At 39.9% G+C, this 121,279-nt stretch overlaps 1 protein-coding gene across 2 annotated transcripts; it reads right to left on the bottom strand.

Moving 5' to 3' along the window:
* Positions 1 to 3,194: 3,194 nt before the first annotated feature.
* On the bottom strand, positions 3,195 to 69,709 carry PBK (PDZ binding kinase). Of its 2 annotated transcripts, none has more exons than XM_049865708.1 (8): positions 69,630 to 69,709; positions 32,429 to 32,506; positions 20,862 to 20,955; positions 8,990 to 9,132; positions 8,174 to 8,343; positions 6,472 to 6,601; positions 4,561 to 4,737; positions 3,195 to 4,052 (listed from the first exon to the last, which is right to left on the bottom strand). In XM_049865708.1, exons 2-8 carry the CDS (start codon positions 32,484 to 32,486, stop codon positions 3,853 to 3,855), a joined length of 972 nt encoding a protein of 323 aa, XP_049721665.1. In that variant the 5' UTR covers positions 32,487 to 32,506; positions 69,630 to 69,709; the 3' UTR covers positions 3,195 to 3,852. The 2 variants fall into 2 exon arrangements, with proteins under 2 accessions (XP_049721665.1, XP_049721664.1); XM_049865707.1 differs by having other exon boundaries at positions 69,507 to 69,688.
* Positions 69,710 to 121,279: the final 51,570 nt, after the last annotated feature.

The raw sequence follows: 121,279 nt of genomic DNA, 5'->3' as shown, positions 1-121,279 counted from the left end.
GTTTGGAAATAGGGTTTTCTTTGTTAGTCATACCCGAGTGGGGTGGAGTGGGTTCTAAATCTAATCACTTCTGAGTTATAAAAAGAGCAAATAAGACAGAGATAAGCAAACACGTGGTGGAGGGAGGAGGGATAGGGGAAAGATAACATGTGAGGATCGTCTACAAGCCAAATAACATCTGGGACTACCTACAAAGAAGAAATCCACATGACCGAGATCATGATTTGGATTTTTGGCCTCCACAACTGTGAGAAAATTAATTTCTGGCCTTTAAAGCCACCCACTTGTGGTATTTGTGTTACAAAAACAGCCCATACCTGAATAGTAACATTCCCACTTAGAACCTGGAAATTTAATAATACAACAGTGAACGCTTCCCTAAAAAACCAAACCCATTGCCATCGAGTCAACTCCAACTCATAGTACCCTATAGGACAAAGTAGAGCTACCCCATAGGGTTTCCAAGGAACAGCTGGTGGATTTGAACTGCTGACCTTTTGGTTAGCAGCTGAGCTCTTAACCACTGTACCATAAGGGCTCCGACACTTCCCTGACCCCATATAAAATCTTAAGATCCATTGAAGGTGATTTTAGAAAGAGGGAATTAATGAATTAATGGTCTGGGAAAAAAATGGTTTGTGGACTTTTCAGAGAATTATGTTGAGTGTAATACTATGCAAGGTCTTATTATCTGAAGGAGTTTATCTCCAGAAGTTATTTAACACAGAAAACTAGAATCAGAACAGTGGATTGAATTGAGAACAACTTCTGCAACTAAGTTTTTTGTTCTTTTTCTTTGCCCTAAAACTGTTAAAAAAAATAACACTGATGGCTAATGGAGTTTAAGATAAGCACAGTTAAATTTTTTTATTCCCCTATAAGCTGTCATCTTTTCTTATTTTCACAGAGTTATTCAGGCACTAGTTATTTTGTATACCTAGGATTGTAGAACCTGTTCTGAGAAGTTAGGGTTGATGTCAGGTATTTTTTGTTTTTTGTTTGTTTAAGAAAACAAACCCCAAAAAACAAAGGTCCCTGCTTCTAGGACTACTGATTCAACCTATGGCCCAGTGTTAAGATTACATTTTATTTCAATAGAACTCACTAAGATTCGTGAGAAATTTGACCGACCTTATTACATCAATCTAAACAGTAATTTTCAGTATTGCTTGAGCTTGACATTAGTGCATACTAACGAGAGATGCTAAAAAAAACTGTCCTGCTATCAGTTAAACAGGAATGGAATGATAAAATGTGGGTTTTGGAGTAAGCCCTTTGTTAAATAACCTTGGAAAATATTTGAAAAATACTTGAAGTAGGGCAGGGTGTATTTTTCACATTTGATCAACAAGTTGTAGAAGAAAGATTAAGGAAGTAGCAGGAGATATCAAAGAATAATCCTCAACATTTCTTAAGCAGCTGCTGAAGCTCTCCATTTTATAGAGATACAAACAGGCCCACAGAGGCCATACAAAAAACCAAAACCCAGTTGCTGTCAAGTTGATTCCTATCAATGACAACCTCATGTATATCAGAGTAGAACTATGCTCTATAGCGTCTTTACAATGGCTGTGACCTTTCAGAAGAGGATAATTAGGCCTTTCTTCTGAGGTGTCTTTAGGTGGATTAGAGCTGCCAACTTTTTGGTAGCAGTTGAGCGCTTAACTGATAGTAAAGAAAAAGATTTCCTAGAAGGTGAGAAAATTGTTTCAATTTACTAATTAATTCAGAATAAAAGATTAGTCCTTTTGTGTCTTCAACAAATCACGTGCTATTACTTTTTTATTCTGAGAACAAGGCAAATAGAAGGTGACATCTGAGACTTGAGGAGCAAGTTCTAGACCAAGAATAAAAAGTATTCTTATGATTTACTAAACACTAATGATTGCCTGGGGCTGTACCTTGAGGATTTCAAAGATTTATCCAGACTCAAGGGGAAAGGCATTGTAACCCTAATACCTTGCAGCATGTTTTCTCCTTTCCAAAATGGGCAATTGAGAGCTTGACATAACTAATGCCATAATGATGCTCTAAGTAACCTGTAAGTTTTTCTTGGCATTTTGTACACTCTCAATGTCCTTTTTTTATTACACCAGCTAACTGGTCTCTTTCCAAAGGGGTGTGGGGCCTTCTCAGCTCTTGTGGCCTTGGTCTCCCTCCTTTTCTTTGTTCTCTTGGGGGATGGCTTTCAGCCTGCAAGACGGCAGCCAAGAAAGCTGCCTGGCGATTTTCGTCCACGACTTTCTTTCTTGCTCCTTATCTCAGTCAGAGTAAACTTGGCAGGCCAGTTTCACTATCTAAGAGATTTTTATATATAAGTTTTTTTTGCCAGTTACAAACATAGAGATTAGAGTCCAGATGTTCGGCATGCACATCTTTAGTTTAATAAAGAGTTTCTTATAGTCGTTTAATGATGTTTTTTTCTACTCATCTGACCATCTGTGGGCTACATGCTTGAAGACACGACGTAACCCTTGCAAAAATAATATACATACTTGACTGCTCCAGGGGATGGACCCCAACAGGTGACAGCGTGCTGGGATCATTTTATAATGACTGCCATGCACAAGTGTTGTGAATTGGCTGGCCCTGTTCTAGGGGATTAGTTTGTTTTCATTTAGATATTCCAATTATAGTAAATAAAAACAAATTACTTAAGAAAAAAGTACCAGTTCGTGTATTAAAACCAAGTTCCAATTCATGCTTTGTCTGACAAACAGGACTTGCTATTTCTGCTAGGAAGAGAATGGGCTAGGCGAAACTGCTTTTAGCTTGGCAAACCTAATATGAATGATGAATATATCCTATACTAAAAGGAATCTTCCAGTGAATTCTGGAATTTTTTTTTAAAGCTAAGAGTGCAGTGGCTCCTAATCTTTCTAAGAACCCCTACATAACAATAATTTTTAAAAGTCTGTCTACAGCCAATTTTGGGCATACCACCTAGACTTACAGAACAATTTAGTAGCTTTGAAAATACCCATGAGGCTCTGGCTTGAAGAAACTATTGATCCAAATCAACTGCATCTTACAGATGAACAAAATGAGGCCAGAAAGGAAAAGAAAACTCATAGTCATGTAACTAGTTTAATGACAACACAAATCATTTAAATATAGAAAAATAAATAAATAATGCAGAAACACCTTCTGGTACTTAAAGTGTCCTTTATTCTATAATATTGTCCCATCTGGGTTTTATTATTTTCCTACTAAAAGTGTGAAATGCTTAGGGTACAAATTAGTAAGTAAAGGAATGTCAGTACAGAAAAAACATTTAATAAATTAAAGCAAAAACCAAAGATCAGGGGAGACCCAACAGTGTAGGATAAGCTATAAATAGCTCTTCCTCAAAAACAAAAGATCTAGAAATACCCAAGGGAGCTACTCTCTTGTGCCATATTCTTTCAGATTCCAAGGACCATATTTAACAAGCACACCAGCCAAGAAAGGCCAGCAAAAGGTTTAATGTTTTAAAATATACTGTATTGTATGGTGTACTAATTTCCATAGATACATTAAAATAGGCAATATTTGAGAAAGATCACTAATAAAGTGGTCATTTAATCCAAATTAATGCTAGATGCAAAAGTATTTGAGTAGCTAGTTTCTTAAACTTCATAGAAAGCCCACTATAATCTCAAATGCTTATCATCATAAGTATATAAGAAATACTGTAATACTAGAATTGGTTATTGAAATGTTAGCAAGGTGCTATGGTCCTAAAATAGGCTACTTCCAAAGTGTCTAATAATTATGGATTATCATAGTAACTACATAAATGTAATACAGTAAACAGAACAGTTATATATGTGAGCCATACTTCATGCTGAGGTGATCATGAAAATGAGGTGATCACTGTATATTCCCTTCCAAAGCTTCAACGATGTGTGCTGCAGAAGGACGATCTTTGGGATCCTCATTAGTGCATACAGAGAAAAGTTCAATTATTTTCTGGTATGATTCACCCAGCTCTTCTGTATTAACAGGGGGTCTAGTTCCCAAAGCTGCATAGTATGCTTCATCATCAAAGTCACTTTCATCAAAAGTTTTATCTGTTCATGAAGGAGTTGGAGATTGAAACAATAAACAAAATCACTTTAAGTCACGGAAAAGCTTAGTGGCTGCTAAAGAGCACACTCCTGAAACTAGAATTCATCAGCCAATATGCTTTCCGTTATATCATGAGCAGTCTCTTAAATTGTCCTGCCATCAGCGACGATCAGCTATTGTCTTTTATTTATAGGTCATCAGCCCCTACTCCTTTCCTCATAGCTTCCTAATCTTTTCCAGAGGCAAAAAGATTTTTTATAACTTTTTGCTTTAATGGATTTGCTCGCAGCTCCCTATTCTCAATCTATCCGCATCTCGTTTGTATGAGATTAAACCTAGATGGTACCTAATAGTCATCAGTATTAATATAATCTATATCTTACAATCTATGTCACTAAATTCAAACAACTTGCTCTTTACATTTTAACTTAATAGAAAAATAACATGATTTTATAAGCTAATCTTTAGTTCAAAGTAAAGACACTGGATTTTAAAAATATATATTTATACCTTCATCATCATCATCATCCGAGAGATTAACGTGTGGAATACATAAAGTCATCATTTCCCACAGAGTAAGCCCAAAGGCAAATATGTCTGCTTTGTCGGTAATAATACCATTCTCTTCCAAAGCTTCCTTGGGTTTCCACGGCTCAGTGCCAATATAACAAGCCTCAGCGTCAGTCACTGAAACAGTTAAAATAGGTAACAGTTAAAACAGTCTTAAGGGGAGGCACTATAAGGTAGAAAGTCAAACAAACTCAAAAGAAAATGGGCAGACAATTTGAACAGACTAATAAACGCAGGCAATAAACTTGAAAATGCACTCAACCTCACTGATAAAGATTACTTTCTTCCTATCTGGCTGGTAAATATACAAAAAGGTGGTTAGTTAGCAAGCATGTAGGGTAACATGATTTGAATTGCTGACCTTCTGGTTAGCAGCCATAGCACTTAACCACTATGCCACCAGGGTTTCCAGAAAAGTGATAGGAATATAAATAGAGCGTGGATGTTAAGAGTACGGACTCTGAAGCGATACTCCCTGGACTCAAAGACATTTGCAAGCTGTGTGACCTTGAAAAGAGCACTTAATTTCTGTGCCCCAGTTCCTTTTGAACTGTGTCATGTCATTAGGCTGAGAGACACCATATTTATGCTTCCATAATTTCCGAGTCAAGGAAAACGGAAAGGGTAGAATCACATATCAGTACTTAAAGCTTCAGCCCAGGAATGACAAAGGTCCACTCCCATTTCCATTTAAGTTTTAGAGTCAACTCGTCAATTTCAATGAAGGCAGCTGGAATTTTGACTGGAAATGCACTGAATCTCCAGATCAATTTGGAAAGAATTAACATCTTAACAGTACTGAGTCCTCCAATCCAGGATCATGATGTCTCTCTCCATTTACTTAGACCATATTTAATTCTCTCAGTGTTGTGTTGTATTGTTCATCGTAGAGGTCTTAGGCTTCTTTTGTTAGATTTATCCTTAAGTATTTTATGTGTTTTTGGCACTTGAAAATGGAATTTTTTTAAATGACAGTTTCCAATTATTTGCTGCTAGTATAGTATTTTTACACCAATAACGTAGACCTTCTTTATTTGTTTACTAACCACCCCCCGCCCCGTGAGGTCTTAAATGTGCTTTGCTAATTTTTTTTTTTACAACATGTAAACAACATAGCAGCACTTCTGAAAATAGCTAGGTGGAGGGGAAAAGAGCGGTTGGCAAACAAATGTAGAAGGTGTACATTATCTGCGTAAAAATACAGTCTATAGAAATAATATAGCTAATTTCACTTATTAGTCCTAATATTTGTTTCCTAGATCCCTTGGAATTTCTACCTAAACAGCCTATCAACTGCAAATAGGGACAGTTTCATTTCCTTTCCAATCTTAATGCCTTTTATTTCTTTTTCTTTCTTTATTTTAGTGGCTAGGACTATAAATAAATAAATAAGACAATGTTAAATAACAGTAGCAAGAGCAAGCATCCTTACTTTATTCCCTATGTAAGTAGGGTATTAGCTGTCAGTTTTTTGTAGATACCCTTTCTGAGGCTAAGTTCCCCTCTATTCCTAGTTAACTGAGAGTTTTCATCATGAATGGGTGTTGGATTTTGTCAAATGCTTATGACTGTGTAGTTTTCTTTTCAAATCCATTAACCTAGTTTAGAAATACTTCCCAAAGTTATCTCCAATTAAAATATGCATTAATAAGAAATCAATAATTTATACTGTGTGTTTGGTAGGGTAGGGGACTGGAGGCTGAGTGGAAGAGAGACAGGAAAGGGAGACTTCATTACACACTTTTAAAAAGTTTCTGATTTTTGAATCATGTGAATTTATTACCTACCCCCAAAAAATAAGATTTACAAATTTTATAAAAACAAAACTTTAAAAATTAGGCTACTACTCACCAGTCATATTTTCATCCAATGGTAGGGAGACACCTACATCACAGATTTTAATAGTTTCAAAATCACCTTTAATTACAACATTTGAAGACTTTATGTCCCCATGAAGCAGTTTCTTTTCTTGATGCAGATACTAAACAGTGAAAAATTTAACACAGACGAGCAGAAATACAAATTAATAAACATGATGATGTTAAAACAAAAATGACAACCTGAACTTCGTTTCTAAACTTCAGATTTTAAATATATGTCCATCATTTCGAATTGTTTGAAACCAGAGGAGGGAATGTCCCATGTTTTCTCAGTCTGCTATATTGACCAGAAATCTAAAAGATTCTCTAGAGATAGATGTCTATTTATAGATAAGTTAACTTTTATTTTCAAGCCTATTACACATATTTGTATATCAAAAGATGCTATTGCTGGTTTCAAAATATACTGCAATTTTACTTGAGACTAGTAATTTTTAGAAATAATTTTGGAATCTTCACAATAAGGCATACCTTCCTCAAATTGTTGGGATAAATTGGGACAACAGAGGAAGTGTGGCCACAGAAGTTCATAAGCAGAAGAGGAAACAGAAATGTAATCTAAGAGCCACACATTAACCCTTTCTTGGAACTGACAAATAAATACCCACCCACAATCAAAAACCAAGCTTCACTGCCATCAAGTCAATTCCAACTCATAGCAACCCTATAGGACAGAGTAGAACTGCCCCATAGAGTTTCCAGGGAGTGCCTGGTGGATTTGAGCTGTCAACCTCTTGGTTGGCAGCTGTAGCACTTAACCACTATATAACCAGCATTTCCACAATCAAAAAAGTCCTGCAAAATTGTTTATTTGTTCATCGCATTTGAGCACCTACTCTATGAGCTGAGGTTAGAAATGATGCAGAGGCAATTCTTGGTATACACCTCCTTTATATACAAGAACAATTAATGTGCTTAATTTAAATTTTGCCAAACATAAATTGAATATATTCATTAAATAATTAAAATTATTAAAGTTTAGCCATCTAAAATCATAGCTTTTCTATAAAAGTATTAAAAAATATTTAGAAATACTGCCTTTTTCCAATCTCATGTTTCATAAATTTATTTTATCTGAATTCTTGACATGCAACTTCATCATCAACACCATTATCTGACCCACTTTTGAGTTATCCAACAGCTTTATAGAGTTATCATTACTTTTGGTTAAGTTAGGATACTGAATATTTTTATTCTATACATTGTTTCATATTTTTAGGGGGGGGAATTTTTATCCAAAGGCAAAATAATTTATTTGCATAACAAAGAACATTTTTCACTTGATCTGTGGATGTATATTCATCATGGCCAAAACTTAACATTTCATAGATCTTTAAGAGACTTGTTTACATCAGCATGGGCCTAGGAGCCAGTAATAATTACTAAATTTGAGTTAAATTTATTAGCCTTTTAAATGAAATCTAACAGGCAAACTCTATAAGTGCCTGTCTGAGGTTATTTCAGGCTTATGTTAGGTCCCCAAACAATACTTGGCTGGTCAAAATAAAGAATCGTGCACCCACATTATAAGAAACTATAGACTTCAACATAAGGCAACTAACTCCCTCTTTAGGGAGAAAAAAAAAAAAAATTCCACGTTGTAATCCAGGATATAAGGTATTTTGTTTCTTCACATTCCACAAAAGTTATTTAAAATATAATGGCATAGTTACCTTTAACCCCCTTGCCATGTTCAGAGCAACTTTTAAAATTATGGCTGCTGGAAAAGGATCATTGCTGTCTTTACTTCTTTCTTCTATTAAGTCATTTAGAGACTTTTCACCACCATATTCCATAGCAAGACACAGACTACCATCACTGGCTTCAGTAAAAGCACGATAACCTTAAAGAAAATGGGACACTTTCTACGAAAATAGTGAAAACAATAGTACTTAAGGTTTTTACATTAAAGTGATTGAAGACATATATCTGAACTAACACTGACAAAGAAACAACTGTTACTTAAAAAATTAAGTTATTAGATCAAATTTAAAATGCCTTCAAAGTTTGCCAACAATACCACAAGTAAAAACATTTTTTAAAACTCTATGCTTCCCTAAATACGATATGAAAAATGCAAAATGAAAACCAGAAAATTAGCTAAATGCAGATCATTTTATATTCCTGAAGTGTCCAAAGTACCAACACCATAAAGACTATGTCTATTCCCATCAAGAGTAGAACTGCCCCATAGAGTTTCCAAGGAACAGCTAATGAATTTGAACTGCTGACCTTTTGGATAGCAGCCAAATGCTTAACCACTGCAGCACCAGGGCCCCAAATACATACTTATACACCTAAAACTACTGTATACCAATTTGAATTTTAAAATTTTCTCATTAAATTGATTCCTGCCAACTTCTATACTACCCCACCCACATCCTCTTCATTTCTATTAGTGAAAACAGTTGAGAGATAATATAAACCATTTCTTGATAAAAACAATATTATCATGCCAGATACTACTACCAAATAAAATTTAAACATACCTACAATGTTTGGATGATGAAGGTTTTTCAAAATCCTAGCTTCATCAGTTAGTCTCTTTTGATACATACTTTGGTAATGATCATTATATCTAGAATTAATCTTTTTCACGGCCCAAGGAGAACGAGACAAACCTCTTGGGGACCTTAAAAAAAAAGGTATATAGAAAACAATAAGCATAATACATTTTCAAATGATAATAAGTTTCTAAATTTTGAAAAGCACTTGATAGTAATTTGTTGTTTAAAAAACAATATTTAAAGTATTTTAGACTACCACCACCTCTTCTATGTTTCCCTTTCAAATGGAAGATATCTATCTGATATACTGGGAGAAATTTGTAAGGAGCCCCAGTGGTACAGTGGTTAAAGCAACTAGCTGCTAACCCAGAGGTCGGCGATTCGAAACCACCAGCAGCTCTGTGGGAGAAAGATGTGGCAGTCTGCTTCCCCAGAGATTTACAGCATCAGAAACCCCGTAAGATCAGAATGAGTTGGAGTCAACTTGATGGCAATGGTTAATATACTGAAAAGGATGTGATAAATAGAGAACTAAAAGGATAAGCATGGAATTTTAAACTTGAAATTTTAAATTTGAAAATTACTATGTTGTTGTAGGTGCTGTCAAGTCAGTTCCAACATATAGTGACCCCAGATACAACAGAACAAAACACTGCCCAATCCTGCGCCATCTTACAATCACTGTTACGCTTCAGCCTGTTTTTCCAGCCACGGTGTCAATCCATCTCATTGAGGGACTTCCTCTTTTTCACTGACCCTCTACTTTACCAAGCATGATGTCCTTCTCCAGGGACTGTCCAAGGTATGTGAGACGTAATCTCACCACCCTTGCTTCTAAGGAGCATTCTGGTTGTATTTCTTCCGAGAAAGATTTGTTTGTTCTTTAGAAGATACATGGTACATTACATATTTTTCGCCAATGCCACAATTCAAAGGTGTCAATTCTTCCATCTTCCTTATTCATTGTCCATTTTCACATGCATATGAGGCAATTGAAAACACCATGTCTTGGGCTAAGGACACTTTAGTCTTCAAGGTGAATTCTTTACTTTTTAACAATTTAAAGAGGTCTTTCACAGATTTGCCCAATGCAATGTGTCACTGGATTTGTTGACTGCTGCTTCCGTGGGTGTTGATTGTGGATCCAAGTAAAATGAAATCCTTGACAACTTCAACCTTTTCTCCGTTTATCATAATGTTGCTTATTGGTCCAGTTGTGAGGATTTTTGTTTTAGTTATGTGGAGGCATAATCCACACCGAAGGGCTGTGGTCTTTGAATTTCATCAGTAAGTGCTTCAAGTCCTCTTCATTTTCAGCAAGTAAAGTTGTATCATCTGCAATTAAGTTGTGAGTCTTCCTCCAATCCTAATGTCTCATTCTTCTTCATACAGGCCAGCTTCTTGGATTATTTGGTCAGCAACATATTGAATAAGTATGGTGAGAGGATACAACCCTGACACACACCTTGCCTGACTTTAAACAATGAAGTATCCCTTGTTCTGTTTGAAAAACTGCCTCTTGAACCATGAACAGGTTCCACATAAGCACATTTAAGTGTTCTTGAATTCCCATTCTTCAGAATGTTATCCATAATCTGTTATGATCCACACAATCGAGTGCCTTTCCATAGTCAATAAAACACAGGTACACAACTTGCTGATATTCTCTGCTTTCAGCTAGAATCCACCTGACATCAGCAATGATATACCTGGCTCCACAGCCTCCTCTGATTCCGGCTTGAATTACTGGCATTTTCCTATGGATGTAATGCTACAACCGCTTTTGAATGATCTTCAGCAAAATTTTACTTGCATGAGATATTAATGATAAAAAAAAATACTGTTCATAATTTCCACATTCTGTTGGATCACCTTCTTGGGAACAGGCACAAATATGAATCTCTTCCAGTCAGTTGGCCAGGTAGCTGTCTTCCATATTTCCTGGCATAGAAAAGTGAGTACTTCCAGCACTGCATTCGTTTGTTGAAACATCTCAATTAGTATTTGGTGAATTCCTGGAGCCTTGTTTTTCGCCAATGCTTTCAGTGCAGCTTGGACCTCTTCCTTCAGTACTATTGGTTCCTGATCATATGCTACCTCCTGAAATTGTTGAACATCGATCAATTCCTTTTTGTACAGTGACTCTGTGGGTTTCTTCAATCTTCTTTTGATGCTTCCTGCATCATTTAATATTTTTCTCCATAGAATCCTTCAATATTGCAACTCGAGACTTGCAATTTTTATCTTCAGTTCTTGAGAAATGCCGAGCATGTTCTTCCTTTTTGGTTTTCTATCTCCAGGTTCACATGTAATTATAATACTTTACTTCATCGTCTCGAGCCGCCCTTTGAAATATTTTGTTCAGTTCTTTTACTTCATTTCTTCCTTTCACTTTAGCTACTTACTAGATGTTCAAGAGCAAGTTTCAGAGTCTCTTCTGACATCCATGTTGTTCTCTTCTTTCTTTCCTTTTTTTATGTATGATGTCCTTGATATCATTCCACAACTCATCTGGTCTTCTGGTCATTAGTGTTCAAAACGTGTCAAATCTATTCTAGAGATGGACTCTAAATTCAGGTGGAATATACTCAAGGTTGTACTTTGGATCTGGTAGATTTGTTCTAGTTTTCTTTAATTTCAACTTGAACTTGCATATAAGCAAATGATGGTCTGTTCTCCAGTTGGCCCCTATCCTTGTTCTAACTGATAATATTGAGCTTTTCCATCGTCTCTTTTCACAGATGTAGTCAATCTGATTTCTGCATATTCCATCTGGTGAGGTCCACAAGTATAGTCATTATCTATGTTGTTGAAAAAACCTATTTGCAATGAAGAAGTTGTTGGTCTTGCAAAATTCTATCATGCCCTCTTCGGCATCGTTTCTATCACCAGGGTCATATTTTCCAACTACCAATCCTTCTTCTTTGTTTCCAACTTTTGCATTCCAATCATCAGTAATTATCAATGCATCCTGATTGCATGTTCCATCAAATTCAGACTGCAGAAGTTGATAAAAATCTTCAATTTCTGGAGTGGCAGGACCAAGGTAGCAGAGTAGTCAGATGCTGCCTATGGTCCCTTTTACAACAAAGACCCGAAAAACAAGTGAATAGATTATATATAATAATCTAGGAGCCCTAAACATCAAAGGCAAAGTTGAGGAATTGGACTGAGCAGCAGGGGGAGGGAGAGACGCTTCACAAGCAGCGAGGAGTTGCCAGACCTGACCCAGCGGAAACCAGCACCCTGCAGGTCGGGATTGGCTGGCATGCATGGTGAGGCAAGCAGTGGTGTTCAAGACTCATTTTCCACATTGGGAGAGACTGAGCGACATAGAGTCTACTTGAGCCTCTCCAGAGCCAGTGAAAAGCAGCACACAATCAGCAAAAGATAAGTACATATGTTAAACCTACCGTGAGGATCAAAAAAACAACCCTTTGGGAAAAATCTCTCTCCCATTTACCTATCCCCTCCCTGCTCTGCACCAGGTCCCAGGCCAGCTTCAGAGATTGCCATGTCCCCTGGGCTGAAAGGAGGACCTGTCAAGCACCCTGAGCCATTCTCCCGGCCTTGGAGAGGGAACACATTAACAAACAGGAAAAAATAATCTGCCAGCTCCCCTAGGCCAGCAAATCAGGGCAGGCACAACTCATTTGCCTAGGCACATGCATAAAAGGTCCACGGACTTTGAATGCCTTTCACCCCTACATAGACCCGTTTGCACCCACTTCAACAACTTAAGCCCTCATTAGCATATTACAACAGGGTATATACCTGAAGACTAACTTAAACTGTATCAGCTATATAGCAGAATGGCAGGTTTACGACATTTGACACTGCTTTGCCTGTTAAGCAGGGTCCTCAACTACCCACATCAGGGGCCTGAGGACTGCTGGCTCCACCCATGCTACCTAGCTACCCACAACAGGGATCCAAGAATAAGTGGTGTCTCCCAGTCTTTACACCCAACAGCACTGGGTGCCCATAGAACAGCTGTAAAACTCATGCACCTACATGCTCTAGGTAACAGGGACACACTTTCCTCCCAGATACTCAGGGGCAGCTGTCAGGCCCCTGCCTTGCTCAGAATGTGACCTCCTACTACAGCCAGATACCTGTGCCTACATCAATCACCCCTGCCCATCCACACACTTAGTGACCAACTACCTGGACTACTGAGCTGAATCCATAAAAGAAAAGTAAATGTAATCATGGGCTCACGTATCTAGGAATAGATCTAATCACCCAGTGATAGGACATTAGAGCCTCAAAGACAGCAATAATCAAACTAGATCACATGAACAGCCTATTTGGACCTAAGAAAACAGAACAAATTAAGAAGCTAGGATACAGTAAGAAAACATAAAATAAATAAATATAATAACTTATTGATGGCTCAGAGACAACAGTCAATAACAAATCACATAAAGAGGCAGACTATGATGGCTTCAGCAAGCTCCCAAAACAAAGATTAAGGAAATCTTCCAGAGGAAGAGAATTTCTAGGAATTACCAGAGGTAGAATACAAAAGATTAATACATAGAACACTTTAAGAGATCAGCCAAAACATAGAACAAGCCAAGGAGCACAAAGACAAAGCAACAGAGCAACTTAAAAAGATTAGAGAAGAGCATAATGACAGCCTGCAAGAATCCACAGAGAGACAACAAACAGAAATCCAGAAGATCAACAATAAAATTTCAAAATTAGACAACTCAATAGAAAGTCATAGGAGCAGAATTGAGGCAATGGAAGTCAGGATTAGTGAAATTGAAGAGAAAGCACTTGACACCAGCTTATTTGAGGAAAAATCGGATAAAAGAATTTAAAAAAATGAAGAAACACTAAAGAGGAATAATCTACGAGCGACAGGGTACCAAAATGGGAGGGATAAAAGAAAATACAGAGAGAACTCTTGAAGATTTGTTAGTAGAAAATTTTCCTGATATCATGAAAGACAAGAAAGTATCTATCCAAGGTGCTCATCTAAACCCACAAAAGGTAGATTTCAAAGAAAGTCACCATGACATATCATAATCAAACTTGCCAAAACCAAAGATGAAGAGAGAATTTTAAGAGCGGCTAGGGATAAATGAAAAGTCATCTACAAAGGAAAGTCAGTAAGACTAAGCATGGACTACTCAGCAGAAACAATGCAGGCAAGAAGGCAACAGGATGGAAAAAAACTGCCAGCCAAGAATTATATATCCAGCAAAACTGTCCCTTGAATATAATGGAGAAATTAGGACATTTCCAGATAAACAGAAGTATAGGGAATTTGCAAAAACCAAACCAAAATTACAAGAAATACTAAAGGGAGTCCTCCAGTTAAAAAATCAATAACATCAGGTAACGACCCAAGACTAGAACACAGAAGAGAGCAACCAGATATCAACCTGGATAGGGAAGTCACAAAAATAAATCAAAAATAAAACACTAAAAACAGGGAAAGAGAGATGTCATTATGTAAAAGATGACAGCATTAAGAGGTAGTCATAGATCTTTCATATGGAGATAAAGTCATGGTGATATAAAGAAATAAAAGATTGTTTAAACTTAGAAAAATAGGGATAAATATTAAGGTAACCACAAAGAAAACTAACAATCCTACACATTAAAATAAAAACGAAGAAAAACATAAAGACTTAGCAAATACAAAATCAACAGTGAAAAAGAAGAAAAGAAAATACAATAAAAAAAAGGACCCAGCACAGAAAATTAAGTGGAACAAAGGCATCAAAACAACAAAAGACATCAAAATGACAGCACTATACTCATAAAAAAAAAACCTCATACCTATCTATAATTATGCTGAATGTAAATGGACTAAATGCATCAATAAAGAAAGAGTGGTAGAATAGATAAAAAAAAAACAAACAAACAAACCCATAATCCATCTATATGCTTCCTGCAAGAGACACACCTTAAAGACACAAACTAAAACTCAAAGTATAGAAAAAATATATGTCAAGCAAACAACAATCAAAAAAGAGCAGGAGTGGCAATATTAATTTCTGACAAAATAGACTTAAAAGCAAAATTTACCACAAAGGATAAGGAAGGACACTGTGTAATGATTAAAGGATCAATACAGCAGGAGGACATAGCCATAATAAATATTTACGCATCCAATGACAGGGATCCAAAATACATAAAACAAACCCTAACAGCACTGAAAAGAGAGAGAGACAGCTTCACAATAATAGGAGACTTCAACACACCACTTTCGGTAAAGGACAGAACATCCAGAAAGAAGCTCAATAAAGACAAAAACAAGGGAGATCTAAATGCCACTATCAACAGACTTGACCTCATAGACATACAGAACACTCCACCCAACAGCAGCCAAGTATACTTTCTTTTCCAAAACACATGGAACATTCTCCAGAATAGACCACACATTAGGCCATAAAGCAAGCCTTAACAGAATCCAAAGCATCGAAATATTACAAAGCATCTTTTCTGACCATAAAGCTATAAAAGTGGAAATCAATTACAGAAAAAGGAAAAAAAATCAAGCACATGGAAACTGAACAACACCTTGCTCAAAAACTACTGAGTTAGAAAAGGTATTAAGGACAGAATAAAGAAATTCACAGAATCAAATGAGAATGAAAACACTTCCTACCAGAACCTTTGGGACACAGCAAAATCAGTGCTCAAGGTCAATTTATTGCCATAAATGCACACATCCAAAAAGAAGAAAGGGCCAAAATCAAAACATTAACCCCATAACTTAAAAAATAGACAGAGAGCAGTAAAAGAAGCCCTCAGTCACCAGAAGTAAGCAAATAATAAAAATTACAGCAGAATTAAATGAAGCAGAAAAACAATTAAAAGAGTTAGCAAGACCAAAAGCTGCTTCTCAGAAAAGATCAAAATCAATAAACCAATGGCCAAACTGACAATAGAAAAACAGGAGAGGAAGCAAATAACCAAATAACCCAAATAAGAAATGAGATGGGCGATATCACAACAACCCAAGTGAAATTAAAAGAATTATAACAGAATACTATGAAAAATTGTACTCTAACAAATTTGAAAACCTAGAGGAAATGAACAAATTTCTAGAAACACACTACCTACCTAAACTAACACGGAGGTAGACCAACTAAATAAACCTATAACAAAAGAGATTGAAAAGGTAATTAAAAAACTCCCAACGACAAAAAGCCATGACGCTGATGGCTCCGCTGGAGAATTCTACCAAACTTTCAGAAAAGACTTAACACCACTACTGTTAAAGATCTTTCAGAGCATAGAAAAGGATAGAATACTCCCAAACTCATTCTATGAAGCCAGTAATAACCCTGATACCAGAACCAAGTAAAGACACCACAAAAACAGAAAATTACAGACCAATACCCCTCATGAATATAGACGCAAAAAGCCTCAACAAAATTCTAGCCAATAGAATTCAACAACGTATCAAAAAAATAATCCACCATGACCAAACAGGATTCATACCAGGTATGCAGGGATGGGCTCAACATTAGAAAAACAATCAATGTAATCCATTGAATAAATAAAACAAAAGAACCACTGGATCTAATCAATTGATGCAGAAAAGGTATTTGACAAAGTCCAACCCCCATTCCTGATAAAAACTCTCAGCAAAATAGGAATAGAAGGGAAATTCCATCAACGACTGCCTGACAGGAACACAACAGAGAGTCCCTGACAGAGCAGGAGAAAAGTGGGGTGCAGAACTCAAAATCTAATTAAAAGACCAGACTTAATGGTCTGCCTGGGACTGGAGGGACCCCGGAAGACATGGCCCCAGACTGTTAACCCAGAACTAAAACCATACCTGAAGCCAACCCTTCAGACAAAGATTAGACTGGACTATAAGACATAAGGAAACCCAGTGGCATAGTGGTTAAGTGCTATGGCTGCTAACCAAGAGGTCGGCAGTTCGAGTCCGCCAGGCACTCCTTGGAAACTCTATGGGACAGTTCTACTCTGTCCTACAGGGTCGCTATGAGTAAGATTTGACTCGATGGCAACAGGTTTTTTTTTTTTTTTATAAGACATAAAATGATACTCGTGAAGAGAGAGCTTCTTAGCTCAAGTAGATACATGAGACTAAATGGGCAGCTCCTATGCAGAGGTGAGATGAGAAGGCAAAAAGAAACAGGAGCTGGTTAAAAGGACACAGGAAATTCAAGGTGGAAAGGAGGAGTGTGCTATCACATAATAGAGAGAGCAATTAGGGTCACATAACAATGTGTGTATAAATTTTTGTATGAGAAACTAACTTGAAGTGTAAATTTTCAGTTAAACCAATATTTTTAAAAAAGTTAGAAACGATTAAGCTTAGTGAGGAAGGCATATCGAAAGCCAAAGAATTAGCCAAGCTGTGAATGCAAAGGAAAAGTTCTTGAAGGAAATTCAAAGTGTTACTCTAGTGAAAACACAAATGCTAAGAAAGCAAAACAGCCTTATTGCTGATATGGAGAAAGTTTTTGTGGTCTGGATAGAAGATCAAACCAGCCACAAGAATCCCTTTAGCCAAAGCCTAAATCCAGAGCAAGGCGCTAACTCTCTTCAATTCTATGAAGGCTGAGAGAGGTACGGAAGCTGCAGAAGAAAAGTTTGACGTTAGCAGAGGTTGGGTCATTAGGTTTAAGGAAATAAGCTGTCTCTGAACCATGAAAGCAAAAGCTGAAACAGCAAGTGCTGATGTAGAAGCTACAGCAAGTTATCCAGAGATCTGGCTAAGATAATTAATGAAGGTGCCTACACTAAACAACAGATTTTCAATGTAGAGAAAACAACCTTATATTAGAAGATGCCATCTAGGACTTTCATGCTGTTCTTGTTAGGTGCTGTCAAGTGAGTTGCAACTCATAGCGACCCTATGTACGACAGAACAAAACACTGCCTGGTCCTGCGCCATCTCACAATCACCGTTATGCTTGAGCCCATTGTTGCAGCCACGGTGTCAATCCACCTCATCAAAGGTCTTCCTCTTTGATGTTCTTCTCCAGGGACTTATCCCTCCTGATAACATGTCCAAAGTATGTAAGACGTAATCTTGCCATCCTTGCTTCTGGTTGTACTTCTTCCAAGAAAGATTTGTTCATTCTTTAGGCAGTCCATGGTATATTCAATCTTCTTTGCCAACACCACAATTCAAAGGTGTCAATTCTTCTTCAGTCTTCCTTATTCATCGTCCAGCTTTCCCATGCATGTGAGGTGATTGAAAACACCATGACTTGGGTCAGGCGCACCTGTCTTCAAGGTGACAACTTTGCTTTTCAACACATCGAAGAGGTCTTTTGCAGCAGATTTCTCCAGTGCAATGCATCTTTTGATTTCTTGACTGCTGCTTCCATGGGTGTTGATTGTGGATTCAAGTAAAATGAAATCCTTGACAACTTCAATCTTTTCTCCATTTATCATGATGTTGCTTATTGGTGCAACTGTGAAGGTTTTTCAGGGCAACGGAAAAGTCAGTGCCGGGCTTCAAAGATTCAAAGAATAGGCTGACTCTCTTGTTAGGGGCTAATGCAGCTGTTGACTTTAAGTTGAAGCCAATGCTCATTTACCATTCCAAAAATCCTAGGGCCCTTAAGATTTATGCTATACCTACTCTGTGTTCTATAAATGGAACAATAAAGCCTGGATGACAGCGCATCTGTTTATAACATGGCTTACTGATGAGAACTACTGCTCAGAAAAACACATTGCTTTTAAAATACTACTGCTCACTGACAACGCACCTGGTTACCCAAGAGCTCTGATGAAGATGTATAAGGAGATTAATGTTGTTTTCATGCCTGCTAGTACAACATCCATTCTATACCCCATGGATCAAGGAGTAATTTCGACTCTCAAGTCTTATTATTGAAGAAATACATTTTATAAGGCTATAGCTACTATAGTGAATCCTTTGATGGAGCTGGGCAAAGTAAATTGAAAACCTGGAAAGGATTCACCATTCTGGATGCCATTAAGAACATTCATGATTCATGGGAAGACATCAAAACATCAACATTAACATGAGTTTAGAAGACATTGATTCCAGACCCCATGGATGACTTTGAAGGGTTCAAGACTTCAGTGGAGGAAATAACTGCAGATGTGGTGGAAACAGCAAGAGAACTAGAAGTGGAACCTGAAGATGTGACTGAATTGCTACAACCTTATGATAGAACTTTAATGGATGAGGAGTTGCTTTTTACGGATGAGCAAACAAAGTGGTTTCTTGAGATGGAATCTACTCCTGATGAAGATGCCGTGAACATTGTTGAAATGACAACAAAGAATTTAGAGTATTACATACACTTATTTGATAAAGCAGTAGCAGGGTTTGAGAGGATTGACTCCAATTTTTAAAGAAATTCTACTGGGTAAAATGCTATCAACCAGTATTCCATACTACAGAGAAGTCTTTCTTGAAAGGAAGACTCAGTCAATATGGCAAACTTCATTGTTGTCTTATTTTCAGAAATTGCCACAGCCACCCTAATCTTCAGCAGCCATCGACATCAAGGCAAGGCCCTCCACTAGCAAAAAGATTACAACTGGCTGAGGGCTCAGATGATGGTTAGCATTTTTAGCAATAAAGTATTTTTTAATTAAGCTATGTACATTTTTTTTTTTTTTAGACATAACGCTACTGCACACTTACTACAGTATAGTATAAGCATAACTTTTACATGCACTGGGAAATAAAAAAAATTCACATGACTCGCTTTATTGTGGTGGTCTGGAACTGAACCTGCAATATCTCCCAGGTGTGTCTGTATAGAAAAAAACATAGTACGCCCACTCCTCACTTATCCACATGGTTAGGTTCCAAAGACCAGGTTGTTATGCAAAAATCAGCATTATGCGAAAACGGAGGATTTTTTTTCCTGTTTGCTGACCACCCATTTGTCCAATTTTTTAATTTAGAAAATATGATCAAGAAATAGTAACAACTAAGATACACTGGAGGGCCCACGGCTTAACCACTTCACCTTCCTCCTGTGCTGGGTCAGAGAGCTTCCCTTGCTGAGCCACCTCCAGGGCTCCACTCCCATCCCTGCAAGCCCTGCCTTCAAGATCCCAGAGCCTGCCCTGCCCTCTGGGCCTGGAGAGTCACCAAGACTCGGGGCACCTGGTTCCACTAACACGGAGGCTTCAGGCCCAGTTTGGTCCACTTTGGGGTGTCGTTAAACTGGCATGCATTTCTTCCAAACACTCTCTCTGATGCCTCTTTCTTTCCCCCTTTCCCATCCCACAGCAAATTTGACCTACAGGGCCTCAGGCCACACAGGAGCTGGGAACCCAGAACAGGTGCCCGCTGACTCAGTGCTGCCCACATCCACCTGGAGGCCGGCCCAGCACTGCAGCTAGATGCAGCGATCCCGCCAGCAGGAGGGAGTCACAAGGCACGGGGCAGTGCAGCCTCACTTCCCAGATCCTCCTGAAGACCCTCCTCGAGGGAGAGAATGATCCACAGCCATTGCCGCCATGTCTCCTGCCTTGTTAATGTGCAAAGTAGTCATATAATAATTTTTTTACTATTGTCGTAAATGCAAAATGTCAGATAATGAGATAGTGGGTAAGTGAAGAGTAGATGTATATATAGAGTTCAGGACTACCCGCAGTTTCAGGCATCCACTGGGGGGGTCTTGGAATGTATCCCCTGCAGATAAGGGGGGACTACTGTATAAGTTAAACTATTTATTTTTAGTAATCCAGCTGGAGAAAAGTATGCCAGCTAGTGCTCAGGAAAAGGTTCTGGGATATATATAGTAGTCAGGTAGGATCAGGTAGAATGCAAATCTAAATATACGAATTTTCATATTCCTTTTTGTCTCCAAGTACAGTGGAAAAGGTTAATCTGAAATCTTATACTCACCTCTTCATAAGGTAAACATTTACCCCAGTACCAAAGCCAAGCTTCTGCATAAATGGAGAGGCAGGAATATTTATACATGGAGTTGAATATAGAACTACATGTCAGAAAGAGAAATAAAAATAAAATTAGTGTTTGAAAAGGCCTCTACAAATGCATCCTAACATCCTCAATATACGATTGTTAGGTGTATGAATAGGTATAATCTTTTTGGAGAGCAATTTGTCAGTATCTAACACTGGTGACATAGTGGCTAAGAGCTACAGCTGCTAACCAAAAAGTCAGCAGTTTGAATCCACTAGGTGCTCCTTGGAAACCCTAGGGGGCAGATCTACTCTGTTCTATAGGGTTGCTATGAGTTGGAATCAACTCTACGGCAATGGGTTTGGTTTGGTTTATCATAATTTTTAATGGATATCCTTTGATCAAATCTATTTTTGGAGCTCTATGCTAGGTAACATTGAAGCAAGACTCAACAAATGGCCTGTTTTTGTACAGCCCATGAGCTAAGAATTATTTTGACCTTTTTTAAAGGTTGCAAAAAAAGGAAAACAAAACACTAAAAAGAATACGCAACAGAGACCCTACATGACCTGCAAAACTGAAACTATTTACTGTCCCAACACTTGCACTAAAACACACACCCAAAGAGATTACACACATGCATAGGCACTTACATACTTAAGTATAGGGATTTGCTTCTGTGGCTAAAACAACAACAAAATCAAAGTGATATCATTAGAAGCATAACTAAAAATACAGTACATTTATATTACAGAACATTTTACAGCTATTAAAAAAGATGAGAGGACTCCTGCTTCTACTCGTGAAGATTTAACTGCTTCTGGAATTGCCATCCCATTGTAAACTAGAAAACTTGACAAAATATAACACCTTTCAGACAACTGACAATACAACAGGACGGCAGGCCTGTGATTCATGAGTGAAGGGAAACAAACGAAGTTAGCCCTATCATTGCCCTAACTTACTACTTGAAGGAAGTTTCCAGGTTGCCCCAGAGAGAGGAAACAGAGCCTGGTAGTCTTGTCAAACTGAGGAGATTGAGAAGAGAGAGGTGGTTAGAATTTGTGGGGCAAAAAATAAAAAGAGGAGGGAGCTGTACAGAAAGACATAGCTCCAGAGATCTGAAAAGGGTGCCCCTTTGAGTGCCTGGTTAAGTACTTATCTGTGCATACAATGGGTGGAATTCCCCAAAGCTGGGAAAGGCACCAAAACAAAAGAGTAGGTTAAACAATTACTGAAGATCACATAGGTCTAGGAATAGTTCACACTACCATTAGCCGGAGTGCTGTAACCTTTTAAGACAGAAGGTATTAGGTAAAGTCCTCTAAAGGGTCACAACTTAGTAGTACAGCTACATTTCAGCCCAAGAAAAAAGTTTATCTGAACCCACCATAGCAAAGCTTAAGGGCAAGCTTCAAAAGGATCAAGTTTGGGGCGGAGCCAAGATGGCGGACTAGGCAGACGCTACCTCGGATCCCTCTTACAACAAAGACACGGAAAAACAAGTGAATCGATCACATACATAACAATCTACGAACCCTGAACAACAAACACAGATTTAGAGACGGGGAACGAACTAATACGGGGAAGCAGCGATTGTTTCCAGAGCGTGGAGCCAGCGTACCAGTCAGGTACGGCACAAGCACAGAGACCTGCTCCACCCTCCTGAACTAACCCTGGGAGGGGGACCAGCCGGTTCCACGGGCGGCGTGCGACGCAGCCGGTAGGAGAAGTCCCCGGGAGGCAGTGTCTGGTCTTGGAGTAGAAAGAGCAGCATCCGAACCGGGGAACCATCCCGCAGGGATTTGAACTGAACGCAGCGGATTTTCTGGAAAAACTAGTTTCCCAGTGATGGCTCGGAGACAACAATCCATATCAAACCACTTAAAGAAGCAGACCATGACAGCTTCTCCAACCCCCCAAACAAAAGAATCAAAACCTTTCCCAAATGAAGATACAATCTTGGAATTATCAGATACAGAATATAAAAAACTAATTTACAGAATGCTTAATGATATCACAAATGAAATTAGGATAACTGCAGAAAAAGCCAAGGAACACACTGATAAAACTGTTGAAGAACTCAAAAAGATTATTCAAGAACACACTGGAAAAATTAATAAGTTGCAAGAATCCATAGAGAGACAACATGTAGAAATCCAAAAGATTAACAATAAAATAACAGAATTAGACAACGCACTAGGAGGTCAGAGGAGCAGACTCAAGCAATTAGAATGCAGACTGGGACATCTGGAGGACCAGGGAATCAACACCAACATAGCTGAAAAAAAATCGGATAAAAGAATTAAAAAAAATGAAGAAACCCTAAGAATTATGTGGGACTCTATCAAGAAGGATAACCTGCGGGTGATTGGAGTCCCAGAACAGGGAAGGGGGACAGAAAACACAGAGAAAATAGTTGAAGAACTCCTGACACAAAACTTCCCTGACATCATGAAAGACGAAAGGATATCTATCCAAGATGCTCATCGAACCCCATTTAAGATTGATCCAAAAAGAAAAACACCAAGACATATTATCATCAAACTCGCCAAAACCAAAGATAAACAGAAAATTTTAAAAGCAGCCAGGGAGAAAAGAAAGGTTTCCTTCAAGGGAGAATCAATAAGAATATGTTCTGACTACTCAGCGGAAACCATGCAGGCAAGAAGGGAATGGGACGACATATACAGAACACTGAAGGAGAAAAACTGCCAGCCAAGGATCATATATCCAGCAAAACTCTCTCTGAAATATGAAGGCGAAATTAAGATATTTACAGACAAACACAAGTTTAGAGAATTTGCAAAAACCAAACCAAAGCAACAAGAAATACTAAAGGATATTGTTTGGTCAGAGAACCAATAATATCAGATATCAGCACAACACAAGGTCACAAAACAGAATGTCCTGATATCAACTCAAATAGGGAAATCACAAAAACAAACAAATTAAGATTAATTAAAAAAAATAAATAAAAATACACATAACAGGGAATCATGGAAGTCAATAGGTAAAAGATCACAATAATCAAAAAGAGGGACTAAATACAGGAGACATTGAACTGCCATATGGAGAGTGATACAAGGCGATATAGAACAATACAAGTTAGGTTTTTACTTAGAAAAATAGGGGTAAATAATAAGGTAACCACAAAAAGGTATAACAACTCTATAACTCAAGATAAAAACCAAGAAAAACGTAACGACTCAACTAACATAAAGTCAAGCACTATGAAAATGAGGATCTCACAATTTACTAAGAAAAACGCCTCAGCACAAAAAAGTATGTGGAAAAATGAAATTGTCAACAACACACATAAAAAGGCATCAAAATGACAGCACTAAAAACTTATTTATCTATAATTACCCTGAATGTAAATGGACTAAATGCACCAATAAAGAGACAGAGAGTCACAGACTGGATAAAGAAACACGATCCATCTATATGCTGCCTACAAGAGACACACCTTAGACTTAGAGACACAAACAAACTAAAACTCAAAGGATGGAAAAAAGTATATCAAGCAAACAATAAGCAAAAAAGAAGAGGAGTAGCAATATTAATTTCTGACAAAATAGACTTTAGACTTAAATCCACCTCAAAGGATAAAGAAGGACACTATATAATGATAAAAGGGACAATTGATCAGGAAGACATAACCATATTAAATATTTACGCACCCAATGACAGGGCTGCAAGATACATAAATCAAATTTTAACAGAATTGAAAAGCGAGATAGATACCTCCACAATTATAGTAGGAGACTTCAACACACCACTTTCGGAGAAGGACAGGACATCCAGTAAGAAGCTCAATAGAGACACGGAAGATCTAATTACAACAATCAACCAACTTGACCTCATTGACTTATACAGAACTCTCCACCCACCTGCTGCAAAATATACTTTTTTTTCTAGCGCACATGGAACATTCTCTAGAATAGACCACGTATTAGGTCATAAAACAAACCTTTGCAAAGTCCAAAACATCGAAATATTACAAAGCATGTTCTCAGACCACAAGGCAATAAAACTAGAGATCAATAACAGAAAAACGAGGGAAAAGAAATCAAATACTTGGAAAATGAACAATACCCTCCTGAAAAAAGACTGGGTTATAGAAGACATCAAGGAGGGAATAAGGAAATTCATAGAAAGCAACGAGAATGAAAATACTTCCTATCAAAACCTCTGGGACACAGCAAAAGCAGTGCTCAGAGGCCAATTTATATCAATAAATGCACACATACAAAAAGAAGAAAGAGCCAAAATCAGAGAACTGTCCCGACAACTTGAACAAATAGAAAGTGAGCAACAAAAGAATCCATCAGGCACCAGAAGAAAACAAATAAGAAAAATTAGAGCTGAACTAAATGAATTAGAGAACAGAAAAACAATCGAAAGAATTAACAAAGCCAAAAGCTGGTTCTTTGAAAAAATTAACAAAATTGATAAACCATTGGCTAGATTGACTAAAGAAATACAGGAAAGGAAACAAATAACCCGAATAAGAAATGAGAAGGACCACATCACAACAGAACCAAATGAAATTAAAAGAATCATTTCAGATTATTATGAAAAGTTGTACTCTAACAAATTTGAAAACCTAGAAGAAATGGATGAATTCCTGGAAAAACACTACCTACCTAAACTAACACATTCAGAAGTAGAACAACTAAATAGACCCATAACAAAAAAAGAGATTGAAACGGTAATCAAAAAACTCCCAACAAAAAAAAGCCCTGGCCCGGACGGCTTCACTGCAGAGTTCTACCAAACTTTCAGAGAAGAGTTAACACCACTACTACTAAAGGTATTCCAAAGCATAGAAAATGACGGAATACTACCCAACTCATTCTATGAGGCCACCATCTCCCTGATACCAAACCCAGGTAAAGACATTACAAAAAAAGAAAATTATAGACCTATATCCCTCATGAACATTGATGCAAAAATCCTCAACAAAATTCTAGCCAATAGAATCCAACAACACATCAAAAAAATAATTCACCAGGATCAAGTGGGATTTATACCAGGTATGCAAGGCTGGTTTAATATCAGAAAAACCATTAATGTAATCCATCACATAAATAAAACAAAAGACAAAAACCACATGATCTTATCAATTGATGCAGAAAAGGCATTTGACAAAGTCCAACACCCATTTATGATAAAAACTCTTACCAAAATAGGAATTGAAGGAAAATTCCTCAACATAATAAAGGGCATCTATGCAAAGCCAACAGCCAATATCACTCTAAATGGAGAGAACCTGAAAGCATTTCCCTTGAGAACGGGAACCAGACAAGGATGCCCTTTATCACCGCTCTTATTCAACATCGTGTTGGAAGTCTTAGCCAGGGCAATTAGGCTAGACAAAGAAATAAAAGGTATCCGGATTGGCAAGGAAGAAGTAAAGTTATCACTATTTGCAGATGGCAGGATTATATACACAGAAAACCCTAAGGAATCCTCCAGAAAACTACTGAAACTAATAGAAGAGTTTGGCAGAGTCTCAGGTTATAAAATAAACATACAAAAATCACTTGGATTCCTCTACATCAACAAAAAGAACACCGAAGAGGAAATAACCAAATCAATACCATTCACAGTAGCCCCCAAGAAGATAAGATACTTAGGAATAAATCTTACCAAGGATGTAAAAGACCTATACAAAGAAAACTACAAAGCTCTACTACAAGAAATTCAAAAGGACATACTTAAGTGGAAAAACATACCTTGCTCATGGATAGGAAGACTTAACATAGTAAAAATGTCTATTCTACCAAAAGCCATCTATACATTTAATGCACTTCCGATCCAAATTCCAATGTCATATTTTAAGGTGATAGAGAAACAAATCACCAATTTCATATGGAAGGGAAAGAAGCCCCGGATAAGCAAAGCACTACTGAAAAAGAAGAAGAAAGTGGGAGGCCTCACCTTACCTGACTTCAGAACCTATTATACAGCCACAGTAGTCAAAACAGCCTGGTATTGGTACAACAACAGACACATAGACCAATGGAACAGAATTGAGAACCCAGACATAGATCCATCCACGTATGAGCAGCTGATATTTGACAAAGGACCAGTGTCAATTAACTGGGGAAAAGATAGCCTTTTTAACAAATGGTGCTGGCATAACTGGATATCCATTTGAAAAAAAATGAAACAGGACCCATACCTCACACCATGCACAAAAACTAACTCCAAGTGGATCAAAGACCTAAACATAAAGACTAAAACGATAAAGACCATGGAAGAAAAAATTGGGAGAACCCTAGGAGCCCTAATACAAGGTATAAACAGAATACAAAACATTACCAAAAATGATGAAGAGAAACCCGATAACTGGGGGCTCCTAAAAATCAAACACCTATGCTCATCTAAAGACTTCACCAAAAGAGTAAAAAGACCACCTACAGATTGGGAAAGAATTTTCAGCTATGACATCTCCGACCAGTGCCTGATCTCTAAAATCTACATGATTCTGTCAAAACCCAACCACAAAAAGACAAACAACCCAATCAAGAAGTGGGCAAAGGATATGAACACACGTTTCACTAAAGAAGATATTCAGGCAGCCAACAGATACATGAGAAAATGCTCTCGATCATTAGCCATTAGAGAAATGCAAATTAAAACTACGATGAGATTCCATCTCACACCAGCAAGGCTGGCATTAATCCAAAAAACACAAAAGAATAAATGTTGGAGAGGCTGCGGAGAGATTGGAACTCTCATACACTGCTGGTGGGAATGTAAAATGGTACAACCACTTTGGAAATCTATCTGGCGTTATCTTAAACAGTTAGAAATAGAACTACCATACAACCCAGAAATCCCACTCCTAGGAATATACCCTAGAGATACAAGAGCCTTCATACAAACAGATATATGCACACCCATGTTTATTGCAGCTCTGTTTACAATAGCAAGAAGTTGGAAGCAACCAAGGTGTCCATCAACGGATGAATGGGTAAATAAATTGTGGTATATTCACACAATGGAATACTACGCATCAATAAAGAACAGTGACGAATCTGTGAAACATTTCATAACATGGAGGAACCTGGAAGGCATTATGCTGAGCGAAATTGGTCAGAGGCAAAAGGACAAATATTGTATAAGACCACTATTATAAGATCTTGAGAAATAGTAAACCTGAGAAGAACACATACTTTTGTGGTTACGAGGGGGGGGAGGGAGGGAGGGTGGGAGAGGGTTTTTTATTGATTAATCACTAGATAAGAACTGCTTTAGGTGAAGGGAAAGACAACACTCAATACATGGAAGGTCAGCTCAATTGGACTGGACCAAAAGCAAAGAAGTTTCCGGGATAAAATGAATGCTTCAAAGGTCAGCGGAGCAGGCGCGGGGGTCTGGGGAACGTGGTTTGCGGGGACTTCTAAGTCAATTGGCAAAATAATTCTATTATGAAATCATTCTGCACCCCACTTTGAAATGTGGTGTCTGGGGTCTTAAATGCTAACAAGCGGCCATCTAAGATGCAGCAATTGGTCTCAACCCACCTGGAGCAAAGGAAAATGAAGAACACCAAGGCCACACGACAACTAAAAGCCCAAGAGACAGAAAGGGCCACATAAACCAGAGACCTACATCATCCTGAGACCAGAAGAACTAGTTGGTGCCCGGCCACAATCGATGACTGCCCTGACAGGGAGCACAACAGAGGACCCCTGAGGGAGCAGGAGATCAGTGGGATACAGACCCCAAATTCTCATAAAAAGACCAAACTTAATGGTCTGACTGAGACTGGAGGAATCCTGGCGGCCATGCTCCCCAGACCTTCTGTTGACACAGGACAGGAACCATCCCCGAAGACAACTCATCAGACATGAAAGGGACTGGTCAGCGGGTGGGAGAGAGATGCTGATGAAGAGTGAGCTAATTATATCAGGTGGACACTTGAGATTGTGTTGGCAACGCTTGTCTGGAGGGGGGATGGGAGGATAGAGAGAGAGGGAAGCAGGCAAAATTGTCAAGAAAGGAGAGACTGAAAGGGCTGACTCAAGAGAGGGAGAGTAAGTGGGAGTAGGGAGTGAGATGTATGTAAACTTATATGTGACAGACTGATTGGATTTGTAAACATTCACTTGAAGTTTAATAAAAGTTATTAAAAAAAAAAAGGATCAAGTTCATCTTCAGATAACTTAATTGCGGATAACAAAAATCCAACTCTTTAAAGTATTTAAAGTAACGAAATCCAGTACTCAACAACATAAAATGTCCAACATCCAACCAAAAATTGCCAGACATGAAAGAAGCAAGAAAATATGACTCATAACCAGGAGAAAAACAAATCAATAGAAACATAACACAAAATGATAGTGACGGTGGAATTAGCAATTAAGAACCTTTAAAAAGCTAATATAAATCTTAAAAATAAGCTCAGTGATGTAAAAGAATATATGCGTATAACAAGGAAAGAAAAAGACATTAAAAAGTTACATAATATTAAATTTCAAGGAATGAAAAATACTATGGATATGAATAAAAGCATCTTAGAGGAGAGAAGATGACTAAATTTTTAGACATAGCAATAGAAACTACCAAAAATTAAGCACAGTGAGAAAAAAACTTGAAAAAAGAAATTAAGATCAAGGGGTCTGATAGTCTAACATACCTGTAACTGGCATCCCAGAAAAGGAGAAGTAGAAAAAAATTATTTGGGAAAATAAAGGCAAAAAAATTTCCAAATCTAATGAAAATGATAAATCGGCAAATCCAAAAAGAAAAATCAAGTCCAAACAAAAGAAACATAAAGAAAATTACACTAAGGCACATCATAATCAAAATGATGAAAACCACCAACAAAGAAAATGTCAGGATCAGCCAGAAAAATAACACATTACACGTTATTAGTTAATGTTGCATGAATTTCGACTCAAGACAACACAATGTATGCAGTATAGAACTACTCCATAGGATTTTCAAGGCTGTGATTTTTCAAAAGCAGACCATCAGGCCTGTCTCCCAAGGATAGAAACAAAACAAAACAAAAACCTGCTGCCATCAAGTAGATTCTGACTCATAATGACCCTACAGGGACAAAAATAAGAAAACAGCAGACATCTTCTTAGAACTCTACAAACAAAAATCAGTAGAAAAACATCTTTAAAGTACTGGAAACAAACAAAAAATTAACAACCTAATATTCAATACCCATTAAAAATGTCCTTCAAAAGGTGCAAGAGTTCCACTTTTATTTAGGTTATAGAATGTTACAGAAGAATACAGACTGTTTCAAACAAAAGTGTGAAAAATTCATCACCAGAAGACATGAACTATAAAAAATGTTAAAGTTCTTCAGACAAAAGGCATGTGACACCAGATGTAAATGTGGACTGGCACAAAGGAATAAAGAGCACCAGAAACAGTAACTGTCACAAAATATAAGTAATTTTCTTTACTTTTTAATCTTCTTAAAAGTTAATTGACTTTTTAATAATGATAATGTATTGTGAGATTTATAACATATATGGAAGTAAAATATATGGTAACAACAGCACAAAAGACAGTAAGAGGAAAATGGAAGTAAGTCTTAATAAATCTTAAAGAAATCATACGAAGAATGTTTTCTCAGAATACAATTAAACTGGAAATCAATAGCTAAAAAAATCCGGAAATTCTTCTAAATATTTGAAAATTAAACAACATACTTTTAAATAACCCATGGGTCAAAAAATAAGTCTCAAAGAAAATTAGAAAATATTTTGAAATGATGGAAAAAGAAAACACAAAATATCAAAATTTGTGAAACTGGAGGAAAAGTAATTGCTTCAGATGCTTATATTAGAAAAGGAGGTCTAAAACAATGACTGATGCGTCATTTATTTTCTAGCAAAAGAACAAATTAAACCCAATGTAAACAGAAGAAACGATCAAGATAAAAGGAAAAATCAATGAAATAGAACATAATAAAATAATAGGAAAAAATCAAGAAAAATCTTTTAAAAAATCAACAAAACAGATAAAACCTCAAGTCACTGATCAAGGCAAAGAAAGAGAGAAAACATAAAATACCAGTTTCAGAAATAAAAGGAGACATCACCACAGATCCTACTGACATTAAAAGGGTATATAATGAATAGCTTTATGTGGACAAATTTGACAATTTAGTCAAATAAGGGACAAGTTCCTTGAAAAACACAAAGCTCAGGCAAGAAAAGCTAGATAACTTGACTAGCCCTATACCTATTTAAAAAATTGAAGCCATAGTTAAAATCTTCCCACTAAGAAAACCCCAGGCCTAGAGGGTTTACTAGTGAAATCTACCAAATGCTTAAGGAAGAAATATTACTAATTCTACACAAACTCTTTTAAGTAAAGAGAAGGAAACATTTCCAATATTACTTTATGAATAAGAATATCCTGTACCCAACTATATAGATATTCCAAAAGACAACAACAGCCCAATATCCCTGACGAACACAGAAAATATTAGTATATCAAATCAAGTAATAAAAAAGGATGATACATCATGACCAAATGGAGTTTATCTTAGTAACAGAAAGTTGGCTTAACAACTAAAAATTAATGTAATTTGCCACATTAACAGGTTAAAAAAGAAAACTATATTTCAATAGATTCAGAAAAAGCACTTGACAAAAGTCAATACCCATTCATCATAAAACCTCTCGACAAACCAGAAAGGGAAGGAAAACTCTTCAACCTAAAAACAGGCATTTGCAAAAAATGTACATCTAGCATAATACTTCATCAGGAACAAGGTAAGCATGTCCACTTAACCTCTTTTATTCAACATTATATTGCAGGTAGCCCAGTAAGGCAAGTAGAGTCATATGGCTCGGGGAAAAAGATTTATGTACAACATAACCAACTATGTAGGAAATACCTATCAATACAAAAGCTGAAAGAGCTAAAAAGTGGGTTTAACACAGTCACAGGATACAAGGGCAATATACAAAACTGTACATACTAGAAATTAACAAAGTTTTCTCCTATGTTACCTTCTAGAAATTTTATAGTTTTAGTCCTTTCATCTATGGTGTGAGCTAAGAGTCAAGGTTCACTTTTGCATAAGGATATGGTTAAGAGCTAACCAAAAAGTTGGCAATTCAAATCCACCAGCCACTCCTTGGGAACCCTGTGGGGCAGTTCTTACTCTGTCCTCAGGGTTGCTATGAGTCGGAATCTACTGGATGGCAATGGGTTATCCAATTGTTTCAGCACTATTTGTTGAAAGAATTATTTTTTCCCCATTGAATTCCCTTAGAAAAATATCTTTCCCTCAAAAGAGAAATGCATGTATGGGAGGGAAAAGGTAGAAAAGTAGTTTCTCAATAATTCAGGCTGAGTCTTCACTACAGAGAACTCCTAAATCTATTAGAATGTTAATGAAATTAGTCTGCAGATGGCCAAACCCTGGCCAATAAAACAAGGCTTATTTTCAAGACAAACATTATAAAGGAGACTTACACTGAAACTGATCGTGCATGAGAGAATTAAAGGTTCACGCAACAATAATACTAAGGTATTTCCAATAGCAATCTTACCAGATTTCTTTTTTTCACATAATTTGCTTGGCGTCTTCAAATTATTTGTTCCTTCCATTGTAATAACCACTATAAGTCCTGTGATGAAAATAAACTGAAAGTTACACTGCATTTACAAAGAACAAATTCTCATAAAATTATCACTCATCGAAGCATATATACATGTATATATATATACACACACATTTCAAAACAAAAACACCATAAAAAATATTTAGTCCAATTGTATTTACAATGAGAAAACTGAATGCTAGAGAGGTAAAATTACTGACTTACCTAAAATTACTTACTAGCAATTGGGCTTTTTTTAAATGTGTTAATTAGAAAGTAATATATTTACTTGGTTAAAAAAAAAATCACCTAGAACAAAAAGGTAAAAAATGTCTCCCTCTCACACTGCATTTCCACTCCCACTTCCCAGTAGTAGTTGCTAGCAAGTCTCTTATATCCTTTTTAAAACTGTCTATGCAAGCAGTATTATTCGTAAGAGCCAAGAACTGGAAACAATACAAATGTCTATCAACTAATGAATGATTCCCAGTATTGTGTGGTTGTCCTCCATTTTGTGATTGTAATTTTACATTAAAGAGGGTTAGAGTGAGATTGTAACACCACCCTTACCCAGGTCACATCCCTGCTCCAATGTAAAGGGAGTTTCCCTGGGATGTGGTCTGCACCACCTTTTATCTCTCAAGAGATAAAAAGGAAAGAGAAGCAAGCAGAGGGGGGGCCTTATACCACAAGAAAGCAGCACCAGGAGCAGAGTGCATCCTTTGGACACTGGGGTCCTTGACCAGGGGAAAATTGAGGACAAGGACCTTCCTCCAGAGCCGACAAGGAGAGAAAGCCTTCCCCTGGAGCTGACACCTTGAATTTAGACTTTTAGCCTACTTTACTGTGAAGAAATAAATTTTGCTTCGTTAAAGCCATCCACTTGTGGTATTTCTGTTATAGCAGCACTAGATGACTAAGGCACCCGGCCAGCATCCCCGCCAGCGCCTGTGGTAGGAGCGGAGGAGCTGCAACATGTGCTGCCCTGCACTGGAAGTGAATGGCTACACAGCTGCTGAGCAGGTGAGTGAAGCCAGGAGGAGGAAAAGGAGGCAGAGGAGGTGCTGTGGGGATTGAAATGCACCTTGGAGCCCTACTATTCATTCACTCTGGGGCTTGGGGGTGGGGGGTCTTTAAAACCATTAGAGAAAAATAATAAAAGGAGTGCTGTTTTCCCTTAAGGAAAAAAAAAAAAAACCTTATAAGACCACGAACATATATGCCGTCAGACATTGTCCAAATGGATGTTATGCAGCACATGACCATATTAAAAGTCACTGAGTTGTACATTTTCAAAGAGTGCATTTCATACGTGAGATATGTTTCAATAAAGCTGTTAAAATATTGTCTATGTAAATACTGCATATATCAAGAAATCAACTCAACCTTTTTTTCTTCTGAAAACGTTTCTTTAAAAAATCTTATTATAAAATTTTTTAAAATTACTTTAATTTCTTCTTTAAAAAAAGTTAAGTTTCACATTGGATTATTTGTTTTAAGACTGTTCCTACATGTCTAGAAGCCTGTGTCTTCTGTCAACACAAAACTGGGAGATAGAGAACACATTTGCTTAAACTTTTTTTAAAGACTCCTTAATAGCATCTTTAAAAACTGTGCACAGAGGGAGGGAAAAAAAGAAAAAACTCAAAGGTCCAGTTTGTCTATTAATGAGAAATTTGTTCATATATATTTTTATATAGTTATAATTACTATATAAATGCCCAAATGTCAGATTTGCCTGTATTTAGAATACTGACAACCCCCTTTTCATGAACCTGCCAAGAATATACTTATTTTATCAAATGACATTTAACTTAAAGGAAAGAGCCACAGTAGTATTTCTGGAACCAGTTTCAGGCCTTTAGGGAAGGACAGATTATTTAGTTGACTGGGTTGGAGGAGGCACTTCTAATTTGGAAAAAAATTTCCCCATGTGATTGATTCCCCTTCTCTCACTCTCATCCATCTTTCCCCAAAGAAAGTCGTGAAGGAACACCTCAGTGATTTTCCAAAGCTGCTATCTACCAATGTAAAGCTATTCTTCATTCATTCAGTCAACATATGTTTATTGTTCTAGGCACTGGAGACACAGTGGTGAACAAGTTCCAAACAAACACATTAGGATAAATACATAAAATGACATATAGTCAGGGAAAAAATTCCTGTACTTTTTCCTGTATTTTTCTGTGAAAATTTTCTTTTAACAGCATGCTTCTGTGAATCCTCATGAAGTCGTGCCCAATCCGGATTGCCTTACTCCTTTAATGAAACTACTTTTTAATAGAGATTCCAGTTTGCTCTTTGACATTTCTTGGTGTCAGAATTGTGGAATTCGATGGTGCACTATATTCAGCAACCCCAGGGAGTCGAGGGCCCAGAGCTTTCGGTACTACCACAGGTCCCGTGAGCCCATAAGTCTCCACAGACTCCTTGAAGTCTCCAGCAGGTAAATAACCTCTGGAATCTCAAGCTCCACCTTCTTGCATAAGAAGCTCTTTGAGACTTAGCAAAGGATTTTGTTTTGTTTTGTCTTTGTGTTGTTTTGTCCTGTTTTCATTCTGGTCTTGCAAGAATTTTTTGCCAAATTTTGCCTCCACTAGTGGCAGTAGTGTGAATTTCTGGGCAATTTACTGTCCTAAAAGTTTTTGAGTTTGTGGAATCTCAAGCTCCATAAGCAAAAGAAACCAAGGGCACCAGCTGACCAGTAAAAGCCAATATAGTGGTCACCTGCCATAGATGCGGTTGAAGTTTCACATGGCAGGATAAGCCATGATGTGAGACAGGCCATAGCATTAGGCTGCCTGTCGGTCGCAAGCAAAAACACATAATGAAAAGGAATGCACCAGTTTAAGCAATACACTGTCCAAACCCCTTGGTGCCTCCCATCAGGATATTGTTGAGTCTGAGAATCCTAAACTTTGAACAAATTCAAACCTTCTTTGAAAACGGAAAATGCCGTATCTAAGGGCAATATAGAGTTCCCTACTGGTACTCCGGAAACCCTGGTGGCATAGTGGTTAAGTGCTACAGCTGCTAACCAAAGGGTCAGCAGTTCAAATCCGCCAGGCACTCCTTGGAAACTCTATGAGGCAGTTCTACTCTGTCCTATAGGGTTGCTATGAGTCGGAATTGACTCGACGGCACTGGGTTTCTGGGTACTGGTACTCCGGCCCAATATACGAACAAGCACCATGGCACTGCTACCTGCTTGTATTTATCCATTTGGCGTAATCTCACTAAGGATAGTGTGGGAAATATGTGGTCACTTCTGGGTTCTTTTTGAATTATCTAAATTGAGTTTTCAGTGCAATAAATTATAAGAGAAAGGCTCCTGAATTAAGCAGAAACAATGGTACACCTATTTTAATTGGTATTTTGAAGCCTATAGAAAACCTGATCACAGGAAAACCACTTCCCTACAAGATTACATTCTAAATTAACTAAACAAAATGAGGAATTGCAATGTTAAATTTCTGTTCCAACTGTCCAAGTTGTACTGGGACCATCTGCCCCTTTGCCGGTTGCCTCTCCTTTGTATTCTCCCCTGTCTTCTTACTCCTCTGATTCTACCAAAGATTTCTGATAACTCTTTGAACTTCCCTTTTCCCTGAAGAACCTACAGAAAGCATAAAGCCTATTCCCGAAATGCCTTTTAAAATCCATCCCAGTGCAGATATTTAGGATCCACCTCAAATTACTTTTACTCCTCGGACATGCTCAGAATTACATAACATTGCTAAAGGTTTCCCAAAACTGCGGAAGGACCCTTACAAGTTTGCTTAGGAATTTAGAATCCTTGTTGAGGCTTACCAGCCTGCATCCCTGATTTGTATCAACTAGTCCACATGATAACTGGGCCAGGGGAGGCCCACCTGTGGTTAGAACAAGCTGAATGGAGAAATACCAAAGACAGTTTAGCTCTATAAGACAGAGGTGCCCAAGTTGCAGAAAATTCCACTGCCTCAAGCAGTTTGCTCGGCATACTCCATAGCTTTACATTAAAATCCTGGTTCCTTTGCTTGACACGCCCCATAGCTTTAAATTAAATCCTGGCTCCCCTCTCTTTAACTGCTGCCCAAAACTAGAGGAAATTGGTGAAAACCAGTTTAGGTGCCATGTTGACGTTCAGGATCGCCATTTAGACCTCATACATAGTAACTTTCCCACCTAGGGGTGGAGTTTAACTGCCATTTTCTAAACACACAACACATAAAGTTATATGTAAACCCCATTGCACCAGCGTAATATGATTAAGAATGTTAATGATGTAACTTGTATGAACTTCCTACTTGTAACTCCTTAAAAGTAACCTTCCCCATTGCCCCTGCTGAGCAGCCTTGGTGGCAGCAACCCCAACTATTTCCTTCCTTTATGCAACAAAATAAAGGTGCTTTCTACTCTCCCACCTCGGTCTCTTGTTTATCGGCTAACTTGAGTCATGCAGAGCAGAACCTGGGGTTTCCACCAGGCAACGTTTTGACTTAAATAGACCATCTGCCCAACTGTTAGAAGATTCTCGAGCTATTTGCAAAAGATTGCTTTTCCCCCAATAATAGATTGACAAAAATTCACTGTTGCATACAAAAAAATATGGGTGTATATGATTACCGGATCATATTATTTCAAAGGTTTGCTGCACAATCTGGGACTGATCCATCATCCCCTGGGGCTACAGGAGCTTTCAATGCAGTATTTATTATCTGGCCTCAAACTTGAACTTTCAGTCATAGTAAAAAGGCACTGACTAGATTGGAAAGCAGCCCCCATTGCCAAACTACCTAATTTGGCTCACAAACTCTCTGACCATGTAAATTAAGCTAACCTCCAAGGTAAATAAATTAATGATCTTACAATTACAACAACTGCAATCTCCTAACCTGCAAAATAAATCCATGCCCTATGGAGGCACTAAACCCAGTACTTGCAATTATTGCAAGAAACCTGGGCAATGGAAAAAGTACTGCTATAAGTTAAAGGACAATCAAAAGAAACAGCTTAAGCCAGAGGACCTTTCACCACATACGGAATAAAGGGGCGCCGGGGACACAACAGGGGATTCTCCTATGGTGGCATTTAACCGGAAATCCTGGTGGCGTAATGATTAAGTGCTACTGCTGCTAACCAAGAGGTCAGCAGTTCGAATCCACCAGGCGCTCCTTGGAAACTCTATGGGGCAGTTCCACTCTAACCAATAGGGTCGCTATGAGTCAGAATCGACTCGACGGCAGCAGGTTTGGTTTTGGTTTTTTGGGGGGCACTTAACCTGCAAGAAGAAACTACCATGTATGTTAACGGACAACCTTGAAAATTTTCAATCAATTATGGAGTCATCCTCTCTGTAATTAGCCCCACTTGTTTATAAAAGCCCCTGCCCCAGAGTACTAAAACCACAAAAATTGTGGGGGTTACAAATCAAGTAAAAAAAAAAAAAAAATTTTTTTTTTTTTTTGAACAGACTTTAATTCATTCAAAACCTGTTCTGATTTCCCTTGGCCCTACTGCAAATTTACACATCCCTTTCTGCTTAGCCCTGACATTTTTGTTAATTCATTGGGCTAACACCTTTTGTGTCAATTTTCAGAAAAAGGAGAAATATCATTGAGCATGGCAAACCCCCCAGCACCCTTAATGAGGAATCTGAATCAGAACTAATTCAAAATAAAGAAACTGTTTGCAAGCATCAGTCATGTACAAAGACAATTTAATCCCCTCTAACCCATTTTCCTCTGATCTTTTTTCATTAATTCCTGAAGCCTTATGAGGCACCACATCTACCAATGTGGGATGACTTTTATCAGCAGAACCCATCACATTTCAGGAAGACACCTCTAAGCCTTTACCAAGGCTCCCTCAATACCCCCTTAAATGAGAAACTAAAGAGGGATTAACACCTATTATTAAGGAATTCCTTTCTAAAGGATTAATTTTCCCTGCACCAGCCTTTCTAACACCTCTGTACTCCCTGTTAAGAAATCAAATAACAGAGGCTGGAGGTTTGTACAGGATTTAAGGGCTATTAACCTCATCATTATATCTAGATTTTCAGTAGTCCCAAATCCTCACTTATTGCTTTCTAATGTTCCTCCAGATGCTACATGTTTCACTGTAATTGATCTTTGTAGCACATTCTTTAATACTGCTATCCACCATGACAGCCAATATTTGTTTGCTTTTACTTGGGACAACCAACAATTTACCCAAACTTTATTTTTTATAATGCCTCAGGGTTTCGCTGAAACTCCCACTTACTTTTCTCAAATACTTCATGATGATTTGCAGCCTCTGCAACTTAAAAATGAATCTAAATTACTACAGTATGTTGACAATTTATTGGTATGTTCCACCTCCTACTAAATTTGCATTGAAGGTAGTATAATCTTAGCTGCTGGAGGACATAAAGTTTCTACAAAAAAACTACAATTAGTGGTAAGGCCAAGATGGCGGAATAGCCAGATGCTTCCTGTGGTCTCTCTTACAACAAAGACCCCAAAATCAAATGAATCTACTACACATGACAATCTATCAGCCCTGAACATCAAAGACAAAGTTGAGGAGTTGGGCTGAGTGGCAGGGGGAAGGAGACAGTTCAGAAGCAGTGACAAAGTGCCAGACATGAGCTAGCTGGAACCCGGCGGGCTAGATCAGCTGGCACACATGGGCTGAGGCAAGCAGTAGAGCTTGAGACGCATTTTACATCAAGGAGAGACTGAGTGGTGGACAGTCTACACAAACCACCAGAGCCAGAGGGAAGCAGCGCTGTATGTGTGAAAGTTAAGTGCAAGCATCTAACTTGCCATACGGGATCAAAACAACGCTTCCCCCTCTGAGACTTTCATAGTGGAGAAGTACCTCTTTTCCCTTCATCCCTTCCGCTTCCTGCTCTGCTCCTTGCTCCTACTCCAATACCAGTTCAGAAATATTCAATAACTGCCACACCCCCTAAGCCGGAAACAGTAACTACCACACCCAAAACAGTCTCCTGACCTTAGGGAAAAAAACAAACAAAAATGCCAACTCCCCCAAGATGGGCAGTCAGGACTAACCGCACTCAAACCAGTCTCACCACTTTAAAAAATCGCCAGGCCCCCTAAACCGTGAACTCAGGGCAGGCACTGCCCCTTAGCCTAGGCTAGGCACAGGCATAAAGGCTCCATGGACTTTAAATGCCTTTAACCTCTGCCAAGCCCTGTGTGGGCTGATTCAACAGCGTAGACCCTTATTAGCACAGAACAACAGGGTCTATACCTGAAGCCTATTTCAACTGCGGCAGCCAAGTGGAAGTGGCAGATTCACAACATTTGACACCACCCTGCCCATTAAGCGGGGTACACAGTGGTTAAGTGCTACAGCTGCTAACCAAGAGGTTGGCAGTTCAAATCCGCCAGGCCTCCTTGGAAACTCTATTGGGCAGGTCTACTCTGTCCTATAGGGTCACTATGAGTTGGAATCGACTCGACAGCAGTGGGTTTGGCTTGGTTTGGTTTCATCCACACACATCAAGGGCCTTAGCACTGGCGGCTTCACCTATTCCACCTAGCCACCCATGACAGGGGTCCGAGAATAAATGATGCCTCCCAGTCCCTACAGCCAACAGCTTTGGATGCCCATAGATCAACTACAAAACCCACCCACCTATGCATTTTAAGGGACTGGGGAATGCCTTCCACCAAGGCACTCAGGTGCAGCCATCAGTCTCCTATCGTGTTCAGAACATAGTCCCCTACTGCAGCCAGATACCTATGCATGCTGAAATCACCCCCATGGAGCCCTGCCATCTAGGTCTGTAGGTGAGAGTCTGTATAACACACTCAGTGACTGATGACCAGGACACCTAAGCTGAAACCACACAAGAAAAGTAAATGGACTTCTGGGCTCATACACCTAGTAGCAGTTCTAACCACCTAGTGACAGGACAGGAGAGCTTCAAAGACACCAATAACCAAACCACTCACACACAAAGTCTATTTGGGCATATCAAAACAAAACAAAACTAAAAGCTAGGATACAGTAAGCAAAAATACAATAAATAAATAAATATAATAACTTATTGATGGCTCAGAGATAACAGTTAATATCAAATTACATACAGAGCCAGATCAAGATGGCTCCAGCAAGCAACCAAAACGAAGAACCAGGAAACCTCCGGGAGGAAGAGAAGGTCTTGGAATGACCAGAGGTAGAATTCAAAAGATTAATATACAGAGCTCTTCAAAAGATCAGGTAAAACTCAGACCAAGTCAAGGAACATAGAGACAAAGTAACAGAGGAATTCAGGAAAGTGATACATGAGAATGACAAATTTCACAGGCTGCTAGAATCCATAGAAAGAAAACAAATAGAAATCCAAAAGGTTAACAATAAAATTTCAGAATTAGACAACTCAACAGAAGGTCACAGGAGCAGAATTGAGGCAACAGTAGTCAGAATTAGTGAGATTAAAGTCACTTGACACCATTTTATTTGAGAAAAAATCAGATGAAATAATTTAAAAAAATGAAGAAACTAAGAATTATGTCGGACTCTATCAAGAGGAATAACCTACAAGTGACCGGAGTACCGGGGTGGGGGTGGGGGGTAACAGAAAACAGAGAGAGAATTGTTGAAGATTTCTTAGTAGAAAACCTCCCTGATATCGTGAAACATGAGAAGATATCTATCCAGAAGCTTATCAAACCTCATACAGGGTAGTTCCCAAAAGAAAGTCACCAAGACATATTATAACCAAACTTGCCAAAACCAAAGATACAGGATTTTAAAAGCAGCTAGGGATAAATGAAAAGTCACCTACAAAGGAGAGTCAGTAACACTAAGTTCTGACTACACAGCAGAAACCATGCAGCTAAGAAGGCAATGGGATGAAACATACAAAGCCTTGAAGGAAAAAAATTGCCAGCGGAGAATTATAAATCCTACAAAAATGTCTCTCAAACATGATGGCAAATTTAGAGTATTTCCAGATAAACAGAAGTTAATGGAATTTGTAAAACCCAAGCCAAAATTATAAGAAATATTAAAGGGAGTCCTTCAGCTAGAGAACCAACAATATCAGATAACAACCCAAGACTAGAACACAGAACAGGACAAACAGATATCAACCCAGATGGGGAAGTCACAAAAATAAGTCAAAGTTAAAGACAGAAAATAGGGAAACAGATGTCAACATGTAAACAAGGACACCATAAAAAGGAAAAAAAAGAGGGATTAAATAGTGCAGTCGTAGAACTTTCATATAGAGAGGGAGTTAAAGTAAAATCAAGAAATAAAAGATTAATTTAAACTTAGAAAACTAGAGGTAAATTTAAAGGTAACCACAAAGGAAACTAATAAATCTTCCCATCAAAATTAAAAAAAAAAAGAAAAACAAAGACTCCACAAATACAAAATCAGCAACAATGAAAAAGATGAAAAGAAAATAAAGATGACTCAGTACAGAAAATTAAGTGGAACAAAGAAACTGTCGATAAACACACAAAAAAGACATGAAAATGACAGAACTAAACTCACACCTATCAATAATTACGGTGAATGTAAATGGACTAAATGCACCAATAAAGAGACAGAAAGTAGCAGAAGGTATAAAAAGCACAGTCCACCTATATGTTGGCCTACAACAGACACACTGTCTTAGTCATCTAGTGCTGCTATAACAGAAATGCCAAAAATCGATGGCTTTAACAGAGATTAGTTTATTCCCTCACAGTTCAGTAGGCTACAAGTCTGAATTGAGGGTCCCGGCTCCAGAGGAAGGCTTTCCCTCTCTGTTGGCTCTGGAAGAAGGTCCTTGTCATCAATCTTCCACTGGTCTGAGAGCATCTTGGTACAGGGACCTCAGGTCCAAAGGACGTGGTCTGCTCCTGATGCTGCTTTCTTAGTGGTATGAGGTCCCCACATTTCTCTGCTCACTTCTCTCTTTTATATCTCAGAAGAGATTGGCTTAAGACACTACCTAATCTTTCAGATCTCATCAATATAACTGCCTCTAATCCATCTTATTATATCATAGTGATAGGATTGACAACATACAGGAAAGTCACATGTAATGGCGGACAACCATACAAGGGAATCATGACCTAGCCAAGTTGACAGATATTTTTGGGGGACACAAATCAATCCACAATGCACACCTTAAAGACCCAAACAAAAACTCAAAGCATGGAAAAAATATATATCCAGCAAACAACAATCGAAAAAGAGCAGAAGTGGCAATATTCATCTTTGACAAAATAGATTTTTAATCCACCACAAAGGATAAGGAAAAACACCATATAATGATTAAAGAGTCAATACACCGGGAGGATATAACCATAATAAATATATATGCACAGAATAACAGGGCTCCAAAATACATAAGACAAACTCTAACAGCATTGAAAAGAGAAAAAGCAGCTCCACAATAATAGTAGGAGTCTTCACCACACCACTTCAGTGAAAAACAGAACATCTAGAAAGAAACTCAATAAAGATATGAAAGCTGTAAATGCCACAATCAACAAACTTGACCTCATTGACATATACAGCACACTGCACCCAACAACAGCCAAGTATACTTTCTTTTCCAACGCACATGGAACATTCTCCAGAATAGACCACATATTAGGCCACAAAGCAAGCCTTAACAGAATCCAAAACATCAAAATATTACAAAGCATCTTTTCAGATCATAAAGCCATAAAAGTAGAAATCAATAACAGAAATAAACCCAAAAAACCAAACCCAGTGTCGACGAGTCGATTCCAACTCATAGTGACCCTATAGGACAGAGAAGAACTGCCCCATAGAGTTTCCAAGGTGCGCCTGGCAGATTCGAACTGCCGACCCTTTGGTTGGCAGCCGCAGCACTTAGCATGTAGAAAAAAAAATCAAATACATGGAAACTGAACAACACCTTGCTCAAAAACTACTGGATTATAGAAGAAATAAAGGACAGAATAAAGAAATTCATAGAAACATATACGAATGAAAACACATCCTACCACAACTTTTGGGACTCAGCAAAAGCAGTGATCAGAGGGCAATTTATAGCAATTAATGCACACATCCAAAAAGAAGGGCCAAAATCAAAGCATTCACCATACAACTCGAAAAACAAAAAGAGAGCACCAAAAGAAGCCCTCGGGCATGAGAAGAAAGGAAATAATAAAGATTAAAGCAGAAATAAATGAAATAGAGAATAGAAAAACAATTGGAAGAGTCAACAAGACCAAAAGATGGTTCTCTGAAAAGATCAACAAAATTGATGGGCCAAATGACAAAAGAAAAACAGGAGAGAAAACAAAGAACCAGAATAAGATATGAGATGGGCGATATCACAACAGACCCAATGGAAATTAAAAGGATCATAAGAGAATATGACTAAAAATTCTACTCCCAAAAATTTGAAAACCTAGAGAAAATGGACAAATTTCAAGAAACACACTACCTAACTAATCTAACACAAATCACGGGAGAAAAGCTAAACAAACCTCTAACAAAAGAGATGGAAGAGATAATATAAAAAACTCCCAACAAAAAAAAAAAAGCCCTGACCCTGACGGCTTCACTGGAGAATTCTATCAAACTTCCAGGGAAGAGTTAACACCACTACTCCTAAAGATATTTCAGAGCATAAAAAAAGATGGAATACTCCCGAACTCATTCTATGAAGCCAGTGTAACCCTAATATCAAAGACAGGTAAAGACACCACAAAAAAAGAAAATTATAGATCAATATCCCTCATGAACACAGATGCAAAAAACCTCAACAAAATTCTAGCCAATAGAATTCAGCATATCAAAAAAATAATCCATTATGACCAAGTGGGATTCATACCAGGTATGCAGGGATGGTTCAACATTAGAAAAACAATCAATGTAATCCATCTCATAAATAAAACAAAAGATAAGAACCACATGATCTTAAAAATTTGATGAAGAAAAAGCACTTGACAAACTCCAACACTCATTCATCATAAAAAATCTCTCAGCAAAATAGAAATAGAAGGGAAATTCCTTGACATAATAAAGGGCATTTACACAAAGCCAACAGCCACCATCATCCTAAACAGACAGAGTCTGTTTGAGAACAGGAACCAGACAAGAATGCCCTTTATCACCACTCTTATTCAACATGGTGTTAGAGATCCTGGTGAGAGCAATTAGGCTAGAAAAAGAACTAAAGGGCATCCAAATTGCTAAGAAAGAAGTAAAAGTATCCCTATTCACACATGATATGATCTTATACATAGAAAACACCAAAGAATCCACAAGAAAACTACTGGAATTAACAGAGGATTTCAGCAAAGTATCAAGATACAAGATAAACATATAAAATCAGTCAAATTTCTCTACACCAACAAAGAGAACATTGAAGAGGAAATCACCAAATCAATACCATTTACAATAGCCCTCAAGAAGAATAAAATACTTAGGAATAAATCTAACCAGAGATGTAAAAGACCTAAAGAAAGAAAACTACAAGTCACTATGTGAATCAAGAGAAGCCTCTATCCTAATCCAATCCTAATCCAATCCTAATCCAATCCTAATCCAATCGTGTGAGCTGTTTCCTTGATATAAATCTCTCTCTCTACTTTGCTTTGCTTCTCTAGAGAACCCAGCCTAAGACATTTGGTACTGAGAGTGATTCTAGAGAAACAAAATTGTAAGGATGAGTTTTCTAAACTGGTTCTCAAGTATGGTTAGTCTTAAAAGATGTTGATGACTCTGCTTCCAGCAGTAAAGAGGGCACTACTAATGCATGGCATGAGAGGGCAATTCAAATCCACAAAATATCACCACCGGTAGATCAGGTATTGATGACAGGAGAGGCTCTGGGTGAACACATGTGTGATATCTTTCTACAGTTTTGTCAGAATGAGAAGTATAAGGAAGCCGCTTGGTTGGTCCTACTTTAGACAAACTCATGAAAGAAAGAGATGTGCTCTGGGCTTCAGAGTCAGAGCACAAGTGCCAGATAAACGAGGTCAAGGATTCCACTTGTGCTTTGAAAGAAAAACTTATTTCTTGTAGTAACAGAGCCGAAATTGCGGAAAACCAAACCCAGAGTCTTACTATAAAAATAAATAAATAAATAAGAGTGGCTGAATTACAGTGCCAGCTCAACTGCCAAACTCGAGAGGTGTCTGAAGTTAAAGTAAGGACATTGATGGGGAAGAAATGGGATCCTGAAAGTTAGGATGGAGACATATGGGCAGATAATAAAGAAGCTGGAGACACTGAGCCCCTAAATTCCATTGAAATACTCCTGCCAGAAGAACCACTCCCATCTGAAGAGATTACTTCATGTTTGTCTGCTAAACCACCCTGCCCAGAAAAACCATTAGCCCCTCCACTCCCTTCTAATGAGATGAGCCCTAGCCCAGCTGCCTCTAAAAAGCTCTTGCCTGAGTCATTGCCTGGGGGCATTGCCTGAGGCAGATGCATTACAAGACAATGCTGAATGTTCTCAAAACAATTCCACACTAACCATTCTGGCTTCTAGGCCTATAACTAGACTTAAGTCCCTGTGACCCCCAAAAGGTGAAGTACGAAGTGTGACCCAGGAGGAGGTATGCTATACTCCAAAAGAACTGCTTGACTTTTCTAATGTGTACAAACAGATGCATGGGGAATATGTGTGGGAATGGCTATGAAGGGTGTGGGATAATGGTGTAAGGAACATAAAGATGGATCAGTCTAATTTCATTGATATGGGTCCACTAAACACAGATTCTCCAGTGTTTGAGCTTAAGAAGTTAGGAAAGGATCTAAGACTTTATTTGATTGGGTTGCTGAGCATGGATTACAAAGTCGTCTACACTAAATCAAGTTGAAGTATCAGAGCTGCCTTGGTATACTTTAGAAGAAGGTATTCAAAGACTTAGGGAAATTGGCATGCTAGAGTGGATTTATCAGGTTAGACCCACAGACCTACACATGGAGTGCCCAGAGGACACCTTTTACCACAACTGTGAGGAATAAATTTGTGAGGGGAGCTCCAGCATCCCTGAAGACTACTGTGGTTACTATTTTATGTAAATCAAATTTGACAGTGGGAATTGCCCTAACTGAATTAAGACAACTAACTACAATGGGATTGATTGCACTCCATGGTAGTAGTGGCCAAGTGGTTGCACTCAATTGACAAAGACAAGGTGGGCGTGGTTACAGCAATGGTCAGTGGAGTCAAGGCAGTAATTAGAATAGTCTGACTCATATGGACTTATGGCATTGGCTACTTAGTCATGGTGCCCCTAAGAGTGAAATGGATAAGAAATCTACTAAATATTTACTTGATCTGCACAAACGAATGAATTCTAGGTCAAGTGAACAACAGTCTAATTCACGGTTCCTCAATCAATTCCCAGGTTTGAGCAAGTTTAAAGATTCACAACCCCATAAATGAAGGAGAGGCTGGGTACCCATGAGGAAGGACTCCAATACACTGCCAAAAATTTTTTACCGTTAATCTTTCTCCAGCCTTTCCCAAAGGGATCTACGGCCTTTTACAAAACTGACTCTTTACTGGGGAAAAGGAAATAATCAGACTTTTCAAGGATTACTGGATACTAGCTCTGAACTGACACTAATTCCAGGAGACCCAAAACATCACTGTGGCCCACCAGTCAGAGTGGAGGTCACATTATTAATGGAGTCTTGGCACATGTCCATCTCACAACAAGTCCAGTGGGTCCCCGAACCATCCTGTAGTGATTTCTCCAGTACCAGAATGCATAATTGGAACAGATACATTCAGCAACTGGCAGAATCCCCGCAATGGATCCCTGACAAATACAGTAAGGGCTATTATGGTAGGAAAATCCAAGTAGATGCCATTAGAACTGTCCCTACCTAGGAAAATAGTAAACCAAAAGCAATACCGCATTCCTGGAGGGACTGCAGAGATTACTGCCACCATCAAGTGACTTGAAGGATGCAGGAGTGGCGATTCCCACCATGTCCCCATTCAATTCACCTATTTGGCCTGTGCAAAAAACAGATGGATCTTGAAGAATGACAGTACATCATCAAAAACTTAACCAGGTGGTGACTGACTGCAGCTGCTGTTCCAGATATAGTTTCATTGCTTAAGCAAATTAATACATCTCCCACTACCTGGTACAAAGCTATTCATCTGGCTAATGGCTTTTTCTCCATACCTGTTTCAAAGGACCATCAGGAGCAGTTTGCCTTCAGCTGGCAAGGCCAGCAATACACCTTCACTTGCCTACCTCAGAGCCACATCAACTCTCCAGCCCTATGTCTTAATTTAGTGCGCAGGGACCTTGACTGCGGTTCCATTCCACAAGACATCACACTGGTCCATTACATGGATGACATTATGCTGATTGGACCTAATAAGGAAAAAGCATCAATGACTGTGGACTTATTGGTAAAAACATTTGCATGCTAGAGGGTAGGAAACTAATCCCACAAATATTCAGGCACCTTCCACCTCAGTGAAATTTCTAGCAGTCCAGTGTCATGGGGAATGTCAAGATATTCCTTCTAAAGTGAAGGATAAGTTATTGAACCTGACTACTACCACAATTAAAAAGAAGGAACGACACCCAGTGGGACCGTTTGGATTTTGGAGGCAACATATTCCTTACTTGGGTATGCTACTCCAGCCTATTTATCAAGTGTTTCAAAAAGCTGCTAGTTTTGAGTGGGGCCCAGAAAAAAAGAAAGCTCTACAACAGGTTCGGGCTGCTGTGCAAGTGGCTCTGCCACTTTGCGTATATGATCCAGCTGATCCAATGGTGTTTGAAGTGTCAGTGGCAGACAGAGATGTTGTTTGGAGTCTTCAGCAGGCCCATAATGGTAAATCACAGTGCAGACCCTTAGGATTTTGGAGCAAAGCCCTGCCATCTTCTACAGATAACTACTTTCCTTTTGAGAAACAGCTTTTGGCTTGTTATTGGGCCTTAGAAGAGACTGAACCCTTAACCATGTGGCCTGAACTGCCCATCATGAAACGATAAAGATGGACGTGCACGGCAGCATTCCATCGTTAAATGGAAGTGGTATATATGAGATCGGGCCCGAGGAGGACCTGAAGGCTCAAGTAAGTTGCATGAGGAAGTAGCCCAAATGCCCATGGTCTCCACACCTGTCACATTACCTTCCATCTCCTCGTCTGCACCTATAGTCTCATGGGGAGTTCCTTATGATCAGTTGACTGAAGAAGAGAAAATTTGTTCCTGGTTTACAGATGGTTCTGCAAGATATGCAGGCACCACTCGAAAGTGGACAGCAGCAGCACTACGGCCCCTTTCTGGGACCTCCCTGAAGGATAGTGGAGAAGGGAAATTCTCTCAATGGGCAGAACTTTCAGCAGTGCATCTGGTTGTTCACTTTGCTTGGAAGGAGAAATGGCCAGATGTGCGACTGTATACTGATTCACGGGCTGTGGCCAATGGTTTGGCTGGATGGTCAGGGGCATGGAAGGAACATAATCGGAAAATTGGAGACAAGGATTTATGGGGAAGAGATACGTGGATAGACCTCTCTGAATGGGCCAAATAAGTAAAGATATTCATTTCTCATGTGAATGGTCATCAAAGGGTGACCTCAGCAGAGAATGACTTTAACAATCAAGTGGACAGGATGATCCGTTCTATGGAAACTAGTCATTCTCTTTCCCCAGCTACTACCATCATTGCTCAATGGGTTCATGAACAAAGTGGCCATGGTGGCAGGGATGGAGGTTATGCCTGGGCTCAGCAACATGGACTTCCACTCACCAAAGCTGACTTGGCTACAGCCACTGCTGAGTGCCCAGTATGCCAGCAGCAGAGACAAATAGTGAGTCCCCGATATGGCACCATTCCTCAAGCTGATCAGGCAGCAACCTGCTGGCAAGTTGATTACATGGGACCATTTCCATCATAGAAAGGGCAGCATTTTGTCCTTACTGGAATAGACACTTACCCTGGATATGGATTTGCCTTTCTTGCAGGCAATGCTTCTGCCAAAACTACCATCCGTGGACTTATAGAATGCCTTATCCACCATCATGGTATACTACATAGCATTGTCTCAGATCAAAGGACTTACATCACAGCAAATTAAGCACAACAGTGGGCCCATGCTCACAGAATTCAGTGGTCTTACCACGTTCCCCATCATCCTGAAGCAGCTAGCTCAAAAGAACAATGGAAACGCCTTCTAAGACAACTACGGCACCAGCTAGGTGGCAATACCTTGAAAGGTTGGGGCAATGTTCTCCAGGAGGCTGTATATGCTCTAAACCAGCATCCAATATATGGTGCTGTTTCTCCCACAGCCAGGATTCGTGGGTCTAGGAGTCAAGGGGTGGAAATGAGAGTGGCATCACTCACCATTACTTATAGTGACTCACTCGCAAAATTTTTGCTTCCTGTCCCCATCACCTTATGCTCTGCAGGTCTGGAGGTCTTAGTTCCAAAGAAAGGAATGCTCCCACTTGGAGACACACATCACTGATTCCATTGAACTGGATGCTAAGAATGCCACCTGGCCACTTTGGGTTCCTTATGCCTCTAGATCAACAGGCAAAGTAGGGAGTTATCATACAGGCTGGTGTGATTGATCCTGATTACCAAGAGGAAATCAGACTGACATTACATAATGGAGGTAAAGAAGAGTATGCCTGGAATGCAGGAGATCCCTTAGAGCATCTCTCAGTACTACCATGCCCTGTGATTAAAGTCAATGGAAAGCTACCACAACCCAATTCCAACATGACTACTAATGACCCAGACCCTTCAGGAAGGAAGGTCTGGGTAACCCCACCAGGCCAAGAACCAAGACCAGCTGATGTGCTTGCTGAGGGCAAAGGGAATATGGGATGGGTGGTGGAAGATGGTAGTTCTAAATGCCAGTATGGCCATATGACCAGTTGCAGAAAACAAGGGCTGTAATTGCTATGAGTATTTCTGCTTTGTATCTGTGCACCAAATATTTTTGTTTTCTTCATTTATAAAATATAAGATGTAAACAGGGCTGGTGTGTTTTCGGTTGTATGCATGTTAGTTGTATCATGTTAGGTGCAAGTATGACTTTATAACTGCCTTTATTCAGAGATTATGTATAGTTTAAGGAGATGTGTACATATGCCAAGTTGACAAGGGGTGGACTGTGATGGTTAAGATTGTGTGTCAACTTGGCTGGGCCACAATTCTCAGTGTTTAAAGGTGATCACTCCCAAGATGGAATATGCTGTGAGTAGCCAATCAGTTGAAGGGGAGTTTCCTTGGGGGTATGGCCGGCATCTGAATATAAGCAGACGTTCTGGCTTTTTGCTCACTCTGGATCCTGCAGCTGCCTCCTGTTCGTCTGACCTCCAGTTCTTGGGACTTAAGCTGTCAGTTTATCTGCTAATCTTGGGATTCATCAATCTTCACAGCCTGTGAGCAGAAGCCCTGCCCTCTGACCTACTGATCTTGTGTTCACCAGCCCCTGCAGCTATGTGAATCAGGAGAAGCCTTGAGGTCTGCCTGGCAATCTTGGGATTTGCCGATCTTCACAGCCTGTGAGCAAGAGCCCTTCTCTCCAACCTGCCAATCTTGGGTTCCCTAGCCCCTGCGGCTATATGAATCGAGAGAAGCCTCTACCCTGATCCATGGACTTGGGATGTTCCAGCCTCTACAATCGCATAAACTGTCTCCTTGATTCAAATCTCTCTCTATAAATATATTTAAATGCTTTACTGGTTTTGCTTCTCTAGAGAAGCAAAAGATACAGCCTAAGATACTCTCTTTACACTGGATCAGGGATGTGATCTGAGCAAGGGTGTTACATCCCACCCTAATCCTCTTTAACTACAGGCGGAGATTATGATTTATAACACACAGGAAAAATCACAAAATGGAGGACAACCACACAATACTGGGAATCATGGCCTAACCAAGTTGACAAATATATTTTGGGACACAATTAAATTCATGACTGATATGAAGAGACACTTCACCAAAGAAGACATTCAGGCAGCTAACAGATACATGAGGAAATGTTCATGATCATTAACCATTAGCCATTAGAGAAATGCAAATCAAAACTGCAGTGAGATACCATCTCACCCCAACAAGGCTGGCACTAATCCAAAAAACACAAAATAATAAATGTTGGAGAGGTTGTGGAGAGACTGGAACACATACACTGCTGCTGGGAATGCAAAAGGGTACAACCAGTTTGAAAATCGATTTGGCACTTCCTTAAAAAGCTAGAAATAGAAGTACTATACGATCCAGTAATCCCACTCCTTGGAATATATCCTAGAGAAATAAGAGCTGCCACACAAACAGATATATGCACACCCATGTTCACTGCAGCACTGCTCACAATAGCAAAAAGATGGAAATAACCTAGGTGTCCATCAACAGATGAATGGATAAACAAATTATGGTACACATAATGAAATACTATGCAACGGAAAAGAACAATGATGAATCTGTGAAATATCTCACAACACAGATGAATCTGGAGGGCATTATGCTGAGTGAAATTAGTCAGTTGCAAAAGGACAAATATTGTATAAGACCACTACTATAAGAACTCAAGACAAAGTTTAAACACAGAAGAAAACATTCTTTCATGGTTAGGAGCATGAGGAGGCAATTCACTAACTAGATAGTAAACAACAATCAACTTAGGTGAAGGCAAGGACAGCACACAATACAGAGGAAGTCAGCACAACTGGACTAAACTAAAAGCTAGGAAGTTTCCTGAACACAACCAAGCACTTTGAGGGATAGAGTAGCTGGGGCTGGGGTCTGGGGACCATGGTTTCAGGGTACATCTAGGTCAACTGGCATAACAAAGTTTATTAAGAAAATGTTCTGCATCCCACCTTGGCAAGTGGCTCCTGGGGTCTTAAAAGCTTGGTGAGCAGCCATCATGATGCAACAATTTGTCCCAACCCACCTGGAGCAAAGGAAAATGAAGAACACCAAAGACACAAGGAAAATACTAGCCCAAGAGACAGTAAGGGCCACATAAAACAGATACTCCATCAGCCTGAGACCAGAAGAACTAGATGGTGCCTCATACCTTCAGTGACCACCCTGACAGGGAAAAGAACAGAATCCCTTACCGAGCAATATAAAAGTATAGAGCAGAACTCAAATTCACATAAAAAGATCAGGCTTAATGGTCTGACTGAAGCCATGGCCACCTTACACTCTGTTAAGCCAGAACTAAAATGATTCCTGAAGCCCACTCTTCAGACAAAGTTTAGACCGGACTATAAAACATAAAATGATACTCGTGAAGAGTGTGCTTCTTAGTTCATGCAGATATATGAGACCAAATGGGCTGCTCCAGTCCAGAGGCAGGATGAGATGGCAAGGTTGAATGGATACAAAAAACCAGGGGTGGAAAGGGGGAGTGTCCTGTTACATTATAGGGATTGCAACTAATGCCACATAACAATATATATAAAAATTTTTATATGAGAAATTATCTTGAGCTGTAAGCTTTCACCTCAAGCACAATTAAAAAAAACAAAAAAAGGGAAGGAAAAGTACAATTAGCCCAGCCTTCTGTTAAGTATTTTCTTCGCACTCTGTTAAGCATGAGTTCTGCAGAAGGAATTTCTATTGATCCTAAGACGAAAGAAGGTATTTTTGCTTTTCCTATTCCCAAAATTAAAAAAATTATGTGGGTTTCTCTCATTGATCGTAAGAGAAAAGAAGCTATTTTTGCTTTTCCTTTTCCCAAAATTAAAAAACAATTAAGTAGGTTTCTGGAGCTCTGCAGCTACTGTAGAACTTGAATTCATGAATTTTCCTTGTTAGCCCAACCGTTATAATAAATATTTGAAAGCCTTCGATCCAGATCCTTTCCAAATTGTATCGGAGGATCAGGAAATTGCAACTAAACTGAAAGAAGGTCTAAAAAACACACTTGCATTAGGCTTTGCTAACTACAACCTAGCATATTTTTCCCTGTTTTTACATGAAACCTCTGAAAATGCTTTAGGCATTTTAACCCAGAAACATGGAGAACATCAGAGACCAATAAGCTAATATAGTCTGCAGCTTGACCCTGTAGCTGAAGTGCACCCCTCTTGCCTCAGGGCTGTTGCTGGCACAGCTAAACTAGTTGAAACTAGACCGCAGACGTCTTAGGCTATATTCTCTAGAGAGGCAACACCAGTGAAGTTTACAAATATATATAGAAAAAAATTATATTAAGGAAATGGTCCAGGTGGTTGTAGAGGCTGGACTGTCCTAAGTCCTCGGGGTCAGGCTGGAGGCTTCTCCTGATTCACGTAGCCACAGAGGCTGGAGAACCCAAGATCTGCAAGTCAGACAGCAGGTCTCTGGCTCACAGGCTGTGAAGGTTGACAAATCCCAAAATCAGCATGTAAGCTGCTAGCTCAAGTCCCAAGAACCGGAGATCAGTCGAGCAGGAGCCAGCTGCATGATCCAGACCAAGCAAAAGTCCACAAGCCTTGCCCGAAAGTCCACCTATCTTGGAGTCAGGCCACACCCCCCAAGTAAACTCCCTTTCTCAACTGATTGGCTACTCACAGCAGATCCCATCATGGAGGTGATCACATTATATCAAATCTCATCATGGAGATGATCACATAATTATACGACTCCAAATTAAATCATATCTGCCAAACCACTGAGAATCATGGCCTAGCCAAGCTGACACACAACCTTAATGAGCACAGCAGACAGTGCTGGGAAATTTTCCAAATGTTTATGTTCCCCATGCAGTATCTGCTACTTTGACCCAACATCTCTCAGCCAGTCGACTCACTTCCTATGAAGTGCTCCTCCTGGCTGCACCTAATATTAGACTACATTCTAAAAAAATAAAAAATTCTAGAGCTTGTTTAAATCTCGTCACTCTCCTTCTTGAAACTGACAATAAGAAATATCCAGCACATGATTGCTTAAATTTAACTGAAAAGCTCTTAACACCCCAAAAAGATTTAAGAGAAACTTCTTTGGCTAATCCTGATTTAGTTCTATTTGTTGATGGCTCCTATTTGAAACCTGATCCTACTAGCTCTCGCTATCAGGCTGGATATGCCGTCATAACCTCTAATGAGGTTCTTGAAAGTCAAGCCCTTCCCAAAGCTACTTCAGCCCAACAAGCTGAATTGCTCTTATTAACCCAAAAAAAAAAAAAAAAAAAAACACTCATTGTCAAGTCAATTCTGAATCATAGTGACCCTACGGGGTTGTATTAGAGCCTGCAAGCTTGCTAAAAGAAGGTCCTTGAATGTTTCCATGGATTCTAATTATGACTTCAGAGTGACTCATGATTTTGGCATTTTATGGAACCAGAGAAGCTTTCTAACCTCTTCTGGAACTGCCATTAAAATGGAGCTTTAGTAGCAGACTGTTTACACACTTTATTACTGCCCTCTGAGACTGCTATAATAAAAATACAGGCTCATCAACCTAAAGGAATCCCTCAAACTGCAGAGATAAGAGGGAACAACCTTGTCGATAAAGCAGCCAAACAAATCACCTCTCAAGTTATCTTAGGCCTAATGAAAAAAGAAAAAGATTACCCTGATTTGTTCATAAAAAATCATAACCTTAGTGAATTAACTTTAGAAAAATTATTTAAAACCCAGCAATTAGTTAAAACTGAGGAAATGGAAAAAAGCAGCTCGTTATCAGGATTCCATAACCAAATAACGGTTAGGGCCTGATCAGAATCTTGTCTTACCTAAATCATTTCGTGCACCTATGTTGAAAGCTCTCCATGAAAGATCCCATTTAGGACGAGAGAAAGTGTTTAAAATTTTGAAGAAATACTGGTGGGTACAATGTTTTGAGGCTGCCAAGCATGTTGTCTCTCATTGCTCTATTTGTTCCTGCTGTAACTCAGGCAAACCTTTTAAAGTTTCATCTGAGAAATACTCATTTCCTTGAGCACCTATGCTTGAATGGAAGTTAGATTTTATCCAGCTCTCACCTTCAAATGGTTATAAATATATACTAGTGATGATCTGCAGATTTTCACACTGGGTAGAGGCCTTTCCTAGTCCCCATGCCACTGCAATATTTGTAGCTAAGAAACTTCTTGAAAACATAATTCTCTCTTGGTGAGCACCAACAAGACTTTGTAGTGACAACGGGCCCATTTTACTAGACAAGTAACTAAAGAAATATTGAAGATTTTTCCTACTTATAAAGACTTCATTGCCCTCACCATGCATAATCTTCCAGGCTAGTAGAAAGAACAAATGGTATAATAAAAACCCAGTTGACCAAACTTTCTGATCTCTGAGCTTATTTAGATTAAGATCCTCCCCTGCGTCCTAAATTTGAGGTCCACTCAGTTTGGGCCACATAAATTAACCCCATGTAAAAATATTACTGGAAGACCTATGGCCCTTCCTTATTTCTCAACCCATACTGATTATTTAGTTAAACCTGAATTATTGAAATATTGTAAGTCTTTGATTCAGTACCCTAAAGAGCACCTTTCACAAGCCAAAGAAGCTTTTACAGCCCAAATTTAGAAACACATAAACTACCTATTAATGAACCAGGTGACTATGTATATTGGAAGAGGCACCAATTAAAAAGGTTCCCTGGATGCTCATTGGAAAGGATCATATTTGATCCTTCTACACTAACTCTTGTGCCAATTAAATTACCAGGTGCTAAAACTTAGATCCATCTGTCTCATTTAGAGAAGGTTAAAGCCCCTATTTGGACTGTTACATCTACAGAAGGACTTAAACTGAAGTTCAAACACCCTGTGGCTAGAAGCAGATAACACTGTAAGTAGACAATTCCTCCCAAGATCATGGAACAAGACCTCACGCAAGCTCTTGAAATTATTGGACTTTGTTTTTGAGATTGCCTTATTTACCAAGCTTGAGTTTATTGAGTGGTAAGAACTGTTTATGCAGACTACTGACATTTCTGCAATTTGCTTCATACTTGTAGCTCTCCTTCTCTTGATTGCTAAACTTTCTATTATCCCTTGTTTTAATATCCTCTTTTTTCCACACAAGTAACTTTATCACAGCTATTATTTTTATAATATTTGCCTTATTGTATTACTTTTCAGTTACTATTCTTACACTACGAAGCCTTTAAGTATTTTCTTACTGTAAATCATGACTCGTTGACGTCTAGCATGATAATGCCTTTGTTAGATTAGCTCAATCAGTAGCTAGTGCCAGTAATCTGACTGGCTGTAGGATTTGTCATCAAGTCCCAAAATCTGGACATACAAATTCAGACCGACCCCTTAGCTATGCCTGTGTTTAACTATAGCTCCGTACCTGATTCTGTTGTAAATCCTAGTATTTCCTTTAAAAAGGCTACACATGTCAGGTTGTGGCAGCCTCTAAAATTGTTAACAATCCTCAGGTGCCATGTTTCAATTTAACTCAAAACCCTCAATTCAGTGATACAGAGGAAAGTTTGAAAAACTGTACCAAAAATACAGAGAAGCTTTATCCATATACTGATTGTTCACTCATATGCCCAAGGAATTCCAGCTATCTTCAAACTTTTATACAAGAACCTTGCAGCAGTACCAAAGGAAAGCCACCCTTTTGTTATGGCATTTACCGGCCAACATATTGGGGGCTGTTGTCTATTTGTAATAACTCTTTGACTGAAGAATGGCTTGAAAAAGTCAACCAAACCATTCCTTCTTCACAAAATAACACCGGAAATAATACGACCTGTGTTCCTCATAGAGATGTATTTTTATGTGGGGGATCAAAATACCCCATTAAGAAAAAGCCAAATCCAAATAACCCTGTACTTGGGCATTACCATGCCTAGGTAGTTTAAAAATGACAAGTCAATGTACGTTTGGCTTTTTAGGGTTTCCCCTGAATTCCCACTCTTAATAATGAAAGTGTACACTGGACCAAGATCCAAAACTCTTTTCGCAACACAAAAGAAATTATGAAAACTCTATAATGGACAGATCCAGGGATGGATGGGCATTCCTTGGGGGACTTTTTCTACTTGTGGGTATACACAAACTTGAAAAATCTATTCACAATTGGTCTGCCACTGTGCTCTAAATAACAAATGAACTAGCTGACAGCACAGAAGTGCAACAAGAATCTTTAAACTCTATTGCCAAAGTTGTGTTGGATCATAGAATTGCCCTTGATTTTTATTCTAGCACAACAAGGAGAGGTTCGTGCAATCGTTAATACCACTTTTTGTACCTGGATAAATATATCAAAAGTAGAACAAGATGTTAAACAAGTCCAACAGAAAGCTACATGGCTTCAACTACCCCCTATGCCCAAGTCCCCCTTTTCTTGATATTTTTAGTTAGCTATACTGAAATTGGTTCTAGCTACCCTCAATTTTACAAACTGGACTAATTCCTTTAATTGCCATAATCATTATTATAGAATTAATCAAATGTCTTATGAAATATTTTTCAAATGCTTGTACTCACAATGCAACTCGACTTGCTATAAAAAAGGTCATATATTTTGAAGAAACAGTAATTCCTTAGAGGATAGTTTGGATTTCACCTTGGCCAATGCCCCTCTCTGCCAAGTATTCCTATTAATTTGGCCCTGCTCTTACATACCCATTCTTAAAAGATCACAGAAAAAGAGGTCCAAGCTGTGGCACTGTGAAGATTCTGCCCTTATGGAGAGCATCTGGGGTCTTAAAATCCTATTTTAAATAGGTAACCATCTAATAAATACAAGGAAAATAAGTCCACGTAGAAGAGACTCTTATAATAGTGATCAGTGACTTTCTACAGAAGTTCTTGATCAAAAGTTGTATGGAGGGGTGTAGGAGAGGCTTCTGTCGAAAATGTAGGCCTAACTACATTTTTGCTGTTTATGGCTCAGTCTGAGCTGCCTCTCAAAAGTCAGCTAACCAGGCTACTTCAGGAAGCCTGCGGGCTCCCCTCGCCTCCCTTTCTCTCATAGTACACTCTCAGGAAGAACATTTACACAGGACAGTCCCCAAAATATCCCTAGATTAACAAGATGTTAACTAACTCAAATTTTATGATGAGCAAAACAATGTTGAAGGATCTCATAACTGACCTGTTTCTATTAAAGCATTATTTTGTAAATGTCAATCAGAATTTTTTCCTTGAAATCCCTGTGTTTTCTGTACCATAAATTTTGTGAAAAATTCCTTTTGTCAGAGTGCTTTCATGAATCCTCATGAAGTGTTGCCTGGTCCAGCTCACCTTATTCCTTCAATAAAACTCTTTGCTTTCATTTTGTTTTTTCTTCCACAATTATAGGGCTTCTTAGGGAAGTAACAGGTTACAATTCAGGTTCAGGAATGCTCAGGATACAGTTCTTCCATCAGGACAGCCTCTTTTCAGCTGTGCCTACAGGCACACCTCTCTCTGGCCCCTCAACCTCTGCCTTGCTTGGGCAAGTGTTACCAAGCTCTTTTAGCTCTGCCGATAAGTGCCCCGAGGCACTCCACTTCACCAGTAAGCTTCCACCTAAGGCACTCAGCTCTAGCTCCATGGGCTGACAAACCTAGCTCCAAGTGCCCAAAGGCACCTTATTCTCAGCAAGCCTCTTGCCCAAACGCATTCAGCTTTCTCATTCTGTGGGCCAGGAAGCCCACTGTGCCATCTTCTGCTGGTCTCTCCTGCCACTGTTTCTCTGCCACCGCTTCTTGTCATCTTTAGTGTTACAGCTCTCTCAATCTCCTAGTTCCAGGGATCTTAGAACAGGGATCCTGGGTTTAAAGAACGCGTTCCGCTCTTGCCCCTTCTTCCTTGGTGGTGGTGAGATCCTCTCCTCCCACCTCTGGGATAGTTCATCTTAAGCCTAGCTAGATGACAAAACTGACCAATCCCCTTGGTAGGCCACAATTACCTTATTTGCACAGTCACACCTGTTATTTTTTGTTAGGTGCTGTGGAGTCGCTTCCAACTCATAGCAACCCTATGCACAACAGAACGAAACACTACCCGGTCCTGCGCCATCCTCACAATCCTCACAGTGCATTCATTCACCCGTTCATTTGAGCAAGCGGGCTGTGGCACACGCTGGGCGTGCATATGTGCATGGAAGCGGCCCCTCCCACCGCACTGCATGCTGCCCAGAGTGGGCGGACACACCAACTGGCCCACACCCCACCCGAGGCAAGGCAGACCCCCTGCCCGCCCCAGCAACCACAATGGCAACAGCAAGGACACCTAGATGGGAGTTATAGGACCACAGCAAGAAAGTCCACACAAAAGCAATGCATCACACCACAGGCCACCCTTGGCTTTTCTTGTCATGGTTCTTTCATACTTGCAGGATAACTTCCCCATCCCTTTCATTTCACCAGTTCAAAACAGTCATTAACAATTAGTTCTTCCATAGAGCAATAGACCTAAAGGTGAGATTACTCAGGTATCTGCCATTCAGGTCCGCTGCAGGTGTCCATCTGATCTGGTCAAGCTCTCCAAAAATCACCTTGGCTTCACCCTTCCTGGTGTCAGATAAAATTTAACTGAGAGAAGATTATTCCCTTGCTCTGAGCCTCACAAGGTATCAGCATAGGAAACCTTTAGGAAATTTAGGTTCAGCCACTGTACTCCAGTCCAGCAGTGCCTCCCCCTTAGTCTACTCTTTCACACTTACAGCTTCTACAATTACAGTTTTTACAATCATAATTAACCCTGTTAATAATCAACACTCACAATTGAATCATATATAATACTCCATCCCAGGTCCATCAGGAAAATAGAGCCTTCAAATAAACACATAATCCTTTAAACATTCCAGTTCCATCTCCACTTCTCCATACCTACTCTGTTTAATTTTAACAGAGATTTCAGTTAGCTCTTTGACAATATTAACAATATCACTCTGGCTTCTGTGCTTGTTAGCTGAAGGGGAATTAGGCTGGGAGCAATCCTATCAATAGGTGGCTATTACAATAATCCAGGAAAGGTGCTAGTGTCTTGAATCAGAGTAGTAACAGTGGAGATGGTGAGAAATGGTTGGATTCTGGATATATTTTGAATGTGGAGCTAACAGGATTTCCTGATGTTTGGATTTTGACTAGGAATGAAAGAAAAGTCAAGAAAAGCCATTTTCTGGATTCAGTAACAAGAAAAATAGGGGTGCTATTAATTGAGATTAGGAACTAAGTTTTTTACGCCTTATTAGATATCCAGGGTGAAATGCCAAATAGGGAGCTGAATATAGCTTTGGAATCCAAAGTAAAAATATAAGTTTGTGGGATATCAGCATATGCATGGTATTTAAAGCCAAGAGGCTGGATAAGATCACCTAGAGAGTAAGTATAAATAGAAAATAGGTAGCCATAAGGCATTCCAATATAAGAAATGAACAAACAAAGCAGCCTCAGGAAGGGCCAGTGAGGGATACAAAAAAAATCACAGCAAGTATGGAGTCTTAAAGAGATCTTATTGCCACATAACACTCATTGTCTTTTCCCTTTTAGCATAAAGAAGATTTGATATTCAGAAACAGCCTAAGTTTAATGTATATATTGTATATACATATTCAATATACACTAATTGCTAGATAATCATACCAGTTCTATATCACAAGATTTTAATGAAGATAAAACCAAACCCATTGCCATCAAGTTGATTCCAACCCTATAGGACAGAGCAGAATTGCCCCATAGAGTTTCCAAGGCTGTAAATCTTTACAGAACCAGAGTGCCACATCCTTCTCCTGTGGAGCAGCTGGTGGGTTCAAACCACTAACCTTGTGGTTAGCAGCCAAGCACTTAACCACTGCACCACCAGGGATCCTCTTAATGAATAAATGAATGGCAGCATAAAATTGTGAATATTTTAGACAAAGATAACTTAGAAATTTACACTAATATGACTGTGGGCTGAATTTCATAAATACTTTGTACAGTACTTAAAACAAAACAAAATTAAACCCAAACTCGTTGCTGTTGATTTTCTGACTCGTGTTACAGAGCAGAACCAAGCTCTACAGGGTTTTTTTTGGCTGTAATCTTTAGGGAAGCAGTTTATCAGGTCTTTCTTCCAATGCGCCCATTGGGTGAGTTTGAACCGCTAACCTTTCAGTTAACACTCAAGCGCAAACCACAAACCAGGGACTTTAGTATATTTTTAAAAACCATGTAGTACTCTTTAAAGTGCAGTACTAAAAAGTTAACAGGGCTCAGCAAGCTAATCAACAGACTTACTGGATCAACTGTCAGTAACTTTTTGGACTCCAAGCCACCCTGGGACTAAACAAATATCTAGATACCACTAGCAAACCTAAGGTGTAAATGGACAGCAGAATATGGAAATATAAAAAAACAAGGGAAAAAGTAAAGGTAATGGGAAAGGAGAAGCAACATAGAGGTAGAAAGTAGAATAGGAAAGAAAGAGAAAGACTGGATCTGATTATTTCTAAGGTCTTTTTAAGACTTTACTCCCCGAGGAGCCTATTAGGATTCCTGGGAGTAGAGCTACAAAGTATTTCTTCCCTCAGCCAAGAGCTTACAGAGAGCTGGTTGTTAAAATCTTTCTCTCAGCTGTAACTAACACCCAGTTGTCTCACCTGAAAATCAGAAGCATGATTACTTGAAGGGGGTCAAAGGAGGAAACTGCAATAGCTGAAATATGCTTCCTCCTCCTTTCTCACAAATCCTTCAACAGCTCAGGCCTTAGAGTTGGAATTGAGACTCACTCAGCTGAGGTCATGAACAGCTTCCATCAGGCACAAGGCCCTGTATTGGGATCTGGTACTGATGTCCCTAAAGCATAAGAATGGGTCTTGCCTCAAGCAGGGCCTCACAGTATTCATCTATAAAACAAAGGCAGCTTGAAAGGTCAAAGGTTCCCAAGTCTGTCTAAACATCCTATTCTCCTATGGAACATCTATAAAAAGTACAGATTCCCAGGCTTCACTTTGAGAAAAAGTGAATGTCTTCCTTGAAACCCACAGTCTCTCCCGAGATTAAGATGTGCACTCAGATAAATTGCCTTCAGCGACAGAGCCAAGATGGCACTTAGCCAGACACACCACACCATCCCTCTACAGCAAAGACCCAAAAACCAAGTGAAACAGACAAAGATGACAATCCTGGAACCCTGAGGATCAAACGAAAGGATAAAGAAATAGATCAAATAACGACTGGAAGAAGAAACTGATGGAAAAAAGCAAACAAGGAGAGATACGGAGCAGAGATGCCCTCCCAGCCAGATTGGCACAGCGTGGCCATCTTGAGACAAAGCCAGTAGGGAACCTGGGTGAGGTGCACAGGAAGATAACCACACAGGATTTCCAACAAGAGACAGAGAAACTGCGTAGACATACCAGCAGTGAAGCAAGGTGTCCAGGACATGAACCGGATCTAATGAGGGAAAGTACAGGAAGGAAGGTGAGAATTCTAGGAATCCCAGTGTCCATAGAGCAGGGAGGGGGCTAGGACCCAAAGACAGGGCTATTCAACAGCAGTGGTCCCCAGTCATTGGGATAGGTGGCACACACAGAACAAGAGATTCACAGAGCATCAGCAGGAGGTTCCCAATCTGACCAGAATATGGGCAGCCCCCTCTTCTCACACTTAGTCGGGGCCAGGTGCCAATTGTGGGCAGCAGCCAATGGGAAGTAGAAAGGCACTCTTGCCCATTGACCAGAGAAGCACACTTTCCCTCAACCCACCCTCCTCAGCCCCAACATCCCCATAGCCTTGAAAGCCAGGGACCACAACACGAGCCCCTCCCTTTCCCCCCCACCGAACCCCATCACAACCTCCACCGTCAGCCGACTCCACTGAGTGGCTGCCCCACTAAGTGGCAGTGGCAGAGTGCCCCAGCACTCACCCAGCGGTTGTCCTCCCCGCCCCTCTCGTCTGCTGTCCCCACTGAGCAGCAGTAGCAGAGTGCACTGGAGATCACCTGGCCACTACCCCACCCCACCGCTTCTACCTGTCAACCCCACCAGACAGCAGCAGAATGCTCCCTCTCCTGCCCTGCCCCTCCCACCCACCCTGCCCCTCCCACCCACCCTGCCCCTCCCACCAGCTGAACCCAAGTTGTGGCAGCAGAGCACGCGCTCCCCAACCTGCCTGCCTCGTGCCTCCCACTCAGAGATATCCTTGAGCGGCGGCAGCAGTAAAATACACAGGAGCTTTCCCACCCATCCCCCCTGCCCACTGACCCCCACTGAGTATTGGCGGAGCACTCTGATGTTCCCCTGCTCAGCTGCCCTGGCCCTCCTGCCCACTGACCCGTCCCGAATAGCAGTGGAGGAGTGCTCCTCTGCTTCCCCTGCTGCCCACTCTGACCCTCCTGCATGCTCACCCAAGTGGCAGTGACAGAGCTCTCCAATGCTCCACCAGCTGCCCACCCCACCTCTCCCACCCGCCACCCCACCTACCCATTGAGCAGCTGTGAGCATTCCCATGCTGCTGGACCAGTGAGAGCCAGCAGCCAACACCTGCCCAGCCCACCCTCAGCCATCATGCACGACCAAGAACAGAACACCCTATCCCATCCACCAGGAGACAGGTGAAGAATGCTCCTGGCCGACAGACAAGCAATCAGTGAAGCACTCCCAACTCACTCATTCTGATATATCAAAACAAAACAAAACCAAAAATCAGGATGAAAAAACCATACATATAATCAACTATTAAGTAAAATAACACCTTAATGCCTCAGAGACAAGAGACGGTATCAAATCATATAAAGAAGCAGGACAAGATAGCTTAAGCAACTCGTAAAAATAAAAGGGCAGAAAACCTTCCTGAGGAAGAAATGGTAATGGAACTGACTGATAAGGAACTCAAAGCATTTATATATAAGACCCTCAAAGAGCTATGGAAAGAGATCAAGGAAAACATGGATAAAACCAAGGAGAACACACACAAAACTCTAGAAGAATTCAGGAATACAAGAATAAAATGACAAAATAAATGGACAACTAGAAATGATACAAAAACAGCAACTAGAAATACAGAAGATTAACAAAATTTCAGAAATAAATAACTTAATGGAAGGACACAAGAGAAGAACTTAATCAATGGAAGCCAGAATCAGCAAATAGAGAGCAAATCCCTTAATACTAATTTGTTGGAGGAACAACCAGAAAAAAGAATGAAGAAAAATAAAGAAAGGCTAAGAGTTATCTGGGAGACTATCAAGAGGAATAATTTACACGTGAACAAAATTCCAGAACAAGAGGAGACCAAAAAAAAAAAAAAATCACAGAGAGAATTTTTAGAGATTTGCTGGCAGAAAACTTCCTTAATACCATGAAAGTTGAGAAGATATCCATCCAGGAAGTTCAATGAACCCCATACAGGACAGACTCCAAAAGAAAGTCACCAAGACACCATAATCAAATTCTCCAAAACCAAAGACAAAGAGAGAATCCTCAGAGCAGCTCAGGAAAGATGAAATGTTACCTACAAAGCAAAACCAGTAAGACTAACCTCTTATTTCCTGGCAGAAACCATGCAGGCAAGAAGGCAGTGGGATGACATATGTAAAACTCTGAAAGAAAAAAAAAAAAAAAAACTGCCAACCCCACAATCAACCAACTTGATCTCATAGACATATACAGATTTCATATACATATACAGAACACTCCACCCAACAGCAGCAAAGTATACATTGTTTTTAGCACATGGAACATTCTACAGAATAGGCCACATTTTAGGCCATAAAGCAAGCCTTAACAAAATCCCAAACATCCAAATACAAAGAATCTCCTGTGATCATAATGCCATAAAAATAGAAATCAGTAACAGAAACAGAAAGAAAAAAAAAAATCAAATGCATGGAAAATAAACAACATCTTGAAAAAAACTACTGGACTATAAAAGAAATCAAGGATGGAATAAAAAAATTGATAGAATCCAATGAGAATGAACAGATTATAACAGAATACTGGAGCCCTGGTGACACAGCTACGGCTGCTAACCAAAAGGTCAGCAGTTCAAATCCACCGGGCACTCCTTAGAAACCTTACGAGGCAGTTCTACTCTGTCCTATAGGGTCACTACGAGTTGGAATCGACTCAACGGCAATGAATTTGGTTTTTTGGTTATGGCTGCTAACCAGAAAGACTGGCAGTTTGAATCCACCAGGAAACCCTATGGGGCAATTCTACTCTGTTCTCTAGGGTCGCTATAGTCAGAATCCACTTGATGGCAAGGAGTTAACAGAATACTATGAAAAATTGTACTCCAACAAATTCAAAAACCTAGAAGAAACAGACAAATTTCTAGAAACACACTACCTACTTAAACTAACACAAACTGAGGTAGAAAAACTAAACAGGCCCATAACAAAAGAAGAAATTGACAAGATAATTAAAAAATTCTCAACGACAATAAAAAAACCCTGGCCCAGATGGCTTCACTGGAGAATTCCACTAAACTTTCAAAGAAGAGCTCACACCAATACTAGTCAAACTATTTCAGCACGTAGAAAAGGAAGGAATACTCCCAAACTCATTCTATGAAGCCAGCATAACCCTGACACGATAGCCAGGTAAAGGCACCACAAAAAAAGAAAACTACAGACCAATATCCCTCATGAAAAAAATGGGCAAAGGACATGAACAGACACTTCAAAGAGGACATTCAAGCGGCTAACAAACACAAAGAGATGCTCACGATCATTTAAAAAAAAAAAAAATTCACCCTCAGACAAAGACTAGGCAAGCCCACAAAACAAAACAGAACCGGACTGAATAGGCGCATCAGCCCAGGGGCAAGGACGAGAAGGCAAGAGGGGACAGGAAAGCAGGTAACAGGAAACCCAAGGTCAAGAAGGAAAATGTTGACATATCATAGGGTTGGCAACCAATGTCATAAAACAATATGTCTATTGTTTAATGAGTAATTTGCTCTGTAAACCTTCATCTAAAGTACAATAAAAAAAAAAAAATCACTTATGTTACCACCCAGAAATAAACACTGTTCTATTTTGATGTAAAAAGTAATGATAATAAATAAATTTGTAATCCAAATAAACATTAATTAAGAAAAAAAAAAAAAACCCAACCCATTGTCAAGTCGATTCAGACTTACAGTGACCCTACAGGCCAGAGCAGAACTGCCCCACAGGGTTTCCAAGGAGCAACTGGTGGATTTGAACCGCCAACATTTTGGTTAGCAGCCAAGCTCTTAACCACTACACCACCAGGCTGCTGTCATTAAAAAAAAAAAAAAAAAAATTTTTTTACATTAGCCATTAAAAAAAACCAAACCCACTGCTGTTGGGTCGATTCCAACTCATAGCGACCCTACAGGACAGAGTAGAACTGCCCCATAGAGTTTCCAAGGAGTGCCTGGTGGATTCAAACTGCCAACCTCTCGGGTAACAGCTGTAGCACTTAACCACTACACCACTAGGGTTTCCCATTAGCCACTAAAAAAAGAGAGAGATACAAATCAAAACTGTAATGAGATACCATTTCGCCTTGGCAACAATGGCACTGATCAAAAAAACAAAAAACCAGCAAATGCTGGTGAGGCTGTGATGTGACTGGAACTCTTATAAACGCTGCTGGTGAGAATGTAAAATGGTGCAAAAACTATGGAAAATATGGCACTTTCTTGAAACGCTAGAAATAGAAAACCATATGATCTAGCAATCCTACTCCTAGGTATATATATCCTAAGGAAATAAGAGCTGTCACGTGAATAGATATATGCACACCCATGTTCACTGCAGCATTATTCACAATAGCAAAAAGATGGAAACAACCTAAGTGCCCAACAGGTAAACTGATAAACAAATTGTGGTACATAACACAATGGAATACAACACGATGAAGAACAGTGATGAATCCACGAAACATCTCATAACATGGATAAATCTGGAGGACATAATGATGAGTGAAATAAGCCAATCACAAAAGGATGAATATTGTATGAGATCACTATTATAAAAAGTCAAGAAAAGGTATACACACAGAAAGAACCATTATTTGATGGCTACCAGGGATGAGAGGGGGAGGGAGGGAGAATCACTACCTAGATAGTAGAGTCCTCTCTAGGTATCTGGTGGGGGATTGTTTCCAGAACAGATACCAAAATCTGAGAATGTTCCAGTCCCTTATGTAAAACGGCATAGTGTTTGCATATACACATCCTTTCTCTACTTTAAATTATCTCTAGATTACTTATAACACCTAATAAAATGTTAATGCCGTGTAAATAGTTGTTATACTGTATTGCCCCGAGAATAACACCTAATAAAATGTTAACGCCGTGTAAATAGTTGTTATACTGTATTGCCCCGAGATAGCACTTTACATTCCCTCTTAGCGTTTGAGGTATTGCTTTGACCACTTAAGTGCTATTAGGAGCATTTTTTCACAGAAACAAAGAGTACACAGGGAGCAGAACTAACGAGAAGAATGCTCAAACAAGAGTGCTGGAGAGAGACTGACGATCTGAGAAATGGAGGAGGTTACACATCATTTCATTCCCATGGATTCGGCATAGTCCTTGGTGCTTGGCAAATTCAAATTTTGCTTTTTGGCATTTTTTTTCCCCAAATATTTCCGACCCACAGTTGGTTGAATCTGCAAATGGATATGGGGGGCTAACTATAGATATGTCAATATTGGTGAAGGGAAAGACAATACACAATATGGGGGAAGTCTGCACAACCAAACCAAGACAAAGGAAGACACTGAGAGGTACACAGGAATAAAGGGCGACTACAGTAAATAAAATACTATAACATATCTAATCCTGCAATAACAGTAATGACAAACAATAACTTACAAGAAGATATAGTTAGATATGTATGTTAAATAGGTATGGGAAGTTGTACAGGAATACACCTGTGTGCTTACACAAGTATAGTTGTGGATATTTCTACCGACATATACGTAAGTACAGCATGTATATTCATATACATAATAGAGCACATAAGAGGCACAGTTACGGAAACGTCTTAGACATAACCAAACACCTCAAAAGGCTGAGCTATTGAGCTTGGTGGCATAGTGGTTAAGTGCTATGGCTGCTAACCAAAGGGCTGGCAGTTCAAATCCACCAGGCACTCCTTGGAAACTCTATGGGGCAGTTCTACTCTGTCCTATCGGGTCGCTATGAGTTGGATTCGACTTGACCGCACTGGTTTTGGTTTGGTTTTTTGGTACTGAGCTTGAAGGCTAAGGACCATAGTCCTGGAGATCATCTAGGTCAAATGATGTAACACAGTTCATAATGTTCTGCATCCTAGTCTGGTGAGTAGTGTCCAGGGTCTTAAAAGTTCTCCAGTGGCCATCTGTGATGTGACTACTGGTCTCTTCCTGCCTGGAGCAAAAGAAAATGAAGAAAACCAAAGACTCAAGGAAGCAATTAGTCCAAAGGACTAATGGCCCACCTGAACCACAGCCTCCTCTGAGACTAGAAGAACTAGATGGCGCCTGGCTACCACTATGGACTACTTTGACCGGTTAGAATGGGTGAAAAATGTAGAACAAAACTCAAATTCATTTAAAAAAAAAAAAAAAAGACCAGACTAACTGGTCTGATAGAGACTGAAGGAACCCCGGAGACTACTGTCCTAGAACGGCCTTCTAACTGGAAACCGAAGACACTCCCGGAGTCCACCTCTCAGCCAAATTAATAGTCTGGCCTATAAAATAAACAATAACACCCGTGAGGAATGTGCTCCTTAGAATAGTCAACTGTACGAGACCAAAAAGGGCAGCGTTTGCCCCAAAGCAAAGAGGAAAGTAGGGAAGGGCAGGGAAACCGGACAAATGGAAACGGGGAATCAGGGAGGAAACGGAGAGTGCTGACACATTGCGGGGATTGCAACCAAAGTCGCGGAACAATTTGCGTATGAAATATTGATGGGAAAACTACTTTGCTACTCACATAGAGCACAATAAAATGTTAAAAAATATATATGCACTCGGGTTTGGATGGCAATGAACAAAGATGATTCTTAAAATAATTTCCAGTTTAATGTCATATTCCCAATGTCTTAAACTTCCATCTAGGCTCGTAGCTACAGTGAAAGCAAAAGCAGAGGCCTCAGCTCGGGGCGCTCGGACCCCTCCCACACCCCCGAGAACCGGGCCCTTCGCTTGTTCCGGCTTAAAGCAGCCAATACTCTGAGGAGCCAGAAAAACTCCCCTTACCAGAGCCGCTCGTCGTGGCAGCGTCACCCCGCGGTACAAAAAGACCGAGCAGGCGAGAGGTCGAGGCCAAGGCCGCCTTGAAACAGGGTCCCGACTGGTCCCCAATAAGATCTCAAAGGTTACCTCAGCACACCAAAGGCCACCACACGCTTTCAGCAACAGCCGTTGGGATTTGAACAGTCCTTTCATTCAAAAGCCCGCTCTGCCCCTTCGCGGGCTCCAAACTACGGGTCGGCGCGAAGGACAGAAAAGAACGGAATCGCAGGACCTGTTTATTTTGGCCCTTCCAGTTTTCTTACTTGCTATCTAATTACCCCGTTGCCTTGGAGTCCATTCCAACTCATTGCTGCCTGCCAAATAAGAACCCTTTGAAGACAAAAGAAAGAAAGGGAGAAGCAGGAAAGGACAAACTGATTTTTATAACTATTGTCAGCCCTTTCAGAGGAAGAATCCTGGTTAAAAAAAATATATATATATATGTATATATATACATGTACATATATATATATATATATGCCTGAATTTAAGGCTGAAACTCCTCCCCAATTAGAAACACCTAGATCTGTGCTCAGATGTGTAATTATTACATATAAATTTTATTACATATTTATTTGGCGTTGAAGCACTTTAACTACAAATACATTAGCCTACAGTAACAATCCTTTTTGGCTAAGAAGAAAAACATATTTAGAAATTTCGCTAACTCTTGCAGTTACCACATTCGGGTCAACATTTACTCAGCAAATATTCATAGCGCATCTACTACGTGCCAGGCCTGTATTGAATGCCCACTGCATATGATAAACTATAGCAGTCACTACAACTGACACAAAATTGATTTAGACACAGAACTCCCCCTCCATAGGAGGTGCTTAGAGTCTTCGGGGGGTGAGGGATGGGGAAGACCCTAAAAAAAGCATACACACACACACACATAACATAATACAAAGTAGATTGGGGTTCTTCCCTAAGAGGAGCACAAACAAGGTGCTGGACATTCAGAAGAGGCGACCTCTTCAGTCTGTGGGGATTCAGCACTCAATCTGGGCATACAAAGACAGGTAGAAATGTTTGTTTAGTAAGAATTTTTATCATATAGCTACATGGCACAAATATTTATTAATACGTGTGTATGAATGTACTTGCCATCCAGTTCTGTTGAAAGTAACTTCACAGACACTACTGCCCATTTCACTTCTAAGCTCCGCTCATTTGGGGGCATGGTTTATATGTACATTGGCCACTTTGTCTCCAGGTCTTTAGAAGGAATGGGTACTCTTGCATGTATAATACAATGATGAAGTACTTTTTTTTTTTTTTTTTTAAAAAAAAGGGAGCAAGAAGTTTGTCTGGTTTTGTGGCTATCTTCCACCAGATCAATCAATAAGAATTATCTATTGCTCTATGTTCTGTATTCTGGACTGGGAAGAAAGAGGCAGCAAGGAGGCTAAAATAGTAACCCAGATAGTAAGAGGTGGCACATTCTCTCTTCTCGCCCATCTCAGCTATTCACAATAAAATAGGCATCATCAGAGAAAATCTTGCTCAACTTTCCCTCTTCTAAGTCAAATCATAGGAATCCACAGCCATCCCCTGCCACAGGGGAAAAATGTCTTTCCTTCTGCCTAACTTAAGCAGTCTGCTATGCTCTAGAACTCACCCCTTCCTCTAAAACACTCCCACTGAAATCAATCTTCTCCTCTACTAAGTCTTTACCTTCACCTCTATCTATGGGCTCCTTTTCTTGAATAAGAAAAAATATCAAATAATAATAATAATTGCAAACATTCATTTAGTATTTATTGTGTACCAGGCATGGTTTCACGTGCTTTACATGTATTAACTCATTTAATTCTCACAACAACTCTAGGATGTAGGTTATTATTGTCAATTCCATTTTTCAGATGATGAAACCGAAGCACAGAGAGGGAAAGTAACTTGCCTAAAGTCAGAGCTAATAAATGGCAGAGCCAGGATTTGAACGCATTTTGAGTTTAGGGGCCCTCTTTAACAAATGTGCTCGAAATCTCTTCCATCTTAAACACACACACACACACACACACACAACTCCCACACCTCTGGGGCCTTTCCAGGCTTGGTCACTCCATTCTAACCACAGTGACACAGTGTTTCATCTCACTTTCGATTCTCATTCGAACTTTTTTGTGAAGTCATGCTATTATAAATCTCACTGTCTTCTCTTTAAAGATCTATAACTTTCTATGCTTTTTATTAAGTCCTACATTTTTACAAGCCCTCTATTTTCTACTCTTACTGGCTAATAAAACCCTGCCTAAAGCCAGAGCCTGAAATCTTCTTAACTATTGCTTGTAAAAAGAAACCCTAGGGAGATAAGGTTATTGACACAGGTGTAAGATGAGGCTGAAAGTATTCACAAGAATAAAGGCCCCTGGGTAAACACTTTACTCCTAACCATTATGTAGCCCATCTTTTAATCTTAAAAGCACCTCCAGAGATCATCAGTAGAAATATCTGAACTTCACAAGTTTAATGTTATTGCCTGTGAAATGTAATCATTAATCTCAAATTTTTACACGCTGGTCAGTTGTCATGGGAAACAACTTTCAACCTGAATCTGTTATTTCTTTAAATGTTTAAGAAGCCTCAATTTCTTGGCTTAGCAAAAGAGCCCAGAACTCTATATTGGACCCATGATTGATTGGGCCCTAAAGAACATCTGCATCGGCACCTTTTTACGGCCATAAACTCTAAATTCCACTCCATTAGGGCCTTCTCCTTCAGGTGTACAAAAACCTAGTTGGGAAGTTAAAAAAGAGAGAAAGAATATTAACAATTTTCTTTTTTTCTTTTCTTTACTGCTGTTACATTCTAATTCTCTTTGAGGCCATGTGGATGCTACTGACTGACTAGGAAAGAGTGAGAGAACATTGAAGAAAGAAGAAAAAAAATTAAATTTTAAGATTTTATCTTGTTACAGCTATATATCTAATTAGTCCTCTTTACATGTTTCAAAGCAGAGGTCACCTGAACCTCCCCAAAGTGCTCTTTCTCTAGGTCCCAGTCTTAGTGAATAGCACTTCCATCTGTCCTTAGAGCCTGAGTCCCGAGTTTCCCTTTCCTTCACCCCTCCAAGTCCTGACAACTCTTCCACTTGTATCTCTAAAATTTCTTCCCTCCTCTGTCACGAATTCCTCTGCCTTGCACTATAAACTCACTTCTCAGCATACTCCAACAGCATCCTAACTTACCTCCCTGCCTTAAGTCACTCCTCCTCTCCAACTCATTTCTATATTCCAAAAACCCACTGCTGCCGAGTCCATTCCAACTCATAGCAACCCTGCAGGACAGAGTAGAACTTCCCCATAGAGTTTCCAAGGAGCACCTGGAGGATTTGAACTGCTGACCTCTTGGTTAGCAGCTGCAGGACTTAACCACTACTCCACCAGGGTTTCCCATTTCTATATTACTGCCTAGTTAATCTTTCAGAAATGTAAATATGATCATGTCACTCCCCTGTTTGAAATCTTCCGGGGTTCCTCATTAATTTCAGGATTAAATACAAATCTTACCGGTATAAAAGGCCTCCAACCACCTGACCCTGAGTGGGGTCTTTTCAGTTCTGCTCTGGTTTCCAGTTATACTGAGTTAATGGTGATTCCCAGAGCATGCCACGCTATCTCATATCTCTAGCCTTTGCACAAGCTTTCTTCACACCCTTGTTCAGGGAATCAGCATTTCCTCATCCTTCAGAAATCAGTTTAGGTGGAACATGCTCCTGATGCCTTCTCTAATTCCCAGTCCAGGTTTCTCCTCCTCCAACTTCCTAGACTGCCTTCTTATTCTCCCTATTCCAGCACATATTGAAGCCACAAGGCCTCCCCAGCTGCAGTTTTCCCCTTCCCACGCAGCTGGCCAAGCTGCGGTTTCTAACTTCGGCTTGGCCTGAGGGCACCACGGGCTCTAACCGCAGTTTGAATTTGGTGCCAGAATCGTGCACATGCACAAACCAAGATCTTGGCACATGTGCAGGACCTGAAGAGCTGCGGCCCGAACTTGACCCCAGACCTGAGCTTCACCTGAGAGGAAGATGTTCTCCGGCACCCAGCTGCACTGGAGCCCATTTATAAAGTTAAAGTTCCCCTCCTTTACAAATGACTCAACACCTGGATCTCCAAATATGGGCATGGGAGGGATCGGAGTGTCGGATTTTGGGCACCATTCCACCCCTTGGGGACTGGAGGGCATAAATGCTCCAAGCTACCCTGGGGTGGGGAGCATGTTGCCTTTCGGCTGCTAGGCCCCATGTTACTCCTTATTTGCACAAACAGTAAATTTCCGCTTTCTGTTTCCCTTGCAACTGGTGGTGTGGCGTCCGTCTTATTTCGATCTAGTGATAGGACAGGACAAGAACCCTCGTTCAGTTGCAATATCCCAGTGCACTGGAATTTTCTCTTTCCTTCCCTTCCTTCCCCCACTAGACTGTCCACCCTGTATCCTTCCCCCACATACCTAGATGAGTGCTCAGTAATGTTTAGTGAATAAAAGGTGAACGACAAGGTAAACAAACATTGTGAATATAAAATTTTATCTGTCAGTGATACAGAATATGGCAGTTGGTCTGGGAATAATCACTGAGCTGATAAATTACTGTCTTAGAAACGATCCATGAATCAATGCTTGCTGACCAACTTTGGAGGTGGCTTACTCCAGCACGGGGGGGGAGAAGACTGTTTAGGGGATTGAGAAGTAGTTAATATGGCTGCAGTAATGGCAGGGAGGGATGTGACGGTTAAGGTTATGTGTCAACTTGGCTGGGCCATGATTCTCAGTGGTTTGGCAGTTATATTGCAGTTTGGCAGTTGTAGTGTTGCTATGAGTTGGAATCAACTCAATGACAACATTCTATAATGATGTGATCACCTTCATGATGAGATTTCATATAATGTGATCACCTGCAACTGGCTCCTGTTCATCTGCTCTCTGGTTCTTAGGACTTTAGCCAGCAGCTTACCTGCTGTCTTACCTGCCAATCTTGAGATTCAACCATCTTTGCAGCCTATGAGGCAGAGCCCTGCTGTCTGACTTGCAGATCTTAGATTCGCCAGCCCCTCTAGCTATGTGAATCATGAGAAGCCTCCAGCCTGACCTGTGGACTTGGGACATTCCAGCCTCTACACCCACATGAACCATAAATATACATATAAATCTCTATATATGTATCTATATGCTTTACTGGTTTTGCTACTCTAGAAAACCCAGCCTAATACTTTTGGTATTGGGAGTGGTTCTAGAGAAACAAAATTGTAAGGATGAGTTTTCTAAATTGGTTTTCAAGCCTGGTTAGTCTTAAAGATGTTGTTGACTTTGCTTCCAGTAGTAAAAAGGGCACTGCTAATCCATGGCATGAAGTGGTAATAGAAATATGCAAAATATTACCATCAGTAAATCAGGTATTGGTGAAAGGTAAGGCTCTGAGTGATTGTATGTTTGATACCTTTCTACATTTTTGTCATAATGAAAAGTATAAGGAAGCTGGTTGGCTGGTCCTACTTTTGCTAGACAAAGTGGTAAAAGAAAGACATGAGCTCAGGGCTTCACAGTAAAAGCTTAAGTGCCATATAAATGACCTCAAAGTTTCCACTTGTGCCTTGAAAGAAAGCCTTATTTCTTGTAGCAGCAGAGCTGACAGTGCCAAAGACCAAAGCCAGAGTTTTATCATAACAGTGGCAGAATTATAATGTCAACTCAATTCTCAAACTCAAGGGGTGTCTGAAGTTAAACTAAGGGCATTGATTGTGAAGAAATGGGATCCTGAAACTTGAGATGGGGACATACGGGCAGGTAATCAGAAAGCTGGAGTCACTGGACCCCTAAATTCCGTTGTATCATTCCTGCCAACCAGCCCTCTCACTCCCATCTGAACAGATTACTCCATCTTAGCCTGCTAAACCACCTTCCCCAGTAAAAGCATCAGCTACTCCACCACCATCTAATGAGATTAACCCAGCTGTCTCTAAAGAGCTTTTGTCAGAGTCATTACCCAGGGCATCTCAGAGTGGGGACATATAGAAGTCAGGTTATTAGTGGAGCCTTAACTCACGTCCATCTCACAGTAGGTCTTGTAGGTCTCCGAATCCATCCTGTAGTGACATCCCCAGTCCCAGAAGGCATAACTGGAATAGATATACTCATTAATTGGCAGATCCCCCACATTGAATTCCTGACAAGTGGAAGAAGGGCTATTAGGGTGGGAAAAGCCAAATGAAAGCCATTGAAACTGTCCCTACCTAGGAAAACCATAAACAAAAAGCAATGTTGCATTCTTGGAGGTATTGCAGAGATTACTGCTACCATCAAGGACTTGAAGGATGCAAGGGTGGTGTTAGTCACCACATCCTCACTCAACTCGCTTATTTGGCCTATGCAAAAAACAGAAAAAAATGCAAAAAAAACAGATGGGTCTTGTAAATTCCACCAGGTGGTGACTCCATTTGCAGCTGTTGTTCCAGATGTAGTTTTACTGCTTGAGCAAATTAATACATCTTAGGGTACTTTATATGCAGCTGTTGATCTGGTGAAAGCCTTATTCTCCATACCTGTTTCAAAGAATCACCAGAAGCAGTTTGCTTCCAGCTGGCAAAGCCAGCAAAACACTTTCACTGTCCCACCTCAGACCTATATCAACTCTCCAACCCTATGTCAGAATTTAGTCCGAAGGAAACGTGATCACCTTCCCTTCCACAACATGTCGTGCTAGTCCAGTACATTGATGACATTGTGCTGATTGGACATAGTAACGAGGAAGTGTCAATGACTCTGCAGTTGTTGGTAAGACATTTGCATGACAGAGGGTGGGAAGATAATCAGACAAAAATTCAGGTGCCTTCCACCTCAGTAAAGTTTCTAGGGGTTCAGGTGTATGAGGCATGTCAAGATATTCCTTCTAAAGTGAAGGATATGTTATTGCATCTGGTCCCTCACACTACTAACAAGGAGGTACAATGCCTAGTGGGCCTCTTTGGATTTTGAAGGTAACATGTCCCTCATCTGGGTGTGCTTTTGAAGTATGCCTTTGAAGTATGGTGTTGGCAAAGAATATTCAGTATTTCATGGACTGCCAGAAGAGCAAACAAATCTATCTTGGAAGAAATGCAGCCAGAATACTCCTTAGAAGTGAGGATGGTGAGACTTGGTCTCATATACTTTGGAATGTTATACGGAGGTACCAGTCCCCAGAGAAGGACATCATGCTTGGTAGAGTAGAGGGTCAACAGAGAAGAGAAAGACCCTCAACGAGATAGACTGACACAGTGGTTTCAGCAGTGGGCTCAAGTATAACAATCATTGTGAGGATGGTGCAGGACCAGACAGTGTTTCGTTCTGTTGTACATAGGGTCACTGTGAGTCAGAACTGACTCAATGGCACCCAACAACAATAACACTCCAGCCTATTTATCAAGTGACTCAAAAAACTGCTAGTTTTGAATGGGGCCCAGACCTAGAGAAGGCTCTGCAACAGGTTTGGGCTGCTGTGCAAGTGGCTCTGCCATTTGCGCCATGTGATCCAGCTGATCCAATGGTGCTTGAAGTGTCAGTGGCTGATAAAGATGCTGTCTGAAGTCTTTGGCAGGCCTCTACTGGTGAATCACAGACCCTTAGGATTTTGGAGCAAAACCCTGTGAGCCTCTGCTGACAACTACTCTCCTTTTGAGAAGCAGTTTTTGGCCTTAGTAGAGACTAAATGGTCAACCAAGGGCCACCAAGTCATCACGCAGTCTGAACTTTCCATCATGAGCTGGATGTTTTCTGACCCATAGAGTCATAAAGTTGGACATGAACAGCAGCATACCTTTATTAAATGGAAGTGGTATATACGAGATCAGGCCAGAGCAGAAACTGAAGGCACAAGTTACATGAGAAAGTATCCCCAAATGCTCAGGGTCTCCACTCCTGTCACATTACCTTCCCTCTCTCAGTCTGCATCTATGGCCACATGGGGAGTTCCTTATGATCAGCTGACTGAGGAGGAGAAAAATCATGCTTGGTTTACAGATGGTTCTGTGTGATATGCATGCACTATTTGAAAGCGCACAGCGGCAGCACTACAGCCCCTTTCTGGTACGTCCCTGAACGATGGTGGTGAAGAGAAATCCTCTCAATGTGCAGAGCTTTGAGCAGTGCACCTGGTTGTTCAGATGTGTGATCGTATACTGATTCATGGGCTGTGGTCAATGGTTTGGCTGGATGATCAGGGACTTGGAGGGAACATGATTGGAAAATTGGTGACAAGGAGGTATGGGGAAGACATATGTGGATAGACCTCTCTGAATGGGCAGTCCTCATTTCTGCAACTGGTCACTTGATCATAGCTGGTATTTAGAACTACCTTTCTCCACCACCCATTCTGTACTCTCTTTGTCCTCAACTGATCATGGTTCTTTGCCTGGTGGGGTGATCGAAATGTTCATTCTGAAGGGTCCTGGTCATTCGCAGTCATGTTGGAAATGGGTTGCTGTAGTTTTCCATTGACTTTAATCCCAGGGTGATGGTAGTACTAAGAGAAGCCCTTGGGGGGATCTCCTGTATTCCAGACATATTCTTCTTTACATCCATTATGTAAAATCAATCCAATTTCCCTTGATGATCAGACTCAATCACACCAGCCAATATGGTAACTCCCTTTTTTGCCTCTTGATCCAGAGGCATGAGGAGCCCAAAGTGGCCAGGTGGCATTCTCAACTTCCAGTTCAATGTAATTGGTGTTTTGTCTTCGGGTGGGAGCATTCCTCCCTTTGGAACTAGGACTGCTAGACCCTCAGGGCACAGGTTCCCGGGGACAGAAAGCAAAAATTTTGCAAGTGGGTCACTAGGGGTAATAGTGAGTCGTGCCACTCCCATTTCCACCCCTTGACTCCTGGACCCATGAACCCTGGCTAGGGAGAAACAGCATCATATACTGTATGCTGCTTTTCAGCATATACAGCCTCCTGTAAATATTGTCCCGACATTGCAAGATATTGTCACCTAGCTGGTTCCGTAAAAGTGTCTCTAGAAGGCCATTTCTTTTTTTTTTTTGGATGTATTCTTTTTTTTTTTTTTTTAATTTTATTAAGCTTCAAGTGAACGTTTACAAATCCAATCAGTCTGTCACATATAAGTTTACATACATCTCAATCCCTACTCCCACTTGCTCTCCCCCTCTTGAGTCAGCCCTTTCAGTCTCTCCTTTCGTGACAATTTTGCCGGCTTCCCTCTCTCTCTATCCTCCCATCCCCCCTCCAGACAAGAGTTGCCAACACAATCTCAAGTATCCACCTGATATAATTAGCTCATTCTTCATCAGCGTCTCTCTCCCACCCGCTGACCAGTCCCTTTCATGTCTGATGAGTTGTCTTCGGGGATGGTTCCTGTCCTGTGCCGACAGAAGGTCTGGGGAGCATGGCCGCCGGGATTCCTCTAGTCTCAGTCAGACCATTAAGTTTGGTCTTTTTATGAGAATTTGGGGTCTGTATCCCACTGATCTCCTGCTCCCTCAGGGGTCCTCTGCTGTGCTCCCTGTCAGGGCAGTCATCTATTGTGGCCGGACACCAACTAGTTCTTCTGGTCTCAGGATGATGTAGGTCTCTGGTTCACGTGGCCCTTTCTGTCTCTTGGGCTCTTAGTTGCCGTGTGGGCTTGGTGTTCTTCATTTTCCTTTGCTCCAGGTGGGTTGAGACCAATTGATGCATCTTAGATGGCCGCTTGTTAGCATTTAAGACCCCAGACGCCACATTTCAAAGTGGGATGCAGAATGATTTCATAATAGAATTATTTTGCCACTTGACTTAGAAGTCCCCGCAAACCATGTTCCCCAGACCCCCGCCCTTGCCCCGCTGACCTTTGAAGCATTCATTTTATCCCGGAAACTTCTTTGCTTTTGGTCCAGTCCAACTGAGCTGACCTTCCAAGTATTGAGTGTTGTCTTTCCGTTCACCTAAAGCAGTTCTTATCTACTGATTAATCAATAAAAAACCCTCTCCCACCCTCCCTCCCCCCCAGCCTCGTAACCACAAAAGTATGTGTTCTTCTCAGGTTTACTATTTCTCAAGATCTTATAATAGTGGTCTTATACAATATTTGTCCTTTTGCCTCTGACTCATTTCGCTCAGCATAATGCCTTCCAGGTTCCTCCATGTTATGAAATGTTTCACAGATTCGTCACTGTTCTTTATCGATGCGTAGTATTCCATTGTGTGAATATACCACAATTTATTTACCCATTCATCCGTTGATGGACACCTTGGTTGCTTCCAGATTTTTGCTATTGTAAACAGAGCTGCAATAAACATGGGTGTGCATATATCTGTTTGTGTGAAGGCTCTTGTATCTCTAGGGTATATTCCGAGGAGTGGGATTTCTGGGTTGTATGGTAGTTCTATTTCTAACTGTTTAAGATAACGCCAGATAGATTTCCAAAGTGGTTGTACCATTTTACATTCCCACCAGCAGTGTATGAGAGTTCCAAATCTCTCCGCAGCCTCTCCAACATTTATTATTTTGTGTTTTTTGGATTAATGCCAGCCTTGCTGGTGTGAGATGGAATCTCATCGTAGTTTTAATTTGCATTTCTCTAATGGCTAATGATCGAGAGCATTTTCTCATGTATCTGTTGGCTGCCTGAATATCTTCTTTAGTGAAATGTGTGTTCATATCCTTTGCCCACTTTTTGATTGGGTCGTTTGTCTTTTTGTGGTTGAGTTTTGACAGAATCATGTAGATTTTAGAGATCAGGCGCTGGTCGGAGATGTCATAGCTGAAAATTCTTTCCCAATCTGTAGGTGGTCTTTTTACTCTTTTGGTGTTTTTTTTTTTTTTTTTAGAAGAGCATAGGTGTTTGATTTTTAGGAGCTCCCAGTTATCGGGTTTCTCTTCCTCATTTTTGGTAATGTTTTGTATTCTGTTTATGCCTTGTATTAGGGCTCCTAGGGTTGTCCCAATTTTTTCTTCCATGATCTTTATCGTTTTAGTCTTTATGTTTAGGTCTTTGATCCACTTGGAGTTAGTTTTTGTGCATGGTGTGAGGTATGGGTCCTGTTTCATTCTTTTGCAAATGGATATCCAGTTATGCCAGCACCATTTGTTAAAAAGGCTATCTATTCCCCAATTAATTGACACTGGTCCTTTGTCAAATATCAGCTGCTCATATGTGGATGGATCTATGTCTGGGTTCTCAATTCTGTTCCATTGGTCTATGTGCCTGTTGTTGTACCAGTACCAGGCTGTTTTGACTACTGTGGCTGTATAATAGCTTCTGAAATCAGGTGGAGTGAGGCCTCCCACTTTCTTCTTCTTTTTCAGTAGTGCTTTGCTTATCCGGGGCTTCTTTCCCTTCCATATGAAATTGGTGATTTGTTTCTCTATCACCTTAAAATATGACATTGGAATTTGGATCGGAAGTGCATTAAATGTATAGATGGCTTTTGGTAGAATAGACATTTTTACTATGTTAAGTCTTCCTATCCATGAGCAAGGTATGTTTTTCCACTTAAGTATGTCCTTTCGAATTTCTTGTAGTAGAGCTTTGTAGTTTTCTTTGTATAGGTCTTTTACATCCTTGGTAAGATTTATTCCTAAGTATCTTATCTTCTTGGGGGCTACTGTGAATGGTATTGATTTGGTTATTTCCTCTTCGGTGTTCTTTTTGTTGATGTAGAGGAATCCAAGCGATTTTTGTATGTTTATTTTATAACCTGAGACTCTGCCAAACTCTTCTATTAGTTTCAGTAGTTTTCTTGAGGATTCCTTAGGGTTTTCTGTGTATATAATCATGTCATCTGCAAATAGTGATAACTTTACTTCCTCCTTGCCAATCCGGATACCTTTTATTTCTTTGTCTAGCCTAATTGCCCTGGCTAGGACTTCGAGCACGATGTTGAATAAGAGCGATAATAAAGGGCATCCTTGTCTGGTTCCCGTTCTCAAGGGAAATGCTTTCAGGTTCTCTCCATTTAGAGTGATATTGGCTGTTGGCTTTGCATAGATGCCCTTTATTATGTTGAGGAATTTTCCTTCAATTCCTATTTTGGTAAGAGTTTTTATCATAAATGGGTGTTGGACTTTGTCAAATGCCTTTTCTGCATCAATTGATAAGATCATGTGGTTTTTGTCTTTTGTTTTATTTATGTGATGGATTACATTAATGGTTTTTCTGATATTAAACCAGCCTTGCATACCTGGTATAAATCCCACTTGATCAGGGTGAATTATTTTTTTGATGTGTTGTTGGATTCTATTGGCTAGAATTTTGTTGAGGATTTTTGCATCAATGTTCATGAGGGATATAGGTCTATAATTTTCTTTTTTTGTAATGTCTTTACCTGGTTTTGGTATCAGGGAGATGGTGGCTTCATAGAATGAGTTGGGTAGTATTCCGTCATTTTCTATGCTTTGGAATACCTTCAGAAGTAGTGGTGTTAACTCTTCTCTGAAAGTTTGGTAGAACTCTGCAGTGAAGCCGTCCGGGCCAGGGCTTTTTTTTGTTGGGAGTTTTTTGATTACCGTTTCAATCTCTTTTTTTGTTATGGGTCTATTTAGTTGTTCTACTTCTGAATGTGTTAGTTTAGGTAGGTAGTGTTTTTCCAGGAATTCATCCATTTCTTCTAGGTTTTCAAATTTGTTAGAGTACAATTTTTCATAATAATCTGAAATGATTCTTTTAATTTCATTTGGTTCTGTTGTGATGTGGTCCTTCTCGTTTCTTATTTGGGTTATTTGTTTCCTTTCCTGTATTTCTTTAGTCAGTCTAGCCAATGGTTTATCAATTTTGTTAATTTTTTCAAAGAACCAGCTTTTGGCTTTGTTAATTCTTTCGATTGTTTTTCTGTTCTCTAATTCATTTAGTTCAGCTCTGATTTTTATTATTTGTTTTCTTCTGGTGCCTGATGGATTCTTTTGTTGCTCACTTTCTATTTGTTCAAGTTGTAGGGACAGTTCTCTGATTTTGGCTCTTTCTTCTTTTTGTATGTGTGCATTTATCAATATAAATTGGCCTCTGAGCACTGCTTTTGCTGTGTCCCGTAGGTTTTGATAGGAAGTATTTTCATTCTTGTTGCATTCTATGAATTTCCTTATTCCCTCCTTGATGTCTTCTATAACCCAGTCTTTTTTCAGGAGGGTATTGTTAATTTTCCAAGTATTTGATTTCTTTTCCCTAGTTTTTCTGTTATTGATCTCTAGTTTTATTGCCTTGTGGTCTGAGAAGATGCTTTGTAATATTTCCATGTTTTGGACTCTGCAAAGGTTTGTTTTATGACCTAATATGTGGTCTATTCTAGAGAATGTTCCATGTGCGCTAGAAAAAAAAGTATATTTTGCAGCAGTTGGGTGGAGAGTTCTGTATAAGTCAATGAGGTCAAGTTGGTTGATTGTTGTAATTAGATCTTCCGTGTCTCTATTGAGCTTCTTACTGGATGTCCTGTCCTTCTCCGAATGTGGTGTGTTGAAGTCTCCTACTATAATTGTGGAGGTGTCTATCTCACTTTTCAATTCTGTTCAAATTTGATTTATGTATCTTGCAGCCCTGTCATTGGGTACATAAATATTTAATATGGTTATGTCTTCCTGATCAATTGTCCCTTTTATCATTACATAGTGTCCTTCTTTATCCTTTGAGGTGGATTTAAGTCTAAAGTCTATTTTGTCAGAAATTAATATTGCTACTCCTCTTCTTTTTTGCTTATTGTTTGCTTGATATATTTTTTTTCCATCCTTTGAGTTTTAGTTTGTTTGTGTCTCTAAGTCTAAGGTGTGTCTCTTGTAGGCAGCATATAGATGGATCGTGTTTCTTTATCCAGTCTGTGACTCTCTGTCTCTTTATTGGTGCATTTAGTCCATTTACATTCAGGGTAATTATAGATAAATAAGTTTTTAGTGCTGTCATTTTGATGCCTTTTTATGTGTGTTGTTGACAATTTTATTTTTCCACATACTTTTTTGTGCTGAGACGTTTTTCTTAGTAAATTGTGAGATCCTCATTTTTATAGTGTTTGACTTTATGTTAGTTGAGTCGTTACGTTTTTCTTGGTTTTTATCTTGAGTTATAGAGTTGTTATACCTTTTTGTGGTTACCTTATTATTTACCCCTATTTTTCTAAGTAAAAACCTAACTTGTATTGTTCTATATCGCCTTGTATCACTCTCCATATGGCAGTTCAATGCCTCCTGTATTTAGTCCCTCTTTTTGATTATTGTGATCTTTTACCTATTGACTTCCATGATTCCCTGTTATGAGTATTTTTTTTTTAATTAATCTTAATTTGTTTGTTTTTGTGATTTCCCTATTTGAGTTGATATCAGGACGTTCTGTTTTGTGACCTTGTGTTGTGCTGATATCTGATATTATTGGTTCTCTGACCAAACAATATCCTTTAGTATTTCTTGTAGCTTTGGTTTGGTTTTTGCAAATTCTCTAAACTTGTGTTTATCTGAAAATATCTTAATTTCACCTTCATATTTCAGAGAGAGTTTTGCTGGATATATGATCCTTGGCTGGCAGTTTTTCTCCTTCAGTGTTCTGTATATGTTGTCTCATTCCCTTCTTGCCTGCATGGTTTCTGCTGAGTAATCTGAACTTATTCTTATTGATTCTCCCTTGAAGGAAACCTTTCTTTTCTCCCTGGCTGCTTTTAAAATTTTCTGTTTATCTTTGGTTTTGGTGAGTTTGATGATAATATGTCTTGGAGTTTTTCTTTTTGGATCAATCTTAAATGGGGTTCGATGAGCATCTTGGATAGATATCCTTTCGTCTTTCATGATGTCAGGGAAGTTTTCTGTCAGGAGTTCTTCAACTATTTTCTCTTAGAAGGCCATTTCTATTGAGCCAGCTGCTTCAGGATGATGGAGAACATGGTAAGACAAGTCATGTCCATGAGCATGGGACCATTGAGGCACTTCATTTCCTGTGAAATGAGTCCGTTGACCTGAGGTAATGCTATGTGGGATACCACAATGGTGGATAAGGCATTCTGTAAGTCCACAGATTGTAGTTTTGGCAGAAGCACTGTGTGCAGGGAAGGCAAATTCATATTCAGAGTAAGTATCTATCACAGTAAGAACAAAATGCTGCCCTTTTCATGATGGGAACGGTCATTGTAATTGACCTGCCATCAGTTTGCTGACTGATCACTGTGAGGAATGATGGCATGTTGGGGACTCAGTGCTGGTCTCTGCTGCTGGCAGATGGGGCACTCAGCAGTGACTGTAGCCAAGTCAGCCCTGGTGAGTGGAAGTCCATTCCTGAGCTCATGCATGACCTCCATCCCTGCTACCATGGCCACTTTGTTCATGAGCCCATTGGGCAATGACAGGAATGACTAGGAAAAGAGGGTAACTGGTTTCCACAGAATGGATCAGCCTACCCACTTGACTGTTAAAATCATCCTCTTCTGAGTTCATTCTTTGGTGAGCATTCACATGAGACAAAAATATCTTCAGTTCTTTAGCTCATTCAGAGAGGTCTGTCCACATACCTTTCCCCATACCTTCTTATCTCCTATTTTTCAATCATGTTCCTTCCAAGTCCCTGACTATCCAGCAAAACTGTTGGCCACAGCCCATGAGTCAGTATACAGTTGTACATCAGGCCGTTTCTCGTTCCAAACAAAGTGAACAAACAGGCGCACTGCTCAAAGTTCTGCCCATTGAGAGGATTTCCCTTCACCATTGTCTTTCAGGGAGGTCCTAGAAAGGGTCTGTAGTATTGCCAGTGTCCACTTTCTAGTGGTGCCTGCATATTGTGCAGAATCACCTGTAAACCAGGCACAAGTTTTCTCTTTTCAGTCAACTGATCATAAGGAACTCAACATGTGGCCATAGACGCAGACTGAGAGAGGGAAGGTAATGTGACGGCAGTGGAGATCATGAACATTTGGGCCACTTCCTCATGTAACATACTTGTGCCTTTGGTTTCTGCTTGGTGGCCTGATCTCGTATATACCACTTCCATTTAATGATGGAGTGCTGCTCTGCATGTTCAACTTCATGATTCTGTGGGTCAGAAAACATCCAGCTCATGATGGACAGCTCAGGCCACATGATGACTTGGTGGCCCACGGTTAAGCATTCAGTCTCTACTAAGACCCAGTAACAAGCCAAAAGTTGCTTCTCAAAAGGAGAGTAGTTGTCAGCAGAGGCTCACAGGGTTTTGCTCCAAAATCCTAAGGGTCTGTGATTCACCAGTAGAGGCCTGCCAAAGACTTCAGACAGCATCTTTATCAGCCACTGACACTTCAAGCACCATTGGATCAGCTGGATCACATGGCCCAAATGGCAGAGCCACTTGCACAGCAGCCCAAACCTGTTGCAGAGCCTTCGCTTGGTCTGGGCCCCATTCAAAACTAGCAGCTTTTTTGAGTCACTTGGTAAATAGACCTGAGTAGCACACCCAAATGAAGGATGTTGCCTCTGACATCCAAAGAAGCCCACCAGGCTTTGTACTTCCTTTTTTTGTAGGATGGACCAGATGCAATAACTTATCCTTCACTTTAGAAGGAATATCTAGACATATCCTACACCATAGGACCCTTAAAAATTTCACTGAGGTGGAAGGCACCTGAATTTTTGTCAGGTTAATTTCCCACCCTGTAGTACACAAATGTCTTACCAGTAAGTTTAATGTCATTGATACTGCTTCCTTACTAGGTCCAATCAGCATAATGTCATCAATGTAATGGACCAGTGTGACATCTTGTAAAAGGGAAAGGTGATCAACGTCTCTGTGGGCTAAATTATGACATACAGCTGGAGAGTTGTTATAGCTCTGAGGTAGGACAGTGAATGTGTATTGCTGGCCTTGCCGGCTTAAGGCAGACTGCTTCCAGTATTCCTCCAAAACTTTAAGTGAGGAGGAAGGGGCCAAGATGGCTGACTAGGCAGATGCTACCTCGGATCCCTCTTGCAACAAAGACTTGGAAAAACAAGTGAATCTATCACATACATGACAATCTACGAACCCTGACCATCAAACACAGATATAAAGAGTTGACCTGAGTGACAGATGAGTGAAAAGCTGCGTCCTGAACCAGTGACTGCTTCTGGAACCCGCGACCCACCCCACAGCCTTGAGCCCTGGTGGTTCCCTGGTGTTGAGTGGTGGGGCTGATTACGGCTTGCTGAGGTGGGGCAGGCACGGGACACAGCCCTACCCCTCGCCCCCTGGGGTAACCTCCGTAGAGACTCAGCCAGCACAAGCAGTCTGCACACTGAGGGGGCTAATGAGACAATGAACAACTACGGGGAAGCAGCGACTGTTTTCGGAGCCTGGAGCCAGCATCCCACTCAGAAAACCTGGGCGCCGGGCTTTGGGCTGGGCCCAGGGGAGCTGAGCATGGCATCCTGAGATGGTGCAAACACAGGATGCACTCCTAGCCCCCGGAAGTGACCTCGGGGAAAGCCCAGCCAGGGCACGCAGGCAGTGCAGCAACGCAGCTGACAGGAGGAGAAGTCACCATGAGGCAGCGACTGGTTTTGGAGCTGGGAGCGCAGCTTCCCAGCTGGGGAACCTTGGCACTGGGCTTTGGACTGGGAGCGGAGGAAATAACTATGGCTTCTGAGACAGTGCAAGCACGGGACGAGGGCCTGACCCTTGGGGGCGATCTCTACCCAGCCAGCGCACACAGTCATCGCGTCCCTCAGGAATCTCAGATAAAACAGTCATCCCAAGCAAGATAAGTAACTTTGTCTATATTCAGGGGTGCTACTCTCTCATATCTATCTGATCCCTCCCCTCCCCTTCCCAGGCGGCTTCATTAACATTGGAATTTCCTGGACCAGAGAGTGAAGTGCTCTGCGGTTTTTTTTTTTCTTTGTTTGTTTGTTTTGTCTTTTCCTAATTCATTCTCCTGGCTTGAAAGAAGCAGCTACAAAAAACCCAGGGACCAAGAATCCTTCCCTGACTTCGCAAAATTGGACTAAAAATACAGAACCAGTTCCAGCCAAGCATTTGAGATCCACTGTCTTGGGCTTTCATCCCTACAGGGAACAAGGTGGCTATTATAATGCTAAGGCAATTCTGATAGGGATCTGACTGTAATTGTTTTAGCGGATTACTGGAAAGACAAGTTTCCCAGGTCTGATATCTCTACCTATTAAACAGAGCCCTCACTGACCCACAACAGGGAACTGAGGGCTGAAGCTCCACCCAAACCACATAACCTCCTGCCATAGGGGTCTCAGGAGAGTGACATCTACCAATCTGTAGAGGTACATGCATTGGGTGCCTAAGGTACAGCTGCAGAGCCCACCCATCAAAGTGCTTTAGGAATAGAGACACACCTACCTCACTGGCACTTGGGGGAAGCCTGTCAGCATCCTGCCCCCCCCAGAATGTGGCCCCCTGCTGCTACTAGAATCTGGTGCACACAACTATCACCACAACTCCTCTAAGCGAATAGGTGACAGTCTACCCCACATACTTGGTGACCCAAAACCAGATTTTACTCAAGAATAGTGAATGGACTCTTAGGCTTATATTTCTGGTAATGGCCCAAACCAGCTAGTAAGAGGACATAAGTGCTTCAAAGCCTACAACAATCAAGACAGCGCAATCTAGTAGCCCATCTACGTACATTGAAAGAAAACAAAACAAGATAAGTCTCAGTGAGCAAATATAGAATAAACCATTACAATATCTTATAGATGGCTCGGAGACAACAGTCAATATCAAACCACATAAAGAAGCAGACCATGATTGCTTCAACAACTCCCCAAATTAAAGAATCAAAATCTTTCCCAAATGAAGATACAACCCTGGAATTGCCAGGTGCAGAATACAAAAAACTAATTTACAGAATGCTTCAAGACATCAGGGATGACCTCAGAAATGAAATAAGGCAAACTACAGAAAAAGCCAAGGAACACACTGATAAAGCAGTTGAAGAAATCAAAAAGGTTATTTAAGAACATAGTGGAAAAATTAATAAGCTACAAGAATCCATAGAGAGACAGCATTCAGAAATCCAAAAGATTAAGCGTAAAATTACAGAATTAGACAACTCAATAGGAAGTCAGAGGAGCAGAACCGAGGAATTGGAATGCAGAGTGGGGCAGTTGGAGGATAAAGCAATTGACACCAATATAGCTGAAGAAAAATCAGATAAAAGAATTTAAAAAAATGAAGAAACCCTAAGAATCATGTGGGACTCTTTAGAAGAATAACTTGCGTGTGATTGGTGTTCCAGAACAAGGAGGGATAACAGAAAAAACAGAGAATAGTTGAAGATCTGTTGGCAGAAAACTTCCCTGACATCATGAAAGACAAAAGGATAGCAATCCAAGATGCTCATCGAACCCTATATAAGATTGATCCAAAAAGAAAATCACCAAGACATATTATGATCAAACTTGCCAAAACCAAAGATAAAGAGAAAATTTTAAAAGCAGCCAGGGATAAAAGAAAGGTCTCCTACAAAGGAGAATCAATAAGAATAAGTTCAGAAAACTCAGCAGAAACCATGCAGTCAAGAAGGCAATGGGATGACATATATAGAGCACTGAAGGAGAAAAACTGCCAGCCAAGGATCATTTATCCAGCAAAACTCTCTCTCAAAAATGAAGGCGAAATTAAAACATTTACAGATAAACACAAGCTTATAGAATTTGCAAAAACCAAACCAAAGCTACAAGAAATACTGAAGAAAATTGGTCAGAAAATCAATAACATCAGATAACAACACAATACAAGGTCACAGAACAGAACATCCTGATATCAACTCAAATAAGGAAATCACAAAAACAAATTAAGACTAATTTTAAAAAGAAAAAAATGCTCAAAACAGGGAATCATTGAAGTCATTATGTAAAAGATCACAATAATCAAAAAGAGGGACTAAATACAGGAGGCATAGAACTGCCATATGGAGAAGAAAACAAGGCGATATAGGACGATACAAGTTAGGTTTTTACTTAGAGAAACAGGGGCAAATATTAAGGTAACCACAAAGAGGTCTAACAATTCCATAACTCAAAATAAAAACCAAGAAAAACATAACGACTCAGCAAACATAAATTCGACTACTATGAAAATGAGGAATAAATGATTTACAAAGAAAAACATCTCAGCACAAAAAAGTAAGTGGAAAAATGAAACTGCCAACAACACACACAAAAAGGCATTAAAATGACAGCACTAAACACATTCTTATCTATAATTACACTGAATGTAAATAGACTAAATGCACCAATAAAGAGAGAGTCTCAGACTGGATAAAGAAACACAATCCATCTATATGCTGCCTACAAGAGACACACCTTAGACTTAGAGACACAAACAAACTAAAACGCAAAGGATGGAAAACAATATATCAAGCAAACAACAATCAAAAAAGAGCAGGAGCAGCAATATTAATTTCTGACAAAATAGACTTCAAAGTTAAATCCACCACAAAGGATAAAGAAGGACACTACATAATTATTAAAGGGACAATTTACCAGGAAGATATAACCATATTAAATATTTATGCACCCAATGACAGGGCTGCAAGATACATAAAACAAACTTTAACAGAACTGAAAAGTGAGATAGATACCTCCACAATTATAGTAGGAGACTTCAACACACCACATTCGGAGAAGGACAGGACTTCCAGTAAGAAGCTCAATAGACACATGGAAAACCTAATTGCTACAATCACCCAACTTGACCTCATAGACCTATACGGAACACTCCACCCAACAGCTGCAAAATATACTTTTTTTTCTAGCGCACATGGAACATTCTCTAGAATAGATCACATATTAGGTCATAAAACAAACCTTTGCAGAATCCAAAACATCTAAATATTACAAAGCATCTTCTCAGACCACAAGGCCATGTAAGTGGAAATCAATAACAGAAAAATCAGAGAAAAGAAATCAAACACTTAGAAACTGAACAATACCCTACTCAAAAAAGACTGGGTTATAGAAGACATAAAGGAGGGAATAAAGACATTCATAGAATGCAACGAGAATGAAAATACTTCCTATCAAAACCTATGGGACACAGCAAAACTGCAGTGCTCAGAGGTCAATTTATATCGATAAATGCACACATACAAAAAGAAGAAAGAGCCAAAATCAGAGAACTGTCCTTACAACTTGAACAAATAGAAAGTGAGCAACAAAAGAATCCATCAGGCACCAGAAGAAAATAAATAATAAAAATTAGAGCTGAACTAAATGAAATAGAGAACGGAAAAACAATTGAAAGAATTAACAAAGCCAAAAGCTGGTTCTTTGAAAAAATTAACAAAATTGATAAACCATTGGCCAGACTGACTAAAGAAATACAGGAAAGGAAACAAATAACACGAATAAGAGATGAGATGGGCCATATCACAACAGACCCAATTAAAATTAAAGGAATCATATCAGATTATTATGAAAAATTGTACTCTAACAAATTTGCAAACCTGGAAGAAATGGATGAATTCCCAGAAAAACACTACCTACCTAAACTAACACAATCAGAAGTAGAACAACTGAATAGACCCATAACAAAAAAAGAGATTGATAAGGTAATCAAAAAACTCCCAACAAAAAAAAGCCCTGGCCCGGACGGCTTCACTGCAGAGTTCTACCAAACTTTCAGAGAAGAGTTAACACCACTATTACTAAAGGTATTTCAAAGCATAGAAAATGATGGAATAAGACCTAACTCATTCTATGAAGCCACCATATCCCTGATACCAAAACCAGGTAAAGACACCACAAAAAAAGAAAATTACAGACCTATATCCCTCATGAACATAGATGCAAAAATCCTCAACAAAATTCTAGCCAATAGAGTTCAACAACATATCAAAAAAATAATCCACCATGACCAAGTGGGATTTATACCAGGTATGCAAGGTTGGTTTAATATTAGAAAAACCATTAATGTAATCCACCGTATAAGTAAAACAAAAGACAAAAACCACATGATCTTATCAATTGATGCAGAAAAGGCATTCAACAAAGTCCAACACACATTCATGATAAAAACTCTCAGCAAAATAGGAATTGAAGGAAAATTCCTCAACATAATAAAGGGCATCTATACTTTTTTTTTTTATACAAAGCCAACAGCCAACATCATCCTAAATGGAGAGAGCCTGAAAGCATTTCCCTTGAGTACGGGAATCAGACAAGGATGGCCTTTATCACCGCTCTTATTCAATATTGTGCTAGAGGTCCTAGCCAGAGCAATTAGGCTAGACAAAGAAATAAAGGGCATCCGGATTGGCAAGGAAGAATTAAAATTATCTCTATTTGCAGATGACATGATCTTATACACAGAAAACCCTAAGGAATCCTCAAGAAAACTACTGAAACTAATAGAAGAGTTCGGCAGAGTCTCAGGTTATAAGATAAACATACAAAAATCACTTGGATTCCTCTACATCAACAAAAAGAACATCGAAGAGGAAATCACCAAATCAATACCATTCACAGTAGCCCCCAAGAAGATAAAACAGTTAGGAATAAATCTTACCAGAGATGTAAAAGACCTATATAAAGAAAACTACAAAGTACTAGTGCAAGAAACTAAAACAGATCTACATAAGTGGAAAAACATACCTTGCTCATGGATAGGAAGACTTAACATGGTAAAAATGTCTATTCTACCAAAAGCCATCCATACATACAGTGCACTTCCGATCCAAATTCCAAAGACATTTTTTAAAGTGATGGAGAAACAAATCACCAACTTCACATGGAAGGGAAAGAAGCCCCAGATAAGTAAAGCATTACTGAAAAAGAAGAAGAAAGTGGGAGGCCTCTCTCTACCTGAGTTTAGAACATATTATATAGCCACAGTAGTCAAAACTGCCTGGTATTGGTACAACAACAGGCACATAGACCAATGGAACAGAATTGAGAACCCAGATATAAATCCATCCATATATGAGCAGCTGATATTTGACAAAGGCCCAGTATCAGTTAATTGGGGAGAAGATAGTCTTTTTAACAAACGGTGCTGGCATAATTGGATATCCATTTGCAAAAAAATGAAACAGGACCCATACCTCACACCATGCACAAAAACTAACTCCAAGTGGATCAAAGACCTAAACATAAAGACTAAAACGATAAAGATCATGGAAGAAAAAATAGGGACAACGTTAGGAGCCCTAATACAAGGCATAAACAGAATACAAAACATTACCAAAAATGACAAAGAGAAACCAGATAACTGGGAGCTCCTAAAAATCAAACACCTATCCTCATCTAAAGACTTCACCGAAATAGTAAAAAGGCCACCTACAGATTGGGAAAAAATTTTCAGCTATGACATCTCTGACCAGCGCCTGATCTCTAAAATCTATATGATTCTGTTGAAACTCAACCACAAAAAGACAAGCAACCCAATCAAAAAGTGGGCAAAGGATATGAACACACTCTTCACTAAAAAAGATATCCAGGCAGCTAAAAATGCTCTCGATCATTAGCCATCAGAGAAATGCAAATTAAAACTACGATGAGATTCCATCTCACAAATGTTGGTGGGGCTGCGGAGAGATTGGAACTCATACACTGCTGGTGGGAATGTAAAATGGTACAACCACTTTGGAAATCTATCTGGCGTTATCTTAAACAGTTAGAAATAGAACTACCATACAACCCAGAAATCCCACTCCTCGGAATATACCCTAGAGAATTAAAAGCCTTTACAGGAACAGATAGATGCATACCCATGTTTATTGCAGCACTGTTTACAATAGCAAAAAGCTGGAAGCAACCAAGGTGTCCATCAATAGATGAATGGTTAAATAAATTATGGTACATTCACACAATGGAATACTACACATCGATAAAGAACAGTGACAAATCTGTGAAACATTTCATAACATGGAGGAACCTGGAAGGCATTATGCTGAGTGAAATTAGTCAGATGCAAAAGGACAAATACTGTATAAGACCACTATTATAAGTTCTTGAGAAATAGTATAAACTGAGAAGAACACCTTCTTTTGTGGTTACGAGAGAGGGGAGGGAGAGAGGGTGGGAGAGGGTTATTTACTGATTAGTTTTTAATAGATAAGAACTACTTTAGGTGAAGGGAAGGACAATACTGAATACAGGGAAGGTCAGCTCAACTGGACTGGACCAAAAGCAAAGAAGTTTCCGGGATAAACTGAAGGCTTCGAAGGTCAGCAGAGCAAGGGTGGGGGTTTGGGGACTATGGCTTAAGGGGACTTCTAAGTCAACTGGCATAATAAACTCTGTTATGAAAACATTCTGCATCCCACTTTGAAGTGTGGCGTGTGGGGTCTTAAATGCTAACAAGCGGCCATCTAAGATGCATCAATTGGTCTCAACCCACCTGGAGCAAAGGAGAATGAAGAACACCAAGGTCACACGATAACTATGAGCCCAAGAGACAGAAAGGGTCACATGAACCAGAGACTTACATCATCCTGAGACCAGAAGAACTAGATGGTGCCCGGCCACAACCGATGACTGCCCTGACAGGGAACACAGCAGAGAATTCCTGAGGGAGCAGGAGAATAGTGGGATGCAGACCCCAAATTCTCATAAAAAGACCAGACTTAATGGTCTGACCGAGACTAGAAGAATCCTGGCGGTCATGGTCTCCAAACCTTCTGTTGGCCCAGGACAGGAACCATTCCCGAAGACTACTCATCAGACATGGAAGGGACTGGACAATGGGCTGGAGAGAGATGCTGATGAAGAGTGAGCTACTTGTATCAGGTGGACACTTGAGACTGTATTGGCATCTCCTGTCTGGAGAGGAGATGGGCAGGTAGAGAGGGTTAGAAACTGGCAAAAGGGTCACGAAAGGAGAGACTGGAAGAAGGGAGCTAGCTGACTCATAGAGGGAGAGTAAATGGGAGTATGTAGTAAGGTGTATATAAGCTTACATGTGACAGACTGACTTGATTTGTAAACTTGCACTTAAAGCACAATAAAAATTATTAAAAAAAAACTTTAATTGAGAAAAAGGAAGTGGGCTGGTGAACAGCTGCATACTAGGTACCAGGAGATGTATTAGTTTGCTCAAACAATGAAACCACGTATGAAACGGCATCTGCAAATGGAGTCACTGCCTGGTGGAAGTTACGATAATCCACTGTCATGCTCCAAGATTCATCTGTTGTTTGCACAGGCCAAATAGGTGAGTTGAATGGGAATATGGATGGACTCACCACCCATGTATCCTTTAAGTCCTTGATGCTGGCACTAATCTCTGCAATCCCACCAGGAATGTGGTATTGCATTTGGTTTACTATTTTCCTAGGAAGGGGTAGTTCTAATGGCTTCCACTTAGCTTTTCCTACCATAATAGATCTTATTCCATATGTCAGAGACCTAATGTGGGAGTTCTGACCTAGCCAAGCTGACACAACTTGGCATATCCTTAACCATCACAGTTGCTATATCCAACAACTTGGATTGTAGAACAAATAGGTTAGATATAAAAATTACTGCATAATTCCATTTATATAAAGCTCAAAAATAGGTAAAATAAAATAATAATATTTAGGAATGCATGTTTAACTGGCAAAATTATTTCTTAAAATAAAAAAAAACAACAAAATGATTACCATAGAAATGAGTTTCATCATCATCACTGTGGAATAAAGAGAGAAGTCATTAGAGGGAAATGAGAGAGGCTTCTGAAGTGCTGACATTCTAGTTCTTGGTCTGGGTGATGCTACATGAAGGTTTGCTTTGATAAATCATTGTTGTTGTTGTTAGGTGCTGTCGAGTCAGCTCCGACTCATAGCAACCCTATGCACAACAGAACGAAACACTGCCCGGTCCTGCACCATCCTTACAAACCAGTCACCATTGAGTCAGTTCCAACTCATGGTGACCCCGCATGTTTCAGAGCAGAACTGTACTCTGTAGTGTTTTCATGGTTGTGACCTTTGGAAGTAGATCTCCCGGTCTTTCTTCTGAGGTGCCTCTGGGTGAATTTAAACTTTAGCCTTTCAATTAGTAGCTGAGTGCTTAATCATTTGCACCACCCAGGAATTTCATATCTCACAATAAAAGAGGTTTTTAAAAAAGTAAGGGAATATGCCATCTTCTCTTGTGGTTGGCTAAGTTTGCCCAAAGTACCCCTTCTGTGATGCTGGTGTTTGACCTTGTAGGTTTGGTTTTGGAAAATTCTTTTCCTAGTCTGAAATCTGTTGGCTTCCACTTTGAAAATATCATCTTTATACTTTATAAGCAAACAAATTCCTGAAAAAAAAAAAAGTAAGAGAAGGAGAGTAAATTTGTGGTAGAAAGTAGAAGTGTGTTGGGTTTGGAGGTTTGAGCAGCAACATTCCAGTATTTAGTCACTAACTTCACGGGTGTTGAAAGACACCGGTGCTTTCCTGATCCCTGGGTCACAGCTCTGGTAGAATGTCCCTGAACCTGAGAGTTCCTCTTTCATTCTCCTGCCTGGGTAATGGGCAGAGTTGTATAATCCTCTTAGAGGGAACAAAAAAGTGAATAATTGTGAACAATTATACAGACTACCAAAACCCCCCCCAAAACCCAAAACCAGTTGCTGTTGAGTCAATTCAGACTCATAGGGAGTCTGATAGAACTGCCCCATAGAACTGCCCCATAGGGTTTCCAAGGAGCGACTGGTGGACTTGAACTGTCAACCTTCTGGTTAGCAGCCATAACTCTTAACTACTAATTCACCAGGGTTTCCCAGACTACCAAAGTATCCCACAAATTCCTCATATGTACGTAATAAAATTTATCAAGGAAAAAATAAGAAAGAAAATGTGTGATGGACTCAAATGTAAAACATAAAACTATAAAGCTTTTTTTTTAAAAAAAAGGAAAAAATATTCAGGATCTAGAGGTGGTGAAGCGTTCTTAGACTTGACACTAAAAGCACAACCCATAAAAGAAAAATTGATAAATTGGACCTCATCAAAATGTAAAACTTTTGTTCAGTGAAAGACCCTGAGAAGGTGTCTTAGGCTAGGTTCCTTAGAGAAGCAAAACTAGCAAAGCTTATATATAGAGAGAGATTTATTTCAAAGGAGTGGCTCACGCACTTGAGGAGGTTGGCAAGTACCAAATCCATGGGTCAGGTGTTGGGTTGAAGGTTTCTTCTGACTTACATGGTTGCAGGGGCTGATAAACCCCAAAACAGCAGGTCAAGCGGAAGGCTGCTTGCTCTCATTTCAAGAACTGGAGGTCAGAGGATGATGAGCCAGATGCAAAGTCAAGACAGAGGGAGCTTTGCCAGAACATCCATGTATGTTGGATGCAGGCCACACCCCCAAGGAAACTCCTCTTTCAGTTGATTGGCTATTCACATCAGATCACAAAATGGAGGATGATTGGATAATGTCTGCCAAAGCACTGAGAATTACGGCCTAGCCAAATTGACACCTAACATTAACCATCAGAGAAGGGAATGAAAAGACAGGCTACTTAGTGAGAGAACGTATTGGCAAACCACATATTCTGCAAAGGGTTTGTATTTAGGATATATATAGAACTCTCAAGACTTAACAGTAAAAATATAAAAAATCCAATTACAAAATGGTGAATAACAGATGTTTCACGAAAGGGAATTGATATGGATTGAATTGTGTCAACTTGGCTAGGCCATGATTTCCACTATCATTCGATTGTCCCCCATTTTATCAACTGATGTGATTTTCCTATATGTTGTAAATCCTATCTCTGTGATGTTAATGAGGTGGAATTGTGGCAGTTTTGTTATGTTAATGAGGCAGGATTAGGTTGTGTCTTAAGTCAAACTCTTTTGCGAAATAAAAGAGAAAAGGAAGCAGAGAGACATGGGTACCTCATAACACCAAGAAAGCAGCACTGGGAGCAGAGTATGTCCTTTGAACCTGGGGTCTCTGTGCAGAGAAGCTCTTGAGAAAGGGAAAATTAACGACAAGACCTTTCTCCAGTGCCCACACAGAGAGAAAGCCTTCCCCTGGAGCTGATGCCCTAAATTCCGTCTTCTAGCCTACTAGACTGTGAGAGAATAAACTTCTGTTCGTTAAAGCTGTCCACTTGTGATATTTCTGTTACAGCAGCACTAGCTAAGACAGGGTTATATGGAATGGGAAATTAGCACAGGAAAAGATGTTTATCATCATTAGCCATTAGCCATTAGGGAGATGCAAATTAAAACCACAATGAGATACCGTTATATACCTATCAGAATGGATAAAGTAAAAAATAGTGTCAACACCAAATGCTGACAAGGATGAAGAGAAATTGGAGCACTCATACACTGCTGATGGGAATGTAAAATGGTACAGCCATTCTGGAAAAGAGTATGATAATTTCTTAAAAAACTAAACATGTACTTACTGTAGAACCCAGCAATTGTACTTTAGGGAATTTATCACAGAAAAATGAAAATCTATGTTTACACAAATATTCATAGAAGCCTTATTTGTAATTGTCCCAAACTGGGAACAACCCAAAAGTCCATCAAACAAACTATGGCACATCCACACCATGGAATACTATTCAGCAATAAAAAGGAATGAACTATTGATATAACAACAACTTGGATGGATCTCAAGGGAATTATGCTGAGTGAAAAAAAAAAAAAGCCAGTGCCAAAAATTACCTAAAACCAAAAAACCCACTGCCGTCAATATGATTTTATTTATACAACATTCTTTTTATAAAAAATTTTTATTGTGCTTTAAGTGAAAGTTTACAAACCAAGTCAGTCTCTCATACAAAAATTTATATACAACTTGCTATGTACTCCTAATAGCTCTCCCTCTAAAGAGACAGCACACTCCTTCCCTCAACTCTCTATTTTTGTGTCCATTCAGCCAGCTTCTGCCGATCTCTACCCTCTCCTCTATTCCCTGGGCGGAAGCTGCCCTCATGTGTCTACTTGATCCAAGGAGCTCACTCTTCGCCAGTATCATTTTGTATTCCATAGCCCAGTCCAATGCCTGTCTGAAGAGTTGGCTTTGGGAATGGTTCCTGTCTTGGGCTAACAGAAGGTCTGGAGACCATGACCTCTGGGGTCCTTCTAATCTCAGTCAGGCCATTAAGTCTAATCTTTTTACAAGAATTTGGGGTCTGCATCGCACTGCTGTCCTGCTCCCTCAGAGATTCTCTGTTGTGTTCCCTGTCAGGGCAGTCATTGGTTGTAGCCGGGCACCATTTAGTTCTTCTGGTCTCAGGCTGATGTAGTCTGTGGTTTATGTGGCCCTTTTGGGGGGCTCATAACTACCTTGTGTCTTTGGTGTTCTTCGTTCTCCTTTGATTCAGGTGAGTTGAGACCAACTGATGCATCTTAGATGGCCACTTGCTAGCGTTTAAGACCTGAGACACCACTCTCCAAAGTGAGATGCAGAATGTTTTCTTTTTAATTTTCATTGTGCTTTAAGTGAAAGTTTACAAATCGAGTCAGTCTCTCATGCAAAAACTTACATAAACCTTGCTACATACTCTCAATTGCTCTCCCCCAATGAGACAGCCCGCTCCCTCCCTCCACTCTCTTTTCGTGTCCATTTCACCAGCTTCTAACCCCCTCTACCCTCTCATCTCCCCTCCAGGGAGGAGATGTCAACATAGTCTCAAGAGTCCACCTGATCCAAGAAGCTCACTCCTCACCAGCATCCCTCTCCAACCCGTTGTCCAGTCCAATCCCTGTCTGAAGAGTTGGCTTGGAGAATGGTTCCTGTCCTGGGCCAACAGAAGGTATGGGGGCCATGGCCACTGGGGTTCTTCCAGTCTCAGTCAGACTATTATGTCTGGTCTTTTAATGAAAATTTTGGGTCTGCAGCCCACTGCTCCCTGCTCCCTCAGGGGTTCTCTGTTGTGTTCCCTGTCAGGGCAGTCATCGGTTGTAGCCGGGCACCATCTAGCTCTTCTGGACTCAGGCTGATGTAGTCTCTGGTTCATGTGGCCCTTTCTGTCTCTTGGGCTCATAATTGCCTTGTGTCCTTGGTGTTCTTCATTCTTCTTTGCTCCAGGTGGGTTGAGACCAATTGATGCATCTTAGATGGTCACCCGCTAACATTCAAGACCCCAGATGCCTCTGTCCAAGGTGCGATGCAGAATGTTTTCTTAATAGGTTTTATTATGCCAATTGACTTTGTTGTCCCCTGAAACCACAGTCCCCAAACCCCCACCTCTGCTAAGCTGGCCTTCGAAGCATTCTGTTTATTTAGGAAACTGCCTTGCTTTTCATTTAGTCCCCTTGTGCTGGCCGCTCCTGTGTTATGTGTTGTCTTTCCCTTCACCTAAATAGTTCTTACCTACTATCTAATTAGTGAAAGCCCCTCTCCCTGCCTCCCTCCCCCTCCTCATAACCATCAAAGAATATTTTATTCTCTGTTTAAACTATTTCTTGAATTCTTATAATAGTGGTGTCATACAGTATTTGTCCTTTTGCAACTGACTAATTTCACTTAGCATAATGCCTTCCAGATTCCTCCATGTTATGAAATGTTTCATGGATTTATCATTGTTCTTTATTGACATGCGGTATTCCATTGTGTGAATGTACCACAATTTATTTATCCATTCATACTTTGATGGGCACCTTGGTTGCTTCCATCTTTTTGTTATTGTAAACAATGCTGCAAATGAACATGGGTGTGCATATACCTGTTCTTGTAAAGGCTCTTATTTCTCTAGAATATATTCCAAGGAGTGGAATTGCTGGATCATATTTATAGCTTTTTAAGGAAGCACCAAATCAATTTCCAAAGTGGTTGTACCATTTTACATTCCCACCAGCAGTGTAGAAGTGTTCCAGTCTTTCCACAACCTCTCCAACATTTATTATTTTGTGTTTTTTGGATTAATGCCAGCCTTGCTGGGGTGAGATGTATCTCATTGTAGTTTTGATTTACATTTCTCTAATGGTTAATGATCATGAGCATTTCCTCATGTATCTGTTAGCTACCTGAATATCTTCTTTAGAGAAGTGCCTGTTCATATCTTGGCCCATTTTTTAATTGGGTTGTCTTTTTGTAGTTGAGTTATTGCAGTATCATGTAGATTTTAGAGATCAGATGCTGACCAGAAATGCCATAGCTAAAAACTTTTTCCCAGTCTGTAGGTAATCTTTTTACTCTTTTGGTGAAGTCTTTGGATTAGTATAGGTGTTTGATTTTTAGGAGCTCCCAGTTATTTAGTTTCTCTTCTGCATTGTTAGTAATGTTTTGTATACTGTTTATGCCATGTATTAAGGCTCCTAGCATTGTCCCTATTTTTTCTTCCATTATCTTTATCTTTTTAGGTTTTATACTTAGGTCTTTGATCCATTTTGAGTTTGTTTTTTGTGCATGGTGTGAGGTATGGGTCTTTTTTCCTTTTTTTGCAGATAGATATCCAGTTATGCCAGCACCATTTGTTAAAGAGACTGTCTTTTCCCTATTTAACTGACTTTGGGCCTTTGTTAAATATCAGCTGCTCATGTGGATGGATTTGTGTCTGGATTCCTAATTCTGTGCCATTGTTGTCATACCAGTACCAGGCTGTTTTGACTACTGTGGCGGTATAATAGGTTCTAAAATTAGTTAGTATGAGGGCACCCACTCTGTTCTTTTTAAGTAATGGTTTATTTATCCGGGGCCTCTTTCCCTTCCATGTGAAGTTGGTGATTTGTTTCTCCATCTCATTAAAGAATGTCTTTGGGATTTGGGTCAGAATTGCATTGTATCTATAGACTGCTTTTGGCAGAATAGACATTTTTACAGTGTTAAGTCTTCCCTATCCATGAGTAAGGTATGTTTTTCCACTTATGTAGGTCTCTTTGGTTTCTCCCAGTAGTGTCCTGTAGTTTTCTTTGTATAAGTCTTTTACATCTCTGGTAATATTTATTCCTAAATATTTTATCTTTGGGAGCTACTGTAAATGGTATTGATTTGGTGATTTCCTCTTCGATGTTCTTTTTGTTGGTGTAGAGGAATCCAACTGCTTTTTGTATGTTTATCTTGTATCCTGATAATCTGCTGAACTCCTCTGTTAGTTTCTGTAATTTTCTTGAGGATTCCTTAGGGTTTTCTGTGTATAAGATCATGTCATCTGCAAATAGAGATTCTTTTACTTCTTCCTTACCAGTCTGGAAGCCCTTTATTTCTTTGTCTTGCCTAATTGCTTTGGCTAGGCCCTCCAGCACAATGTTGAATAAGAGTGGTGATAAAGGGCATCCTTGTCTGCTTCCAGATCTCAAGTGGAATGCTTTTAGACTCTCTCCATTTAGGATGATGTTGGCTACTGTGTTTGTATAAGTGCCCTTTACTATGTTGAGGAATTTCCCTTCTATTCCTATTTTGCTGAGAGTTTTTTTCATGAAGCGGTGCTGAATTTTTCCAAATGCCTTTTCTGCATCAATTGATAAGATCATGTGGTTCTTGTCTTTTGTTTTATTGATATGATGGATTACATTAATTGTTTTTCTAATGTTGAACGATCCCTGCATACCTGGTATGAATCCCACTTGGTCATGGTGAATTATTTTTTTGATATGTTGTTGAATAGTATTGGCTAAAATTTTGTTGAGGATTTTTGCATCTAAGTTCATGAGGGATATAAGTGTGTAATTTTCTTTTTCTGTGGTGTGTTTACCTGGTTTTGGTATCAGGAAAATGCTGGCTTCAGAGAATGAGTTTGGGAGTATTCTGTCCTTTTCCATGCTCTGAAATACCTTTAGTAGTAGTGGTATTAACTCTTCTCTGAAAGTTTGGTAGAACTCTGCAGTGAAGCTGTACAGGCCAGGGCTTTTTTTGTTGGGAGTTTTTAAATTACCTTTTCAACCTCTTCTTTTTTTATGGGTTTATTTAGTCGTTCTACCTCTGTTGTGGTAGTTAAGTACGTAGTGTGTCTATAGAAAGTCACCCATTTCTTCTGGGTTTTCAAATTTGTTAGAGTACAATTTTTCATAGTAATCAGATATGATTCTTTTAATTTCAGTTGGGCCTGTTGTAATATCGCCCATCTCATTTCTTGTTTGGGTTATTTGCTTCCTCTCCTGTTTTTCTTTTGCCAGTTTGGCCAATGGTTTATTAATTGCTAATTTTTTCAAAGAACCAGTTTTTGGTCTTGTTAATTCTTTCAATTGTTTTTCTGTTTTCTATTTCATTTAATTTGGCCCTAGTTTTTATTATTTGCTTTCTTCTTGTGCCTGAGGGTTTCTTTTGTTGCTCTCTTTCTATTTGTTCAAGTAGTAGGGATAATTTTTTGATTTTGGCCCTTTCTTCTTTTTGGATGTGTGCATTTATTGATATAAATTGACCTCTGAGCACTGCTTTCACTTTGTCCCAAAGGCTCTGATAGGAAGTGTTTTCATTCTTATTGAATTCTACGAATTTCTTTATTCCATCCTTAATGTCTTCTATAACCGAGTCGTTTTTGAGCAGGGTATTGTTCAGTTTCCAAGTGTTTGATTTCTTTTCCCTCTTTTTCTCTTATCGATTCCTACTTTTATGGCCTCATTGTCAGAGAAAGTGCTTTGTAATATTTCTATGTTTTGGATTCTGCTAAGGCTTGCTTTATGACCTAATATGTGGTCTATTGTACAAAACGTTACATGAGTGTTGGAAAAGAAAGTATACTTGGCTGCTGTTGGGTGGAGTGTTCTGTATATGTCAGTGAGGTCAAGTTGGTTGATTGTGATGTTTAGATCTTCCACGTCTTTATTGAGCTCCTTTTTGGATGTTCAGCCCTTCAGTGACAGTGGTATGTTGAAGTCTCCTACTATAATTGTGGTGCCATATATCTCACTTTTCAATGCTGTTAGAGTTTGTTTTATGTATCTTGCAGCCCTTTCACTGGGTGCATAAATATTTAATATGGTTATCTCCTCCTGCTATATTGTCCCTTTAATCATTATATAGTGTCCTTCCTTATCCTTTGTGGTGTATTTAACTTTAAAGTCTATTTTGTCAGAAATTAATATTGCCACTCCTGCTCTTTTTTGCTTGTTGTTTGCTTGATACATATTTTTTCCATCCTTTTTGAGTTTTTAGTTTGTTTGTGTCCCTAAGTCTAAGGTGTGTCTCTTGTAGGGAGCATATAGGTGGATCGTGTTTTTTTTATCCATCCTGCCACCCTCTATCTCTTTATTGGGTTTTTAGTCCATTTACATTCAACGTAATTATGGATAGGTAGTGCTATCATTTTTGATGTCTTTTTTGTGTTAAGTAGCTTATCTTTATATATTGTCTTTTCCTCTAATTTGTTGCAGTTGATTTTGTTTCTGCTGAGTCTCTATTTTTTTCTTGTATTTTATTGTGATGAATAGGATTGTTAGTTTCCTTTGTGGTACCTTAATATTTACCCTTATTTTTCTAAGTTTAAACCTAACTTTTATTTCTTTATATTGCCTTGTCTTCCTCTCCGTATGAAAGATCTATGACTACATTTCTTAGTCCCTCTTTTTTGTTTTAATGTTGTCTTTTTTTACATAATGACATTGCTGTTTCCCTGTTTTGAGCATTTTTTTAAATCTTGATTTATTTTTGTGATTTCCCTATCTGGGTTGATATCTGATTGCTCTGTCCAGTGTTCTAACCTTGGGCTGGTATCTGATATTATTGATTTTCTAACCAGAAAACTCTCTTTAGTATTTCTTGTCGTTTTGGTTTGGTTTTTATAAATTCCCTAAACTTCCGTTTATTTGACAATGTCCTAATTTTGCCTACATATTTGAGAGACAGTTTTGCTGGATATATGATTCTTGGCTGGCAATTTTTCCCTTCAATGCTTTGTATAAGTCATCCCACTACCTTCTTGCCTGCATGATTTCTGCTGAGTAGTCCAAACTTATTGTTATTGAACTCACCTTTGTAGGTGACTTTTCGTTTATCCCTGGCTGCTCTTAAAATTCTCTCTTTATCTTTGGTTTTGGCAAATTTGATTATAATATGTCTTGGTGACTTTCTTTTAAGATCTACCTTATGTGGATTTCGATGAGCATCTTGGAGAGATACCTTCTTATCTTTCACAATATCAGGGAAGTTTTCTGCCAACAAATCTTCAACAATTCTCCCTGTATTTTCTGTTATCCCTCTCTGTTCTGGTATTTCTCTTGATAGAGTTCCGTATGATTCTTAGGGTTTCTTCATTTTTTTAAATTCTTCTGTCTGATTTTTCTTCAGGTATATTGGTGGCAAGTACTTTATCTTCAATCTCACAAATTCTGCCTTCCACTTCCTCAATTCTGCTCCTCCAACTTTCTACTGAGTTGTCTAATTTTATTGTTACTCTTCTGAATTTCTGATTGCTGTCTGTCTATGGATTTTTCCAGCTTATTAAATTTTTCATTATGTTCTTGAATAACTTTTTTAATTTCTTCAACTCCTTTATCTGTGTGTTCCTTGTCTTGTTCCGTGTTTTGCCTGATCTCCTTCCTGATGTCTTGAAGAGTTCTGTATATTAATCTTTTGTATTCCGTATCTGGTAATTCCAGGAAGGCGTCTTCATCCAGAAGATCCCCTGATTCTTCATTTTGAGAGCTTGTTGGAGCAATCATGATCTGTTTCTTTACGTGATTTGATATTAACTGTTGTCTCCAAGCCATCCATAAGTTACTGTATTAGTTTATTTTATTTTCGCTTACTGTATCCTAGCTTCTTGCTTTGTTTTGTTTTGGTATGCCCAAATAGGTTGCTTGAGTGAGCTAGCTTGATTATTTTCACCTTTGAAGCTCTAACATCCTGTCACCAGATTTCTAGCAGTATTGCCAGGTACATGAGCCTAGAAGTCCATTCACTTTTCTTGTATGGATTCAGCTCAGGTGTCCAGGTAGTTGGTCATCAAGTGTGTGGTACAGGCTCTGTACTACAGTCTGAGAGGGGCAGGGGTGATTAGTGTAGGTACCCATATCTGGTTGCAGCAGGGGATCACACTCTGAACCAGGTAGGTGGTTGACAACCATCCCCCAAGTGTCTGTGAGGAAAGCACGTCCCTGTTCCCTAGAGCACACAGATGGATGGGTTCAGCAGATGGACCTTGGGCACCCAATGCTTTTGGTTGTAAGGACTAGGAGTTACCAGTTATCCTTGGACACCAGTCACGGGTGGCTGGGTGACATGAGTGGAGCCACCAGTCCTTAGGCCCCTGAAGTGGGTAGGAGACGACCCTGTTTAACAGGCAAAGCAGTGCCAAACATCGAACACCCACCTCTTCACCGCACACCTGAAACAGTTGCAATCTGCCAGCAAGGGCCTATTTTCCTGAAATAGGCCCGCACAGGTCCATGCAGGGGGGAAAGTTATTCAAAATCCATGGACCATTTATGCCTGGACAGGAGCTGCTTCTGTCCTGAGCTCCCCAAGTTAGTGGAGCTGGGAAATTGTCTTTTTCCCAACTGTGAATTTCTTCCTTCTCCAAGGCCAGGAGAATGGCTCAGGTCACTCAATGGGACCTATCTCAGGCCTAGGGAAATTGACAGCCACCGAAGCTGTCTTCAGGGCAGGGGGAGCGTGGTAAAATATACTCAAGTACTTAGCTTTTGCTGAGAGCGCCGCTCTTCTGTGGTTCTGGAGGTGTGAGTAGGCTCTGCGGCTGGATGTTTCTCCCTGAGGAAACCATGATCAAACGCTACCACCAGCCTGCCACAGCAGCTCCCGGGAATGGTGCCTGAGGTTTCCTGGTGATTCAGGTCCTGCAACTCCTCTCCACTTCTGAATTGTCTCTCCCTCCCCCTGCCACTCAGTCTGTTTTCCAACTTTGCCTTTGATATTCAGAGCTTCTAGCCTTGTCATAAATGTAATCTTTTTACTTGTTTTTTGGGTCTCTGTTGTAAGAGGGCTCACCAGAAGTGTCTGACTACTCTGCCATCTTGGCCCCACCTATACAACATTCTTGAAATGACAAAATTATACAGGTGGAGAACAACAGGTTAGTGTTTGCCAAGGGTTAGGCAGGAGAGGTAGAAGGGAGGTGGCTGTGGTTATAAAAGGGTAGCATGATTTATCCTTGGGGTGGAACTGTTCTGTGACTATGGCGGGGGTCACACAAGTCTACACATGTGATAAATTGCATAGAATTAAATACACATACACACAAATGATTGCATATAAAATTGTTGAAACACATACACACAAATGATTGCATATAAAATTGTTGAAATCAGAATAAGTTGGCCTATTGTATCAGTGTCAACTCAGTGTATCAGGTTGTGATATTGTACTATAGTTATACAAGATGCTACTATGAAATGAAGGGAAGAGTATGTGAGATTTTCTATGTATTATTTCTTAGAATTGTATGTGATTCTACCAAACCAAATCCACTACCGCCAAGCCCATTCTGACTCATAGCAACCCTATAGAGTTTGCAAGGCTGTAAATCTCTATGGAAGCAGACTGCCACATCTTTCTCCTGCTGAGCCACTGGTGATTTCAAACTGTCAACCTTTCGGCTAGCAGTCAATCATTTTAACCACTGCACCACCAGGGCTCCTGTGTGAATCTACAGTTATCTCAAAATAAAAAGTTAATTAAAAAAAAAAAATCAGGAGGCAAGAGTTGAAGTGCAAAGACCAGTTGGGAGGTAATGGCTATTATAATAATAAGGCATTCTGTGTTCTTTACGTGGATAACACGACAGTGATATAAACCAAAACCAAACCAAACCCAGTGCTGTCAAGTTGATTCCGATTCATAGTGACCCTATAGAACAGAGAAGAACTGCCCCATAGAGTTTCCAAGGAATGCCTGGGAGATTCAACTGCCGGCCCTTTGGTTAGCAGCCGTAGCACTTAACCACTATGCCACCAGGGTTTCCAACAGTGATATAAAAAAAATAGGGTAGGTAAATTATTATTATCATTCCTTTTTTACAGAGAAGAAATCGAGGCATTTAGAGGTTGAACACTTGTCCAAAGTCACACAGCTAATAAGTAGTAGTTAAGATTTGAACCCAAGAAGACTGGCCCCAGGGGCCACATTCTCATGAACAGATAGATAATGGTGACTTAGACTAGGGTAGGAGAAGTAGAGATGGAGAGAGACAAGTAGGTTCTACACAGGGACTCTAGTTTGTTTTTCCTTCAATTCTCCTATTAGGGTTGGTGGCAGCAAGATTATTATGATGTCTCAGGCAAGAAATAATTGAATAGTCACCTCACTGACACTCTTTATTCCATATGGATCCAAACAACTGTCACAGTCTGCTGCAGCCTTTTAGGCAATGTTTCTGACCATCATATTTGCCCTTTCCACTTAATGTCAAATGGAAACCACCTTCAGCCTAACATTTGCTTCTGCTTCATAGATGCACCTTGTGAAGAAAGGAAATTGTAAAACACTGGGCAAATATGACATCTTATTGTAGTTTAATTTATTTTGGCTTTAAGGAAACCCTGCATCCTCTGCCACCTCCACCCAAAAATCTGGATAATGGGGGGTCAGATCAGTTTGGATGGAGTGGTGATCGTGAGATGAAAACTTTTAAGGACAGAAAGAAAAAACACGAATGGAAATATTTGTGAACTCTAAGAAGGTAATCTGCTTGAAATGAGTGCTTTCTGCATGCTGGGGATCTGGGAGAGAGAAGTACAATTGATGCCTTAGAGCAAGGCAGTGCCCGGGAAGCCCTCCACATAGCTGCTTGTGTTCTTTGCTTTCTAAATCAGCCAGAAATATTTTCTTGATCCACCAGCTTTGCTCATCCTTAATGGCTAAAGGGAAAAACTCGGTAGTGAAGTGGTTAAGTACTACAGCTGCTAACTAAAAGGTCAGCAGTTCAAATCCACTGAGCGCTCCTTGGAAACTCTATGGGGCAGTTCTACTCTGTTCTATAGGGTCGGTATGAGTTGGAATCGACCTGAAAATTTTGGTGTTTGTTTTGGAATGGCTAAAGGTTTCCACTTTCTGCTTTCTCACTTTTTCTACCTCCCATTAAGAAGTGAAATTTGCTGGTTCTGGGAATATGTAAAAAAAAAAAAAAAAAAAAAAAGACGTGCTTTGGAAAATGTGATGGAATCTGAGTCATCTGTAATTGATGAGTTCTTTCTCTGTTGTGATACAGGGAAATGGGAAGATGTGACAGGAAATTTAAACCCTCCCTAAGGGAAGAAGCCTACTGAATGTCTAACAAAGATGACTATTTTATCCTCTGTGATTGTGTAAGATTTCTGGGCTGACCCTCACATCTAGCCACTATCTTCATACACTGAATTTTTTGCTCCATAATGTTCTTTGCTTTCTAACTGAGCCAGAAATATTTTCTTGATCCTCATTTTCTTAGATAGAATCAAAACAGTGATTAAAAGGTTTACATTTTAAGTGGACAATACCAACCTAGAATGTATAAGGTGGCCAGGAGACTTGGAAGGAATGAAAGTTTTTCTCCTTATTGCATGCTGTTCGAAATTATTCTGTCACTAAGGCAATAACATCAGCTGAACATATTGTGTGCAGAGAAACATAGTGGATGCTCTCAAGACATATGTAAATCATAGGTTCAGACCCTTTCCTTAAAGAAGACGGTTATATAGAGAAGCTGGTCATGCTGTACTCAGTGTGCCACACATCTGAACCCATGAAGCACAGCCATAAACACAAGCCCAGAGCTTGTTACTATCAGACCTTCCTTAACCAGAGAATACTTTTCCAGCAATATGATACACCAGTTCTTGTTTTTGTTTTTTTAATAACTGCTCCTCAGGCACAATGAAGGGCAGGTGGACATTTGAGAGGAAGGTCTTCCCTAAGGCCCCAATATCCATGTCCCTTCATGTACCTATTAATATTCTCAGCATAAATTCTGTGACCCTAAATCAGAGAACAGTCCTAAGCCAGGTATATAGCTAATTAGATGGCTGCTTTTTTTTTTTTTTTTTATAGTGACTGCCCTGCCATGCCCTGTGGTGCAGTGGTTAAGAGCTTGGATGCTAACCAAGAGTTCAGCAGTTTGAATCCACCAGCTGCTCCTTGGAAACCCTATGGTGCAGTTCTACTCCATCCTGTAGGGTTGCTATGAGTCAGAATCAACTCAATGGCAAATGGTTTGGTTTTGGCTTATAGTGACTGGGGAGTCCCGGGGTGATACAAACCATTAACATGCATAGCTACTAACTGAAAGATTGAAGGTTTGAGTCCACCCAGAAGTGACTGAGAAGAATGTCTTGGCGATCTACTTCCAAAAAACCAGCCACTGAAAATTCTTTGGAGCACAGTTCTACTCTGACACGCATGGGTTGCCATGAATCAGAATCAACTCAAACAACTGTTACAGTGTCTGGGAATAACTATTTACCTATTCGTCTATTTCTCTATCTCTATGTTGTAAACCTGGACTAGTTTGACTTTAATGAGGCTTTTCTCTGTGCATGGGAGGAAGGATTGCACTTTAAGAAATATTCAAGAAAATTCCAGAAGTGGGTGAAATCATTTACTCCCTCCCTCACTCCCTCTCTTATTTGCTTATTTATTCGTTGAACAAATGATTCTGAGCCAGGCGCTGGAGACAAAAAATGAAAAGATCAAACACTCCTGCCTTCACAAAGCATACAGACTAGCAAACAAGAAGTAACAATAAAATGTGTTAAGTATGTAATGAAATATAGAGACTGAGTGTACTTGGGGCATTGGGAAAGGTTTCATAGAACAGCTGACATTTGACTTTGAAAGATGAAAAGAAATTTGCTTGGAGATCTGAATTGGTAGGCAAAAGGGTAGAGGCAGAGCTCACTAGGTAGAGGAAAAAAATGTATGGAGACAAGAGAAATAATGCAAGTCACTTGATACAGCAAAAAACAAGACTAGAAAATTAGGTAGAGGACAGATCATGGGCTTTTCTTTCATTTTGATTCAGTTAAATTCTTTTTTTTTACTTTTTTAATACACTATTTTTTAAAAATTTTATTGTGTTTTAGGTGAAAGCTTATAATGCAAATTAGTTTCCCGTTCAAAAGTTTATATACAAATTGTTTTGTGACATTGGATTCACTCTTTGCAATGTGTCAGCACTCTTCTCCTTTCTATTTCCACTCTGGGTCCTCCACGTTCATTCGTCCAGTTTTCCTGTCCCTTCCTGCCTTATTGACTTTGCTTTTGAGCAGGTGTCACACATTTGGTCTCATATACTTGGTTGAACTAAGAAGCACATTGCTCACATGTATTATTGTTTGTTTTAAAGTCATGTCTAATATTTGGCTGAAAAGTGGATGTCTTAGGGTGGGTTCGCTAGAGAGCCAGAATCAGTAAAGCATATAAACATATTTATGTAGAGATTTATATCAAGGAAATGGTTCATGTGACCATGACATCCCAAGTCCGTGGATCAGGATAGAGTTTCTACTGATTCATGTAGCCACGGGTGCTGGTGAACCCAAGATTGGCAGGTCAGACAACAGGGCTCTTGCTTACAGGCTGAGAAGAATAATGAATCCCAAGACTGGCAGGCAAGAAGGCAGGCAAGCTACTAGATCAAGTCCCAAGAACTGGAGGTCAGATGAAGAGGAGCCGGCTGCACAATCCAGAGGGAGCAAAAGCCCACGAGTCTTGCCAGAAAGTCCACTTTTATTTCATGAGGGCCATACCCCCAAGAAAACTTCCTTTCAGCTGATTGGCAACTCACAGAAGATCCCATCATGGAAGTGATCACATTACATCAAATCTCATCTTGGAAGGGATCACATCATTATGCAACTGGCAAACTACATCGTAACTGCCAAACCACTGAGAATCATGGCCCAACTAAGTCAACACACAACCTTAACAATCACAGTCCACTCTTTGTCAACTTGATACCTGTACCCATTTCCTTAAACTGTGTCTAATCACTGAATAAAGACAATTATAAAGTTGTACTTATGTCTAACATGATACAACTAACACACATACAACTGAATATGCACTAGCCCTGTTTATATTCTATATTTTATAAGTGGAGAAAACAAAAATAATTGATGTATACATAGGTCACTCTAGTCCCTATTCTTGAACATACATGCCAGTCTGGGTGTTCATGTAAGTGCAAGATTGGCAGACTAAAGATCTCCAATAGTTAACCCAATATGGACTCTGTCACTTGTGAAATATGAGGGTATCCCAAAGTGTGAAGTTAGGCAAAGACACAGACACTACATTAAAGCAAGTACTCTTTAATAAGCTCTTTATCTTTAATGTCATATCATCCCATTCAGAAGAAGAGGGAGTTATGAGAGAAGAGTTGTACCAATTTACGTTTTCCTCATTGTACAAATATTCATTTATAAACAGAAGTTATTTCCCCTTTAAGTAGGTTCCTCTTGCTAGTTTGCCTAACTGCAAACCAACAATTGTGACATCGCAATAATTTCCAGGCAGCCAGACACAAACTATAAAAGACAAAATTTCCACTTGTAGACTGTAGTGTCATTAACCAACAAATTAGGGGAAAGAACAAAGAACATGAAGGACAGTGGAGAAGTTAAGGTGTATTCGAAAGTTTAAATACAAAGTGTACTTAATAATTGTCCTGAGTAGCAGGGATTTGAGGACCAGCTGTTTTAAAAAGGAAACCCTGATGATGTGGAAGTTAAGAGCTATGGCTGCTAACCAAAAGGTCAGCAGTTCAGATCCACCTGGCACTCCTTGGAAACTCTATCGGGCAGTTCTGGGTCGCTATGAGTTGGAATCGACTCAGTGGCAATGGGTTATGGGTATGGGTGTTTTAAAACAGAGAAAAAAATTCTAGTCTCCGTAAGTTAGTGATTTTATGTTGAACCGAGCTTGAAAAATAAGTTAAATGGCCTTAGTTTTTAAAAATTAGTAAATTAAAAAAACTTATTTCAATACCACTAAAAAGAATTCTAATAAAACTGATTTTATCATAAGCTAGCAATATGGTCAACAGTCAGGGATGTCAACTAAGATAATGAACACCCAGGAAGGTGCCATCAGCTGAGGAGAATGAAGAGAAAATGAAACCATCCAATTCTATCAAAACTATTTCTACAGATTTTAATCCCTTGGTTTCTAACATCGAGGGCTTCATGACAGAGACGAGGACCTATGAATCCATGTAAATGATATGGAATGGAGCCTTGGGAATATAGAGTATAGAAAGTATAGCAGGAGACAGCTCTCTGAAATAAGCCCACATTTTTTTCAGTGAAGGCTTAATTATTTATACATATAATGTTTATATGTGTACAATATCTTTGGGAAAATAGTATTGTTGATTCATCGTAGGTTGGCTTATACTTTGAGTTCTTTTTTTCAGTAATAATGATAAATTCACGATAAGACACCATTCTCGCATCTCATCACCTAGTGACCAATTTCATGCATTTGAGTGGTCTTGGACAAGTTATCCAGATCTTTGCCTTTATTATCTTCATCTCTAGTAAGGGCAGTTGAGCTAGTCAATCTGGAAAGTTTTTTCCAATTCTCTAATTAATGAAAATGAAATCCATATGTCCCTTCACAAAGCAGAAATGTCCTGAAAGACAAATACGACCTCAATGGAATGTTTCAAAAAGGAGTTCCCCATTTAAAACACAATGAATATATTTCAAGGAAGGTCTTCAGTTCATTACTGAATGATAAAGAATACATTTTACTTCCATTTTTTCTGTAATCAAGTTTAAATATGGAACCTAAACATAGTATAAAGTTACTTTTTATTTTTAATAACACATTTGTTTGCTATGTCAGCAAATGAATAACTGCAGTCTCATTGAGATTAGTGAATTCCTTTATTCACTCATCCATTTAATATATATTTTGTGCCTACTATGTGTTTTTTTTATGTGACTTTGTCAGGGAGCCCTGGTGACGCAGTGGTTAAGCACTGGGCTGAGAACCAAAAGGTCGGTGGTTCTAATCTATCAGCCATTCTGTGTGAGAACGATGTGGCAGTTTGTGTTTGTAATGATTACAGCCTTGGGTACCCTATGGGGCAGTTCTAGTCTGTCCTGTAGGGTTGCTATGAGTTGGAATTGACTCGGTGGCAACAGGTTTATATATATTTATAAATATATATGTATATATTTCTTCTTGGAAACCCTTATGGCAAGGCAGAAATACTCATAACAATTACAGTCCTCATTTCTGCAACTGGTCACGTGGTCATAACTGGTATTTGGAACTACCATCTTCATCCATCAATTCTGTATTCCCTTTGCCTTCAGCAAGCACCTCAGCTGTTCATGGTTCTTTGCCTGGTGGGGTGACCTAAACTGTCATGGATTAAGGTATGTCCCCCCAAAAATGTTTGTATCAATTTGGCTGGGTCATGATTCCCGGTATTGTGTGATTTTCCTATATGTTGTAAATCCTGCTTCTACGATGTTAATGAGGGGGGATGGGCAGGAGTTCTGTTAGTGAGGCAATTTACAAGATTGGATTGTGTCTTGAGGCACTCTTTTGAGAGACAAAAAAGAGAAGCTAGCAGAGAGACAGCAGGGACATCATACCACCAAGAAACCAGTGTCAGGAGCACAGTGCATCCTTTGGACTTGGGGTCCCTGTGTGAAGAAGCTCCTAGTCCAGGGGAAGATTGATGAGAAGGCTGACAGAAAGAGAAAGCCTTTCCCTGGAGGTGATCCCCTGAATTTGGACCTGTAACCTACGTTACTGTGAGGAAATAAAATTCTCTTTGTTAAAGCCATCCACTTGTAGTATTTTTGTTAAAGCAGCACTAGCTAACTAAGACACAAACCTTCATTCCTGAATAGTCTGGGCTATTAGCAGTCATGTTGGAATTGTGTTGCTGCAGTTTTCCATCGACTTTAATCACACTGCATGGGAGTACTGAGAGACGCCCTAAGAGGGATCTCCTGCATTCCAGACATACTCTTCTTTACCTCTGTTATGTAATGTCAATCTGATTTTCTCTTGGTAATCAGGATCAATCACACCTTGCTAGTATGATAACTCCCTTCATTGCCTGTTGATCCAGAGACATAAGGAGCCCAAAGTGGCCAGGTGGCATTCTTAGCTTCCAGTTCAATGGAATCAGTGATGTGTGTCTCCAGGTGGGAGCATTCCTCCCTTTGGAACTAAGACTGCTAGACCTGTAGGCCATAAGGTTGCAGAAAGGAAGCAAAAATTTTGCAAGTGGGTTACTAGGGGTAATAGTGAGTGGTGCCACTCCCATTTCCACCCCTTGATTCCTGGACCCATGAATCTTGGCTACAGGAGAAACAGCACCATATATTTGACACTGGTTTAGAGCATATACAACCTCTTGGAGAACATTGCCCCAACCCTGCAAGACACAGCAGACAACGTAATTGTATCTTTAGAATGCCATTCCATAGTTTGATGAAGTCAGCTGCTTCAGAATAACGGGGAACAGGGTAAGACCAGTGAATTCCATGAGCATGGGCCCATTGAGGCACTTCATTTGCCGTGAAGTGAGTCCCTAAATCTGAGATGATGCTGTATGGGATACCGTAATGGTGGATAAGGCATTCTGTAAGTCCATAGTGGTAGTTTTGGCAGAAGCACTGTGTGCAGGGGAGGCAAGTCCATATCCAGAATAAGTGTCTATTCCAGTGAGAACAAAATGCTTCCCTTTCCATGATAGAAGTGGTTCCAATGTAATCAACCTGTCACCAGGTTGCTGGCTGATCACTTCGAGGGATGGTGCCGCATTGGGACTCAGTGTTGGTCTCTGCTGCTGACAGATTGGACGCTCAGCAGTGGCTGTAGCCAAGTCAGCCTTGGTGAGTGGAAGTCTATGTTGCTGAGCCCATGCATAACCTGCCACCATGGCCACTTTGTTCATGAGCCCATTGGGCAATGACAGGAGTGACTACGGAAAGAGGACAACTGGTTTCCACAGAACGCATCATCCTATCCACTTGATTGTTAAATTCTCCTCTGCTGAGGTCACCCTTTGGTGAGCATTTACATAAGACAAAAATGTCTTTGCTTATTTGGCCCATTCAGAGAGGTCTATCCACATACCTCTTCCACATAAATCCTTGTCTCCAATTTTCCAATTATGTTCTTTCCATGTCCCTGACCGTTCAGCCAAACTGTTGGCCACATTGGCCACAGCCCATGAATCAGTATACAGTCACATGTCTGGCCAATTCTCCTTCTAAGCAAAGAGAAAAACCAGGTGCGCTTCTCAAAGTTCTGCCCATTGAAAGGATTTCCCTTTACCACTGTACTTCACGGAGGTCCCAGAAAGGGGCTATAGTACTGCTGCTGCCCACTTTCGAGTGGTGCGTGCATATCACACAGGGCCATCTGTAAATCAGGCACGAATTATCTCTTCCTCAGTCAACTGATCATAAGGAACTTCCCATGAGGCCATAGATGCAGACTGGGGAGGAAAGGTAATGTGGCAGGAATGGAGACCATGAGTATTTGGGCCACTTCCTTATGCAACTTACTTGTGCCTCAGGTCCTACTTGGGCCTGATCTTGTATATACCACTTCCATTTAATGATGGAGTGCTCCTGTGCACATCCAACTTTATAACTCTGTGGATCAGACAGCACCCAGTCCATGATGGGCAGCTCAGGCTGCATGATGACTTGGTGGCCCATGGTTAAGCATTTAGTCTCTACTAAGACCCGGTAACAAGCCAAAAGCTATTTCTCCAAAGGAGAGTAGTTATCTGCAGAGGCTCGCAGGGTTTTGCTCCAAAATCCTAAGGGTCTGTGCTGTGATTCACCAATAGGGGCCTGTCAAAGACTCTAAACAGCATCTTTATCAGCCACTGACACTTCAAGCACCATTGGATTGGCCAGGTCATATGGCCCAAGTAGTAGAGCCACTTGCCCGGCAGCCTAAACCTGTTGCAGAGCCTTCTCTTGGCCTGGGCCCCATTCAAAACTAGCAGCTTTTTGAGTCACTTGATAAATAGGCCTGATTGTATACCCAAATAAGGGCTCCAAAGAGTCCCACTAAGCGTTGTACCTCCTTTTAGTAGTGGGAGGGGCCAGATGCAATAACTTATCCTTCACTTTAGAAGGAATATCTCCACAAGCCCCACACCAATGAACCTCTAGAAATTTCACCAAGGTGGAAGGCACCTGAATTTTTGTCAGATTAACTTCCTACCCTCTTGTATGCAAATGGAGCCCTGGTGGTGCAGCGGTTAAGAGCTTGGCTGTGAACCAAAAGGTCAGCAGTTTGAATCTACCGGCCACTCCTTAGTAACTCTATGGGGCAGTGGTATTTTGTCCTATAGGGTCGCTATGAGTCAGAATTGACTTGATGACAATGGATTTTCTGGGGAGGGAGAGGGTTAGTACACAAGTGTTTTACCAATAAGGTCAGAGTAATTGATACTTTCTCCTTACTAGTTTCAATCAGCATAATGTACAATGCAATGGACAAGTGTGACATCTTGTGGAAGCGAAAGGTAATCAAGGTCACTGTGGACTAAATTATGACATAGGGCTGGAGAGTTGATATAGTCTGAGGTAGCACAGTGAAGATGTATTGTTGGCCTTGCCAAATGAAGGAAAACTGCTTCTGGTGGTCCTTCAAAACAGGTATGGTGAAAAAGACATTAGCCAGATCAACACCTGCATATCAGGTACCTGGAGATATATTAATTTACTCATGCAATGAAACTACATCTGGAAGAGCTGCTGCAATTGGAGTCACCATCTGGCTAAGTTTTCAATAATCCACTGTCATTCTGAAAGATCTACCTGTATTTGACACAGGCCAAGTAAGCAAGTTGAATGGGAATGTAATGGGAATCACTACCCTGCATCCTTCAAGTCCTTGATGGTGACAGTAATCTCTTCAACCCCTCCAGAAACGCAGTATTGCTCTTGGTTTACTATTTTCCTAGATAGATGCAGTTCCAATGGCTTCCACTTGGCTTCTCCTACCATAATAGCCCTTACTCCATTTATCAGGGATCCAATGTGGGGGTTCAGCCAGTTGTTGACTATGTCTGTTCTAATTATGCATTCTGGAACTGGGGAAGTTACTACAGGATGGGTTCGGGGACCTGCTGAACCTACTGTGAGATAGACATGAGCTAAGACTTCATTAATAACTTGACCTCCATATGCCCTCACCCTGGCTGATGGGCCACAGTGACATTTAGGTCTCCTGGAATTTTTGTCAGCTCAGAACCGGTATCCAGTAATCCCCAAAAGTCTGATTATTACCTTCTCCCAGTGAACAATCACTCTAGTAAAAGGCCATAGATCCCTTTGGGGAAGACTGGGAGAAAGATTAACAGTATAAATTTTTAGCAGTGTAGTGAGGTCGTGCTGAACAGAACCCCACCTCCCCTTCATTCACTCAAGTCTGGGGTTTGATTGAGGGCCATGATTATTCTGGTGATTCGAGTTTGCTGTTTACTTGATCTAGAATTCTTCTGCTTGTACAAATCAAGTAAATATTTGGTAGATTTCCCATCTATTTTACTCCTAGGGACACCATTACTAAGTACCCAATGCCATAAGTCCATAAAAATCAGACTATTGTGATTACTGCTTTGACTCTGCTGTCCATTATGCTAATTATGCCCACATTGTCTTTGTTAATAGAGTGTGGCCACTTGACCCCTACTACCAAGGGGTCTATTAGCCCCATTGTAGTTAGGTGTCTTAATTCAGTTAGGGCAGTTCCTGATGTAAAATCTAACTTACATAAAATAGCAATCATAGCAGCCTTCAAGGATGCTGAGCTCCCTTCACAAATTTGTTCTTTGCAGTTGTGGTAAAAAAGGTATGTCCTCTGGGCACTCCATGTGTAGGTCTGTGGATCTAACCTGTTAAATCCACTCTAGCATGCCAATTTCCCTAAGCTTTTGGATACCTTCTTCTACAGTATACCAAGGCAGGTCTGGTACTTCAGCTTGATTTAGTGCAGGCCACTGCATAATCCATGCTTCAGCAACCCAACAAAATAAGCTATCAGATCCTTTCCGAACGTCTCAGGCTGAAACATTGAAAGAAGAATCTGTGCTTAGTGGGCCCATATCAATAAGCTCAGACTCAGCCATCTTCATGTTCCTTTCACCATTATCCCACACCGTTAATAGCCATTCCCACATATATTCCCCAGATCTCTGTTTGTACATATTAGAAAAGTCAAGCAGTTCTTTTGGAGTGTAGAATATCCTAGATCACACTTTGTACTTCACCTTTTGGGGTTCGATGGGACTTAAGTCTAGATATAGGGCTAGAAGCCAAAATGGGTGGTGGGGATGTGTTTTGAGAACATTCAGCATTGTCTTTTAAGGCACCTGCCTCAGGTGATACCACAGGCAATGACTCAAAGGTCGTTTAGACACAGCTGGGTTAATCTCATTAGATGGGACTGGAGGGGCTAATGGTTTTTTCTGGGGAGGGTGGGCTAACAGACAAACATGGAGTAATTTCTTCAGATGAAAGTGAAAGATCTGGTTCTTTTGGTAGGAGTGACTCAACAGAATTTAGGGGCTCAGTGTCGCCAGCTTCTTAGTTACCTGCATGTACGGCCCTATCGCAAGTTTCAGGATCTCATTTCTTCCCAATAAATGCCCTAACTTTAACTTCAGACACCACTTGAGGTTGGGAATTGAGTTGGCATTGTGTTTCAGCCGCTGTTACAGTAAGACTCTGGGTTTGGTTTTCAGCAATATCAACTCTGTTACTACAAGAAATAAGGCTTTCTTTCAAGGCATAGGTGGAAATTTTGAGGTTATGTGGCACTTGAGCTTTTACTCTGAAGCTCTGGGCTCATCTTTTTCTTTCACCTCTTTGTTTAGCAAAAGTAGGACCAACCAACCAGCTTCCTTATACTTCTCATTATGACAAAGTTGTAGAAAGATATCAAACATACAATCACCCAGAGCCTTGCCTTTCACCAATACCTGATCTATTATTGATGGTGACATTTGTATATTTCTATTGCCCCTTCATGCCATGATTAGCAGTGCCCTCTTTCCTCAACATCTTTAAAACTACCTGGACTCAAGAACCAATTTATAAAACTCATCCTTACAATTTTGTTTCTCTATAACCACTCCCGGTACCAAATATCTTAGACAGGGTTCTCTTGAGAAGCAAAACCAGTAAAGTGTATAAATATGTATAGAGGGAGATTTATATTAAGGCAATGGCTCATGCAGTTGTAGAAGCTGGAAGGGCCCAAGTCCATTGGTCAGCATAAAGGTGTCTCCTGATTCACATAGCCACAGGGATGGTTGAACCCAAAATCAGCAGGTCAGACAGCAGGGCTCTAGTTCATAGGCTGCAAAGGTTGATGAATCCCAAGATTGGCAGACAACACAGCAGGTAAGCTGCTAGCTGAAGTTCCAAGAACTGGACGTCAGACTTAGAGGAGCCAGCTGCACGATCTAGAGCAAAGCCAGAAAGTCCACTTTTATTTGATGCAGGCCATACTGCCAATAAAACTCCTTACATCATGGAGGTAATCACATATCATATCTCATCATGGAAATCATCACTACATCCTAACTGCCAAACCACTGAGAATCATGGCCCAGCCAAGCTGACACACAACGATCACAGTGGCTTCAGCTCTGAGTTAGGTGGGTGTCCAGGGGCCATAACCTCAGGAGTTTCTCCCGTCTCTCAGACCAGTAAGTCTGGTCTTTTTTTTTTTTTAATGGATTTGAATTTTGTTCTACATTTTTCTCCCGCTCTGTCTGGAACCCTCTATTGTGATCCCTGTCAGAACAGTTGGTGGTGGTACGTGGGCACCATCTAGTTCTTCAGGAATGATGCCGGTGGAGGCTGTGTTTCATGTGGTCCATTAGTCCTTTGAACAAATATTTCCCTTGTGTCTTTGGTTTTCTTCATCCTCCTTTGCTCCGGATGGGATGGGACCAATAGATGTATTTTAGATGGCTGCTCCCAAGCTTTTAAAATCCCAGATGCTACTCGCCAAAATAGGATGTAGAACATTTTCTTTATGAATTAGGTCTTGGCCATTGACTTAGATGTCCCCTGAGACCATGGTCCCCAGCCTTCAGCCCCAGTAACTTGATCCCTCTAGGTGTTTGGATGTATCTAGGAAGCTTCTATGGCATTGCGTTAGTCAAGTTGTGTTGACTTCCTCTATATTGTGTGTTGTCTTTCCCTTCACCAGAGTTAACACATGTCTACTATCTTGTTAGTGATGATTTTCACTCCCGACCCCTCCGGTCCCTCATAATGATCAAAGATTGTTTTTTTTTCTGTGTGTAAACCTCATACAATATTGTCCTTTTTGGTTGATTTATTTCATCCATCATAATGCCCTCCAGATTCATCCACGTTGTGAGATGTTTCGTGAATTCATCACTGTTCTTTATCATTGCATTGTAGTTCATTGTGTGTATGTACCATAATTTGTTTATCCATTCATTTGTTGAAGGGCACTTAGGTTGTTTCCATCTTTTTGCTATTGTGAATAACGCTGCAATGAACTTGGGTGTGCATATGTCTATTCCTGGGATGGCCCTTATTTCTCTAGTATACATACTTAGGAGTGGGATTTCTGGATCGTATGGTATTTCTATTTCCAGCTTTTTAAGGAAACACTATATTGTTTTCCACAGTGGTTTTACCATTTTATATTCCCACCAGCAGTGCCTAATAGTTTTAATCTCCCCACAGCCTTGCCAGCATTCGTCATTTTCTGTTTTGTTTTGATTAGTGCCATTGTTGCTGAGGTGAAATGGCATCTCATTGTAGCTTTTATTTCATTTCTGTAATGGCTTATGATCGTGAGCATTTCCTTATGCTGCCCGAATGTCTTCTTTGGTGAAGCGTCTGTTCATATTCGTTGCCCATTTTTTTAATTTCTTTTTGTTATTGAAGCGTTGTTGTATTCTATAGATTTTACAGATTAGGCCCTTGTGGAATATGTTGTAGCCAATTCTCCCACCCCGCCCCAGGCTATAGGTTCTCTTTTTGCTCTTTTTTTTTTTTTCATTTTTTTTCAGCACCTTTGTTGATT

Source organism: Elephas maximus, chromosome 22 (assembly GCF_024166365.1).
Source record: "Elephas maximus indicus isolate mEleMax1 chromosome 22, mEleMax1 primary haplotype, whole genome shotgun sequence".
In the NCBI taxonomy this organism is placed as follows: Eukaryota; Metazoa; Chordata; class Mammalia; order Proboscidea; family Elephantidae; genus Elephas; species Elephas maximus.
The sequence above is the reverse complement of the archived record's forward strand: the minus strand, read 5'-3'. Positions and strand labels throughout refer to the sequence as shown.

Bases quoted from the DNA above. Each gene is read 5' to 3' on its own strand.
- PBK (XM_049865708.1), bottom strand. From the start codon at position 32,486: ATGGAAGGAACAAATAATTTGAAGACGCCAAGCAAATTATGTGAAAAA. The intron at 20,956-32,428 runs GTAAGATTGCTA...TCTGACATGTAG, and splicing joins ATGTGAAAAAAAGAAATCTG to TTCTATATTCAACTCCATGT. The intron at 6,602-8,173 runs GTAACTATGCCA...TTCACTGTTTAG, and splicing joins ACATGGCAAGGGGGTTAAAG to TATCTGCATCAAGAAAAGAA.